The following is a 121,373-nucleotide window of genomic DNA, read 5'->3' as shown; positions in this document are numbered from 1 at the left end:
AAAAGCGCCTCATCACATGATCATCTTTATCCCTGAGCATTGTTGGATTCTCAGTGTAGAGACAAAAGCAAAGAATGAAAGTGCAAGCTGATGAGAGAATGAAGCAGTAAGTCTTTGTTTGGTTGCTCCAGATGAGCTCAGACTCTTAAGGTCTCTGCCTGCGAGCCATCAAGCTTACCGCTTTAATCTGAGCAGTTACAGCTCCAGTCTGCAGCCTGGCCAGTGAGCAGAGCTGTGCAGATTGCATCAAGTGAAAAATTAACTAACTTTCTGTCTGATCACAGCGGTGGAGAAGCAGTGTGGTTAAAAAAGACTTTGATAGAGAGTAGACCATAGAGTTAGAGAAAACTTTTACAGTTGTTGTAGAGCTTGAAACACTTGAAATCTTGTGCTAAGATATCATGGCCACATATAAGAAATATGTTTTTGTCTAATTTATGTGTTCTATGATATTCTGTTATCACCTTCTGGTTTAATTTACTCTTTTCTGTTGGGTTTATTGTAACGGTGGGTGTTTGGTGCAATCAAGATACCCCTGAAAATAGCCCTACCTGGGTGGTAGTACTTCCCAGAAGTCCTGGATCTTTATAGAGCAGGGTCTGGAATAGAATAGAATAGAATAGAATAGAATAGAATAGAATAGAATAGAATAGACTCAATTCATCCTTGAGGGAAAATTAAGAAATCACAGCAGCAATCAAGAAAACAAAAAGTGAGAAAGTGTCCATCATTCTCCAGTTCAGCCAGCCTCCACCTCCACAGGGTCCAGGACTGAGCTTCTTCAGCAGTCTGTTCAGTCTCTGTCTCCTGGATCCTGTCTGCTCACAGCAGGTGAAGCTCTTCCAATGTGGTGTTGGTGTCTGGTGTTAGCTCCATTAGTCATGTCTGTGAATAGCATGATGCTACTCTGTCTTCTGTTATTACCTCTGCTGCTGGGCCAGCACAGCTAGCTCATCCATCTTATTAGAGATAGATCTTACGTTCCCAATAACTATGGATGGACGGACAGGTCGATGTTGTCACTTCTTAGCTCACACCTGAGAACCAGCACATCGTCCTCACCTTGTGGGGAAACATCTGGCCTTGCACCAGTTGACATTGACATGCTACAGGCTGCTAACAGCTGACCTGATATGTAAACAATGCAGCCATGGTTACATGTAGGATCTCCAGACAAACACAGGAGAAAAGTAGTAAAAATATCACTGAAGCCACAAAAAGTTTGGTGTCCATGACCAACAAACAAACCATACAAAGTAATGACCCACTCCAAATACAAAGATTATGAAAAAGGGACAAAAAACTACAAGAAACGGACAAAGAAGAAGGAGCTGTTACAAAAGGCAGCCGTTGCCAACAAGGCGGCACCCTGATAATGAACAAAAATATCATGCAGTTTGTCCAAACCCTTGCTGTTCTTGCCCAGTCATGGACATTTCTAGCCCACAAAGAGCTTCGAATTGGTCCAAAAACAGAGAGTGCCTTTTGTGTGTTTGTATTTTTGCAGTGTAAGTTTAGCTCTAGTTCAAAATGATGATCCTGCAAACAAGAATACTGCCTTAAATGTGGGATTATTTAATCATGAATCATGTGGAAAAAATACGTCTGTTTGCTTAGATGTGCAAAATGCTGGTGAGTTACTTCAGACAGGAAATTTGAGCCACTCTGATTCAGTCTTGATCATAAATTCAGCAAACACATCTTCTGATTCTGTTCATGTTCCCCCTGACATCAGATTTGATCAGGTAGATGATATGTTTCCTACAGTTTGACTTTTCAGTAATTTGAGCAGGATCAATGTTTTTTTTAAACAGTTTAAAGCCTTAGCTCAAGCTTTCACAGAATCCTTCAAGTGGCTGTGTAATTTTGTTCTACTCTAGCAACATTTACACATCATCCCTGCAGGCTGCTGAATACTTCCATTAACCCTCAGAGCTCTCTGAATGTGTGCAGCATAAGCCGTGGACATCTAAGGAGAAAATCTGGTTACAGGAGCTGTCAGACAGACTTAATGCAGCTCTGGGTCTTAAAGTCATGACGCAGGTGGACGCGCTTCAGAGAACAGAAGTGAACATCAGCTGACTCACATCTGGTCTGGAGAAAGTCCACGCACGTAGCTGTCTGACAGGTGCACTGGTTTAAATCCAGGTGTGTGTCTGAACTGCACACTTTAGGTATGGACTCTTTAAGTTCACTCACAGCAAATCTGACTTCAGTGGGAGTCAAACAGAGAACTGAGGTTTCTAAGAACACTCAGTAATTAGATATTTTAAACTGTGTGATGCTGTTTGAAGGGCTCACACCATGATTAATCTTTTTTCTTTTTCTTTTTTTAAAGAAGTGAATGAAGAGTATGAGGGAGGGATTGGGCTACAGTAAAAAATGTAATGATAATATTGTGATTGTAGTTGTAATGCTTCTAGATTAAAGTTGTAATGTTAGTTATGTAAAGTTGTGATGTTTCACTTCTCAAGTCTTAATGTAACAAGATTCAAGTTGTAATGTAATGACACTTAAGTCTTAATGCAGCATGATTAAAGTAGTATTGTTACAAGATTAAAGCAGAAACATTGTAAGAGGGAAAAATCTGGACGTTACAAAAAATCTGTAATGTTATGAGATTAGAAACACAGTGTAAAAAAAAGTTGTAATATGAAATTAAAAATGCCCCATGTTCCCTCATTTGTAAGACTTTCTTTGTTTTTCCAAAACCTGCTTTTCTTTTTCTGACTACAGGAAATGAAATCACAGTTTCGGCATATATGAGCTCTGCTTCAGACAAAGACACTTTTTGATCAGCCTATTTCATTTTTTCTTGTAATAACTGTGAATGTGACGATTTCTGTTGCTAATGGACAAAATACACTTACTTTCATTCATTGTTTTACTATAAAGTGTTTCCACAGTATCTTGTGGGAGGATAGAGCTTGAATTTCAGTGAAAAAAAAAAGTTATTAGAAATGTGGGAACATAGGGCTGACCCTGTTATTAATGTCGCAATAGTAGGAGATAAAATTTATGATGTAACAACATAGAAGTTGTGACGTTAGACAAAAAAAAAGTTATGTTACCCCCCAAAAAGTTGAAATTTTACAATTAGAGTAGCTCTATGTTTTGAGGATGTTATTTTATTAGATTAACATAGCACCTTTATGAGAATAAAATCATAACTTTAGAGTTGTGAGATGTGTCCAGATTGCAGGACGGCTTGTTCTGATCAGAATCAGGTTTATTCTCACATTTTGAGCTGACTGTGGTTGGAAAGAGGAGTCAGCTTTCTCAAATCTCTGTTTCTCTGAGCAGTTACTGACCTGAAGGACCAACCTGAGAAAGGATTTGTTGTGATTTCAGCCTGAGCAGCGTGTTCTTCTCCTCCACTACGTTAGTTCACCTGATCACTGGACCAGAGACGTCGGCCAATCGGCTGCAGGAACACTGATGATGGACAACTAGGATCCTTTCTGATTGTTCTGTTACTCAGTAACTGATGCAATATGAAACCATATGAAATAAAAACATATTTCAGTAAAAATAAAACCATTGGTTTTAAAAACTACAGAAATTAATCTCTTCAAAATACAGAAACGTAAATATTTGCTGACCAGTTGCTGCTTCTACCCCTGGATATCATCATGTTATGGGAAGAGACTAAATTAAAAACCCTCCTTTTGTGGTGTTCACAACATCCTCACCAGATTTTTTTTCTAAAAGCTTTAAAGTTGATTTATCTTCTCTTCTGGAGTTGGCAGGATTCAACTGCTCCATCTCATACTTACCCTGTAAAAAAAAAAAAAAAAAAAAAAAAAAAAACTTACCATTTTTTTCACCATCTTCACTCTCCTGAATCCTTTTCCGCTGTCCACCAAAACATGTTTGCTCTGCAGACACATGATGGCTAAACAACTTACAAAATCCACTCTCAACGAACCATGCTGATTTTTTTCATCCATTAAATTTAATCAAAGATCTCATTTGTGTTGCTGTTCTGTTAGTTCTTGGTTGCATGAGAAAGTTTTTCTCTAGCCGGAGCCTTTCTCATGCATGAATGAAAAGTGTGTTTTTGTTTGTTTCATGGTCATAAACCTGTAAGACAGTTACAGGCATTGATGCTGAACAGAACCCCGAGTGTTGTAGTCTTCTCTCGGGAAAAGAGGGCGGAGGCGGGGAGCCCTTTGCCAAACTTGTGGGGAAATACATGGCAAGACTTTGAGGAGGGCTGCAGTCATGATGTGTAATCATGGATGATGCAATGCCTTAAAATGCGGGCAGAGAGTTCACTGAGTAAGTCAGCCTGGGTCTGGGTCATCGCTGAGGCTGACACACTTACAGAGTAGATGGTGAGCACATTGGATCACCTGGAAGGTGAGGAGACAGATGATTTTCAGGAGACTGTGGAGACCATTCACTGTGCTCAAACAGAATGAACAGCCATGCTACTTTTTACTCAGATTGTTCTTCAAACTGTTTTACACAAAGGCTGAACAGAAAGCTTGAGACCAACAAACACTGTAAGGAAGAAGAGAGTGAACAGTGACAGGACCAGGAGCTGAACCTGTGACCAGCGTGATGTTCATAAACTCTCTGTACAGGATTCCTGCTCCACAAACCGAGCTAAAACAGCCCCAGAAAGCTGTTTATAAAAAATTAACATGTTTTCTCCATCAGAAACAGCTTTCACATCACTCTCTCAGAATCCACCAGTTCTTTAAAAAAAGTAACTTTACTAACCAGAGCATTGGAGTTCCTGATACACTTCCACAACAACTTATCTATTCTACATAAATGACATAATCTACTCTAAATAAGACCATATACTGACAAATAAATTTAGAAATGAAGCAAACCATTCTGTATCCATGAAGACCTATTTTTTTCATGTTTTCACTCCAGTGTGTAGCTATTAAAACCACAGACTGTATTAATTATGGACATCAACGATCTGTTCCTGAAGTGACAGTTTTAAAGCCTTTCTTTGACGGTCATACTGGAAATGCTAAGTTTCTGTTGATGTAATCACAGATGGAGAGCAGGGGTGGGAGAAAAAATTGAAAATCAATAAGTCAGGATTTTTGGTTTGACAATATCAAAATTGGGATTATTTGTCAAAAAAAATTTTTTTTTCTAAATTTAAATTCTTCATTCATTCATTTCAGTCTTTGTTTCTAAACTGGATTGGAAAAAAGTTATCACATTCTCCAGCAGAGGGTGAAATGTTTCTCTCTGACTCATGTGATGTGCATTTTATGGGAAAATATTGATACTGATATAGTCTGTAGACATTATCATCATCATTTAACTTTTTCACATGGTCTGGTGTTAAGGAAGCATTGAAAAATTGCAGTTTTAATCAAATCAGCACCCCAAAATAGTAAATAACGGAGGATCACACTTTAAATGGAATTGGTACCCTAAAAGTCATCATAGCTAGGGATGGGTTAACCTTACAAAGCAGTCAGACCTGCCTGATTCAGTTTCTGAACTCCTGCAGCTCCATCTTGCCAGGCTCCAATGACCAACGATTTCACTCGGCTAAATTCTAACCGGCCCAATCAGGGAAGAGAGGCGGGAGCTGTGGGAGCAGACGTGATGTCAGCAGACTTTCGTACTTGTCAGCATTCCTTTGATTCTTGAGTTAAATTTATAAAAACGGAAGCTGTCGTCTAACACCTTTTTCACAGCTGTTTCTCGTGATTCAGTAGTTGTTCATCTATTGTTTCTTTTTTCTTTTCTTTTTTTCATCTATTGTTTCTAAGAAGCATCGGCTCACATAGGCTACATCATACCGTGGCTTGATGTGAATTGGTCCGTGGTGAGTGTGTTAATCAGAACGGTCGTCCAATCACCAGCTATTTTAGAGTCCCGCCTCTGAAAACAAATCGGAAAAGCTGCTACCCGGATGGACTTGTGAAATAATTCCATGGCGGATATATGAAACTGTTCGTCTGGCGTGTCAGGTTTGGGATGGGTACTGAATGAAGAACTTTTATAGGTACCGACCAAGTTCTGTCAAAAGTACTGAGTACCAATTCACATAAAACCAAAAGGTACCATGTTTAGGTACCTAAAAGCATCCTTTGTGACTGTGAGGGAGTGGAAGATGCTGGAAATGAACACAGCATTGCAAGGTTATATATTGAAGAGTAAATATGTTCAATTTAAAACTTTTATACTTAATTATATTTTTTACCACATAAGTACCAAAAGTTGGTACCGTTGAGTCCTGGTACCGATTACCAAGTACCGGGTATAGGTACCGTATCGTCTCAAATGTGAAAGGTACCCATCCCTAGTCATAGCATCGAATCTCGAGAATAGCATATTATCCCAGCCTTAGTAAAGAGGTGGATGTTAAAAGGCAACAGTCGGGGAGGCTCCCATCTCATCCATCCATCCATCCATCCATCCATCCATCCATCCATCCATCCATCCATCCATCCATCCATCCATCCTTACTACTGGTTCCTATCCTTGCTGTCATTTGACACAAGGTGGGGTATACCATGGACAGTCTCCATGAAACCCTGAGCATGCCTTTGTACTTAGGGAGGAAGCCAGAGTACCCAAAGAGAACCAGGCATAAATAAGAGACAAGTAAAGTTTTTCAACCTCATGATAAGGTATGTCACTAAATGTTTGACTCCAGGTAACACTTTAAACTAATCTGTCTGTGCTTGTGGTCACTTGGTAGCAATTGTGGGTCTATGGTTTAGCTAACTTTATCATTAAAGTGACTTTGGAGCTGCAAAACTGGAAATCTGTAGTATGTAAAAAATGTAAACAATATCCAAAAGAGAAAAAAGTCACACGTACATAGCAGAATGTATGTGCATGTATTCTTGACAGCACTCAGAGTGTTTAAGATTGGACTTCAGAAAGCATCATTTGACTAGAGGGATTTAAACTTCCTGGAACCAGAAGTTCCAGGAACCTGTAGTCCTAGTAGTTTCTCAAAATTTGGTTCCTGAGAAAGTTCCTGCAGTTGAAAAGCACATAAAGTCCACCACAGATAGGTAAAAAAAAAAGAACCATCAGAAGAACAATCTATAGCTTGAGACCTTTTCCTTCTGTACATATTTTTATCCACAGTGGGTAAAAACTGTACCAAAACCAAAACAATCCACGCCTAAGTGCTTGAGTAACTATCTGCTGTTCTCTTAAAAACCTGGTGTGAAATGTCTCAGTTGTTAAACGGTACGGTCCAGATTTTTTCCCTGTGGAAACTTGTTCTCACCCAGCTTCACTGAAGCAAACAAACAAATACACAGAGCTCTGGGCCAGGAAGCCTTACATGGGAATCTGTCCTCTCTAAAATAGCCTCCCTGCTCAGTTCGCTGACTGTTGCGTGAGGGGAGTTCATGTGAGAGATGACATCAGCCCACTGAGAAATACCAGGAATTCTGGGAGAGTGAGTCTTGTGTTAAAGCTGTCCTCTGAGTGATGACGGAGCAGCAGGAAGCCTCTCTAATACGGTTTATCTGGAAATGTGGGAAGTCTACAGTCCCCTGTTATTCAAAGATTAGTCTGCCCGGCTGACTGATCCAGTGTCTGTGTGACTCTAACGTAACGTAGTGATGGATGAATGACAGAGGCGGGAATGCAACATTAATTCTTCCCAGTTTTGTGTCATGACTGAAGTGTGTGAGGCTGGAAACGTGGAGTGAAAGCCCTCTAGCTGACACTTGTGTGTTAGCTCACATAGTTTGCTACTGTAATGTCTGCAGCAGTGAGAGGAGGGAGGAGATAACATTCATCACCTGCTACCTGTTTGTTTCATGTTGTTGTTGCATTCCAGTCCCTCCCATGATAACGGTCATATCATCCACGAGCAGCAGCTTTCATAAATAACATTCATGCAGCCCTATCTTTAACACGTCCTTATCGGCCTGCTACAATAGGCTTCCCTTTAAAGCAGAGGTGGAGGCTCTGTGTGCTCTGATAAAATGGTCCTGCAAAATAAATCTGCCGCTCCATTATGGGTAGAAAAAAAAACAAGAGATAAAACCCTGAGCAGTGTCTCCATCATTTTCCTGCTGGGTGAGGAAACAAATTGGAGAGAAGATTGTGGGATCTCCCTGCAGGGCAGCAGGATGAGCTGGTCCCTGACTATTAGTGAGTGTGTTTGTGTGTGTGTGTGTGTGTGTAATCACTATTTCTGGATGAGTTGGGAAATGAACTTGGAGCATCAGAGCGTGATTTAGTTTTAATAGCCATTTTACCACTCTGAGTACACAAGAAGAGGACTGTGTTGAAAACTTAAGAAGAATACTAAACACCAAGAAAAGCGTGTTCATAAACCTGACAGGAGGACTTGGAAAATTGTGGCCACTGCTGCTTCTTATTTGATGAGGTGCAACCAAGTGGGATAAATCTTTGCCATTGGCCTTCCTGGTGGAAAAACATTTCGGGGTTTGGAGGAAAAATAAAGAAAAATCAAGTAAAGGCGAAGAGCCTTGATAAGACACTATGTAGTCAGCTAGTTGTTGTCTTTACTCTTGGATACCATATATTTTGGGGTAGTTTATGTCTCTCCAGCACAAATCTGAACACTCCTCATACAAGTGGGGAAAATAAGTATTAAACACGGCAACTTTTTCTCATCACATTTTTTCCAAAGCTGCAATTCAAACAAAATTTCTACCAGACATTGGTATAAACTCAAATAATCCACATAAAAAGAAATCACAACGTCCAGGTCCATAAATAATGATTATGTGGAATTAAGTACGATAACACAGGAAAAAAGTACACACCAACTGAGACTCATATTGTACTTAGTGGAGAAGCCTTTGTTTGCAATGACAGCTTCCAGACGCTTCTTGTATGTTTGAACTAATTGCCCACACTGCTCAGGTGTGATTTTGGTCCATTCTTCTGCACAGATCGTCTCTAAATCTTGAATATTCTTTGGTGCCCTCTGGTGAACCCTTTTCTTTAGTTCTTTCCACAAGTGTTCAATTGGATTGAAGTCAGGTGATTGACGAGGCCATTCTAACAGATTGATTTTCTTTTTTTTTCAAACCATTTGAGAGTCAACTTTGCCGTGTGCTTTGGATTGTTGTCCTGCTGGAAGGTCCAGCCACGTCTCATCTTCATCATCCTGGTGGATGGCAGCAGATCCATATCAAGAATTTCCCCATACATGGCTCCATTCATTGCTCCGTCAATTATGTGAAGTTTGCCAATACTATGAGATGAGAAACAACCCCATGCCATGATGCTTCCACCTCCAAACTTCACTGTTGGTGTAGTGTTTTTTGGCTGATGTGCAGTGACATTTCTCCTCCAAACATGGTATGTAGTATGACAGCCGAAAAGTTCCATTTTGGTCTCATCTGACCAGACAACATTCTCCCAGTATTCGACAGGCTTGTCAAGATGCTGTTTAGCAAACTTTAAACCAGCTTCAACATGCCTTTTCTTGAGGAATCTGAGTCTTGCGGGCTGAGCGTCCATAGAGGCCATGGCGGTGGAGTGCATTGCCTATTGGTTTCTCTGTAACAATTGTACCTGCTGCCTCCAAGTCTTTCTGGAGCACTTTCAGGGTGGTCCTTGGCTCGTTGAGTACTCTTCTGACTAACTTTCTGACTCCCTGGTCACAAATCTTGCAGGGAGCTCCTGTGCGTGGCCTGTTGATGGTAAGGTGGTGCTTCTTCCACTTGTGAATAACGGCCCCAACGGTGCTGACTGGAATATTCAGGTGCTTTGATATAAGTCTGTAACCAGTTCCATTCTGATGCTGAGCAACAATCAGGTTGTGAATGTCTTCAGAGAGCTCTTTGCCTTTACCCATTATGAGGTGTGTGGTATTTAACTGCTTGGTGAATAAAACAACCTTTTTAATAGGACCATCAATTAGCCCTAGTCCAGCTGATGTTGGTTTACACTCATTGGAAGTTCAAGTAATAATTACTGACAGATTTCAGGTGGTATGGTGCATTTCCTTGTCAAAGTATACAGCCTTTCCATGTTGTGTTCAATACTTTTTCCTGTGTTATCGTACTTAATTCCACATAACCATTATTTATGGGCCTGAACGTTGTGATTTCTTTTCAATATTTGAGTTAATGCCAATGTCTGGTAGAAATTTTGTTTGAATTGCAGCTTTGGAACTAAATGTAATGGGAAAGAAGTTAATGCGTTCAATACATATTTTATCTGGTCCTTGTCTTGCTATACATACACACCTGATCAAAATCTTACCAGATTTTATATGACCAGTTGAAAAATTGCAAGAAATTAAAAAACAAGTAAGCAATTTATTGAAAACAACAATTAAACTGAAATGGAAGACCACAGCTCAAAAAACCCCCACAAAACTGAACCCTCCCTGGAATATAAATTAAAGTTTCATCAAAGGACTCACCTTTTGATCACTTTAAATATTTGTTTCCCTGCTGCAAGTGTTTCCAGGAAGCTTAGTGTGAATGCTGCTCCAAGTGGTGAAGATGTCTTCATTGAGGATCATCCACTGTCTGAACCTGATGTCCATTTCTGTAAACGTCCCTCTCCATCCATCCTCAAATGTTCTCAGAGTGATTTAGATCAGGGGGAAAACCCAGTCATTCCCACACAGACCAGGGCCCTCAGTCATGAAGGAGGCCCCCTGCAACATCTCCACAGAGCCAGCCGCCGTTTGACGCCCCTGACCAACCTGAAGCTCTATTGGTCCATTGAAGGAAAAAGCCCCAGATCATGATGGCGCCCCCTCCACTGTGCTGCTGTGAAAACATCTCCAGTGGGATCTCCTGGTCATGTCAGTAACGTTGAAGCCATCTGGACGTCAAGGTTTAGTCTTTTCTCCTCAGAGAATCAAACTTTCTTCACCTTTCAGTGTCCCATGTTTGCTGCTCTCTGAAAAAGTCCAAACGGTGAATTTGTGGCATTGAAGGAGACGAGGTCTTTGAAGACATGTTTCGTTTTTAAAGCTCTTCTCTCTCAGATGGCGTCTGATGGTTGTTGGGCTGCAGTCAGCTCCAGTAACGGCCTTCATTTGGGCAAGGATCTTCCTCTGTCTTCACAGACAGCCAATCAGATCCTCTGACTCAATGCTGGTGAATTTTTTGGGGTCTACCATTTGACTTTTTTGATCCATAACCCTCAGGGTCTTTGAAGAAATTCAAAATGGTGGTCTTACTGCATCCAACCTCAGCAGAGATGGCGTGTTGTGAGAGGCCTTGCTTATACAGCTCAACAATCCGACCACGTTCAAAGAGAGAAAGATTTTTAGCCTTTACAGGAAGTCATGACAGAGAGAATACCTGACAGGAAATATCTTTGAATCCACACTTTATGCAGATTTTGTCTTTTAAAGGCTGTGGACTCAAACTTTTGTTCTGCTGATGAACAAAATATTTCAGTTGTGTTGTTACACTCCCATTTCTTTATTCTGCATTTTGAAACTCTATTTAAAACCTTAAGATCCAACAGTGCAAAAAGTCAATTTGTGCAATTTTTAACTGGTTAAAAACAAGATTTTGATCAGTAGTGTTTGTCCTACAAGGGGAAATGACTGTTTTCTTTTCAAAGAAAAAGAAAGATACACTTTCACCTGAGGAGCTTGTTAAAACTGTGTCTTGTCTTGTGTCTTTCTTTACCCTCATCAATAAAGAAGGAGATGTCTCCAGGTGGAGTGTTTCTGGCTGTGAGGAGGTGAGAGTCAGATTTAGGAGAGAACATTGTGACAGATCTGTTACTTTACAGACTTCTTCAAATTTTGTTGGCCACAACAAATCAGTCACTTCTTCAGGTTTTTATCCAGGATGCAGCGATTTGATCCAAAGACTCTCTCTGGCTTAGTGCTAAAATATATGTCTGACATATAAACTCTCTCTAACCCTGAAAACATCTGGGACCAGCCTACTGACTGTCCCAAGAGTCACAACAAAGCATGGATAAGCAGTACTTTGCTTTTTTACTGCAAAACTGAAATAACTTGTTTAATTTTAGTTTTAAAAAAGTTGTTAGACTTAACGTGAGCCACATTCAACCTGACATACAGAATAAGACAAAATGATGCCTGAATTTCTTCTAACAAGTAAAAAATAAAGAAAAATAATCTGTCAGCGGGGTAAGAAAAATGCTCCTCTTTGGTTTCTTGAAATAATAAAAATAATGTCTTAATACAAGAGACAAAATAAAACTTTCCTCTCACCTTTCACACCACATCCTAGTCCATTCAGGCAAGACTTCTGAAGACGATTTTTGTTCATTGTGACCTCCTCTTGCTGACGTCATCTTATGGTTATTGTGCTGCAGTCAGCAGCTGTAAGAACCTTGGTTTAAGACGAGGATCAGCCTGTGACTTCACAGACAGCCTGACTGTGGGAGTCCTCGCATGTGCAGCTCAACAATCCTGCAACATTCAAAGAGATTAAACCTTTTTCCCTTTTTTTCCTTCAAAAGTAGGAGGTAGTGACAACGTGTATACCTGAGTTAAAACATCAGGAAAGACAGATTTCTTCACAGATTTTGACATTCTGAGTGTGGTCTTAAACTTCTAAACAGCCGATAAACAGCCTGTTTGAGTTGGGATGCAGTTTTCAATAAATTACCTACTCTTTCTTTATCTCTTGCTCCTTTTTCTTCTCTCCGCATTTCGAGCGTTCCTTACAACCTGCTTCAGTCTTAAGATTTTGTTCAGGTGTTGCTCATGATGATGCCAGTCTATCTTCACCTCCAATAGTGCCATCTTTGTTGTATTGTCTTTGCCTTATTGCCCTCTACTGGTCTTGAAGTGTAGTGCAATAACTTTTATTTCTCTATACCTCACTTGGCCTGAGTTACACAATCAAACTCCAGTAGCACCTTAATCCAGGTTGCTGCTTCAGGACTACGACCTCTGAACAAAGAGACAAAAAGGTTCAAAGAGTTCAGTTGTTTTTGTAGATACACCACAAAGAAAAAAGGCAAAGGTTAAAAATGTAAATGATTTTTATATCAGAAGCCGTACAGTCACTGTTTACATTCCAATGTGGACATACATGTATGAAAATAACAAAGTGAGTCCTTTGGCTTAGCTTCTAATCCAGGCTTTCATGATTCCTCGTCATCATGTGTGAGACGTGATTCTTTACTTTGAGTTTTCTCTTTGTGAGGCACAGCTGCTGCTCTCCCTCAGGAGGCCGGTCACTGTGATTGGTCACGCAGCTTTCCGCTCAGATCCTGCAGCTCTGTGATGAGCTGCTCCAGTGCAGCAACGCCGTCCTGCAGCGCAGCGTGAACCTGACCCGTGGCCACATCAGTGTGCAGTTGCTGAAGCAGAGAAACAGAGAAACTTTAAAAAGCCCAGGATTTGACGCAGTGAAGGGACATTTTTATCTAAATACATTTTATAAACGTTTCTTGATGACAATTTCAGAGCTCATCTTTGATGGGGGGTGCATTTATCTCAATTTAGACCATTATTTAATTGGTAAAGGGTATAAAAGTTTATTCTATGATATCAAATCAGTGACGCACTCATGCCATCTGCTAACATCAGCAATGGGTCATGGAAAGAGTTGATGTCATGGAAGGGAGCATGGACTTTAAGCGCAGCAGGGCAACTGTCAATAGTGGACTGTACCTTAGCTTTGGTGGCCAGACTCCTGAGGCTGAGGCGGGTTGAGGAGAGCATCTGAAGAGCTTCTTTTGGGTTACTCTTCTTCTTACTGCAACTGATGGTCACTGAGCACAGAGGGAGAGAAATGGAAAGTTTTAGAAAACAGGGTGAAGATAAGCTTTCTTTGTGCCTCTGCTGCATTCTTCTTGGATTGATCTGCCCCCTGAAGCAGCCCTGCCTGGGAGGAAAGTACTTTCCCAAGGTCCAGGAACTGTGCAAGCTGAGAGTTTCTGATTGGTGTAGCATGCATTGTGCTTTTACTTTCCCCTCTGATCACAATAAGATGACCTGCAGCTGTGATTGGCTTGGTTTAATAGCTCCTAAACAATGGTCTTCTTTAAGCCTGATAGTGTGAATGGTGTCAGTCTAAAGAGTCACCCTGTAAACTGGAGACCTTCAGCTGAACATGTCAGTGGATAAAGCTGTTCAAACACAGAAAAAGTCCTTGGAAATGTATTCTGTTTAGTTTTTATACACAAGTCTAAATGTTCTAATCAATTTTTTGATGATAGTCCACAGACATTTGAGAAGGATGCATCTCACTAAAATTCATCAATTATCTGGGTCGCTTTTTAATCCATAACACCAGTCAATCTCTAATGTCTACATGCTTTAGACAGCAAAGATCAATCTACATTTCACGGGTGAAAGCAGCTTCTAAAAGCCCAAATTAGGTTTTTAGAAACTGTCGATTCATCAAATCCATCTGCTGTGTAACAAATCATGATCAAAAACCAGCACATGCTCTTTATCAGGGCTGTCCAATTTGGGGCCCGAGTGCCAAAGTTTGCTCGCCAGTAACTTTTTTCGGCCCGCTGCCCATGTTTGAATTTTATATATATATATATAAATAAAATGGATCACATCAGTCTAGTTCTGAAGTCTTTACACCGGCTTCCTGTTTGTAAGAGAATAGATTTTAAAACACTCCTGTTGGTTTACAAAGCTCTAAATGGACTAAGGCCAAAATACATCGATGATCTTTTGATCCCGTATGAACCATCAAGACCACTTAGGTCATCTGGATCAGGTCTGCTTTCAGTCCCCAGAGTCAGAACTAAACATGGAGAGGCAGCATTCAGCTTCTATGCTCCAAATATCTGGAACAAGCCGCCAGAAAATATCAGGTCTGCTGAAACTCTTAGCTCATTTAAATCCAGGTTAAACATTCACCTTTTTACAGCCACCTTTTGTTAGAGCATTTTAACAATCCATTTTAATATCTTGTCTTTAATTCTGCACTGCAAATTTTATCTTAAAATCTGTTTTAAAAATCTGTTTTGAAATCTATTTTAATTTTTGTTGTTGTTGTTGTTTTGTTTTAATGTATCTTTTTAATTGATCTCCTTTTTAATTGAATTTTAATTGTTTTCTTTAATTTCTTCTGCCTATAAAGCACTTTGAATTGCCATGCTGAAATGTGCTATATAACTAAACTTGCCTTGCCTTACTGGTGTAGTGGTGTAGTGCAATTACTTTATTTCTTTTCCTTTCGTCACTGAACTGATTTTCACAATCTTGACAGGACTGGCAACATAGACAACAATAAGACATTTATTTCCTTGAAAATGTATTCTGGTCAGAAGCACCTTTTGCTGAGCTTGTTCTGTAAATGTGTGAGGGCTGGTTTCTGTTGAAGAAAGTCTCCACTTGTTGTGTATCAACAGTGAAACGTGTCAGTTCCTGTCAGTCTGTGCTGTAGGAAAAGTTACAGAGGAGTTGATCTGTAGGATGCTGTCAATCATCTGACCAGTGGTGACTGAAGCCTGAAGTCCTGGATGAATGATTAAACCACTGATCATTGCACCTCCTGCTTTTCTAACCCTGGACATCAACTGAACAGTGAATGCTTTAAAAAGCAGGCTCACCTAGAAATAAGAAACCAGTGCCATGGCTTTTACTACAAATGATCAAGATCGTTTTTTGATGACTTGTGGTCTTTATCCCTCTTTTGTTTTGTCTGTCAACCCCTGTTTGACATATCATTGATTTAACTCTGTGTAGTGTGTCTTAAAGAAGTGTCTTTAAAAGCAGAACTTGTGATGTCCTCTCAGAAAGCAGCTGGCCAGATGTTTATTATTCGTAAAAGTTCATTATGTTTTTTTTCTGTTGGCAATTACAAAAAATAAGATGTTATTGTCACGTCTCTGTGTATCAAGGGGAGTGAAATCACTTATGTGCGGTGAAGTCTGCATTGGAAGTGGGCTCTGTGCGCCTGAGGTCCCTGGTGGACTGGGTCTGAATTGAATAAATTGTGGGTTTGGACAGCCGTCAGCGCTGGCACACTTCCATGGAACGCACCAGCAGAGTCCCCAAGTCTGCAATACCAGAGGAGTCGGGACATTTCAACACAGCCCTCCTCTCCCACATGGAAGGAAAACTGTCTGCTTCCTGTCTCCTGCTTCCCGCTCTGCCTCCTTGGCCGTGCCGCGGCTCTGCCTCAGCTGTGACTGTAAAGGTCGAACTGATTTATGAAGACACTTCCTTTCTGCTCTGCTTTATCTGTCCTCTGCTTTCTTTTCTTTGGGGTCTTGTGACAGACTCTGGGTGTGTTTCAGTAATGTGAAGTCCAGGATGAGATACTGGGGCACTTATCTGTGTCCTTTTGAAGGGAATTCATTCTCTGTTTTTTAAACTCGGCCCTTTTCGAACATACGACAGGTTTGATGTCTAAAGAACAAAAAGATTTAGAGCTGCTTCAAAAGACGAAAAAAACTCGAGTGTCAACTGTAAAGTTTTTCTTAGGGGGAATATGTAGCTCGTCGATAGTCAAAGTTTTAAGATCAGTCCAAGTACAACTGAAATAATAAAATCATTTTTCAAAAACATTTTGACTTTAACTTTTTGAGAATTCAATCAAAATTTCAGGAAAATGTTGAAATCAACAGTTGCTACACTGGAAATGGCTTCAAACACCAAGGTCTGCCCATAGCCCCCAACAAGCCTCGAGATGGCTGGCCAATCAGAGGGAAGGGGGTTTGGGGAGCAGGGACCCTTTAAGAGACAGCAGCTACAAGGAAATGTTTCAGAGGCTGAAACAAGAGTTTACTAAAACACCAGTGAGAGACAAATAAGGGGGAAAAATAGGAAATTAGAGGGAAATTATGATGCTTTAAAAAAGTAAAAATACCCCTCTTTAAGTAAAACATAAAATAAAAACTGAACAGTTGCCTGAGTCATAACATCCCCTCCTCTGTTTGCTTGTGGTAACTGCAATGAATCCCTTTAATAGAGGGAGAAGAATGAGTAACAGCTTGTTTACACGACAGCAGTGTATCTCATGTGGCTTTTTTAATGTTATGTTTAATGTCTTGGGTCTTGTTATTGTTTATAACCTCAAACGTTACTCATGGTCGTGTGTGACACATCAGTAACTCTAGCTCCATACGTCCTGGAGTTTTCTTTTAGTTATTGGAGAATGTGAGTGGAAATATAAACCTCAGCCTTCTCATTTCTTCTCTTCACAATAGCGTACAGTAGATGTTGGTCAAAATATAAATTAAGGTCTTCAAGCCACTTAAGTAGTTCAGAGCCCAACATATGGAATAATGATGATGGGAACCAACCTGAGAAGAGAAGATTTATTTTCATTCTAAGAAGTCAAAGACTTTGTTTTTCCAAATAGTGGGCAACTGTGACCGGATCAGGGTAAGCCTTCTGCAGATTTTGGTCTTATTAATTAAACACATGGACCCACTCAAGACCTTATGTGACGTGTCCTTGTCCTGCTCGCTGTGGAGCTCCATTATGGTCACACATTAGAAAACACACCTGTGAATCACAGTTTGACGAGCACACACTGAAATGCCTTCTACCTTAGGTCCAGAACATTTGTTTTCACATCTCATTCAAACTTAACTCATACTTTTATTTACATGTTGTTACAGCCCTGGCTGTACTGTGTTTGGCATTGTGTCTTTATTCCTATTTTGTCCTTCTTTGTTTGGTGTGCATGGTGTGAGAGTGGGTAGAGTGAGACCTCTTTAGGGCGCTGCCCTGTTGGTTGTGGCTGCCTGTTGCAGCAGCTCTCTCTTCTTTATCTGTTTCTTGTAATTTTTTAATCTCTTTTTCATCATTTTTGCATTTGAAGTTTACTTTGTATTACTTTGTATGGCTCATTTGTTGGTCATGGAAACCAAACTGTTTTTTTGTCTTCAGCGATATTTTTACGACTTTTTCTCCTGTGTTTGTCTGGAGATCCTACATGTAACCATGGCTGCATTGTTTACATGTGAAATCAGCTGTTGGCAGCTTGTAGCATGTCAATGCTAACTGGTGCAAGGCCTGATGTTTTCCCACAAGGTGAGGAGAAGAAGGTGAAGACGATGTGCTGGTTCTCAGATGTGAGCTAAGAAGTGACAACACTGACCTGTCATTCATTCCATGGGATGAAAGGACAGGTCTGACATTTGAATTTAATAGCATTTTATTGAATTTTTGTAATGAATTTCTGCAACAAGTTTTGCGTCAAAGCTCTGTACTCATGGTGGTTAAGGATGAAATCAGATGGCTTAACTTGTCTTGATGTTGGGTTCCTGCTTATAAAATTGTATTAACATTAACGGGTCTAGACCTGTTAATGTTTTTAGAAAGTGTCTTGAGAAAACGTTTGTCATAATTTGGCGCTAAACTAAGAAAGACTGATTCATTGATAGATTAATTGTTTGATAATATGTTAATAGTGCTGTTTTAATTTGCTTTTTTAAATGTATTTTATTATAGTGCCCCAAACTACAGCTGAAACTTAGCCAAATTGGCTGAACCAGCATATTTACAGAAATGTTTATCAATATGCATTGTCTCTGTATATTGAACCAACAAACTAAACTAAACTTAGTAGATCGATATCATTGTCATTTGTGATCACTTTTCTTTTTTGGTCTGTTTTTTTTTTTTTTTGTTTAGTGAGGTTGAGGTTTTGTTTTTCATCTGGTGTTTTTTGAGTTTTGTGTGATGTAACAAATCATCGTTATATGTGTTGCAAACCTGCCCCCCTGGACGGGTGTGTGACACATGTAAACGCAGTCTTCTGTTTGTTTGTGCTACAAATAAACCAGAGAAGCACCGTGGAACAGTGTCCTTTTCACTGCTGTAACTGATTCATTACCAGCGTCTTTGTATTTCATCTGTTCATTACAAGCTGTGGGCTGGAGGTGTGGGCGGGAGACGTTGTGTGTTCACAATAAATGTGTGTTATGCAATGTTTATTTGTAGTTTATTTTGTATTTGTCCCCATTGGACCTCATAAGAAATAAGACGCTGCGTTTCCAGGGTCCATCACTTCAGATTAATTTAATCCAATACTGCAGAATAAAACTATTTATATAAAAATCCAATTTTGATTAGCTTGTTTACAATGCTTTGAAAATTAAATCAAGTTTAAGTGAAAGAATAGAGGCAGCTGGAACGTATTGATATTGAATTATGTAAACACAGCCTGATGGATGAGAGGGATGGACCATGGAGTAAGTTTAACATGCACAGGCTTTCTTTGGGTGTGCTGGATCCACCGAGCCTGAAACTCCATTTAAAGATGAGGTGTGTGTGAGCTCAGGCTCTCTGTAGAGAAATCACACGAAGCTTCAGCTTCTGCAGAGCAGTACAGGATGTTTAATGTTGTTCTCTGTATGCTGACCATGTACACAGCTCACATGAAACCTTGATGACTGAGTCAGATAGATGCAGCAAAACAAGAGTCCTGAGGATATGTGTGTGTGTGTGTATGTGTGTGTGTATGTGTATGTGTGTGTGTGTGTGTGTGTGGTGTGTGTGTGTGTGTGTGTGTGTGTGTGTGTGTGTGTGTGTGTGTGTGTGTGTGTGTGCGTGAATATATGTCCCAGGCATGTGAACATGTCACATGCCTGAACATGTTTAAAACAGCATGAGAGGAAGAGGATGGAGGTGAAGGAGCAGCAGACACCAGCCGCCTGCACTGCCTCTCACTTTCTCCCGTGATGTTTAATTCAGCACCACGTTTCTCCCTGAAATGAAAAAAACATCTGGGGACTGTGAAGATTAACAACTAAACTGGAATCAGAAACACATCTCTCCCATTTACCAGCCACTCCTCCCTCCATCCTTTCATTGCCTCGCCCCCTCAGGGAAACTGGCTGATTGGTTTGGTTAGTGGAAGGTCACACAGCCAAGGGCAGAGAAGAAAGTGGTCTTATTGCTGAAATTTCACAGGAAGGGTTGGTCTCTTATCTATCAGTGGGGCTGGAGACGCAGTTGGAGGGAAACCACGAGGTGACGCCAATAAAAATACAATGGAGAGCTTGAGTCTGTCAAAGTGTGATTCTTCATCTTTATACTGACAGATATCCTGCACTACATTCAGTCTGATCTTGTAGAGGCGCTGTCACACTCTCCAGCAGCTGTGGCCTGTAAATGCTGCAGGTAGCTACAGGACTGTCAACCCTCAATTGCCTCAGTTGGAAGCACATTGTCACTCACTTCCATGTACAAATCAAGGATTTAAAGAGGGGGTATTCTGCTCTCCCATATTCTAAACATGGGTATAAAGTAACAATGCTGGATGTTCGGACTAAAGGTGTGCAAATTTTCACACCTTTGCTTATTCATATATTGCAGAAATCCCTGAATCTGTCTGTAAACTGGTCAAAATGCTTCATAAGGACTGCATAACTGCTTCATGACACATTGAAGGGGCAGGCCTCTAACACCAAGGTCGGTGTAACCCCGGTTATTATATGAGCTGTTTTGTGAAGGGCAAATCTGGCCTGCAAGTTGTACTTCCGGTGCTGACGTTATAACAGTCGCTTGAGAGCAGAGCAAACTTCCTTCTAATGAATCACTGCACCTACAAGTTAGTCACAAAGAAAGTTGGAAAAAAGTCGAAAGCATATAAAACCGGCTGCAAGACATCCAGGAGCACAACAAGTTTTCGTAGGAAGGGGGAGAGAGGACCGGGGAGATCAGTGTGGATGAGGATTTGCATGGTGAGCCCCTCTGTACATCATGCCAAACTTTTACAGAGAAAAAAGCGAATAGCTGGGCTAGTGCTAACTGTTTGTGACCATGTGTGATGCTGATGTTAGCTTTGCTAGCTGTGTATGCTAACATATAAAGCCTAAATTCCCATTCATTCAGCTGCACTTATTAACAGAGTTGCTAGGGTGAATGCTTTTGATTTGTTTTGCCTACGCACCAAGTGATCAGCTCTTTGGTTAAGGTGCCTCGACAGTATCTTAGTACTTTAAAGAGGTTTTTGTTTAATGTTTCAGGCACTTTGAGCAGCACTACTTAAAGCTGATGATAGCTAAGTATGTGAAACCTTTGATTTGAAGACCTTTGCATGGCATATAGTTTCTCTCTCCTCTATTTGTCTTCCTAACCCCAACACAGTCGAGACAGATGTCTGTCTAACATGTGTCTGGTTCTGTCCAAGGTTTCTGCCTGTTAAAGGGAAGTTCTTCCTTGCCATTGTAACTTGCTAAATGCTGCAAAGTCCTGTACTCATGGTGGATTAAGATAAGATAAGACTCCTTATCTTGTCTTGATGTTGGGTTTCTGCTAATAAAATTAATTAAAATTATATAAATTTTACGGGTCTAGACCTGTAAATGTTTTTGTAAAGTGTCTTGAGATAACGTTTGTTATGATTTGGCGCTATACAAATAAAGACTGATTGATTGATTGATGGGCATATGCACATAACTCTACCCCCAGCAGACCCCCAAAGGGCTGGCCAAAAAGAGAGAGAGGGCTTTGTGGAGCTGGGAGCCTTAAAAGAGACAGCACCTTAAAGGGCCAGCTTCCGACAGAGGCTGAAATACGTTACACCAGTGAGAGAAAAATAAGGATTTTTAATTTGTTAACCATGCATAGCTACTTAAGAAAGTCAATACACCATCTTTAAGGAAGCCTAAATCAGAGTCTGGTGACTGCTCGGTTTGTTGCTGTCTTTTTAATCTGATCAAACTGAACCCTGGCTGTCCTCATGAAATTGGTAAGCAAAGCTTTTGGCTTTGAAAGGGCAACTGAACATCTTATTCAAGCATGAGCACACTGCCTTTAGAAATTCAGACAGGTACAACAGCAACCACCTTTTTCCCAGGTCTGAAAAAGAGAAAAGGTCATGGAGTTGTTTTGTTTGTTATTGATTCACAACTTTGGAAAGAAACTAAATTTAATTCTTGGTTTCACAAAACACACAAGACAGCTTCTGAAGTCTTTGAAAGTTTCCTGAATAAGTTGCAGAATAAGTTCCTGTTCTGAAGACTTGGTTTTGAGTTGATGCATGGAGAGAATGAACAATGCGCTGTGACTTAACAATGACTGACTTAAAGAGGGGTTATTGTGCTTTTTTCAGACCTTTTTTTTCCCTCTGGTACCCCTGTAAAAGCTTGTTTTTTAGCACACTGGTGTTTTAGAAAACCTTTATTTCAGCCTCTTGGTGACCTTGGTGTTTGTGGTCCATCCATCCAACATGTCATGAAGCAGTTAGGAGATCCTTATGTGATCACCTCCGACAGATTCAGGGATTTCTCCAAAATATGAGTACGTAGAGGTTTAAAAATCTGCACACATTAAGCCTGAACATCCAGCATTGTAACTTTATATCCATGTTTGAGATATGGGAGAGCCAAATACGTAATAATGTTCCAGGAGGGGAACATCACCACAGGGTATCTTTGTAGTCTGACGTCTCTCACCTTCACCCAGCGTGACGGCTCTTTGGATCACATCCTTGAAGAGACTGGGATCCTTCTCCCAGCCGCCTTTCTGAACCTCACAGCGGTGCGCCTTGGACAAGAACTGTTGTGCCTGAAAAACACGCACACAAGAATGCCAACAATGTCTGAGGTTTTAAAGACAGAGACTGAATGGATTTACACATTTTACTTTTTTAATTCTCTTGTTTTGAATCAGAGGCAAAGTTCACGCAGCATGGTCAAACAACATTACAGCTTATCTCATCAACTTTACCAGATTTTGAAGCTTTAACATCTTAACTATATATATTCAAAATATTTAAGAGTATGCTACATGCTGGAGTGAAAGATAAGAGCTTTGTTTCTTTCTCCCTTTCCAAACCACAGATCGCACGAGGAGAGGAGCTGCTCTATTTTTTATCTGTTTGTGCAAAAACCTTTGACAACAATTGATGCTTGAAGAAATATTCAGATTTTCATGTTGGCAGTCTGCTGTTTCCATCACCAACCTTTTCGTTGTCCTCTGGGTCGGCGCTGTGGCCTTCACCGTAGACCAACGCGTACTGCCGCCACACCTCAGAGTCACTGCTGTGGCGGGAAGTGACGCGCCCCAGGAGCTCCTTCAGTTTGGGCCGCAGAGTTTCCGCCTGCACGCCGTGATTGTCCGTCATGTTTTCAACAACGGCTCGGACCAGGATCTGTAGAATCTGAAAACAAGGGGAACAAGTCAGTGTGTTAACGTGGTGGTGTCAGTAACCCTTCCATGAAACAACTGCACGGCTTCTGCTGACAAAGAAACCAAAAATAGAAGAAACAAAATGGAAAGTGAAACGTGTGATGATGATGATGCTACTCTGACACAGTTTCTACAAATAAAACCTTAAAAGGAAACAAAAAAAAGCTTCAAAAAGCAAAAACAAGCGTATAAATTAGCACAGTTACGTCCACTTGATCATCCACCATGACTGAGCACAGTACTGTAGTTCCTGAAACAGTGACAACCTTCCCCTGCCACAGTCATTAATCATTTATTGTAAAACAAATCCAAAGATGAGAACAAATACAACACCATGTGAGCCGATCTGACTCCAATTAATAACTTCTGTACACCATCTGTGCGTCAGCCCCGAGACTTTTCACCAACTTTAAACAGACGTACATTTAAAAGCAGCTCACAAATGCATGGCCTTATCCTGAAGAGTTTATATACCAATGGAAGAAATCCTTGTTGTGAGAAAACCTCAGTAAGGTAAGAGTTAATCTCTTGAGATGAGTCTAAGAACCTCATCTACAGAAACACAAGTTGAATTTAAGTTATGACCAAACTTTGACTCACCTTTTAGTTTAAAAACTTTTAAAGACAGATCTTTAAAGGCAGCTACACACTACAGGATAATCAGCCTGATTTTTGTCCTGATCTCCCCCCTTACGATCAAAGCCAGCTAAGGTCTGATTGTCTGATGACATCATGTGTGATTTTCCTGTGGTGTGGGGTGTGTTAAGAGAGATTTCTTCTGGTCAGAGCCTCGGATTCAGTGAAAGTAGATAATGAACATGTTTAATATTTAGGACTAAAACTCCTGTAGTGTGTGGGGGGCTCAGAGAGAAGCTGAGCAGGTACAGCGTGTAATGTCACGTGTACCAAAGCAAAGCCAATAAAGACACGAGCTGACTCAGCTGACTGACAGAAGAGGAAGTAAGAAATCTATCTGTAATACTTAAAACAACTTTACTCACCTCCAACTCGCATTTTTATTCATACAGCCCATATCCCTGCTGTCTCCACAACCTTTTCCATAATCCTTTTACTTTTGTGTGTGTTTTTCAAAATTCATGAGCCCCAAAACAAACATCTTTGCTTTTACCCGTTATGCTTGTTTACACCAAAGTCACGTTTTACTATGCGAGATTTGGAATATTGAGCGTGAAGAAGCTGAAGCTCTGCCAAAGAATCTGTTAGTGTGTGGTGTCCTCAGAGTGCAGACCACACACTGAAAGATCAGGAGAGAGAAATCTTGTGTGATCTGTCTTTTGTTATCATCAAGTGTGTGGTCTCTAAATGTGTGAAGTTTTGGAGAATCCTGTAATCTGTATCAGCCTTAAGCTGGAAGAACCTTTTACTCAAGAGTGTGTGAGTGTGGCTGATTGGGCTCTAATTTCGTGGACCAGGCGCAGGCACAGGCATTCGCCGTGTGCACAGGGCATGACCGGCGCACTTTGCAAGTTTCCTGCAGTGCCAAGAGAGGCGCAGTCAAGGCGCAGAGGAGCGCAGAGGAGCGCAGAGCTGCGCGTCCACGACTCCCTCCGCGCAAATGGCAGAGAGGGAGGAGAAAAGCCGTGAGTGGGTTTAACACAGCCGAGCGCCGTTTTCACCAATCAAATGGGCGCCTCTCCTCGCCTTTAAATGCCCTGCGGCTGAGGCGCAGCGTCTGATTGGTCTGACTGATCCCCAGCATCGCGGAAACAGTGCTGGTAGCGGTCTGAGCCGCTGTCCCTGCAGCAGGAGAATAGACAGCGGGGCACATCGGAGGACACGAAGCGCGTCACCGTGTGGGCCAGCTCCTGGGACAGATGTAATCTGTTCCTTTGTCATTAATAGGAGTACAAAATGAAGAGACAGTTACACAGCTGGCTTATCCATTCAGAATACTTTTGATCCACCTGCACTCCTGGTTTGTCATCGCCAAATAGCAGAACCTTTGGTGATACACTGTATACTCTCCCGGTGTCTCCGCCTCATCCTCCTGAGAATAATGTACTCCATCTTTTTAGATCAGGTTAAAAATAAAGACTAAAACAGAGAAATATTGGAAATCACGGGTAAATCCTGAGTGACATACATTTATTTTGTTTCTTTTTCTTCGTCTTTTCTCTCCCTCTTTTCTTTGAATTAAATGAAATGAGAGAACCAGATATATACTCAGTGTCAGATGTTAAGGCTGTTTATTGTTTAATTGTAAGATGTGCATCAAACTTCCAGCTGCCATCAGGTTAACTTTCCATTATGACAAACGGCTTTAATCTGACATCAGATGTGACGGGACAGTTAATATAGATATAAATGTATATGCTGGTTCAGACGGTTACATTAAATAGCGATTGCTGTGATTGTTTATTGCATTAAAATGTGCCTGACACTCTGGAAACCTGCCTCTGAGGCTTTGATGACATGTGCGCACATGTGCGCCTGTCACCAAATTACAGCTGTGGATCGTGCGCTCCGCTTTGCGCCGAGGATAGACCAGGTTGGAGCTGGCGAGCTTTCAGCGCACTTTTTTGGCACGAAATTGTCACTGCGCCAACATGAATCTGCTGACACCTCCCCCTGGTGCGCCGTCAACTCCCCCTGGCGCGCAGTCACACCCATCTCTGTGCAGACGGTCTACCAAATTGTCAAATTGGCAGCGCACGGTGGTGCGCCGCACGAAATTAGCACTGCGCAGGCTGCGCCAGGCTTGCGCCCCCTGCGCTGCGCCACGAAATTAGAGCCCACTGTGTTTCGTATTTTCTGTGAGACTAACTTCCCCTAGGAACTAGGGACTTTTTGAAGAACTGTGAGCTTTCGACTGGAGGAACCAAGATATAAACTTGGTTCTAGGGTAATTGATCTCTTTTGTAACTGACTTAGTTTAGTACCTCCTAACCAATGGAGGTATAAAGGTAGCCAAATATCAACCCTCCTCCTTCCCTGGTCTTCTTTGAGCCTGATAGTGTGAATGTGTCTCTGTCAGCTCCAAGTGTTACAGTTTAAAGAGTGACCCTTTAAACTGGAGACCTTCAGCTGAACGTGTCAGAAGTGAAGTCCTCATGAACACATCCTAATCGGGTTTTTGTTTAGATTATGAAATCTTCTCTCAAGATAAGTATTTCATGATCATCTAAAAGCGTTTGAGAAGGAAGCGTCCTGCTAAAAGTCGTCAATGAACAGGGTTGCTCTTTAAGCCAAAACACCGGACAATCTCTGACGTCTTCATGTTAAGACAGCAGAGGCTCACAGATGTTTTGCCAGTAGAGGCTGTTTCAAAAGGCACAGAACAGGCTTTTAAGGCAGCTGTCACCTTTCAAGTGTTGATTCCACAAATCCACTGAGGAAAAAGAAGAAATGAAATGAAATGACTTGAACAAAGAGGTTCACCAAAATCAAACAATGGAAGCAGTTCCAACACTAATGTGAAATATTCTCATTTTGACAGATTTCAAAGGCCCCACACAGTCAGTCCAGGCTCAGACAGTCAGTAACTTGGAGTAAAACAGCCGTTCTGCTTGTGATTAATAATATTAACGATGACGACTCGACTCAGTTTCTTCCCTGGTGACTCAGCGTGTTCATGACCTGAGTAATCCTGGGTAATGACACTTTCTCTGAGCATGAAGCATCTGAAACTCAGCTTTTCTTGTGGTTGGTCTGAGAATTTCTGAAGATTTTTTTTTCATTAGACATGCAAAACTAGACAAGAGTGGTGAGGAAATCATCAGTAAGTTACTGATTCTGCTTTGGATTTTGAAGATCAAACTCAACAGGATCCATTTTCTGAGGCAAAATCAACTAGGGCAGACCTGATAAGAACAAAAAAAAAGAAGAAAGCAGTGGATAAATAGCGACTCTGTGCTCAGTGATGTATTCATGACTGACAGTCAGTGCACAGGAGAATGTTTGAGACTATCAATCAACCCTCATCACCCCCAAATCCAGCGTCTCTCCCTCACAGCCCCTCTTTCATCTTTTAAGATCGGGACTGGCTTCCTGAGCTGAGCTGAGCTGAAATCTGCTTTCTATAAGTTCCCCACCTCCCAGCAGAAACTGATGAACCATCTGTCGGGTTCTCTGGTGTGAGGCTGGGCGGCTGACTGTAACGTCATGTCATCTGTTCACACTTCAACACAGGCTACTGGAATTTGGCTCCTGACCTATTGAGCCGTATTTTGTCTTTATTTTCAGGGAAGAAGAGGCCCGAGGTGCAAGAGGGTGAAATCCGCCTCCAAGTGTCTCTTGTGACAGTCCGTTTTATGTGACATTTCCTGAGATTAGACTGAGATTAAATCCATAAAAAGGACATTTTTTTTAAATGTGTCCCTCCGTGCTGCCAATCACTGTGGGGAAACGTGACATTGAAGTGAAAACTGGACGGATGACTTTTTCAGATCTTTCTGAATGTGAAATTTAGTTAAAAAGTAACATCTTCTGTTTTGAGTATGGAGAACAACATAAATTGCAAACTGAAATATTCTATAAAGTTCATCTCAAAGTTTACTTTTCTACCACAACAATGCAGAACAGAGACTATTTTCTCAGGAGAAAAAGCCTCTGAACAGATCTGTGTGTGTGTGTGTGTGTGACTGTAATGTTCCAAAGCTGAGCCATGTGACCCTCAGCTCCTTTGAAATCTATCAGCCAGTCAAAGCACGTCTGTCACCGGCCCTCTATACATTCCATACCAGAGGAATTCATGGTGGTCTCTGCCACCATCTCTCCTCCTCCTCCTCCTCCCACACTCTGCACCGGGGCTAAAAACAACCTCAGGAGGAAAAATATGAAAGGGAAACAGTGGAGATATGATGTTTCTAAAAATGGGCCTGTGATCTGATTATGCAGTCAAATTAAGCTGAGTGTCAGCGCTGGTTCTGCAAAGCAGCGTTTAAAGGTGTGAAATGGATGTGGGTATAAATAGAGAGGTAAAATGGAGCAGTTATTTGAAGTAATGTGACTTTTATGTGAAGGTTTGACAGGTTTGTTTGCTGAGCGGGCATGAAGAGAGGGGACGGAGATAAAAACAGATTTTTATTGGTGTAAAAATAGTTTCGCTTTCTTTCATCTGTCCTTCGTCACAGAGCCTCAGACACTTTAAGTGTTGCTAAAGTTGGGCTGAGGTATTTTTGGACACATGCAGATGTTCACATCAGTTACCTGTGTTCAGGTGAGTGTGGTGAAGTGACCTGGATGCTGTGAAATTTCTGACAGAGAGTCAGTGACTGCTGCAGATTCAGCCTGTGGATATCTTGATAAGCTGTTCATAAGTTTTGGTCAAGTGCTGTTTTGAATGGACCACCACTTTGAGTTATCAGCTGGCTGTTCAGCTCCTTTCAGTTAACAACCAGAAAGCCACAGTCAGACCAAAATCTGCTATCTTCTTGCTGCGTTTTTTTTTTTTTGCTGTTGTCAGTTGTTTTTATTCTTTTACATTATCTGATTCTTTTCTTTAATTTTTGTAAATTTAATCTTGTCCTTTGTGGCTCTCTTGTATTTATAAAAATATTTAGTAAGACTTTGTAACCCCATTTGGAAAAGCCCCGCGTGGACACAGTTCATTTTTACCATTATAACATTATAACTGCTTGATAGGGATGGGCGAGTATTGGTACCCAGTATCAAGCTGATACAGGCCTTATCTCAAGGTATTGGCACTTGAAAAGGCTGCAAATACCAGCAGCTGATACTAAAGGCCAAAAATTCTTATGTCGTATAAGTCTTTCTTGCCAGTAGTTGACGCTACATTGCTGCAGTTTGACACCACGGCAAATGACCGTCAGGTCCTTTTCAGACAACATGAATGAACCAGGAAAAGTTAACATTTAAACTGTTTTATCTCGCGCTTAAATTTTCTTTTTTAACAATTACTAAAACTCTGGGAGTTATTAGTTTTATTTTGCACTTTTGTTAGTTTGTTGAAAACAAATCGTGAACCGGGAGAGTTGTTTGTGTTTTATTTTGGACTCAATGGCAGAGTGACTGTGCTGTCTTTGTTGATCTGTCACTGCTAGTTAAAATTAGAGATAGACAGATATGGATTTTTCGGGGCCAATACAGATTATTTGTAGTAAAGGAGGCCGATAACTGATATTTGAAGCTGATATTAATTTGCAGTCAAAGTGAAAATATTGGTGTCAAAATTTTGAACAATACAAACTCCAGCTCTTAACTTCATTCAAATACCTATAAGCATGAGTTTATTAAACAGCTCCCAGGCTTAGAAGCATGTTTCATTAAGTTAAACAAAAACATTAAAAAAAAAAAAAATAGCTAAAGTTTTCTACAGTAAATAAAGTTTTCAAAAATGTCAATGTAACTGCAATAACTGTAATAACCTGATTGGCTGTTTCCCGAGCCATGGCTCTGCTTGTAGCCAATCAGATAGTACTGTGGGTGGGACAGTGCTGGGGACTGAGTAGTGACTGCTGACAGCGGAGCGGCTGCATCAGAACCACAACAACACAACTTTAAAATGTGTTTCTTCTCGGCCATTGGATTAAAAAAAAGGCAGATGCAGATATGCCTCAAAATGCCAAATATTGACCCCGATAATCGGTTCGACCTATAATTGGTCTATCCCTAGTTAAAATGTTATGTATCACTATACTAGTGGTATTGGTGTTCGGTACTGGTGAGTACTCAAGAGGGAGTACTCATACTGGTAAAGGTCTAAAATAAGTGGTATCCCACAGCTTGATATTACTGCATACAAACATTATCTTCCAAAAACTGCCAAAAAGTAAAAGTTAACTCCTCCTGCCTCTTTGGTTTTGGACTGATGGCTCAATTTCTGATCTCAAACCCACTGAAACAACTGATTGTACCTAAAAAAAAAATCTTGACGGGTGACCTGATGAGCTGGCTGTAGCATAGCCTGAAGTCTCCTCAAAAAAAGAGTCAAATCTTTCAACGATCCAAAAAGCTAAAGAGGAAAAAAAGAAGTTTATTCAGAGTTCTATTTGAATCATTGAGACTGGTGCTGTTGGCTGAGAATGAAAAAAAAATTATGACATTTTTGTCCAAGCTGAGTTCAGATCTGGGTACAAACAGAGCCTCTCATTGGTTGGTAACACGCTTATAACTTTGAACACTTTGGCATCACTAGAAGTGATGTGCACATGTGAAACAGAACCTCAAAGGTTGGGTCAAACACTGACTGCATTCCCTTACCTCGATGTCCTTGTAGTTCTCCCTCAGCTCCATCAGATGGTGGTAGGCCCTGATGGTTTCAGAAAAGTCCCCAATGTCAATGCACACAGTGATGAAGTTCTCCCAGATCTGCCAGTGCTCGTAGTTACACTTCAGGGCTTCCTGCAGGGTGCGAAAGGCTTTCTCTCTGACAGGGACAGTGACGTGGAGGGGAAGAGCAAACAAAAAGAAGGATTACAACAGTTAAATAGAAAAATTTGTTCTGGTAAAACAAGCTTCAACCTGAATAAAGCCTGAGTTCATCATTTCCAATATGGCATCTGCCTACAATAGGCTTAAAAACTCTGTAGCAGAAACAAACAGGTGATGTCACAGAGACTACACCCATGTATCATACAGTCTACAGCTGCACCTCAACACTTCCGATCCAATAACTTCAACTTAACATAAATTTCAGTCTTGAAGCTGTTTGTTTTCCTAACTTTTATCCTGCATCAAAAAAGTCCACAGAGTCAAATTCAACCTGTTTCATTAAAACTCCTCACAGAGAGGTTAGAGATAAAAAGAGCTTCTGCTGAATGGAGGTTGTGTTAATCAGGTAATGAGAGAAGCTTTCAGCTTCAGGCCTGAGAGCACAGAGCCTGATGTGAACAAAGAGGAGGGATTCACTGCACAACAAACCCCGTCTGTGTGAAGGTGACTCTACAGCCTGAAGAAAATGACCCAAAAATACCCGTCACTCTCAACTTTCACTGAGTTTATCTCCTCTAATGTCAGGCATTGTTCAAAAACTTCACTAAGGTACAGTTTTCATATTTGCATTTCATTCAAAAGTTATGCATTGTGAGCTTTCAGATAAACAGTAAAGAGCACCACAGTTAAGATAGAAAACTCTTTATTTTGCAGACTCCTGTCAGAGTACCGCTCATCTATATAATCTTGGTCTCTGTGCAGTCTGGTCATGGTTAACTTGGTCTTGACACATTGAAGCACCGGGGTTTTCAAGAACCTCACACATGCACCTCACAGCAGGAGACGTCTGTGTTGGACACACTTTGACAACTTGATATACACCTTTAGACGTACACTATGGGGGTCAGATGGAAAGTTTGTCCAGGAGGAGAACTTTTCCATGATGGATACTGTTTGTGTGTTAACGCCACTTTATGTAAAAGGATGTTTCCACGATTAACTCATAAACCTGAGATGAGTCGCTAAAGCTCCTGTGAGGATTTCTGACTGGTTATGAAACAATTTGAAGGGCTGAGTAGGTCACACAGTGAGATGTCTGTGAAACTTTCAAAGGAAACAACATCATCTTTCAGAAGATGGACATTTCTAGCCACGTTTCCATCAAGCGGTTCAGTTCAGTTTGTCTCTGTACAGCGCGCGTTTTGTGGTGTTTGGTTGACTAAAACCAGGACAGGTCTCCAAATTACCAACCTGTTCCGTCGTACTTTTTGGTACCCTTCTGATGGGTTGCCAGACAAACCGAACCGTCCCCAGGAGGTGGAGCTAGAAACACTGCAGTCCATTGATTGGTCAAAAGAACGTCACTTCCTGTGTGACGGTGGTAATAGAGTACAACACATAACCCTGCCATATTTAAATCATGTCGCGCTGCGGTGCTGTCATGATATTACGTAACTGATGCTGCTATCAGAATCTGACTTACACGCCACCTACTGAGAAGGACACAGTTGGCTGTGGAAACGCAATCAGAATCAGGCTCTGTGGATCCCACGGGTACCAAACTGTGCTGATCCATACCGGACCACTTATTGGAAACAAGGCTTTTGATTCCTGTGATTGCAACATCACTGTCAAAGACAGCAAGAGTCAATGTGTGGTCAAAAAACACTACAGACACATGTGCAAGGCAAAATGTGCATAAATATGAGACAATTTTGCCCACAGGGGGCGCCAAAACCAACACAAACAAAATTTTCTACAAGGGCTGTAAGGTCGTACTCACACCAAGCACAAACAATCACAGAATGTAATATTTCCAGTGCTTAAAGATGTGAATCTAGTAAGAGGGGAGGAGTTTCCTTCACACCCCTGTCCAGTCTGTTGTCATCTGTCAAAACCAAGCTTAACAAGACTGCAAGGTGAAGCTAGTCCTGCTCACAGGTGAACGGCTAACTTGCCAGTACAACCAGAATCAAGTGACAAGCCCCTCATTTTCTTCAGAGAAAGCTCCTTTTTAATCCTGTTCCCATAAAAAAAACAGGTAGAGTCATAGTTCAGGGGAGCTGCTCACAGATACAATCTGTCTGATACCGCATGGATAACAAACTGAACTGGAGCATCTCAGTGCTGATTGGCTATCCTGGTGTGAGTAATTTGCTTGAGTTTAGAAGAAGAAGTGAACTGAACATTAAGAATGTTGGGTAATTGCTGTGTTAGCATTAAATACACCACCCAATTTATGTGATTCCCACCACCTGATTTTCTTGCATCTTTAACTCTGAATTAACATGTAATTCATCAACAAGAATAATTCATTGCTGTTCGCTTTGAACACATTGTGTTTAGTAGCTTTATATGGATATCATGTGTCCTTCACTTGTTCACAGTGAATTTTCGTGATTTTCCTGAAATTTGGGCAAAAAAATATGTTGGTGTTAACGAATGGAAATCAGCCTGATGGTGTTGGGAGATTTTAGAAGTGTTGTTCATGTGTGAATGGAGCCTCAGTTGGAAACAGAGACCAGAGCAGCTCACAGTTCATGACACCAATCAGACTGTTAAGGCCTTTGCACACCAAGTCTGTTATTTCCAGATAAGTATTTTGGATCTGCAATCCCAAAAAAAACCTAAAAATGTCACACAAAGACACCTTGCACACTGATTCTGATGTATTTATTTTTCTATGAATTGTGAAAAAAATGGAATTATAAACAGTCATCAAACAACTGTCCTGAGAAGCGGCTGTTGGTATGTTTGCTGAATGGACGTACACACACAGGTACACACACAGGTACGCACACAGGTACACACACACACATGCACAAATACACACACACACAATAGTCTTCATTTATCGTTAAACATTGCTAAGATGATAGAAAATGTGTCAGAAAATGTGAAAATGTGGCATTGCTAGTAGCCTACGGTGTCTCTGAATAGTCAGACTACCCTGGAAACGAGATGGGTGGATGCAAAAAACGTGAAAAAACGAACCTGCTCCACAAAAAATAATGAGGGACAAAAGATTTGGCATGAGTGTGCAATCATTATTGACATAACATGGGATCAAATTTCTGTTTTTAACATGTGTCAATTGTGGACAGAAAAAAAGACTCAGTGAGCAAAGACCTTAACAATCTGAATTGACAGCTATCAATAAGATACTAACATTTTATATCCCTTCTTAAATCTGTCAGGTGTTCAAATCCATGCAGTCTCTGTTTGGACCATCAGACCTGATGGTGAGATCCACCTGTTTGTGTGACTTTCTGAGAAAATCACAGGTTACCTTTGATTTTCTATTGAAAACAAAAACCCCGTCAGACTGAACTCAATCCACTGTTTACCTGAAACTTTCACTGCAAACAGGTTCACACACGTTGTTCAATAATGTTTCCAAAACAGACTCACTTCTTTCTGAGGCGAATGTAGGCCGTGGAGAGATTGTTCCAGGCTTCTGCATTCTGAAAGGGAAGAAAAAGAAAAAGAGATGAAAAAAAGACGGAGAGATGGAGGAAGAGGAAGAGGAGGGTGAGGAAGGCTTATAGAGACTGACGATGGAGGATCACACAGGAGAATGATGGCCAATCTTCAAGAATACACACCATTATGCAAAGAAGCTGTCAGAGGTTCAGAGGTGATGTGAAGGGAGGCCATTAAAGTCTGCTCTGTGTGTGTGTGTGTGTGTGTGTGTGTGTGTGTGTGTGTGTGTGTGTGTGTGTGTGTAAGGTGACACTGAATGAAAGGATAAAGATAAAGATGTGTTATTTCCTGACTGTCCTCTATGCACCAGTGATGTAGCTGGTGAAATACTGCTCAACTTGTGTGTGTGTGTGTGTGTGTGTTTGTGTATACTATGTGCAGTAACACTTTACTTTAGAGATCCGCAAATTTCATCCCGCTTAGGCAATAATTGGACAAGGTTTTTTCTTATTTCTTTGAAATTATCCCGGAAATTTCATTCTGGCCAGATCCTGTTTTGCAGTGTGCCTGTACTCTCAGTGTCTATCACAATCAGGTAAGGCTAATTTACAACCCCATTCTTGGTGAACATCACATCTGAAGCCTTCATTTGTATCATGTAAAACAGGGGTGGCCAACCTGTGGCTCGCAAGCCGCATGTAGCTCTTTGCCTCTTTGGTGTGTGGCTCCTTGATCCATTCATAAAAAAATATGTAAACATTGTTATGAGTAGCAGTGTGCCAATCAATCTAAAATATTGATGCCAACGTTGGGATCAGTACTTGGGTGATGAGATTGATACTTAAGTTTCAGTTTCTCTTCTCTACATGTGCCCCTCGCAATTGCTCATGTGCTCGATAGATAGATAGATAGATAGATAGATAGATAGATAGATAGATAGATAGATAGATAGATAGATAGATAGATAGATAGATAGATAGATAGAACTTTGTCTCTTCTGCAGTAAAAACAGAAGTTTTTATTTGACACGGCTCCAAGTAAGAATTTAAACACACAAATACTAAAATCTCGCTTTGAAAATTGGAAAGGTATTGATTTTAGTTTCATGTCATTTTGTTTATGTGGGAGAGGAAGTGCGTTTGTGAGACCACATGTGTGATGCGGCTCTTTGTAGTACCATGGTCATTTTTGTGGCTCTTGGTCTCTGACTGGTTGGCCATCCCCAATGTAAAACATTATAGGCCTAATCATAAAGGTGCATCATTTAGCATGTGATGCCAATTTTGCATATCAACAAACTGGGTACTAAAGAACTTGGTGAAATTACATTATAAATACCTAACTATCAACTGCTTATTGGGAAATTTAATTATTCACTTAACATTTCAAAGGTATTTATCCGAGGAAATAATAAACCTAACCTCTGTTTTCAAAAACTAAGCAGCTATTTATCACCTGCTCACTGGATACTCCCAAAAACATTTTGTGGTGGATTGTGATTTAATTTCAGATAAATTATTTGCTAATTGTCACCTTCTCACCTTGCAATTTGGAGCAAATTTCAAAGAAATTGGAAAAAAAGGTAACCTATTAACTGTGACTTGGAACAATAAATTTGGATTTTATTCTAAAGAAGTTAATTGCTAATTTCAAAGAAATAAGAAAAACTTTGTCTATTTATTACACAAGTGTGATGAAATCTGCGGATCTCTAAATTGTTACCCTATGTGTATGTAATGTCTGCGTGAAAGGGGGGCGCTTACGTCTGGCTCCAGTCCCACACATCTCTGGAAAGCCCTGGCAGCTCCCTCGTAGCCCTCGATAGCAAAGTATGCACACCCGAGAGAAAACCAGACTCCGAGCTGTGAGGAGACACGTGAGCAGGAATAAATCAATAAAGGGATGAAATAACTTCACCATGGAGTGTATTTGTAAACAGTCCGAATATCTGCATTATTTATGATGCCTGATACTTCTACTCCACTGATGCAGGAGTTTGGATCAACCTTTTCTGGTGCAATATGAAAACATCTTACAGGAGTAATCTTTGGGGCTTTGCACAAGCCTGAACGTAAATATAAACACCTTTAATGAGTTTACAAGTCTAGGATGGGCTTTTGATGCTCCTGCAAAATTAGCTGCGACCACGCTGATCATTAAAGCCAGGAAACATCTCACCCTTAAATCAACTCTGAAACATTTTGTAACAGATTTGATAAAGTGAGCGTGGACTCAATGAACCTGAGAGTGTAAACACTCTCCTATCAGTTTGTTTTCCTCCGAACAGGTGAAACCAAAGCACGAGGATTCCAGTGCTGGCTTGTACCTGCATGGCATTGATTTTGAGTGACTCCTCGAAGCAGTCGACACACTGCTTGAACTCCTTGTTGTGAAGGTGCAGCAGAGCTTTGGAGCGCATGGATCTGGCGCTGCGTCTGCCCGACAGCTCCCACGCTCGGTCGTAGTACTGATGATCCCTCAGTATGTCTCCCAGCAGGCAGTACAGACTGGGTGTCTCCTTCTTCTCCAGCTCCCTGCGAACAATCTCCTCAGCCTGAAGCACAAGAACAGGAGAGGAGAGATGAGTCAGAGAACAAAGTAATCAGAGAGAAATGATGGTTTTAAATACAACACAAGGCAACAGATAAACACGGAGAGCTTATATTACAGGTAAACTGAGAGGCAGATCACCTGTTGACATTTGTACTCGTTGCACTTCTTCGTGCCTCTACATGCTTTGGATCGCTCAGGATGAGCTGTGGCTCACACAGATTTGATGTCAGAATAATGAGCAGATTGTTTACTCTTTTTTACTTTGTTACAGTTGTGAAATGCACCACTCTCACCCCTGAAAGTGTGAGTGCCTCAGGGACTGACAGAGTCTGAGTTTCACTGATGTCCTGTCAGAGGAGAAACCCTACAGTTGTTATCCTAAATACACTTGAAATGACCTAACCCGTCACAAAAAAAACTTCAAATCAACACAGCACGATATGAAGATAACTGAACGTTCACTCATGTTTATGTTTATGCTCTTGAATCTTCAAGTCTGGGACCATGATGAAAAAGCCAGACATACTTTAAGTTCAAAATAATCTGAGGATTCAGAAACCAGAAAAGCACTCAGAGAGTGCAGACCTCTAGCAAGCATATTGTGATTGTCACCAACACTTCAGTCCTACTTTAATGTTATACTCCCTTTCAGCAGACTGTCTGCTACAATTTGGTGTTAGTTGCAGATTTTGTTACCTGACAGTGTTAAAATTATGATGACCCAGTACATATTTCATATTCCAGATCTTAGTATCCAGAATATTGCCAGGATCTGGATCGTACTTTATGTTGACCTTGTCATCTATTGTTTTGCAAAGCAATCTGACCATTTATGGTGGAGTTATATACACAAATGGTGAAAACAGCCCTATCTCACAATGATAAAGAAATCCTTAAAAAAAATCCTGGATCCAGACGGTGATCCAGATCACCTCCAAAATTTAATCACTTCTTCTTTATCCCATTTTGAATATTTCCTGAAAATTTCATCAAGATCTGTTTGTTACTTTTTGAGTTATGTTGTTCACAGACAAACAAAAAAACTCTCCCAAAACATAACCTCCTTGGTGGAGGTAGTCAGGAAATCAGTGAGTCATCTACAACTTGTTTAAAGAGGAGGTATTGTGAAATTTTTTTGTCTTCTTTCTGTCCCTCTAGTGCTCCCTTAGTAGCTTTACATGACTCACATCTAAAAAAAAAAATACATATTTTTAACAATGGTGTTTTAGAAAACCTTTATTTCAGCCTCTGAAACACTTACTTTAGCTGCTGTCTTTTTAAGGCCCCCTGCTCCACAAACCCCCTTCCCTTTGATTGGCTAACCCTCTGAAGGGCTGACAAGGGGCGGGGCTATGGGTAACCTCAGTGTTAGGACCCGCTCCCAAAATGTTATGAAATAGTTGAGAGATCCTTCTACAGTAATCTCAACATTTCATCAGAGTACAGCCAGATCCAGCATTTTTACTTTATATCCATATAGTAAATATGGGAAAGCAGAATACCCCCTCTTTAAGTAACTCAGCCTGGTCAAGGTTGGCCTGGTAATGCTGTCTGAGCAGTCTTCTTATACTGTGAAATATAGCAAGATAAGTTAAGTTTTAACATACTCCCTAAAAAAAAAGAAAACAAGGACGGCGTTTTTTGTCTGATTAATTTCAGACAAAAAGTTTTTTCTGAAGCAGTCCAGGGAGCTGTTTTACAGAAACTGGATCATTATATGAAAAACACGATCAGGCAGAACACGATTAATCAGACTGTCAAAAGATCAAGAGACTCTTATGAGGCCCCTGAGGGACAGACAATCAAAGTCTTACCATCATTTTCTAAATAAAGAATGAAAGACTGGTCAGCAAATGTGCTTCAAAAGAAATCTTTCTTCTTGAGTCTCTGAGGCCAAACACCGGGAGTGAGCCACGACAAATGAACGTCTCCTTCAAAGACAAATTCAGGTCAAAGATTACATTTTATTTGTACTTCATTGTGTCGCAGAGTGTCTGTGTGTTCCAGCTAATGTGTGACACATCATGATTTTTGACACTGTTTCAGGTCACTGGGGGGGTTGAACATTTTTGCGTATGGTCTGTGCAGCAGATGAAGGACTGCTTCATTGTTCTTTCTCAAAGAGTCTTTAATGGAAACAAAGACTGAAAAAATGCAACATGCTACAGATTAACTGAAGCCTAAAGCCACCTTACATCTGCATGTTTTCAGTGTGCACAAAAAAACACGATAAATAACTCACTGAAAAGTTGTCACAGCTTCAGAAACAGATACAGATACAGTGTGGTCAGAGTAACATCTGAAGACCTTCAGAGGTCAGCTCAGAGAGCAACACTCTGTGCTCCAGCTGGGTTTCCTCCTCTCACCTGCTGACTCAATGCAAACAAATGAGACTAACGTATAAAAAGCTATTCGAGTGCTTAGAAAGAGGATACTGTGCTGTACAAAAAGCAACGTGAAGAGGTATCTGGCACCATGGCTGGAAAAGAACAGGATTAACTGGTGGAGTTTGGGCTGTGGTTGTGCATATTGACATATCGGATTACAATGAAACGGCTGCTTGGAGGAAAGTACTTCCCATGGTGATAATCTGTGAAAGGACTCTTCCATGAAATCTTTGCAGTGTCAATCAATGCTGTGTTACACTCCCTGGACCCTGAGGCTGTGCAGGATTATTTTTAACATGTTTTACTGATACGTCTTATTTCACACGTCTTCGGTCTTTGTGTAAATTTGCAATGGTTGAGATTCATCTGTCACATAGCCCAATGTGGTCCTCTTCCTGAATGTAACTACATTTCTTAGGGATGTGGATTACGAGCCCTGTGATGGATCCTTCCTTACTGTATGACAAATGTGATAAAAGTAAAACATAATATGCTCAAAATCTCTGAAAAATCAGAAAACGGCAGGAAAATCAGACAGACCACACCGCCCTCTAGAGTTTTGGAGGAGTACTGCAGAGCACTACAGGCAGAAGTATGTAGTGCTCACAACTGTGTTGGCTACTACAGCGTAAGGTAAACAGAAAAGTATAACCCAGCATTTCCCCTACCATTATGTAGGGAGGGCTGCCCAGCACCCCCTGTAAATCAAGTTAATTTTATTTTCCATATAGCGCAAGATCAGAGCAGAAGTGATTAAAAGTTACCCCTCTCATAAATCAGGTCCATACCTTGATTTTTTTAATTTAACAGACTAAAAAGTCTTATGTTATTCATCAAACGTAAATGGCGTGATGTCATTTGTACATTGTTGCGCTCACATTTCTCCTGTGCTGTTTCACGCTCAGCGAAGTTCCACCACAATGTGTTCACGGATACACAAGCACGTGCAGGCATTTGCACACACAGAAAAGCACACTCAGTATAGTGGACAGAGGGCCGGAAACCTCAACAAGAAACATCTCCCAACACCTTCTGTGAAGATGCAACACTAGCTGTCCTGTACTCACAGTTTCAGCAAAGACATCAAGCAAGGCAAAGAAGTTTAAAAATATATATATAGGGCTGTCAAAATTAACGCCTCAATGGGGATTAAATCATCATTGAAATTAATCTGATTAAAAATCTTAACACAATCAACCCATCTGCAGCACAGAATGACTCAAAATCCCTGAAACGTCTCTGGCAAAGCATTTTAGACAGTTTATCAAAGTAGAATTACTGTCACACATGTGGAAATGGGCAGTTCATCTGGTTGTGACAGGCAGCAAAATGAAGCAACTTAATATGGAAGACGCAAAACAGCACATTGGCCCTCTCGATGGGAAATTTGAGTACTGAAAAGATAAAGATATAGATACAAGAAAATGATATAAAGAATTATGCACACTCTGCAGGAAGGAGTCTTCTTTTCACCAAAGCACTTCCAGTTTAAAATTAAAACATCATAGCACAGAAAGAAAGCAAGAAAGCACAGGTTAGCCGGGGATCCTGCTAGCCTTTTTGCTAACGAGTCACCCAGTTCGCGACAAACCACCCTCTCGAAATGTCGGGGCCTGAGTAAGTTAAACTGACTGCCACAAAGTGGATTGCAGCAAACTGCAGACCAATTATGATGTCGAGGAAATGAACTTTGCAGAGGTTTTGCAAGTTGCCTTTCAAGATGGAGCATACAAAGCTCCACCAAGAGGCTCAAAGTTTTTTTGTTAATATGAACTTTTAAAGATGTTTATTCAAATGTTAAATTTTATATATTCTCTTTTTTAAAACTAATCTTTATTTATCTATCCTTGAGTCTGTTAGCTCATGCAAAATTAGGTATGATAAATACAGTATATATAAGAAATAAAATACATTTAATCGTGATTAACTGAAATTAATCCACAGCAACTCTGTGATTAATCTGATTAATCTTAACTGTTTAAAAGCATTTTTTTTAAGATATGAAAACAAAAACTAACAGGCGTTTTTAAAGCATGATCAGAAATGCAAGTATTTTTTACCATTCACTAAAGGTCTATTAAGTATCTTGTTACCTAGAAACAATGGTCTGAAACAAGCAACAGTTATAATCTCTGGCTATAATGAGGCATCATTTACAAAGCTGTTTGGATCAGGCAAAATTTGTAATTTTCACCGTTCCTCCACATCATCTTGATTTTTTGACTTTATTTCTCTGTGATGTGAATGTAAGACTTGAAATGAGCCACACATTAATCAGATATATTACACAGACTATACATAATTTATGGCAGCAGCACACATGACCTTTGCAGCACTGAGTAGAAAGCAGACCACTCCAAACAAATGGATTGCCCTGTTATTCAGCATCTCAGTGTCTCCGTAACACGGACCATTGGCTGGGACTACAACAGCACATGATTCAAGACAGGAGGGGAGCAGGAGACCGTTATTATGAGCCAAAAGCACCTGGGTAATCAAATTGGAAAGACAGAGTAGGCTGTAATTGAATAACGGAGCTTTGGCGGTCTGCAGGAGCCCCGCTGAGGGTTCTGGAGAGACAGAGTTAGACGTTCAGGTCGGTGACCAGTCTCCATGCTCACGTGAGTGTCTGCACGTCTGCATTTGATGAGTGTATTTGTATGCAAACATGTTTACTGCCCTATAGAGTACGAGTGCTTATGCATATTATGTCCCTGAGCTTGTCTGTGTGCATTCTGATGACCGTTTAATGCATGTAGTTCCTTGCTAATGTATTCATACTGTGCATGTGAATGTTAATAGAAAATACCACAGACAGAGCATTGTGTAATCCCTGCTCATACAGTGCAGATTAACGTGGTGAAACATGAGACATATTCAACAGCATCTGGCCTGATGGTGATGGTTATTTAGTCAGTGATAAAGACAAATGACAGTTAATCATTTCCTGTTTTTGGGAACGTCTCTCTATACTTTTAAAACTAGCTCCCAAGGCTAACCACTACAGCTTTTTCAAAATAGACAGTCTCCTATTCCACCCTAAGGTCTTAAAAGTGTCCCCAAAGTGCTCCAAAAGCAGCCTTTTTCCTGTGATAGAATACAATCCTCAAACCTAGCTCATCACAGTAAGATGATATGTGAGAGATAATGTACGGTGTGCACACTGTAAACCCCAAAATTCAAATTACTCAGTTGGATTAAGCTATGAAAACTTAAAATTTGTTAGCAAGTTCAATTTACTCAAATGTCTGAGTTTTCAGTGTTTAAACTGATGATTTCAGAGTAGATTTAACTTTTGTTACTGTGAGTGTGTTTGTAACCGTGAGCGAGGAGGGGACGCAGTCCATAAGAGACCCTGCTGAACTTCTAGACATGCAGCAGTGGCACAGGTTGTCTGTGCTCCACATGACACGGACTGTTTGTCTATGCGTCACAGCATGGACCAGCTGTCTTTGCTCTACGTGGTGTAAACTGGTTGTCTGCGTCAAAAATAAATAAATTTGTCTTTTTATATATATTTTTTATATAAATTGGCCTAAATTGCATGATGGTCCAGTCAAGCATTTCATTTATTAATATATTAACCATTAGGCACACACTGCAAAATCAATGGGTACAAGACCCCGTGCCATGGAGCACAGACCACCAGTCAGTGCTGTGGGTCTCAGACAACCTGTGCCCCCTGAAGAACAATAATTCAATGTACAGCAGGGTCTCATATCTACTGCCTTCCCTCCTCACTCACAGTTACTAAAGTTGTGAAATTAGAGCTGATTTTAGTTGTGATGGCGTTTGTAACCATGAGTGAGGAGGGAACGCTGTGGATTTGAGACCCAGCTATACTTTAAAATGTTATTTAATTTAGTTGTTCAGATCTGCTTCAAGTTTTTATTATTCCATTTCCTAATTTATAAGGCAAATTTATTGATATCACATCTTTCAGTTTTGCTAAGATCAACTTATTATGTTTTACAGTGATATGCAACATTTTTTTGACATGAATTAATGTTTTCGTTTGTAACAAAAAAGCATCAGGTTTATTTGAATAAAGACATTCAGTAGAATGATTTTCCATAATAATAGTAACTACTTAACATGTTGAGTTAAATTAACTTATTTAATCACTTAGTTTTTTAATGAAACTGGTTTACAAGCATTTTCAAGTAAACCCGACTTATCCAGGTTTACAGTGTAGTTTCTTTACTGTTATTTTTATTCTTGTCCTGTTTTCTGTGCTAACTTTCAGTTAAATCTGTGAGATACTTTGTTGTTTTTGTTTCTGAATCTGATCCCTTCTCTGTCAGACTAATTTATGCGAGCACAGAAAGTATCACCTGCAGCAGCCACCGAGGCCAGCCAACTTTTTAAGGAGAGTCGCTGCGTCCTTATCAAGAGCAATCATACCCTGCAGAAACCGTGAGCTGAGTCAAAGAGACCAAGAACTGCTTCATAAAATCAAAAGGGCAAATTCCAGACAACCCATTGTTCCTGATGCAGTCCTACCAGTGCTTAATCTGAGCCATATGTGAATTGGCTGTGTTATTGCTCGGTCTCGTGTGTCTTATTTGATCTCTTCGTATTAGGTTTCTGGTTTTGTACTTGTGCTGTTTGTTTTTGTGTGTGGCTGCATGTGAGCAGAGGCTGTTACCCTCACACGCTTTTATTTTGTCCTCCTGTTTCGGAACATTGGGGTGAGGAGGGGAAATGTTGTTGGAGCAGAAAATTACTGATGACTTCAGAGACTGAGGTCATTTTAAAACTGTTTCTGTTGTGTTACTGTTTTTTTTTCTGTAAATACTTTGTGGCCTCTGACCAAATGAATTTTCTTCATGAATAAAGTTAAACTTGAGGCTTTTATTTTCAATTCCACCTTCATACCTCACAGCTCTCAAACAGGACCCAAAGCCAATGAGTTCAGTCACCATCAACAGTCCTTCACATCAATCTGTGAAGAACTTCATCCTGACACTTACACAGAGCAGATTGAGCCACAAAGTAAAAGCAAAACATAATTTAAATAAATTCTTTATGTATTATGTAAAAGTGTCATGTATTTTTATGGCCTGTAAATTTATGAATTTACTAAACCGTCTTACGAACAGCTCACTGTGACTTCACAGTCACAGGAGTCACCATGTAGCAGTCAGCTTAAATAGAGGCAGAGGACTCTTTGCTCTGCTGCAGAAACCAGCTTGTCCCATTCTGGGCTTATTGACACGGCTTCAACAGGCAAAACACTGGTCAATATCTGCTGTCTAAAGTGTGTAGAGAGTGAGTCTGTCAGCTGAAGGTCTCCAGTTTACAGGGTCACTCTTTAAACTATAACACCGGAGCTGACAGAGACACTTTCACACTATCAGGCTCAAAGAAGACCATTTTTCAGGAGTTATTAAACCAAGTCAATCACAAAAGAGATCAATTACCCTAGAACCATATTCATATCTTGGTTCCTCCAGTCGAAAGCACACAGTGGCTCTATGATACAAAGTGCAATCAAGCTTTGTTTCAGAGAAGACTGTGTGCCACCAGGAGAAATACACCCGCCACTGTCGCATGGTAAGTGATGATTCCTTTGACCAATCAATGGTCTGCAGTGTTGTAGATCCACCTTCCGAGAGCGGATCGGTTCAGTCTGGCACCTGTAAGAAAGAGTCCCAAAAAGTGGGACAGCTCGTCTCGTTTATTTGGGGATCTGTAGGTGAAAACGCCACAAAATGCGCGCCGAACCGAGACGAACCACACTTGTCTGCTTGGTGGAAACGCAGCTATTGTTTCAAATGTGATGGGTACCCAGCCCTAATCACAGCTGGGGGTCATCTTATTGTAGACGGAGGGGGAAATAGAAAAAAAATCTGGGTGCTCCACCATCCAGAAACGTTGCTTATCTCAGAATTTAATGTAGACCCTTGTTCCAGTGGTCAAAAGCACCTCCAGTGATAATCATCCCTTTCATTGGAATCACATGAAAGGTTAAACTTCATTAAACAAGACTCTCATCCGCACCTCAAGGACTGCCAGTGGCTCTCCAACTGGCTCCCTTAAACTGCAATTGCAGTACACTCTTTCTCTGTTTCTCTAAACCGTAATGACATAACCCTACATCCTTTAAATTATTAATACTTTTTTATTTTTGGTATTTTTGGTTTTATCTTATTTGAAGACTGTGTTGCGGGACATTGAATATCTTATGTAAATGAAATATTTTGGAGTATGACCTTTCTCTAGGATCGTAGTTAGGAAAGGTGGTAGATGAATTAACTTTTTAAAATGTCCTTTTGAAGCAGGGTTTTATTTGAACTTTTGCTCTACTGATTCTGCCCTGAGGTTTCAAACAGGCTTGATAGTCTACCTGGTGCCCATTTTAAGTTAACAGACTTTTAGAAAATGACTTTTTACCTCCAGGACTTGAGCTACAACTGCTCTGAATCACATCCTGGACTTTATGTTTTGGATCTGAGTTCACCGGCCGGGTCAGACCGAGGAATATTAAGTCTGTTTGGGACATTCATGGAGGATGGACCATGCAGTCAAACCAAAGCTGGTGGAGAGAGTTCAGCTTCTGGATGCTTCCTGGGCAACTTCTAATGACTAGTTTACTGGCAAGTCAAAGTAAGAGGCCACCCAATGGCTTATCACTGTTCACAGACCTCTACATAAACAAGCTGAGTCTGGATATAAAGAATGGGAAGAGATTTTGTTTCAATTTGTTGTAAGTTTATCCAAATAGTCTTGATAAATCACACAGGCTGTGGTGTGTGCATTACAATCAGTCAGTAAGGAGAGCAAAAGCAGGCTTAAAAGACATTTTGAAGCAGGGTTCCCATCAGTGGTTATGTGTTTTATGTACTTACATTAACAGGCATCTACATTAAAAGGCAGATAATCAGTTTAGTATCCAAAGTTTCAACTGTGTGGATACATCAGGATGCTGTGTTTGGATCCCTCAACTTTCTGGCTGATGACTGATCCAACTCCATTAAAAAGAAAGAAAAGAAGAAAACTACAACACTTCAAAGGTTGTTTTCTTCCCTCATTGAGGACAGACCTGACAAAGTTTGCGTTTAGCTCCTTAATAAAACGCATCATGTAGTTTTGGTAAATTACATGAAAACATGAAGAAATGTTTGGTTTCAGTACTGTAATGCTGAAATAAGCCAGAGTGAATCCTCTTGGGAACTATTTTGAGTTTTTATTGGTGAGCATTTGGCTTTGCATGAAAGTTGCCTCCTCTCTAATCCTTTTCCTCTTCCTGATGCAAAACAGAACAACTATTTAAAGACATCAGAAGAGGTTTATTTCCTTGATCTCAGTGTTTTATTTGTTGTTTTATGGTTTTTATGTTTGATTATTCAGCGCTTTGGTCAGATTTCGTTGTTTAATGTGCTTCCTAAATAAAGTTTGCTCAGATTGGATCAGAAACTGTGAGCTGCAAGAGACGGATGATGAGGCACTTATTCAGGAGGTGTGATAGTCTGGAGATTATATCAACACACAGTGGCCTGTAAAAAGCAAAGCAAAAGTAGTCTTATCAGGAAATCATGTCAAGAAAATGGCCCTCATTCCCAGGACGATGGCTAAAGGGTCACAAGATCTCCTCTACACACCAAGAAAAAACCAGAGTGATGCAGCCTACGCTGCCGCCAAGAAGGACATCTGGACTAACTGTCTTTGTCTCTGCTGCCAACAGGACCGAGCCCCAATGAATGAGAGAAAATAGATCAATAATCAAAAATAAATGACAGGACATTAGATAATAATAACGTCCTATTTGAGAGGTCAAGTGCATCACAGCGTTGAAGATAATGTGATTCTGTTTACCCGGCTGCTGTGCTTCACTTGACCGGAAAGGTTAATCACACTTACGGACTAAATTGTGTGAGTAATGGCTTCACCCTAACACCGGGAAAGTGCACCTGTAGCAGTAAACAGCAGATAGACGGAGGCACAGGTGATAACGGAAAGGTGTGTACGAACAAACTGGAGCTGGTTCAGCTGCATGAAGCATCAGATTAACTCCTGTGGGAGTGTTTCGCTGTGTGTGTCTGTGTCTGTGTGTGTGGGGAGAACAGCATATCCGCTGTGAAAAATGGCTTGTCTAAACTCAGAATGCTGGGTATTAAATGGTCCCTGAGCTCCAGCACTGAGAATCCAGAAACCTAACTGTGTGAGGGTTTTTGTTTGTGTGTTTGTGTGTGTGTGTGTGTGTGTGTGTGGGAATGAGTCCAAGGTGAAGGTGAGTCGTTGTGTGCATGAAAACATCCTGAATGTCAACAAATATGTTTTAGTTCCTTTGATGACATCAATCTGACTGAACCAGGTCTAAATAGATTTGTGTGTTTCATGATGGTTTAACAAGTTGCTCACAGAGCTGCGTGTGTGTGTGTGTGTGTGTGTGTGTGTGTGTGTGTGTGTGTGTGTGTGTGTGTGTGTGTGTGTGTGTGTGTGTGTGTGTGTGTGTGTGTGTGTGTGTGTGTGTGTGGGTAAATACCTTTCCATGTTGGCCCAGCCTCTCGTAGCAGATAACTACATCCTCCCAGAGCTGCAGCTTTTCATACATGAGCAGAGCTGAGCTGATGCAGCCCAGGTCTGTTAACAGGGAGGCCAGCTGTTTCTGTGGAGGAGACAAGAACAAGTCAGTATGCTAATGTTTCACCATGAAAATGACACCTCAGTGGGTGTACTATCTTTTTTCTGTGGGTAAGACCAGCTAAATTTACACACCCGGAGTAAACAGGAATCAACACAGAAACGTCAAGATATGGTGACGGATGTTGATGAACTAATTAAGTGTCTCAATCTTGGGTCTCTTTTTGATGGTCTCTCTGATGAGCTGACCATCTGTTCCTTAAGCCAACACCTGCCCAGAATGCATTTCCTCTAATCCAGTGCATACTACATCAGGGGGTCCCCCAAAGGTTTGCATTTAGGGGTAAATCAATCCAACTTTTTAAGTTTCACCATCAGGGCTGATGCCTGGGCTTTGGTATCGGCCAAAACTGGCGCACATGGTTGTCGTAAACACAGAAGATTACTGAACCAAATTGTTGGCTCTTCATCACTGATATCCCATCTCTAACTTTTTGAGTGATAACTCAGTTTTCTTGATCTGCACTCCAAAAAGTTGCTCAGTTGGGTCTCATATCCACAGCGTTCCCTCCTCACTCATGGTTATTAATGCCGTCTCAACAAAAATCAGCTCTGATCTCATAACTTTAGTAACTATGAGTGAGGAGGGAAGGCAGTAGATATGAGAGACTCTGCTGTACATTGAAATATTGTTCCTCAGGGGGCACAGGTTGTCTGAGCCCCATGGCACTGACTGGTGGTCTGTGCTCCATGGCACTGGGTCTTGTACTCATTGACTTTTACAGTGTGTGCCTAATGGTTAATATATCAATAAATGACATTTTTTACTTCACTATCATGCTATTTAGGCCAATTCTGAACTTCAGTGTGAAATTATATACATTTTTTATTTTTTTGCAGAGAGTCAGTCCACACCATGTAGAGCATAGACAGCTGATCAAAGCCACAGAGCACAGCCAGCTGGTCCATGCTGTAACGCACAGACAAACGGTCTGTGTCATGTGGAGCACAGACAACCTGTGCCACTGCTACATGGTTAGAAGTACAGCAGGGTCTCATACTGCCTGTGTCCCCTCCTCACTCACGGTTACAAAACACACTCACAGAAACTAATGATTTAAAGTTGTTCTTACTTAAACAGTAACAAAAGTGAAATCTACTCAGAAATCATCAGTTTCAACTCTTCAAAACTCAGACATTTGAGTAAATTGAACTCACTAACAAATTTCAAGTTTTCATTGCTTAATCCAGCTGAGTCATTTGAACTTTGGGGGCTCTGGACCCATCTGCTAAACAATTAGGTTTACAGAACAAGCAACATTAGCACCTCCAAAGCAAACACATCATAGCACTTTGGAAAAAAAACACAAAGACTTTTATTTGGCTGATGATTGGTGGTGTTATTTGTTCAGTCCTTTATACTAATATGACTCAGATTAAAAATATCAGCTGCCTAAAGGGAGGAACATCAGTTATAAACTTTACAGCATGCTCCAGAAAAACAGATTATTTTATTGTGAAATGTAATTTATGTGCTGTGTATTTACAGGCCACAGCAGATGGAGTTCAGCACACACACTTATACATAAACCCACCCTCTGCCATAAACAGGCCGTCAGTGCTTGGCTACATGCACACCGACGTTCTCTGGTGTGGAGAAAATGTATCACAGCGCCTGCTGCAATCCTCCGCCTCAACCCACTTTCAAGTCCTCAGGCGGCAATAGGGACTCTTCAATTCCAGCTTTATTGCTGTTATCAGTTATTACACGCCGCCTGGGCGATGTCTCCTCCCCAACATCTCTCTCCCTCTGCCTTCAACACTCCCCCTCCTTCACTCCCTGAGACAGGGCTAAATCTTTTTACGACTGCTTATTCTCCTCACAGCTCTCCGTTTGTTATTCTGCTTGCTCTCCTGCTGTCTAATGTTTGTCATCATACATCCTATGATGGTTTGTGGTTCAGCAAGTGTGTCACGAAAGCTCATTAATGCATTTCTTTACAATCCACCAGAGACTCTGGGATGTTATATTTTCCTCCTGTTCCTTCATAGCTGTCACCTTCAGTGGAGACAGCGTTTTTAAAGATTACAATAAAACAGAGAGGGAGTGATTTCTAATTTTAAAGCCGGTCAGGCTGAGAATGTAACTGATTGTCCAACCAAGTCTTAAAAAACGAACTACTCACAGCCAGTCTGTCGAGCTGCAGTAACAGTTTATTTGAGCCAATATAAGCCAGTTACACTGCAAAAACTGAAACGTAAGCAAGTGTTTATGGAACATTTTAATAAAAATGCTCTTACTAGACTTGACATAAGCCATATAAAAATGTATGTCAAGTTTCTCAAATAAGGAATTATATCTGAGTACGAGAAACATCCAAAGTTTTCTTACCCCACTAGATGGTTTTCTCTATATCTTAAAGACTTTTTTGGACTTGTTGGTGAATTTATCTCATATAAAGTATTTTTTTCAATGAAGACTTGCAGCATACATCGGAAAACTTGCTCACTTACCCAGCAAAGTTGCTGCTACAGTCAAATTTTTGTGTAAAGTAACATTGGCAACACCACAGGCAGTGACAGTACTGCTGACTGATACAACACTGACTGATACGACTGATTCAGGTAGAAAAAAAAAAATCACAGTGTAACAGTAAACACAGTGAAGGATGAGAGGAATGCTTTTGTGGAAAATGTTTGAGAGTGAAGTGTTTACTACCTGAACGGCCCATCTGGGTGGAGCTTGGCAGCAGTAGAAGAGTTTGAGTCGCTCTGAGACGGGGCAGCTCTTGTCTTCAAAGTGGTCGACAATCGCCTGGAAAAAGAGGGACATGTTGCTGCTGCTGGCAATTTTCATTTTTCTTGCGTTTTGAAATAAACAGTCAGTCTTTATGATGTCATTTATATCACAAACATCCTCTTTCTCAAACTAAACAGTGAAAAAACTGAGGTTCTTCTTATTGACACCAGTTCCACCGTTTCAAAGCTCAACAGTTTTTCACTCACCTTTGATAACTTCTTAGTTTCTCTTTCCCCAGTTTAAAGTCTGGGTGTCATGCTTAACTATTATTCAAAACTCACATCAGTAATGTCACTCTGTCTGCACATTTTAATCTATGTTTCATAAATTCCTTCTACCTGTCCCTCACATCCAACTCCACTCTTGTTAACACTGGTTCTTCTATTGTTTTCCCTTCTAATGCATCTGTAAACCTCCACTAGTTCAGAGCTCCGCTGTTCAGATCCTCACTGAAAACCCCTCAAATGTCCCTCTGCAGCTTCACAGGCCCCGGTCAATACTGCAGTAAATCTAAAGGTAGGGTCTGCTGGATTTTCCTCAAAAATAGACTGTCAACTTTTACAGGAGAAACCCTGCTCAATCGTCTCCCGTGGGCCTCTATAGGACATGTGTCAGTATCAGCCTGCAAGTCGATGTTTTGGTTGTATCAGGATGTTTCTGGGTGAGTAAAGGCTGTATTATGCTTTCTGCACAAACATGACTCGCAGAAATCAGGCACACGAGATCCGCGCGAGAGAACTGTGAGGCTTTTCTGCTTTTGAACACCCTGCGCAGCATCTGTTGGTGTCCATTCCCAAACTGCAGGGGGGGTGGTGTATCACAAACGTGACTTATTTACCACTCGATTATCACAGTGATCTCTGTGTGAAGAGTCATTCAAGATGCCTGTATTTCTGCACTTCAACCGATATATGAAATCCTGTTCTTCTACCATCTTGTCCGTGCATCTCCATCCGTCAGGTTAGAAATTTTCAAGTATGTGTGGCGCAGAAATTTTCTGCGTGAAAGGGACCGCCCGAGGGTGTGTAGCACGAAACCACACAGACCCCGATGAGGCATCAAGGCATCCTTTTTACTGCACTCAATCACATCTAATTGACTTAGGGATGCACTGATATAAAAATTTTGGCCGATACTGATATCCAATATTGATACTGCTGTTATGGCCAAAAACCGATATTGACAGATATCAATATTGTTAAAAAAACAAAAAAAAACTCTGGGATGATGTGTTGCGGTAGTTCAGAGAGAAAGAGCAGCGTGATCATGAGAAAAGACCACCATGGAGAGGATCAAAGGATGGAGTGCCTGATATGCACCTGATCAAAAAAGTTCATTTTGTCTGTTTTTTGGATCAAAAACAGGATGAGAGACACAAAAGACTCCTCTTTAGGTAGTTTTGGTGTTTACATTGTCATAGAAAAAAATGTCATTTGGGTCTTGAAAGATCGTTTAAGAGGCGCTGAAACTGGCCATCAGCCCACTTTTACATATCGGCCTATACCGATATTGATACCGATATATTGTATCGAACTAATTTTCATACTTTTGTTCTTTTTTTAAACTCTGCCTTGTTAAGGTAACCCTGAGTACTTTGAAAAGTGCCCTTAAATAAAATGTATTGTTATCAAAAGAACTGAACACAACTGAGGTGTAAGGCTGACTTGTCAAACCCCCAACAGGGACTCAGCTTTTCCAATTCTTGGTTAATAATTCTCACAAAAACTGACAGGAGCAAGAAAAAGACAATCAACTGAAAACAAAAATGTAATCATTTCAAAGCCGTTAATAACAGACTCATTGGTTAACATGTCAAAGTAGGGATGGGTACCTTTCATATTGGAAATGATAAGATACCAATTCCTGTTACCTGGCAATCGGTATTGGTACTCATCGATACCAATTTTCAGTACTTTTGTGCTTTTATGTGGTAAAAAATGTCAACTTGTTTAACAATTAAATGTAAATTCTTCTTAATTGAACATATTTATTCTTCAATATATAATCTTGTAATGCTGTGTTCATGTCCAGCATGGAAACCACCTACTCTTCTTCTCCCTCACAGTCACAAGGATGCATTTAAGTACCTAAACATGGTATCTTTTGATTTTACTTGAATTGATACCCAGTACTTTGACAGAATTCAGTTGTATTCCAGTGTTTCCCATTAATTAATTAGACTGTGGCGGCCCGCCACAGTCTCATTTGGCCCCGCCACAGTCTCATATGGAGAAAAAAATACGATCCGTCACTCGGTCAGATCATTGCACAGCTGTAATTTCCTACCGCACGTAAACAAGCAAGAACAAGAGTGCGCGCGCACTGGTCACGCTCATACACGTCGCTCTTTACTTGACGTTTGACGCAAACCAGATTCCAGAGACACTGGAGCGGGGCGTCTGACTCTGAGGTACGTGCATTTTTGGGCATTAGCGCTCATGCTAACTGCAGCCGTGGCCACAGTAGCTCACTGCGCTGTCTGCCTCCCTTCACTGGAAGAGGACCGGCTGCACCGCGCACGTCTCGGTTCCAGAGTTTCAGTAACGAGAGCGACCACACTGTTTTAATATCATAGCGCATTCAGAGTCAGTGCAGGCACACAGTACAATCACCTGTTACCATCCCAACGAGCTGACGCGGCTTATTATTTCATGGTCTCCTCTCCTGGGGCCTCATTTTTTACAGCGTGTACAAGTCCTCTTAAGTTTCACTTACGACGAAAAGGCAAAACGTGCATACGACCAAAATATATACACTCTTTTCAGATCTATCAAACTCTGTGTACACACGGCTGCACGCTATTCCCTGTGATAAACCACACCGCGCCGAGAACAGCGTAAATGCGGTGACGTGAACACACCTCGTTTCCCGCCTTCAGCACGCCCGAACGTAACCATATATGGTCAATGCAAATCAGTACGTGCATATTAAGTAGCCATGTGCGCTGTGGGATTTTATAGCGACATCAGCGTAAGATGGTGAACACAACATACGGAGAGAGCATGGAAGAAGCTGAATTTCTCTCAAAGCCAGATACACAGCAATATCAGGAAATATCAGTCAGAAAATGATCTTGCATTGATTTAGGCTACATTTTGTGATGAAGTGGGCCTTAGCAAATTTAGGCATCTTTATTTATTTAAACTATTTTCTGCAGTCACTGTAGAAAAAAAATAATGAAAACACAACAGTCCTAAATCCAGATAAGGGAGCAGAGAGAAGAAGAATAACGGTAGGCTACAGTCTCAGTAGCCTGATAATGGATCACAGATCATGGAAATAGTGTAAATAACCTGTTGTTGAAATGCTGTTCAGTAAATTTTTCAAAATATTGTGAGTAAGTGAGTTTTTGGTTTTGTTTCTGAATCAAATTTAAAATATTTCTGATATGCCTTTGTAAGTTCTTATTTATCAGCGTACGTTCATGTCCATGGTCCCAAACTGCACTTACTGTAAGGGCGATACATCGTGCTTAAAATCGTACACACACATTAAAACCGCCGAGGGTCAGCGACCCTGCCACCACAGTCTCTTAAAATCCTGTGGGAAACACTGTATTCCTATGTCAAAGCTGTTAAAACCTGCATGAAACGGGACCTTTCTGTTGGACCTTAGATGACGCTTTTACCCTGAAAGTTTGGTGCGTTTTCTTCAATCAATGAGTCTTAACTTTAAGAAAGAACTCCAGCCACAATAAACACAGCCAAGAAAATTGTGTTTGGTGCTTACAATTCTCCTCTGCAGTCCTCAGCCTCAAGCATGAAATGTTCTGAGTAAAAAAGACAAACAATTCATATTTCATGTTTTTCTTTCAGCCTGAGCACTCACTGTTGTCTCCCAGCAGGTGTCTGAGTCTTATGACTCACTCCTCAGCTTTTTTCATAACCCATAAAGACGACTGCATTCACTCTATTAAGGCTGTTATTGATAAACATCCAGAGCTACATTTGGAGCTGCGCTGGATTAATGCTTTTGTTTGTGCTCAGGGTTGTTTGGAAAGAGAGAACAAGGTTACTCAATAACTCTGGCACTGCGAGCAGAGACCAGCAGCTCTCTTAACTCAGATTTAATGTTGTGTGGTTTTTTAAAGTGAAAGCTCAAACATCGACTCAAATTACTCATGAAATAATTTACATTTAGTAACACATGCATCATCAATAACGCTTGAGCTTGCAGGGACCAACAGTGCTCTGGGACTGATTAACCATAAAGCCTGATGTGTTTATTTATTCAGTGTAATTAATGAACATGGCATTGGAGATGATAGATGGATATTTAATGTGGTATAAAAATACGTATATGTTAATAACAGAGGCTGTACTCCCATCTTTACTGCTGCTTTGACTCTGGCTGGATTTTAAACACTAACATCTACATGTCTTCTTACCTGGGTTTGCATCATGGCCCTCTCAACACATCGGGTCTTTCCTTTTTCCAGTTTGGTTCTGAGGCAGAGAGCTGCGACCTCTACGGCCCAGAACTTCGGCTGAGACAGAATGCCCTGCAGGAAAACCCGGGAAGATCAAGCTGTTAGATCATCTGAAAGTTTATATTAGATCATCAGAAGCACAACAGACATTTGGTTTGGGTTATTATCCTTTCAGCAATATGCAGTGCGCACAAAACTCTGAGGAGTTTTGCTGACAGCACCATAAATTGGGCTTTATTTGCACCATCTTCCCCATTACAAGGTCTGATTCACAAAGCTAACAGTCCTGATGTGATTCAATTTTAAACAGTCTACTTTACTACAGTAAAGTAGTGCAGCTCTGCGCAGTTTGTTCTTGTTTTGTGTCCAACTAGAGAGATGAGCTGTCAGCATCTCCATACTCTGCTCATCCATGTTGAGCTCAAATATGTCCACACACACAAGACACAGGAACGATACAAATGTAGAGTTTATAAGAATCCTTCCTCCCTGCAGGAAGTAAACGAGAGAAGTATGTCTCAAAGTATGCCTTGTCTCTCAGTGCAAAGTTTTGTTACCCAAAATGTTAATCACATGATCTGATAATGCCGCCTGTGACTGGCTGTGAAAGTATGTATTGACCTCCAGCACCCCCTGCTTCTCAACAAGCAGCAGGTGCTGAGCCCCTCCCCTTTCCAAAACACACGCGGGCAGACAAGTCCTCTTCGCTCGCTGTGGTCTCTCCCTGCTGCAGCCAGAGCAGGAGACAGTTGCATGCAAATGGATCCCACTAATGACTGGCAAAGTGATCTTTTGGATCACTTTTGTCAATCCCAAGCCCGAATAAATCATTCACGGTGTAATCAGTATAAAGCCACCTGCCACTTGCTAGCAACTGTTATTTGCACTGGCAACTATTTGATGTTTATTTTCTTATGTAAGAAAACTGCTCGGGATGGAAAAACACTGAAGCTGAAAAATAAAACTTGAGATTTGTATCTTGATGTGTAATCTAATCTTCTTTTAGTTAAAAGTTATATAAAATTGGTAAGGAAAAAAGTGTCATTCAGTAACAGGTATCAATATTTTTTTAATTAATACCCAGCCCTAGTATGGACTTACAGAGATGCGGCTGCATCAGGATATTCCTGACCACACTGTTACCATCAGCGGTTTCCAGACTGTCTGGACTGACCGTGATTAAATCCAGACCAACTGACATCAGAGCTTCTGTACGAAGATTACTCTACTTATTCTGCACGTAGTACTCTTTTTTTGGGTTGTGTAGTATTTCTTACTTACTTATTTGTACTTTCTATTAATACTCTGATTGTGCATACACTCAAAAAAAAATTTAGTGGATGAACATCCTGCTACCAATATCGGCTCAAAAGAAAACAAGTAAAGTCAATAAATCTTGACTATGTTCTTCCATTTAGCAAGACCCAAATTTGTTAAACCAACTAATTGTAAATATGTTGTGTGAACATAAAGTTTTGGCGTTACTATTACTTATTTGCAATGTATGGGTCCAACTTAATTTGTAAAGGTTGTTTCAAAATGTTGATTAAGGTAAGACATTTGAACCATGAGTGAGGAGGGTACACACTGGATATAAGACCTTGCTGTACGTTGATCTGTGTTGTACGTTGCTTTGGAACAAAAGCAACGTAGGCTTTTTGAGCACCACTGCATGGACCGGCTGGATAATCTTAAAACACTTCAGTTTAAAATTGGCCAACAAAGCAAAGCCTGTCAAAAAGCCTACAAACCGCCGGTCTGTGCCAGTCATGCATACAGCAGGTCTGCGCCCAATGACCATAGACAGCTGGTCCATGCCCATCTAGTACCATCTCAATGCACAGTAGTGTCTCATATGCACTGGCCTACCTCCTCACTCATGGTTTCAATGAGCTGTCACAACAAAAATCACTCAATCAGTTTGTACCAATTATACAAACAAAATTTTACAAAGCTATGTCCAGATTCACCCCAGTTCGCAAGCTCTTCGGGAACTTCAAAATGCTGCCCAAATTATCCTCTGATGAATAGGGCCTTTTGCTCATTACTGCCATTTCCTGCTCTGGAGAGGTGTTGCAGATGGGATTCCCACCTAAACTAATTAGGTTGAGTTAACAAAAAGCAATCTTGTAGGTTTAAGGATTTTGCACATCATGCTAAAACAACATGATTTAATCATGTTTAACCACTAAAAATGAAATAATATAGTAGAAGCTGCATGGTTTACTTATGCTGATTGAACAAACACCCATGTTGATTTTTCTGAGTGTAGGGGGAATTGTAAAGACAATTTTCCCCGGGGATAAATAATGTACCTCTGTTTGTGATCATTCTAACAGTCTTTCTGGGAGAGGCATCATGTTAAAGTCTTCCAGAGGTGGACCTGTCTTGAAAACAAAGTTTGAGCCTGTTATCTCTTCTGAGGAATGCTGCACTGTAACCATCAACTCTCTGCAGACAGTACAGAATCCACTCTGCGTGAGGGTGTGAGCACTGGCGTTTGTGATAAAATGTTGTAATTTTACTGCAATGAGCGAGTTTTGCCCCAAATGGATGTGTAACGGCTGAAACACAAGCAGTCCTGGCACACAGAGTGGGGGTGGGCTCATTGAATTAAATCAGGAAAAAATCATTGGGCGAATCAGGAATTCAATATTTTTTCTCATCAGTATCTTTGGGATTCATTTTACGCCAAGTGAAAAGCAGCTTTCAACCATATCAGCCTGAACATCAGCTGAGACTGATAGTGTGACCTATGACTCCTACTCTTTAGATTGAAAATAAAACTGTCAAAGCACAGAAAATAGATTTAAAGAAGGATAATCTGGCAAAACTAACATCTGTAATAGTTTTTTATCTGATTTACAGACAGAAGAGACCCTAGCTGTCAATTGAAGCTCCTGTTTCTGCTCATCTTTAATCACAGCAGTGATTTTCTACCTTCAGTTTATTAATGGCGGCGAAAAGACGCCGTGAAAGTGATGCATGGTTTTAGGTGAGCTGAACAAACTCTAATGATGTTTGTGGCTGCTCAGTGAGTCTTTAGTGCAACAGTGAATTATCATAATCACTGGGCTGTGTCTGCAGTCACATCAATCACTGAGCAGTTTAACCCAAACGATAAGGCACGCTCGCCACTTTTCATCAGACTGAGCAACACAAATGAGCGTTAAGCGTTGATCGAATGCAATGAGAGATGAAGAGGAAGTTTTCCTCCACTGATGTGTGAAAACAAACTGCAGCACACAGCTGTTAAAACTGTTTATACCTGATTTCATTAAGAATCACCCAGCAAAACACTGTGACAGGCTGAAATCAAATATGAATAAAATCATTTATTGACCATTTGCAGTCACACATCTTCTGTAACGTCACTACAGTGGATGGCTGTAGTCGTGATGGCGGGAAGCTATAGTGCATTTTGGTTGATAATCATCTTTAAGGTGTATTTGAGGATCATAAACAGAAACAGAAAGTAACAGTAAAATTCACTGGACAAAGTCGTTAGTGAGCACTCACTGAACATATGTAGAAACACTTTTAAAAAGACGGCTCTAATAGTTTCTGTATGTTTTGTTTGTGTGGGCTTTGGCGCCCCCTGTGGACAAAGTACATCGAGTGAAACTTCAAACCTGTAGACTCCTGGCCTGGCTCTACTCATTACGTACATTTCTTGTTGTTGTCGTTGTAGAGTAAAATACAATATGGTATTGACATGGGGTATCTTAATAGAGGGTCAAAAGGTTTCAGTGCCCAACTCCCTGTTGACTTCCAGTCCTGCTCGATCTGCTCTGATCGGCAGTTTGATCCCCTGTTGCTCGGGCATCTGGCAAAATTTGCGGGTTATCTGCTCCAAGGTGGCAAAAGCTACGTCTATGGGGACTTGGCTTAAGATGGGAAACTGGGCTGATAGCTGGTGGGATGTTAGCAAAATTTCCCAGGCACTGTTGAGGTTCCCTTGAGCAAAGCACAGAACTCTCAAATGCTTTGTGTTGTATGTTGCTTTGGACAAAAGTATCTGCTAAGTTAAACTGTGAACTGTAAATTGTAAAACAGAAGCCTTGCGGTTGTGTATCTGATCTGGAGGGCACCTAGAACTGCAGCCCGCCAGAACTGGAGCAGACATCGATCTGGGGTGATTTGGCCACAAGGTCTCTTTAAGAGCATTGTTCATCCAAGGTAATCCAGATTTGGGGTCCAAATTACCAGACTACCTGATCCTGGTTCGCAAAAGAACCTTTTGAACACCTGGACCCTGTATATACCCCATGTCTATACAAAAAGAAAAAAACAGCCATGCTGTCAAACACCACAATCACCACAGAAGGACTGACCGTGGATTTGTGAAAGAGAAGAAACATTAAGTCTTTGGTGGTTGACAGACCCTAAGCGCTTTTTGTACTTTCTCTCAGAGTAAGGATTTCTTAAATCAATATGTTCCTTTCAAAACAGTCATGTCCCTTTAGCTCCATCCTGATTTATGAAGCATCCATGCTGTAGAGACATCAGACATCAATCAATCAGATAAGCCCTGCAGGGTTCAGCCTGTGCCTAACAGAGTGAAGGTGGGACGTGGACAAAGGTGTGATGCTTAAATCTCCTCTTTTTGATTTCCTGCTGAATGCAGCGCGAGGATCAGTTATTTTTTTTTTATCAGACTTCTCTCTTTTCTGACTGAACCCTCTGAAATCTGCCAAGATCTGCTAATTTCAACTCTGGGAGAAGATTTGTCGAGAGCCCATGGCAGTTTAGAAATCAGGAGACAACGATGCTATCTGTTTAATTTATATGTATAAACCGGGAAAAGTTGAGTTTACTTGAAAAATGCTTGTAAACTGGTTACCTTGAAAAAAAGGTAATAAAATAAGTCAATTTAACTCAACATCTTAAGTAGTTACAATTATTATTATTACATTATGGAAAATCATTCTGCTGAATGTCTTTAATCAAATAAACCTGATGATTATTTGTTTCAGATTAAAATATGAAGTAATATTTGAAACTGTTGCCTATCACTGTAAAACATAATATGTTGACATTACTCAAAACTAAAAGATGTGATATCAATAAATTTGCCTTATGAATTGAATAAATGTAATAATAAGAAATTGAAGCAGATCTGAACAACTAAATCAAATAATAACATTTTAAAGTACAGCTGGGTCTCATATTCACAGCGTTCCCTCCTCACTCATGGCTACAAACGCTGTCACAACAAAAATCATCTCTAATTTCATAACTTTAGTAACCCTGAGTGAAGAGGGACGGCAGTAGATATGAGACCCTGCTGTACACTGAAATATTGTTCTTCAGGGGGCACAGGTTGTCTGAGCCCCACGGCACTGACTGGTGGTCTGTGCTCCATGGCACGGGGTCTGAGAATGAAACGTTTGACAGGACTATCTTGCTGTTTAGGCCAATTCTAAAAATATAAAAAGATATATTTATCTATTTTTGACGCAGACAGTCAGTCCACACCACGTAGAGCACAGACAGCTGATCAATGCCACAAGGAGCACAGACAAACAGTCAGTGACATGTGGAGCACAGACAACCTGTGCCAAGTACAGCAGGGTCTCATATGGACTGCGTCCCCTCCTCACTCATGGTTACAAAACACAGTCTCAGAAACTAATTATTTTTAGTTGTGCTTACTTAAACAGTAACAAAAGTTAGTGTATACGCTGCATATAAGTGAGTGCTCTGTCTGTCTGTGGATCTACATCCGTGTGTTGTTGTCGGTGCTGTGAGGGGCTGACTCCAGGCTTTAAACTGATTCCACTCAATTCAAACAACAGAAAACCCAACCTGACCTGAAACCACTAAAGTGTGACCTGATGTTGGGTGGTAGTATTCAGTAACACCAGCAGGAGACATCAGAGGATGCAGACGGATTGTCTGGAGGGGGGACTGTCACAGGCCATCGATGAAGACAGCCAGACATGTGACAACCATCTAACCAGCCTGCAGATTCCTGGATCTACATGTAGGCTGGGAAGATGCCTGCTCACAGAGCCGGCAGCTGCCTGCAGCTTTCCTTCCCACACAGCGACAACATATGCTGCCAGCTCATTGTTCAAACTGAGCTCACAGCTGGGCGGGTGAATGGATGGATAACCACAGTCTAACTTCTGAGAAAGTGATGAGTGTCAGAGCAGCTGAATTTCTGCACACAAACATGTCGTTTTCATCAGGGTCGCACCATCAGAGGAAATATGCTGCATGATTGGACAAGTATGTTGGATGAGCTGACCAGAGTCCAGGACATAGAAACTGAGCTTTGGAAAAGCTTCAGGACAAAGTGACTTTCACTTGAATTCAGAGCAACATGTAGACTCATCATACTAGTCATAATACTGTTCATTTAACACAGCTTTACCAAAACTGCAGCTCTGAAGGTTGATTTAAGAGGGTTAAGATTAATAATCCAGGCTATGTCATCGGATATTTATCTCTAAGCCTCTTCTTTGTTCAAATGTTAGAGGCTTTGTTGTTTTTTAAAAAAAATATTAACCTGGTCTGAGAAATATCAATTCTTTTTGTTAATTAATCCTTTTCTGTTAAAACAAAACATTAGTGAGAATTTTTCATTTTGAGATAAGAGGAAATATGTAAACTAAAGTAAAAGTGACCACAAAACTTTGGACTGTAAAACCATTTAGTTAAGTTGTTATTAAGGACTTTTGTCGCACTTCTCTTAGATCAAAGATGTTTGACATAAGGTGGAGGACAGGTAAAGGAGGGGGTGGAGATCATATGTTACAAGCTTTCTTAGAAAAATATATTTTCAGTTGATTTTTGATTAAGTGATGAGAGTAAGAGCTCTAGAGCTGAAGCTGCAGTGGCAAGAGATCTGTCACCCATCTTGGTCTTGGTGTTGGGAATGAGGAGGTTTGCATCTGATTAGGGATGGGTACTGAATTAGGTACTTTTATGGATACCAAAAGTACCATGTTTCAGTACCTGAGCGCATCCCTAAGACTATTAGGGAGTAGAAGGGTAGGCAGTTTTCCATGCTGGACATGAACACAGCATTGCAAGGTTATATATTGAGAAATAAATATGTTAAATTGAAAAACTTTGAGATTTCTTTATCAAACAGATTAATATTTGTAACCACATTAACCCCTTACTGCCTGAATTAATTTACAATCATATTAAAAAAAAATGTTTTGTGTGTTTTTTCATTCTCACTGATGCTAAATTGAGTGGGGACTGTTAATATAAGAATACAGCACAAACCAGGGGTGGGAGAAAAAAAAATAAAAAATCGATACATCGGGATTTTTTGTTTGACAATATCAACATCGGGCTTCTTCGTAAAAAAAAAAAAAAAAAAGAATTTTTCTTTTTTCAAATTCTTCATTTCAGTCTTTGTTTATGAACTGGATTAGAAAATGGTTACCAGATTTCTCTCTGACTCATGTGATGTGTATTTTATAAGAAAACATGGCCCCTGATATACTCTGTAGACATTATCATCATCATATAACTTTTTCACATGCTCTAGTGTTAAAAAAGCAAGCTAAAAATTGCAAAAGTCGTAATAACCTAAGAATTGCGGTTGAAATCAAACCGGCACCCTAAGAATAGTAACAGAATCAAATCCCAATAACAGCATATTGTCCCAGCTCTAGCACACATAATAGTTATAAGTAAGTTATATTACATGTATAGAAAAATAAGTTCACCATCTAACATATTTATTGGGACAAGGTGCATTCGATACAATCCTTGGTATATGTAGAATATGAATCAATGGGCATTAGTGGGATACAAAGGTTATCTCAGCTGCATCAAGACCTGACAGGGTATGTTGCAAATTTGCAACAACAGACATCAAGGTGTTAATCACTGAGTACTGATACCGATTCCCAGGTACAGGGGCATCGGTACATAGTGTGTCAAATGTGAAAGGTACCCATCCCTACATCTGATGATCGCAGGCGACAAGATTGGGAGTGGCATTCGAGAATGACCAGTCAGATATGATGGAGAATCTTCAAGTGAATTCAGAGCCTGTGGTGCTGGAGGTTGTGTGTGTGATTTGAGCTCTGAACATATCAAAGTTTTTGGAGGTCAGTAGAGAGGAGGCTGTAGAGGATGCTGTTGCAATAATCCAGTCTGGAGGTCATGAAAGAGTGGATGAGCGTTCGAGCAGCAGAGGAGGAGTGGATGGGTCTGAGCTCTGCGATGGTGCGGAGGTGAAAGACGGATGTTTTGGTCACATTTCTGATGTGTGGTTTGAAGGAGAGTGGGGTAAAGGATGATGATAAGGTTTTGGACAACTGGGGACTGTGTTTACAGCAGGTGAGTTTGAGGAGGTTGTCCATCCAATGTTTGGTGTCAGTGAGGGTGGAAAGAAAGGCAGGAGTGATGTTTTTTGTGGAGATGTAGAGCTGGGTAAATAAACAAGAGGGGACCTAGCATTGACCCTTGGGGGACACCATGTCTAACAGAATCTGTGTGAGACTTGCGATTGTTGATGGAGACGTACTGCAATCTGTCTGAGGGATAGGATTTGAAGCAGGAGAGTGCTGAACCAGTTATGCCAATGCAGGATTACAGGCTACTGAGGAGGATGGAGTGATATCTCTTAGATGTTATTTTTGTCTAATTTATCCTGTTTGTTGAGACTTCTTTGATCTAATTCTGAACCACACAGCTCAAAGGAATTCTTCACTGCTTCAGAGTTTTTCACAGTGACTATAAAGACTTGAATCTTGACTGTAACCCTTATTGTATAATGTTTTATAAAACACACCACCCAGGCACCATCATGACAGCCTGTCATGTAATCCATAGACAATTCTGTTTATGGAAATATCAGAGTGTTTAGCTCTGTCTCTGCATCCCGACGTGTTGTGTCTTGTCTAATGTATGCACTGCCTACATTATCAAATCTCAAGGAGCCAACGGCGTCGTGTTATTGCCATCAAGCTTTTGTATCGAATCCAGGGACATGACGAGCAGAATTTCACTGCGAGGTAAACAGAAAAGTTAGAAGAAAAAAATGTTTTCTTTACAGCAGAGAGATGTAAATACATTTTTACGTTATGAAAGCAAATAAAAAAACCTGCCTGCTTTGCAATCACTGAGGTTGGAATTTGTTTACATTCTTTAGAAAGGGACATTTCTCCAGCAGGCAGCAGAAAGTTAAAGCACAAGACAATATCAGCCCCTCGGTAAGCCTCAGGAGGATCTTTTTTTTTTCTTTTAATTTCCTGTCCTGTTAAATTCCTGCTTGCAGAGCACTTTCATTAGCATGGACCGTCACAGCTCTTTCAGAGGAGTGTCACTGAATCGGCCAAGTGAGCTATCCCATTACTGCTCTATTACGTCTCTGGAGCAGGGGAGCGTCTCCAAACAAGCTGAAAGCTGCTGAGAAAAGCGAGCCTGGCTTGTCTTACAATGTTTAGCAATTTAAGCTCAGGTTTCCAAGTCGGAGAGACGGGAGAGAGCAGCTGTGACAGAACACGCCCCGCCCTGCTCTCTCATGTGGTACATTCGTGTGATAATAACTGCTGATCAGGACAGTAATGAGGTACCCTCGCTCTCACCTTAGCCTGAGGGTAACAGGTTCACCCAATAGATGCGGTAACAACTCTGCGCTATCGTTTGTTAAATCTGGTTGGGAGGTTCGTGCAGATGTACCAGACTTTTTTAAGGTTTGTAGGGCCTCAAATCATTATTGTGATTGATCAAATATGTGCCTTAATCAAAACAAATAAAAGTGCTTTTTGATTTTTTTGTCCCAATAATGAATTAAAAGGGTTTGTACTGTTAAACTACCCCAAAACACTTAACATTTGTGTACCTTTATCTGTTTGCACATACATGTTTATGTCTTGACTGTCTGACAAGTCAAAAAAAAGACTTATTTCAAGACATGAAAAGACAGAAATGGCGCTTGTAAAGAGTAAAAATAATCAGACAAATGTGCTTGTTTAGTTTCTTGAAAAAATAAAATGTCTTTATACAGGAAAATAAAAAAGTTCTGGAAATCTCTGGCCTGACTGCCAAGCGTCACATCTGATGGAAGCTCTACACCTGACCAACCATCTTCACAGTGAAGCATGGTGGTGGCAGCTTCACGCTGTGGGGATGTTTTTCAGCAGCAGGAACTGGGAGACTAGTCAGGACTGAAGGAAAGATGAATGCAGTAATGTACAGAGACATCCTTTATGAAAAACCTGCACCAGAGTCCACACCTGGGATGCTGTTCTACGGCTGTTAGACACTAGTGTGCGTGGTTGTTACATTGGATGACCAAACCTCTATAAATCAGCTGACAGACAAGTCACAACAACTCTACCTAACTCTTCTGAGGAAGACTGCAGAAATTTTGCAGTAGTAGCTTGTAAAGGTGACAAAACAATCTCACTAGTCTAGAAACAAGAATTAGTCTCGCTGCTCCTGGACTTCAGACTGGAGAGAAAGTCTACCTCCAACAGGACAATGACCCTAAGCACATGAATAAGATGGAAAAGGAGTGGCTTCTGGACATGTCTGTGAATACCGTGAGTGGTCCATTGAGAGCCAGAACTTGAACCTGTTTGAACATCTCTGGAAAAACCTCAAAATAGCTCACATAGTTCACCAATACTCCCCATCCAACCTCATGGAGCTTGTGAAGTGCTGCAAAGAAGAAGGGGTGAAACTCCCCAAATCCAGGTGTGCTAAGCTCCTAGCAACATACATAAGAAAAGTGGAGGTCGTAAGCACTGCCAAAGGTGCTACAACAAAGTGTCAAATGAAGGGTGTGAATACTTATGTACAAGTGGTATTTGAGTGTTTGATTTGTTTTTGTAAATTTGCAAAACTCTCCTCTTTTATTTCATCTTTAGAATAGGCTACCATATTTTGTCCAAAAAAAAAAATCTGGGAATGAGGCTGTAGCATAAATATGAATATGAATCCATCCATATGAATACAGTGTAGTTGCACCCTAGGCTCCTTATGGGAAATGCCATGTCCTAACAACAGTAAGCTCCAGTGCTCATGGGGAATGGAGTCTTTATCCTGGAAAAACAGTAACATTTTCAGAGAGTCCTCACAGCCCCTTTTGCTGCGTTTCCACCAAGCAGTACGGGTCGGTTCAGTACGGTTCAGTACGGTTTGGGACAGTTAAGTCTCATCCCGTTTGCGTTTCCACAGCAAACTGTGCCCTCTCGTGGTGGGCGGCGTGTAAGCCAGATGCCGGAAGCCGCAGCTGGTAAACAATAGCGCGACCCCGTAGCAGCTTACCCCGCGATTAAATCCAACAAAGAAGAAAACGCGACACAGTAAACAAAGTGCACGGATGGAGGACTTGCAGCATTTCGTCCTCTCTGTGATTTTCATGTAACTCTCTGTTACAAAGTGCAACCAAGCTTCGTTTCAGAGAAGTCTGTGAGCCGCCAGGAGAAATGCAGCCGCTGTTGGGGTAAGTGACGATTCTTTTGACCAATCAACCGTCTGCAGTGTGTTGCTCCACCTCCCGAGAGCGGATCGGTTCAGTCTGGCACCCATACGAAAGGGTCCCAAAAAAGTGGGACGGCTCGTCTCGGTTTTTAGGGATCCGTCCCGGGATGAGTCTGTGGAAACGCCGCTAAAAGCGCACCGTACCGAGACGAACCGACCCGGACTGCTTGGTGGAAACGCGGCTTTTGAGAGCAAAACCTTACCATAAAGTGTTACTGAATGATTGTTTCCATAAGAACAAGATTTGGTCTTCAATAAGTCTGTTTCTTGAAGGACTTTCTCGAAAGGGTTGGGGTCCCCTAACAGTCAGGGTCGTCTTATATTTGAGTAAATAATAACTGTTTTGACAGACTTTAGAATATTTGAATCATTCAGACAACCTCTTATATTCTTATTGTTCATCATCCATCAGGTAAAAATAATAAGAAATTCAATTTAACTTAATCTGATGTTATTAACATGCTTTACACCAATAAGCTAGACTTGCCAATGTTATTAAAAAGATATGAAACAGATCTCTGCCTCTTGGAGGAAATTTAATCTGAATTTGTAGCTCAAAGAAAAGTAACCCAAAAAGAAGAGCGTGAGAAAAGCAATGAAAAGAAAGTGACTGTGTGTTTGTGATAACTCATGTTTCAGTGCCTGAAGAAAACCTGACGAGCAGTTTTTAACTTGTCAGGAGGCTTCTCCTGTTTTTATAAAAACGGAGGTGTAGTATGTGGAGTTGTCACCAGGATTTATGGTCCTGTTTTCTTCCACTCAGCTTTCTTACACTTCTCCCTTTAAAGTGAGTCATTTTATCATTTCTGCACGGCATTGGGGTTTAGATGTAGTTTCTTCACTGTGCTGCAGAAATACTCTTAAAGGAGCTTTGAGCGTGGTGCTGCTGTTCAATACTGGAGGCGGTAAAAGGAAAGTGTTGATGACAGATAAATACAGTCAGTGGGAGAAGATAGTTTTAACACATCTTTGAAAACAGGACTTACAGAAGTGAAGGCCAGGAGCTCCTCAGCCGTCAGTTTATGGACGGGGTTATTCTTCTGGAAGTCAGTGCTGCAAGAAAAGACTTGTGATGAAACATATACAAAACATAAGAAGAGGAAGGCCATAGCATGATAACAGCTAAACTTTAAAGCTTATCTTAATGGAGCACTACACGCAGTTTTACTGTTGCAGGTAGAGGACAGCAGCATAAAACAACAAAAGAGCTCAGCCCTGATTGCCTCTGTGCTGTTATCTGCCCATTCCTAAATAAAAAAGTGCCTCGAGATGAAATACTAAAAGCTTTGGTGGGATCACTGCTGGAGAAAATCCTGTTAAGTTTAAGTGCAGCTGCTGTCGTAGAGTCAGGCTTTGGCTCGAGGTGGTTGACTCCTCTCCAGACTAAAGGATTAGAATTTCAGGGAGATTTTCATTTCTTGGAAAAGTGGACTGTGTTCAAATACAGCCAGGTTGATAGAATACATCACTTAACTAAGTCCCTTTATACCAATCAGCCCATAACACTCAGTCCTCCTGGTAGCTTTCAATGGCAGATACATAAGCATGAGAGGAGGCCTGACAGTGGAGAGAAGGCCACAGGGGGCGTAGATGGGTTCACTCTTTAAGAGTCCAGTATGGAGATAAGAAATAAATGAGGGATCTATAAAACACTGTGACAGCTTGAGAAAAGACGCTCTCTGAAAGCCTTTCCGTCTGAAGAGGGTGTAAATCTTTGGGTGTTAGTGAGTGCGGTAGAGCCACTAATGTTTGTAGGTTTGCTGAGTATCTCTTGGCACGTCACATGACCCTTGGTCCACTCAGCTTTTGATCGATGGTCAGCCTTTGATGAACTGTAAATCCTGACAAAACCAACCCATCAAATAAAACTTTAAAGACTTAAAGCTGGGGCACTGGTTTGGTTTAGTGGTTGAAGAGCACGCTACTTCACAGAGGCTATTCTCCTCGTTGCAGAGGTCAATGGTTTGACTCCCAGCCATAAACCTTGGCTGCTTGTTATCCCAGAATCTCTGCTTTTCTATCCTTTTTCAGCTGAGCCATCTAATAATGGCAAAGATATCACAAAAAACTATATGCACTTAAAGTTATGATAGAACATACTATGAAACAACAGCACAGCACTACAATATGACACAACAATACCAAACTAAGATAAGATATACTGCAATGCAGTGAGATTGAATGTAATGCAGTATGTAATACAATGGGCTACAATGATCAACACATTGTGCTTCTATGTGCTACCATGAAATACAATACACTATAATGTGATACAATGTAATACAATGTGAAGCGATACAGCACGATACGATACAAGAGAATGTGATGAGATACAATGTGCTACGATACAGTGTAATGCCATACAATGCCATACAGTGTAATGTGGTGCAATGGAATATGACATGGCAGTATAAGAGGTGATTCAATACGATACAATAGTATGTGGTTATGGTGTGGATAAGATATGATACAATGGGGGATGATACAGTCTACAGTGTTTGGTATGGGCATTTCAAGCAAAAGAGCTATGCAACATTTGCTAATAGCGATTCAAAAATTACTATTAGATTGTCTCCCGCCCACATATACATATCTTCCAACTTTACACTTTAACGAAAGGGAGAAGGCTGTTGTGCTCTGCACATCAATCCTCAAACTTACTTCTTTGGGTGATGAAGCCGACTGACTGTTGATCTACAGACAGATCCTCACATGGCTGTGCATAGCTGTTGACGAGTTGTGTTATGCTAGACTAACCTTGCAGAGTTTGCACTGCACCTCATTTTCGTTTATCTTTTAAAGGAGTTCCCGGGACTTCCTAACCCATTTTTAAGTGTCTCCTTGTTCTTGTTTTGGCTGTAAGTCCTCGAGCCTGTTGACTCATGGTCTGGCTCCTTTTATTATGTAAATTTGTTGCCATAGTCAGGTTAAACACAATCTGGTTGGACACATTTTTGTTTTATTTTGAAAGTCACTGGGCATTTTAGATGGTCTTTGTGCACAACTTCCTGTCCCACTTGACCTTCTGTGAAGTTGACCCATAACAGCTCTGGCATCCTGCATAAAACCTGCTGCAGATAGAACAAGGCCATTGTCACATAAACTATTCATTTTTTATGTGAATGACTATTTGAATATTCAAAAATTATTGCCCATCCCTACAGGGTATAATGTATTTGACATGATACCATACAATGTGATAAGGACAGGATACAACTTGATTTGATTTTATTTTAAAACAAGAACAAGAAGACACTCAAAAATGGGTTATTATATATATATATATATATATATATATATATATATATATATATATATATATATGACATGACATTACAAAACATTACATGACATGACACCATACAATACTTTACGATACCATATGATGCCATACGAAACAATATTACGCTAGTTCTGATACCCTGCAGGACAATCTGATAAGATGCATATGAACTGATACGGTACTGTATGGTAGTGTATAATTGGATAAAAATTGATGTACTTTATTGTCATTGTAGCTCAATCTGTCTCAGGGGTTCAATGCTGCTCACACTCGGCTCCCTCCACAGTGCAGCACAGTAGAGTTGATTCTTCCTTATCATCACAAGCAGATGACACTAATAAAGGAGGTTTTGGTCATCTTCAGCCAAGTAATGAGCTTTGGGCTCAGCTGGAAGAATTAAGTTATCACATCATTTGTAGAAAAAGACTGAGTCCATTAATCTGTTTCGAGTTTACTCAGCTCATTCACATTAAAAGGCCCTCTGTGTTTATCATGAATCTTCAGCTTCATCTGTTTCAGTTTCACAGAATTTGTTGATTATGAGCTGGAGGGCTGACAGGAAAGTCCGAGTGGAGTAAACACATGAATGGATTACTGGGTGAGGACCTCTGTTTAAACATCTTGTTTAAAATACTTATTGGTCGGCGTGATAGTTTATTCAAAGTGATCCAAAATCACAACAAAGACAAGAAAGAGGACTGCCGAGAGAAAACACTAATAAAGCTGTTTAGACCAAACAGACAAACCCAGCGTGGAGCTGGAGCCCAGTCTGACCATGGCTCTGTCTTCTCAGTCCTCTTTTTACATTACCTGACAGACACTTTAAGAGCTTTGCAAACATTTGTTTCAGGGATCAGAGATTAACTGTCACATCTAAACTGTTCCTGTTCAGGTGGATCAGGTCATTTATGAGATTTGGAGTCGTGCTGACTGATAAAGCTGTCGGTTTAAATCTTTTAAAAAACTTACCAATGTGCCAAGGTCACATTTTTAGAGTTAAAAAGACCATGAAAAACTTGATTCCCTGATCCTCCAGACCACGGACTCTTCAACTTTTTAAGCCCTTGGCTAAAAATTTAATAAAAGGTAATCACATCCTGGATGTTCTCTTGTTAATACAAAGAGCACTGACAATGAAGAGCCAATTATAATTCTTGAAGGCGCTGTGTGTCTGCTAAATTGCCCTCTTACTTCAAACACTGAAACTGTTCCCGACCCTGAAAGTCACCTAATTACACGAAACCCATCTACACCTGCATTAGCATTCCCGTCACATTTTTCAATCAACCGTCTGAGGGTTGGAGTTCCTGTTTGAGTCGATGTTTGCACAGCCTGGGTACTGACTGCAGATTCATCTGTGCTTCAAGCTCATACCTACACCGTGTTTTATGCCCTTTTCTTTTCATTTACTGTAGAATCTGACTGTGTGTGTGATGTTGTACCAAATATCACAGGTCCTGACTGGAAGAAACATTTCTTTTTATAGTTTTTATGTACGAAAAAAGCTTCAGGTCTGTACTGTTATTACAGATTATTAGAGAGAGATGCACAACATTTTGAAGATATTATACCTCTGGATTTAAAGGTGTTGTATTTTGTGATTGCACATCAGAATTGGTCATAAAAGAGACACATATTTAATTAACATTTTGCTGACTGCAACTAAAACAGCATTGAGCAGAAAATGGCTGTAACAGGAGAGCCAATCTCCAAGCGAAGTTGTGACTAAGGATGGCCATTGAAAAGATTGTTTAGCCTTGTTACTCTCCATAAGTCGGACTGTATTTTCTAACGTTTATCAGTTTTATTGTAAAGAAAAAGCTACTCACCTCCTGTACATAGTTCATCTTTGATTTTTGTCATTTCTTTAGTATGTGTGCCTTTGTAAGAATGGTTTTGTAACTCACAATGAGCACACTCAATGGCAAATGTTTACAGTGGAAGTTTTTTATACAAAAGGTCAAAAAGTGATGAATTATATGAAGAAAAGCAGCTTCAACAGATGAAAAGGAAACATTTCTTTACAACAAACCCAAATGAAAGGGTAAGGACAGGTTACTTTGTCATAGACATGGTTGGCTGCTGTGATTGGCTCCTTTTAGCCATGACTGTGAGTGTTCAAGAGCAACCAGAAATATGAGTTCTAACTACTGCAAAAACTGAGATCCAGACATGTACTTCTTTCGTTCCTTGCAATAAGGTATATTGTTTTTATTTTTATTTTTTTAGTTATTTGAGGGGCTTTTATGCCTTTAATTGTATAGTAGAGAGGACAGAAGATAGAGCAGGAAACAAGGCAAGAGTTGGGGGATGAGATGCAGGAAAAAGGCCAAAGGCCGGATTCAAACCCGGGCCACCCGTGTGAGGGGAACCTTGTGGAGCACGACCTAAACCACTAATCCATCTGCGCTCCATTCTGTTTTTATTTTAAGATTTTTTTTTTCCTTGCCCAATTAGCAGACTTTCTTTACTCTTGGTAAACTATTCTGGCATCATTTTCTTGTTTTTCTATCTTGGAATAAGACATTTTTCTGAAATTGTCAGGTGAACGTGGCTCAAATTAAGTCAAGTAAGAAGTTTTACTCAAAAAAGACAAACACTTGCTATGATTTTAGTATTGGCAGTGAATAGTTTCTTTCATTTCTTGAGAACTTGAGTCAGAGTTGACCTGGACTTGGCACTTCCCCTTAGAGACTTGATACCTGATTAAAAAGAAAGTGATTGCCTATCTTTACCATTAGTAACACCAAGAGAACAATCAAAATTGAACAAAATGTATATTCAACTTGCCTCAACACATCAGTCTGCAGGTAAACACTATCAGCTCAGCTTTCTGACTGTGACTAAGTTAGCAGAGCTAGCACCACCAGCATTCAACCCTCCTTTGAAAGCTGCACGATTTTATACATTTTTATTTCAAAAATACTGCTAAAAAAGCTTTTACAGTACTGTTTTCAGTGCACTACAGCGCTGTATAGTTATATTCTACTTTTAATGATTAAAAAAAAACTTTATTTCAGTCTAGTTTTATTTCTTTGTTAAAGCTGTAGCCTGTTAATATGTAATTTTAATACAGACAAATAAGCAAAATAATAAATATGATTTATTCTAGTGTGGGCTCACAAAATTCATGCCTCTCAGTCAGTGCCCTGGTCGGGGCACTCCAGTCTAAAAAGTCTGGACTCGCCCCTGCTTGTCAGAGCGTACCTCATAGCGGAGTCAGCTGCGGTATGAAAGGTGTGCAATCGCGGGGTAGAAAAAATAAAATTTATCCTTTATTAAATCGTCCACGAAGCAAAACTCAATTTATCGCCCAGGCCTACATTTAGCTGTAGCCTTGCTGCATGCCCCCTGCAATACCTCCTCGTCCCCTCTAAGGGGCAGGCCCCTCAGTTTTGGAACCACTGCTTTAAGGCAACATCCACATGTCTGAGCTTCAACACTTCATGAAGAAGCTTTATGCTGTTATTAGTTCTGCTAATCACCTGTTAGGATTGCTCCAAAGCTTTATAAAAGCATGTATCAGGCTTTTTGAATATGCTCATGATGATTATAAGGTGGATTTGTCTGAGGTTTTTCTAAAATGCTCAGTTTTTGTTTGTAACTGATACGCAGTATGTATATTGTACAGCTGCAAAGAAAGCAGAGCTGGCTCAACACAAACTTTCCTTGCTCCTTATCTCAATGAGGAAATGAGTCGTATTTAATTCCCTACTATCCACACTGTGCAGCTACAGTGTTTGCTCTGCAGATAGAAATGCAGTTATCAGTGTATGAGCAAATGTTCTACCTCCAGCTTTCTTTCTGTACATATGAAGATAAGTACCAGGGTCAGATTATTTTAACAAGAGAATACACTTCCACAGATTAACTAATGACCTTCAGCTTCTTTTGAATAAATCTGGTTTCTTATTCCCTGTAAGACGCTAGGATCTGAGATTATAACCCTGTATTAGAGCAGCATGCAGGTGTGCAGATCTAAAGTTAACGAAGACAGACGTGCTGCTCATCAATCATCTCCAAGCAATCTCACTAACTGCTCCATTGACCCTCACCTGACCCTTCCCCTCCCAGCAGCAGCATGGGAATTAATCGCCAACCAGCCAGGAAGCTAAATGGGTTTTATATTGTGTTGAATGTCTTCCATTCACCCTTTTTCAGGAGAAAAACCTCCGCTACAAACACGTTCACAATTTACCAGAGGTGAACCGTGAATCCAGAGGGAAACCAAAGGTTACAAAGTGAGAAATGAGGTCTGCAGAAACACTGTGTGAGGAGTGCTGACACCTCCTCCAGACCCCACTTACAGAGAGACTTTTAAAAGCTTGAAGTTGTGACTAAAACATAACTTTGGTGAATATCATTTCTGGGTATGAATATTTCATGAACTGAGTAAAATGTTAAACTGCTTGATCCTGCCTTTTCTTCCAGCTTCCCCTCTTTACAACCCAACCCCAACTCCTCCTTTATGCTGCGCCTTGTTTTATCAGTGTCATATGTATTGTTGTGTGTATTAATGGAGTATTTGCTGCTGCTCTTCCTGCCTTGGCTTTTTTAGGAGAGGTGTTCTGACAAAAAGCCTGCTCATGCCCCCTCCTTTTACTTGTAACAACCTGTCAGCTGTGATCAACATGTCACTGTAAACTCTGAGGTAGAGGACTCACCAGAGGCCGAGGATGACAGTCTGCTCCTCCCCGCTCAGGTCAGGCAGCTCATACTGATCTGGCTCTGCTAAGTTGATCTTATCCAGTACAGTGTCATCACCCAGGCTGCAGTCCTGGAAACAAGGAGACACACACACACACAGAGTCAGTATTCTGCAGTTCAAACACACAACACATGAACACAACTAAGATCTGGAGCCGGAGCATCCTCTGATGACATTTAGTTTTGATATGTGGAAGCGCTAAGGTTTCCAAGAAATCTGCAGAAAAACTGGCTCAACAATGTGAGCAGACACTGTTGGAGCACTGCTTGTGTTTCTGAGAAAAGAAAAATTATACCAACATATCTATCAAAAAACAAAATACCCTGTAACAGTGGAATCACTGAGCAGTGTTCATGAAATAAAACACCGCTAGTTCTTTACAGAGTATTTAGTTATATGAAGGTAATAAACAAACTCAATGAGAACATCTTTTTCTTTGCAGTGTTTATATAGCAGGAGTCACCAACTGGTTGACCAAGACTCCATTCTATACTGACTTAGACCCATCATCCATTACTATGAGAGGGTTTTAAAGTTTGACAAGATGTTTCTATTTTCACTGATGCAGTTTTTCAAGTGTTCACAATACTGGTTGAGCAAAGCTGGAAACACGTTCGAGTTAACCAAGCAGCAACCTCTGGTCTAGGAATATGAGACAATGCTGAAGTGCTAAAATCTGCTGTTTCTAGAGTGTCCGCTTAAGGCTGGCTCTGAAAGTACAAGAAGTCACAAACACACCAAGCCCAAAAAAGCTGTTTTCAAAGCAGAAATTATCTTATTTACAGCCTAGTTTAAAAAACGTCTGCTGACTGAGTCGCTAATTTCACCACTGGCACAAACTGTATGAGGGGTGAATATTTTTCTAACTCAGCCATTCAGAGGATATTAATGCCCTGTTTACACGACAACGTTTCATCTGAAAACGCTAAAATCCAGCAAAAAAGCAGTGAAAAAAATCAGCTTTTACACTTGAACACTGAAGGACTGAAAACGCTGTAGTAATCATGCCAGGCCTGTAGGTGGTGCTATAACTGTCTTGTCCAGAAGCAGCTTTTGGTGGATCTCCACTGAAGTAGAGTAGAGCCGATCATCTGGTGCACTGGTGAATGCTAAGAGCAGAAATGAAGCAACAGATGCTCATTTTGTATAAAGACAGTCAGCAGATTCAGCAGATTGAGCAACACAAGCACAACATGGTAGTCCCCAACGATTGTAACAACGGTACTGTTGTCCTGTTGTATGCGCTCGTGCAAAGTGGAGTGTGACATCATCGTTTCCACTGAAAACGCTGGGTTACTGTTGACCAGGCAACGGTGTCAGCAGCGTTTCAGAAAAATTCACTCTGGAGGCTGTTTTCAAAAGTTCACGTTTGGGGTCGGCTGAAACGCTGTTTCTGTGTAAACACAAGGCTGAAACGCAACAAAACTTTTGTGTTTTACTCTAAAACCGTTGCAGTGTAAACGGCCCCTAAGATTGCGAGCTCGCCCAATCAGAGGCACAGCTCAGGGTCACGTGACCAACAGGCGCCCTATAGCTGTACGCGGAGCCCTCGCCACTTCCAATATGACTGTGATAGCCAATTCACTTCATTTTCTGTTTCAGAAACAGACGGGCGATGTCAGGGAGACTACGTCCATGTTTTTTACAGTCTACGGAGTTAACCCATGCCATGTGACACTTCTCAGCTAATACATTTTCTCTGACTGGACCTTTTTGAATTTTAGTTGAATAAACCTGATGTACTTAAACATTAGCTGGAGTAAATATTATGGAAGGATTCATCTTTTAATAGATGTTTTTCTACCAAAGCTCTACAATTTCAGGTTTTTTTCTAATAAAGTCCTCAAAATTATTCTTCAAGTTAGATTGGTGTCATTATCACTTGAATCTGATTGGTTGACAAAACAGGGGTAATTAATCTCAACAGTAGAATAGATGACAGGGACAACATGATCACGCATCAAGTCATAACAGAAATAAGTCTGCCTGTTGACTCTGTGGTAAAATGGTTGGTCTCAGAGACAGACCAAGATGATAGTTAGCGATTAGCACAGATGTGAGAGCCACCTGAGGAGCTTCTGGACAACAGAGCCGGTAAGAGCAAATAATAAGTTGTTTTTGGTATTTTTGGCCTTGTAGGCAGGAGCCAAGTTCTGCTGGAAAGGGAAATCCACATTTCTGTAAAGCAGAAAGAAGTGCTCCAAAATTTCCTGGTAAACAGTAATATTTGAGATTCACTTGTCTGGAAAAATACTGAAATAAATGAACTTTTGTAGTTCTTATTTTAATTCATTGAAACACCCTTGGAAGTGAAACTGAAAATCCCCAAGATGTTCAAATTTGTGGTTTTGATTTATGTTTATAGGTGTGTCAAATGCAATGACTAAATAGCAGGGGAGTTAAATGAGGACAGAAATGTCAAAATTAATACTCCAAGTCCCGTCACCCCTTCTAACATTACCTTCAGTGAAAATATTAAATTTCAACAGTAATTATGAAAAACAACGAGGTTAACATCTTAAATTCATTGCCCTTGCACACCACATCATATTTAACAGTCGTACCTCGCCGGCAGAAGACTCCACATTGAGTATTTTTCACTGAACGCCTGCAGCAGGTGGGATCTAACCGCTAACCTACGTTTAAGTGAGCCACAGGTACCATTCAGGACGAGCCCAGTACACAAACCTCCTTCTTTGTGCCCAGAGACACATTCAGCCACACAGCACACCGTTTGGTGATTGCAGCTCAAGTTGACTGATTAAAAGAGATTTCTCTGTCCAAAAGAAAATATTGAGACATTTTCTACAAGGAAACAGTTGAACTGTTAACTTGTTTAAAGAGACATTTCACCTTAGAGTGTTACTTTTTGCAAACAGTTACTGTGAAAAGCCCTCAGGGTCCGGGGTCATTTGGAAAAGAGGATGAAAGGATCAGATGCTGCACTCAAACTGTGCACTTAAAGATGGTCAGAAACAGTCAAGTGCATTCCTCTGGTTGACTTCTGGCATAAAATACTGTGTACTGATGCAAAAAGAGAAAACCCATTCCAAACCCTGCTCTCTGACAATGTGGTTTGGCACCAGCAACAAGAACTCGGGATCAGACTTGCTTTCATTAGAAAAACAGCTGAATGCCAAATCCAGTCAGACGCACAGCGACAGAGAGGGCCCAATTTCCCTGCTGGCAGCGGTTCTGATTGTCCAGTGATGAAGAGTTTCTCCTGCGTCCCTCTCTGCTGTCTATTCGTTGGAGAGAGGATGCACTGAGCCCTGCTTAATGACAGCCTTGATTGAGCTCATTTACTCCCTGCTCTCCAGTAATGAGGGTATTAGTGGTCTGAACACAGCACAAAGAACTGGAGCCCAGCCAGGGCCACAAGACCCAGAGTACCACGGACACTCTTCAGTGAAGGTCTGGGAATACACAGAGGGAGGGAACAAATATCTCACTCCTGACTCCTTCAGCACAGCACATCATTCAAACCAAAGCCTGATTTATGTGTCTGCATAGCATCCATGCTCCAGCCTGAGGTGATTTTCCAAATATTTAACAACACGCTGAGGCAACATGGGCCAGAACAACTGTGATTGGTCTGCTCGGTAACACTGCACCAGAACAACAAAGGGCACTGCTTGATGCAAACTCTGGTTCACAGGCAGGGGCTGAAATACAAGAAACTATTTAACACTTGCAAGTCTTGTTACCTAATTTTATTTTGTGCATACACATTTCCTTTGCAAAAGAAATCCAAATTAAAAAACTATTTCTCGCATTCGCACATTCGTATGCTGACTGGACATTACACTTCTTTTATTTTTAATTGGCAGTTAGTACAGCATTAAAGCCAGGCCTCAGTAGAATAAGAAATGATGGAAAAAAACATATTTCAAGGTAGAAAACTACGCTCTTTACATGAATGATAAAATTTTTAAGGTTAGAAAATATTGACTTATCCATAACTTACATCTGAAGATCATCAGCAATAAGGGGGGGTACCTTTCACATTTGAAAGGATATGGTACCAGCACTCAACGGTACCAGTTTTCTGTACTTTTTTGTGTTGATGTGGTAAAAATATCAATTTGTTTAATAATACATATATTTTTAAACTTAACATATTTATTCTTAAGTTCATAACCTTGCAATGGTGTGTTTATGTCCAGCATGGAAAATCACCTACTCGTATACTCCCTCACAGTAACAAGGATGCATTTAGGTATCTAAATATGGTACCCTCTGATTTTACGTGAATTGGTACCAGGTATTTTAGACAGAATTTGGTCGGTACCTATAAAAGTACCTAATTCGGTACCCATCCCTAATTTGCAAAGGATTGAAATGAGAGATGGATTTCTTAAAAATGACCCCCATGGGCCAAAGACAGACCCCTGAGGAACACCACAAGGAAGAAGGGCTATGTCAGAGATATAACCACTCAGTCTACCAGTCAGTCGAGTTTACGACAGTATCAAAAGCTGCTGGTTGGTCAAAAGTACTAAAGCAGCAGAGTCTTGAGAATCAACAATACCAGTAGGGCCTGTATGCACATCCAGTCATTATACAGACGGGACCATTATGGCCCAGTTGGTTCTAGTGTTAGCCACATTCACGACTTCCAAAAATTGGCTGATCAACTAACAGCCCCATGGAAGCAGGGTAGGTGCAGAGCGTCATATGTTGGGGGAACTTTCCGGAAAACCCCTATTCAACCCCCTAACAAAACTCCTAACAAATTGAACTTGCAAGTGTAAGCCACAATTAAAAATGCAAAATGTTGACTCTCCTACTCCTCTAAATTTGCTGTATAACTCAACATCATCATACTTTTCCTAAAGATTCATTCAATCTCTAAATATCCATTCACTTTGCATGTTTTGTCTTTAACAGTAAGCGCGTCTTTGTCTTTAACATGAGCGCGGCATCCGCCATCTTTAAAACAATCTAAGAGGTGCTGTTGTCTTGGTGCTAGTATCTGTAACATGGGGTCTCCCATCAATAAACCTCCTGCTCTGTTGGAAACGTAAACAGCTCATGCATCCCGCTTTTTTTTTTTTTTTTTTCATCACTTGTAAAAATGGTCTATTTTCATCTCTAACCCTTATACAGTCTGAAAAAGAGCAGTCGCTGGCATGTTTCATGACTTAATAAAAATGTCTGAGTTTGAGTAAAAAACACTTTCTCAAACAGAATTTTTTGGAACAGGAGGATCAAGATTGTACTTTCCCATTTTTCCTGCTTCAACACATAAGCGTCATGAAGTAGATGTTGACCCACCCAGTGACAGGTACATCCTGAAGGGATAACCAGTGTTCTTCCCTTCATCCGTTAGTGCTCATGTTAAGGCTGATGAGTGTATCAGGCTTTAGCTTCTACTGTGAGGTCATTAAAAAGTACAGCTCCTCTGACATGTGTCTTAATGCCACGCTGTAAGGAAGCGTCCTGCTCTGAAGGTAAATGAACCTGCTGGATAATAGCGGTGCTGTAAGCAAGCAGGACTAAAGGAGTCAGCAGGAGAGCGATTGACCGTGCAGACCTCAGAGCAGAACCTGTGTAAAGTAAGAAAACGCACAGAGGGGATGAATGAGAGGCTTATGAGGCATGACGGGAGGAAAATTAGACTATCACAGTGCTGTGTGCGTGTGTGTGTGGGTTTGTTTGAAGGTGTGTGTGTCTTAAAGATGCCTCAAAAGCACATCTCCTCCTCTGAGAGTTCTGTTAACATTCAGACAGAGACCATCCTTCTCTTTCTGCTGCTCAGTGCTCTGCTGGGAGAGTGTGTGTGTCAGCAGGCGATGGTGGGCGTAGGAGCAGCACTTCATCACACAGTCGTTAAAACAGTCCGTGTACTGGAGCTCTAACCAAGCAGCCGGGTGGAGCACCAACCGACCGTAACACAGGCAGCACAACAAGAGAGCAGCTGTAGGATGATGTTCACTGGTACTGGAGCTTGTGTAAAGAGGGGGTATTCTGCTTTCCCATATTTAAACATGGATATAAAGTAACAGTGCTGGATGTTCAGACAGAACGTACAGATTTTCAAACCTCTATTTGTTGTAGAAATCCCTGAATTTGTAAACTGATCAAATCTTCACAAGACTTGGTGACATGTTGAAGTCATCTCATGAGGATCTCCTAACCACACTGGAGGGATGGGACTCAAAAACTAATATCTATCCAATCAGAGCGAAGGGGGTTTGTAGGATGGGGAGCCTTAAAGAGACAGCAACCAAAACCAGGGGTTTCAGACAGAGATTGAAATAAGAGTTTCCTTAAACACCAAAGAGAGGAAAAAAGGGATTTGTTTAGAGCTATGATTGATGTACAAGAGGGAGAGTATTAAGACTTAAAAAACACAACACCCCCTCTTTAATGAAGTATGGAGGGGATTGATTAACATCCATATTCATGGTTGACATGTTGCCCCATGATGCACACTGGAACCAGGGGTCATCCTGATTTTTAGATCATGAAGTACAAATTATAGAAGTCAGGACACACCCCTTTATCACGTCCATCTTTAGGCTGGTCTGTCCAGATCAGCTGAGCACAAATTAAAGCAGCATGATTTGGACAGCGATGCAGAACGATATCAGACCTGAAGTTCCCATTTTGCATCTCGCTTGTCCAACATTTCATTCTGAGTGATTCTTTCTTTCGGGCACTTTCCTTTTAACTTAACAGTCAGCTGTGGATGCCTGTTTTGGAATTATTGAGACCAAGCTGCTCTTCACTCTCCTGAATCAACAGAAAGACTTCTCGAACCTGAAGTACACCAGACAACACCTGACCAACAAACCCAGGGTGTTAATCCACCATATCGTCCTGTCTCTGGTTTGAGAGGAGCAGAGCAGTGAGGCACATGATGCTTCAACTGGCTCGACAGAAGCAACAGGCTCCAGATGGCATTAAGGGTTCAGAGGTGAACACCTCCCTCTACTGATGATGCTGGGTACTACAAACTATTTGCCCCTGTTGTAGATTCAGGGCTGGAGAAAAGGTCATGATGCAGTTTACATCCATCTATGACTACTTTAAAATGACACTGTAACCACTTCAGGGAATGAGGGTTTACTGATATTTTACCAATATCTGAAAGCAAATACTACCTTAATGAACAGACAGTTGGATGTTAAACTTCTCCATGTAACACTTTGAACAGTCCTTTGATATGTCCATTCACAAGTCTACGTGGACGTTTAAGCAAAATTTGACATTTGCCAAGGAGGTTTGGGAGAGTTTGTTTGTCTGTGAACAACATTACTCGAAAAGTAACCAACAGATCTGGATGAAGTTCTCAGGAGATGTTCAAAATGGGATAAGGAAGAAGTGATTAAATTTTGGAGGTGATCTGGATCACCGTCTGGATCCAGGATTCTTTTTAAAGGATTCTTTATCATTGTTAGATAGGGCCGTTTTCACCATTTGTGTATATAACTCCATGATAAATGGTCGGATTGCTTTGCAAAACAACACAAGACAAGGTCACCATAATTTCTGACAGATGTAAAAGTATGATCCAGATCCTGGCAATATTCTAGATACTAAGATCTGGAATATGAAATATGTACTGGGTCATCATCATTTTCAACACTGTCAGGAAACAAATTATCGTACAAACCTGCAACTAACACCAAATTGTAGCAGACAGTCTGCTGAAAGGGAGTATAACATTAAAGTAGGACTAAAGTGTTGGTGACAATCACAATATGCTTGGTGGAGGTCTGTGCTCTCTCAGTGCTTTTCTAGTTCAATAATTTTGCAGTAACTGGATGTGTCTGTCAGACAGACAGGATTTTTCACAGAGCATCATACAATGAGAGTAAATTTGTGGTATTTTTCATCTCAACACTTCATCATCTCTTCCCTTTTTTAGACTTTATCCTATCCTCTGGACTTTCATCTTATCCTGGACCTCAGCTTTAAATTAAAGTATGGTTCCCTCCTTTCCTGGTTCTCTGAGGCAGAGCTCTGCTGTCGTCTAACAGAACAATCAAAGGTGATAAAAGAGGCTTCAGAAACACCAAAGAAGGAGAGGAGGAGGCAGCAGAGTCTCATACCTTTGGGAGCCAGGACGGGGGTGTGGGGGCGGGACTGGATTCATCATCCGTCTGGCCGGGCTGGTCCTCCTTCCTCTTGACCTCGAGGATGAGCTGAGCCAAGTACTTCTGCTGGAAATGAGTCCGTTTGCCGAGAGCACCTAGAGTGACCCAAAACGACCAATTTTAGCATTTACAGCATCACTGATGCTTTTCTGTCAGAGGCAGAGATTCTTCAGAGTTTTAGCTGCAAACAAATAGCTGCAGAAAAACAAATTAAAAGACGAAAACACCAAAGATAACAAAAGGATAATAACGTTAATTATTTTAAGGCAAGCCGCTCTGACAAAAATATGTTTGGTTAAAAGAACTAATGAGGTACTGGTTGCCTCCTGAAACTCACAAATTACCAGTGATAGGTCTGATGGTGGTATAAAAATGATATGCATGTTTAAATAGGGCTGTATAGAGGTGCAGTGGTTAGAGATGTTGCCTCACAGCAAGAAGGACACTGGTTTGATTCCTTGCTCTAAGTAGTTTAGCTCGAAACAACATATGACAGCATAGAAAAAGACTTAGCTGAACACAACAGAAACCATTGTGCAGGAGGAGAGTTTAAACCATTCCCAAAACCAGACTGTGTCTCACCAGAGTGACCTATATTCTGAGTTTTACGGTAACTGAGCACACTGCACATTGGGTCAGCTGTTGATGATCTTTACGACTCAAATGTGTCACGTCATGTTTCACAGAGGATTTTGGCAGCACATACACAAAGAACATACCGGTCATGTTGACCTCCAGTCCTGACAGCTCCTGGGCCTTCCTGATGTGCTCTTTGGCCAGCTTGTACTCGTAGTAGGTCAGACAGGTGTACACACACTCCAGGTGGAACTGGATGGCCAGGTTTCTGTGCTCTGTGAGCAGGGACTGGTGCTGGAGCACTGTGGAGAGGACAGAGAAATGTTCAATTACTTTCAACATTACGCTCTTTATAGCAGCGCAACATATATACATTTTCTGTTTGATTCTATGGAAAGAACAGGTTTTCATTCATGCAACAAAACATTACTTTTATGGACAGCATGTGTGGAGGAATGTTCAGGGGTCTTAGGATCCTGTCTCTGCTTTTTGCAGACGATGTGGTCCTACTGGTCTCATCACACACTGACCTCCAGCTGATGGAACAAGAAACTGACAGACGGATCGGAGCAGCGGTAGCAGTGGTATGGACACTATACTGGTCCATTGTGGTGAAGAGGGAGTTGAGAAGGAAGGCAAGATTCTCAATTTACCAGTTAATCTACGCTCCAGCCCTCACATATGGTCATGATCTGCGGGTAGTATCCAAAAGGACAAGCTCCTGGATACAAGCGGCTGAATTTGGGTGTCTGGGCTCAGCCTTAGAGACATGTGCTCCTCCACATCCAGAGGAGCAAGATGAGGTGGTTCAGTCATCTAGTGAAGATTGCCTACTGGACGCCTCCCTGAGGAGGTGTTTCAGGCATGTCAATCTGAGAGAAGACCCTGGGGTAGACCCAGGACATGATTAAGGACACTGTCACACTGACAAACTGTATCCTGCTTAAGCACGCTTCAACCCTCAAGCTGAGATCATTTGGCCAGTGTCACCGTAACCGTGCTGTGCTTGGGCATGATTCACTTCTCTGCTTTGGCACGCTTCAGAGAGGTGGGCTTCGGAACAGTTCACTTCAAGCACAAGCACAAGCACATGGACAGCGCGCATGATCCACATGACGTATGATCACAGCGACTGCTCGACAATCATTTCACACAACAGCAGGTGTTAGAGGGCTGTGTCGGACCAAAACGATGTAACATCAGCCAAAAAGTCTCTAAGTTGTAGCAGTGCTCCCTGTGTCTCATTGTGCTGACTGTGACAAGATCATGCTTCACGATGACCTAGGCGGGCCATGCATGTGTGTTTAATACCCACTAAAGTCTGGTTTATATTGGAGTAGTGTGACTGCTAGCTGTACTCTCCAGGGAAGAACAGCACTGTGGGGGGTAATCATGTTTGAGTACCACACATTTGGATGGCCAGTGTGACCGCGCCCTAAGAGATTAAATCTCTCAGCTGGTCTGGGAACGCCTCAGTACCTCCCCTCGGAGGAACTGGGATGGCAGGGGACAGGGGCTGCTGGTTTTCAGTAGCGATGGGTACCTTTCACATTTGAAACAATATGGTACCTGGCAATCAGTACCTGCACTCAACGGTACCAATTTTTGGTACTTTTTTGTGTTAATGTGGTAAAAAATATCAAATTGTTTAATAATAATTTCTTTTTTCAATTTAACTTTTTTTTTTTTAACATATAACCTTGCAACGCTGTGCTTATGTCCATCATGGAAAATCACCTACTCTTCCACTCCCTTACAGCCACAAGGATGCATTTAGGTACCTAAACATGGTAGATTTTGATTTTACGTGAATCGATACCCGGTACTTTTGACAGAATTCGGTCGCCACTTTATTTGGTACCCATCCCTTGTCTTCACTGATGATATTGCTGCCCCTGCGACCTGGACCCAGATGAGTGGTGTAAGATGGATGGATGTATCAAAAAGTAATGCAGATTGTAATAAATCTACAATCAATCATCTTATTAATCAGCCACAAAAAGTCACAAAAGAGTGACTGAACTTGTGACGATACTTTCTGATTGTTTTAATTGTTTCAAGCATTTTGTCCCTTCTGAAGAACTTCTAGTAGGATGTAGCCATCAGTTGCCAGATGCAGAGGTAACGATGAAATCTGTTACAGTTTTTGTTTTTAGAATAAAAATTTATTGTTTGAAAAGAACAAGGACAAAGTTGTGAACACTTCATCTCCAGTTTTTATCCATGATTTGTAAAAAAGAGCGATATTAAATGATGCAAAGTTATTTAAAAAAAACAGGACACTGTTTGTTTAACAGACGCGTCCACTGCTCCAGTCAGAGGTTTTATTCCCGTCCAGTCACAGCTTCATCCTGCCTGTGATGTTTGTCCTGTGCTCTCACCTCCATCACAGCAGCTCTTTACAGTCACCACGCCGCTAACTGTCGCCTTTCACAGGTCAGAAAGTGCTGTCGAGTTATTTTCAAGCACAAGTCACATTTATGTCTGAGTAGAGAAGAGACACACTGCTGCCACCTGGTCCTTGTTTTCTATTAACCCAGCCTGCAGACTGTTGACAGGGCACTCCGCTGCACACTGACTGATCCCAACAAAACTGACTGACTGTAAAAAAATGAAAACACACACTCTTTGCATCCAGAGACACTCCACACACACTTCTTCTGGGTGATAAATCACAGTTTGGAGATTTCTACAAACCCTAACATCCCCGTCCATCCACCCACAGCACCATCCAATCCACACACCGAGCACAGCTGCTGTCTGCACAGACCCGGCCCACAGAGCGCAGGCCTTGAAGTGACACATTAAAAAGACAAACAGAACCTGGAGGTGGAGGTGGAGGTGAGGGAGGCGCTCTGAGCTGCACGTCTACTCCTTCCTTTCTTTCCATCTGATCTGATTGTTAATTCGGCCTCGACAAAGGCTGCATCACGCAGGCACTGAGATCATCCAGCAGGAGAAAGCAGAAGGAGGTGGTGTATAATACATGATGAGGAACACACCCTCTCACTCCTATTCAACATTCATGGGGAGACGTTAAGTATGAGCAGAGCGCGAGAGAGATTTACATGCAACACAACAAGTTTGACTTTGGATTTATGGCAATATTTCAGCCTCTTAAATTTGTCGAGGATCAGGATGCACCAATCCTCATTTAGTGTATTGATCTGATACAGATTAAAAGTGGGGGAGGCCTGGGACAATAGGATCAATTAATTATTCAATAAATGAAATTAACTCAATAATTTTGCTGGTCTCAATATATCGCCATGTGCATGCCTGTTTGTACTTGTAGTTTGGGATAAAGCTGATGAAGACTCATCCATTAGGGGAGAAACAAACTGAACAGTCCAGTTGCCTCAGTTTGGTGCGATCAGAATAACACTGAGCTGGATGAGTGAGAATTTACATGGACACAGAGAGTGTAGTTCGCTACATCACAAAAGAAATTCTGCTTTTTTACTCAGTTTTTTACTCAAGTACAATTTTTGACTGAGAGACCATTTTTATTTTTATTGTTTGTTTTTTTGGATATCTAAAAGTAATATTTGAAAGTATTCCAATTAAATTAGTAAAAATACTCATGAGAAATAAAAGTTTATTGCATTTGAAAGGGTGTATTGCATTATTGTGATATGTTATTTTGATGACTTTAACAATAATAATTTGGTCTCAAAATAATACTGTCAATAATATCATTTATTGTCTTTATTTGTGGGACAATCTATCGTCCAGCAAAACTTGTTACTGACCCAGGCCTAAATGAGAGATTGGTTATTAGTGGCAAAGGGCTGATCCATAAGACAGATCTATTCAACTCAGCTCTATGCTTTCCTGTGTTTGTAACACCACTATGTCACTAGCACGTAATGCTTCTGTCCCGGGCCTCAAAACGTCTCTTCAAAAGGCGGTGTAATGTTGATGTTACAGAGACAAAGTTGACGTTTTTACAGCCTATGGCCCGTTCACAGCTTTTTTAAGGAACAAAATGTTTAACCTCGGCCTCATGGACTCGATCTCTGGCTATATGGACTTCTTTTGGACTCTTGTTTTAATGTGTGGACTGACATGCTTATTTATGTTTCTGTGTACATTCTGTCATTTGCTGGTGTTCGCAGCTTCTTTTGTTTTCTTGTTTGTCTATTTTATGCCATTATATCTGCGAAGCCATAAATGAAGTATTTACAAAATGGAAAAAAAGGGGGGCAAAAATGATACAAATGTAGCAGTTGTCACTTGGTTTGTTTGTGTTCACGAGGAAAAGTTTGTTGCGGTCCAAAGTTGTAAACAAATGCCACTGTAGCATTTATCTGGCTTATGTACCAGTGCTAGTTTTTAAGAGTCCCGACTGCATTAAAGTGATACTCCGTGATGGAACAAGTTGGGTCCTATCACAAGGTTTAGGGCAGAAATTACCCCTACAGCAGTGTTTTTGTGCAGCAGAAGCCCAGAGCACTTGCACCAAACACCCCCTCCCTGCTCCTCTGCCGGTTTCCTCTGCACTCAGACGGAGCCATATTTTACTTGACCAAAAACACAAATAAACGGACTCCCACCAAAAAAATCTGATACAGGTCTGCATTCACACTTTATTTAGAGAATTTTCAGCGCATTACTTTCACACAAAAACACCGCTAAATAAGGCTCTAGTTCTCATCGTGTCTCTTCGTCCTGGCAGACTACCTGCATTTGTTTTTATCTGGCACACCGCGCGTGCGGACTGATACACTAAGCGGCAAGCGCCTCGTAGCCAGCTGTGGCTCTGCAGTGGAGGTAGCGCCGTTTTATGACACGATGAGAACTAGAGCCTTATTTAGCGGTGTTTTTGTGTGAAAGTAACACGCTGAAAACTCTCTAAATAAAGCGTGAATGCAGACCCATATCAGATTATTTTGTTTGGTGTGAGCGCTCTGGGCTGCTGCTGCACAAAAACACTGCTGTAGGGGTAATTTCTGCCCTAAACCTTGTGATAGGACCCAACTTGTTCCATCCCGGAGTATCACTTTAAGGCACTTAATTTCTTTACTGCTCCACATGAGCCCACAAGTCATTTTCTTCAGTTCTTCAGTTTTTCAGTCTTCTCTTCTTCTGCTGCTGTGGTTGATTCTTCTACTCCTTCTTCTTCTTCTACGGTTTTGACTGTACAGTTGTCAACCTGGCTCATTACTGCCCCCATCCCTGCAGTGTGAGCCACAGTTATGAGTCAGTTGTGCCGGTTGCTGGGGCGTTTGTGTTCTCAATGCACAAGAACCACTACAGGGCTCAAATGGAAGTGAGCCGAGACCACCTATCTTTGGTGATCTCGACCCGCTTGTTTTGTCTTGCATCAGAGTGCAATTGCTGTGTTCACACATGCCCAAACAAACCGGGGTTTCAGGGTGGCTGCCCACTGTTTCAGAAAAACTGCCCCAAACGATCCAGGTGTGAATACACCCTCAGACAGCTGGCTACAGGGCCACGCTTGGACTACACTGTTTGTGAACATTTACAATGGATGAAATCTTGACATCCAACTGTTTTATAACAAAAAAAGTCCAACTCTCTGAGACACCAAAGATTTTATCAATCAAGATTTTTATACCTGACTGAAAATTTGTGTCTCTGTGTTAAAGGTTGGAATGACAAACTAACAATTCGTTATGAAAAAGTACCAGTGAATCTCAGTCAATATTGTTTTAACAGATGTGCGTTGAAATAGAAAACATTAAAGATGTGATTTTTTTAAACCTGTGAACATCTCATTTTAAGATGAGCCTGTGCAGTCCCACTAAACAAACAGTTTCTTTTAAAGCCCTTTAACAAAACACAGACTCATACAAAAGGCATTCAGTCAAGGAGTTTGTCTCAGTGTGGGTATTAAAGTATGCAGCCGAGGATAAGATGTGAAACACAGAAACATTCAGTCAGTGAGTCTGTTCTGACTGCACGCACTTAATAAAAGCTGCCACGCTGGTAACGAGCAGCACCACTGAAAAGAAAGATCAGGAAATTAAGTCAGCAGCACTTTCCCCACCGAGCACAATCTCACATCCAGAGCTAACATGATGGAGCAGCCACCCAGAGCCGCTGAGCGTGGGGATAAACAGATCTGCATGCTCTTCACAGCAGACCCCCCCTCACTTCCCTCCTCACGTCACTCGTAACAGGATTGTGAGGCCGACCGCTCCTCCAGAATATGGATCTGGCTGTTCTGTAGCCTGCACGTAGCGCTCACCCTTCACACTCTGTTAACCATCACACAACACACTGCTCTCCAACAAACACACCCACTCCCTCCAAACAATAAACTCCAGCCAGCAGCAGCAGCCGAGAGATGAGAGAGAAGAAGCTCTAATGAAACAAACATTTTATAAAGCCTGGAATAAAAACCCTGCTGCTGGGTTCGAACTGGAAAAGAGGAACCAAGCTTTTCTTTGTGAAGTCACTTTGTGAATTCACTTCACACACTGAGGTATCAAATCTCTAAACCACACAGGAATACTCTCATAAAACAGACCAGACTTTGAGTTTTGTTTGTGAAGTGAGGTAAAGCTTGGAGTTAAAATCAAATTAATAAAGAAATTTGTTTTTCGTTTGATCAAATTCAACAAAATATACAACCTAAAGTTTGATCCTGGCTTCAGACAGTCTACAGACTCTTTGCCCTTTTTGTACAATGTTAAGAAAAGAAACTCCAGACTGGGTTTGGGAGATAAGTATTCCACAAAGTCCCACAGGTCATCCTGGGCTTTCATCTTCTCGTTAAAAGCTCCAATCATGTCGTGCAGCACAGAAGCCTGTGGGTTTCTGTCAACAACTACGTCTGCCAAGTGAATGTTTCCATTAGCTTATCACACACCAATATAAACATGTCAAACGTCCAGATGTGCTCACAAACCTTTGTCCATGCAGCTTTTCGCCAACTCCAGGAGCTGAGGAGAGCAGGCCTCCAGGATCTGCTGGTGCAGGTTGATGTAACGTAGAGTCCACCAGGGCAGCAGCTGCAAAAACACGAAGGCAGACGGATGAGAATGTGAGGCTGCACTGTGGGGCGGTGGTTAGTGGTGTTAAGTCACAGACCGAGGTGTGGAGGTGTGTTCATGGTGTGGAGTTTGCATGATTTACCAAAATGATGAGGTCATCACATTAGGATCTCCTCAGGAGACATTGGAAGGACGGACCTCAAACACCAAGGTTTGCCAAAGGTCAGCCCCATAAACTGTATAAATATGGACGTAGTCTCTGCTACATCACCTGTCTGTTCTTGATGCAGAGTAATGAAGCTGATCGTTAGTGGGGGTCACATTGGATATGTTGCAGGCTTTGAGCTTCCTTTCTAAAGCTTGGTTTATGCTTGACGTGTCTGCAAGGTCTGCAGCTTCGTGTGGACGAATGTTGTCCTTTTAGCAGCCTCAGCCCATGGCAAGGTCCTTTTCACACGGAAAACTTCCACATTGTGCACCTCTGAAAATTTTTCAACTTCTGAGCGAAGAGACATGCACAAACCAGAGCTTCTGGTGTCTGAAGTACAAAAAACACAGGCAATTGTACACTTTAATACCCAGAGATCACCATGGTAACTTTGTGATGAATAATTCCTGATTGTGAAACTGTGGTCAAACTTAGCATCCCAAAGGTGCTCTGTTGGATTGAGATCTGGGGACTGTGGAGGACATTTGAGTACAGTGAACTCATTGTCATGTTGAAGAAACCAGTCTGAGATGATTCCAGCTTTATGACATGGAGCGTTATCCTGCTGGAAGTAGCCACCAGAAGATGGGTACACTGTGGTAATAAAGGGATGGACATGGTCAGCAACAATACTCAGGTAGGCTGTGGACTTTAAACCATGCTCAGTTGGTACTAAGGGGCCCAAAGTGAGCCAAGAAAATATCCCCCACACCATTACACCAGCAGCAGCAGCCTGAACCGTTGATACAAGGCAGGATGGATCCATGCTTTCATGTTGGTGATGCCAAATTCTGACCCTACCATCTGAATGTGGAGCAGAAATCCAGACTCATCAGACCAGGCAACGTTTTTCCAATCTTCTATTGTCCAGTTTTGGTGTTGCTGTGTGAATTGTAGCCTCAGTTTCCTGTTCTTAGCTGACAGGAGGGTCACCCGGTGTGGTCTTCTGCTGCTGTAGCCCATCTGCCTCAAGGTTGGACGTGTTGTGTGTTCAGAGATGCTCTTCTGCAGACCTCGGTTGTAACCAGTGGTTATTTGAGTCACTGTTGCCTTTCTATCAGCTCCAACCAGTCTGTCCATTCTCCTCTGACCTCTGGCATCAACAAGGCATTTTGGCCCACAGAACTGCTGCTCACTGGATATTTTCTCTTTTTGGGACCATTCTCTGTAAAACCTAGAGATGGTTGTGGGTTAAAATCCCAGTAGATCAGCAGTTTCTGAAATACTCAGACCAGCCCGTCTGGCACCAACAACCATGCCACGTTCAAAGTCTCTTTAATCACCTTTCTTCCCCATTCTGATGCTCAGTTTAAACTGCAGCAGATTGTCTTGACCATGTCTACATGCCTAAATGCATTGAGTTGCTGCCATGTGATTGGCTGATTAGAAATTTGCATTAACGAGCAGTTTGACAGGTGTGCCTAATACAGTGGCCGGTGAGTGTATATCATTTTAAACCATAAAAATCTGTTTGTTTGGGTTTTTTTGGTGGTGAATATATGGTTTCTGGTCTTTCTGCAGCTAGCCTTGAGGATTCTCAGTGAACAGCAACTTTTAGCACTTTCACATAGGCTTCTTTTTCTAAACTGGATGTTGCCCCTTCATCCGCCCCCATCAGGCCTCCAGAGGACTGACCAATCAAAGGGAGGGGGGTTTGTTGCAGGGAGTCTTGAAGAGACAGCAGGTAGAACAAAGTGTTCGGACAGAGGCTGAAATAAGGGTTTTATAAAGCACCATTGTGAGAAAAATAAGGATTGTTCTGAATCATTTTAAGCTACAATGAGGGCACCAGAGGACTCAAAAAAGCACAATTTCCCCTCTTTGAAAAAAATAAATGAGCTTCAGTGTCTTTTTCAAAGAGTTAGACTTAAAAAGAGGTCGTTCTATTCAGACCAAAATGGTATTTGATTGTTTTTCATGCATTCTTGTTTTGATTTTTTTACTTGAGTTGTGACATTTCGTGGGCAGAATTGTAAATCAGCCTCTCAATAAGTTGGAATAAAGTGAGTCTGTGGCTTAGATTCTTTTGCTGTTTGAAGAAAATGTGCACATCTGTTGGTTTTCCCTCATTTGGCTGAGATTTCAGTCACATACCATGAGGTCTGAGAGAACATGCTTAGATTAATAAATAAACACGAAACGCTGCTCTCGGCCCCTTGGGCACAAACAGAACACAAACAGTCAGAGTGGTGCTGCGGGAGCAAAGTGCTGACCGCGCTCTAAAAACAGCTAACTCCTTCGTTTTTAGCGTCTGACCACAACACAAAGCGGCAGCGAGGAAAAAGAAATGTCTCGCAGCGATGTAAGCGCTATACTTCTTTTTTACCCCCAAACAGGCTCAGCCCTGGCAGCCTCCTGCTCCCGCCGCGCGCTGAGAGGGTGGAAGTGAACCATGTAAAAGAGCTTATTTGTGTGTCAGGCAGGATATCTCCTGCCTCATTTTCTATGGAGGATGACCCCGGCCTCTGCTGCGTGGTTACATGGAGGTTTAATTGTCTGTCTCACTGAATCCTTATCCTCCAGCACACACACACACACACACAAACTAAGCATGTTCACGCGTATATTCATCACGTCCGTGCACATGTGCACACCTGTCTCCTAACCAGCAGAGCTTCTCCTTCTGCTTCCATATTTACTGTTGTGCAATGGGCTGTGAGCGGCTGCCAGAGGGAGTGAAATGGATGTTTGATACGCTGGAGAGGCTGAAAAACATCATCCAAGAGGAGCTGTGGCTCAGTCATGCTCTTAACTCCAACGCTTAAAGCCGGACCATTCCACCTCCCCGCTGCTTGCTGTGGACTGGTGATGGTAATTAATTCCCCTGTGTCTCATTAGCATTTAAAGAGCAAATTAACCCTAAATCACCTTTAGATGAGCAGCATTGTTCCACTGGTGTCTGCACGCCAACTGCTGCTGTGTGATGCGCAGCACGTTCTCTAACATCAGCATCACCGTGATTTCCTGCCCTGTGTGACTTTACATTAAACTGCTCTTCAGGAGGCTGTGACTTACAGAGAGCTGAGGCCAGAGGATACAGCTACTGGTCACAATTTACAACAATTACTCTGCATTTGGTTTCCAACAAACGGTACAGGTTAAAAGCAGAGAAAACATGTAGAAAATGAGCTCCGGTACAGATCCTTTAGGAGCTTAACGCTGCTTCTGTTGCCAAAATGGGAGCGCATCTTTATGGTGATGGAGGTTGTAAAGGAGTCGATCAGAAGTGAACTACAAACACCCTAATAAGACATTTTTCTAAGATCCCAAAGTGCTGCTGCATCTTGTGCATTTTCTATACAAAACACAATGTGCGCAGTCTTTGCCATTAAGCTCCAAACTGAGATCAGGTGCGTCCTCTTTCCACTGATCATCTATGGGATGTTCCTACAGCTTAACCCGAGTCCACCTGCAGTAAGCTCGGTGGATTGGACATGTTTTGGAAAGACACACACCTGTGTCTATATAAGGTCCCACAGGTGACAGTGAGTGTCAAAGCACAAACCAAGCAGGAAGTCAAAGGAACTGTTTCAGACAGGATTGTCTTGAAGCACAAATCTGGGGAAGAGTCCAGAAAAATTTCTGCTGTTTTGAAGGTCCCAATGAGACCAGTGGCCTCCATCATCATCAGAAGCTCAGAACCACCAAGACATTTCTAGAGCTGGTCGTCCATCTAAACTTAGCAATCGGGGAAGAAGGGCCTTAGGGTGCATTCACACCTGTGGCTTGTTTCCTTTGTTCCGATTCAGGGGCAAAAATAAAACAGTTATGACGGTTGTCACTTTGTTTGTTTGGGTTCACACAGCAAAAGTTTGTTGTGGTCCAAAGTTGCAAACAAATGCTACATGTGATCGATTTTTTTTCTCTTATTGGTCAGAAATCAAACCCGTAAGGTGGGGAGTTTCCTTATCTTCATGGAGCATCAACAACGTGCGTGGCTAATTAGCGTTATAGCGTTTATGGCTCATGTAACAGCGTGTGCTATATGATCAACAAATGTAGTTTTTAAGAGTCCTGACTGCATGAAGGCACTTCGATAAGGCACTTAATTTCTTTACCCCCCCATATGAACCCACAACTCATTTTCCTCAGTTCTTCAGTCTTCTCTTCTTCTGCTGCTGTTGTTGATTCTTCCACTCCTTCTTCTTCTACTGTTTTGACAATTACTGCTCGCATCACTACAGTGTGAGCCACAATTACAAGTCAGTTGTGCCAGTTGCTGGGGCGCTTGTGTTTTCACTGTAAAGGAACCGCTACAGGGCTCGAAATGGAAGCAAGCCGAGACCACCTATCACCTACCTCGACCCGCTTGTTTTGTCCTGCATCTTACTGTGTTCACATTTGCCCAAATTAACCGGGTTTCCGGGGGGGGGGGCTGCTCACTGTTTCGGTACAACCGCCCCAAACAAGCAGGTGTGAATCCACCCTTAGCCAGGGAGGGCACCAAGAACTTGATGGTCACTCTGTCAGAGCTCCATGGTCCTCTGTGGAGCAAAGAGAACCCTTTAGAAGGACAACCATCTCTGCAGCAATCCACCAATCAGGCCTGTATGGTAGACTGTCCAGACTGAAGCAACTCCTTAGTAAAAGGCTCATGTCAGCCCACCTGGAGTTCTCCAAAAGGCCTCTGAAGGACTCTCAGACCATGATATAGAAACTCCTCTTCTATGAAGAGACAAAGATTGAACTCTTTGGTGTGAACACCAGGCGCCATGTTTGGAGGAAACCAGGCACCACTCAACACCTGGACCATACCATCCCTACAGTGAAGCATGGTGGTGTCAGCATCTTGCTGTGGGGATGTTTTTCAGCAGCAAGAACTGGGAGACCAGTCAGGATGGAGGGAAAGATGAATGCAGACATGTACAGAGACATTCTAGATTGATCTCAGACTAGGGCGACAGTTCATCTTTCAGCAGGACAACAACTCTAAGACCACAGCCAAGATACCAAAGAAGTGGCTTCAGGAAGACTCTGTGAAGGTCCTTGAGTGGTCCAGCCAGAGCCCAGACATAAATCTGATCAAACATCTCTGAATAGATCTGACATGTCTCTGCACCTACACTCCCCTTCCAACCTGATGGAGCTTGAGAAGTGCTGCACAGAGGAATGGAACAAACTGCCCCAAGAGGTGAGCCAAGCCTGTGGCATCATATTCAAACAGACTTGTGACGATAAGATTTTTTGTCTTAAGTAGTTTTGTTTTTAAACAAAATTGAAACAAAAATTTTCACAGTCATCATGAATTAATGTGTAGTATTTTGAGATTATTTTTTTTTAATACATTTTGGAATGAGGCTGTACTTTCCAGATGCACTGTTTGTGAGAATGGTCTCTTTAAGGAGCTACATCTCCATGAAACAAACCTCACTGACAAGATATTTCAAAAAGAGCTGGTGACAGGACAGAAGACACTCTCACCTGTAAGCGGTCCATCTTGGAGGAGCACTTGGTGAGGATAACCCGGGCCAGCAGGAGGAGGAACGGGTTTTGCACCAGGCTGTAAACAGACTCTCCATCCAGGAGAAGGCTGGAGTGGGTGGCCTCCACCACGGTCTGCGTCTGTCGGGCAAAGACAAACTCTGGTTTAGACATCTCTGCTGAAAAATGAGAACTACTGAGGGCTTTAGGGACGAGCTCATGGTCTAAGAATAAAAAATAAAGACGTAAAGTGTTGAGAGGAGACATTTTTTCCTGGTAAATTTATCTTTTCAGCTGAAGTTTTTGAGTTCATATTAAAACAACTCTCCCTGTGATTTTTATATTCCACCACAGTTTGCATAGTTTCATCAAACCAGGTATATCTGTCCCCCATTCAGTCCCCAGTGTACCTGCATCCCAGCGCTCTGAGGCAAAGAAAAATACTGGTGGTCCTGTCAGCTGTAATGAATATCAGAAAAAAGACTTGAATCTGTTTTCCTTTTTTCTCTTCTTTTCTTATAAATCAGATCCACTTGACTAAAGCTGTACCATGTTTGTCCTCTCTTACCGGCGCTGTCATGCATATACAGACTACCTGCTTTACAGCCCGAGCTCCTTGATGTGACAGAGCTGGTGAATTATTGATGCCAAAGGGATTACTTTGATAAAAGAAAGAGCCTCTCTCCTGGTGTAATGGCAGTGTGAAAGCAATAATCTGCTTCCAGCACGACACGGCGTCCTCCTGCAGGAGTAATTAGGACCCCAGAGATGCCTCATAACTGACACTACTCCTGTTCGGTGTCCATCTACGACTCTCTGTGGTTCTGCTCACTTTACACACAGACATAAATTTATTTTACTGAGCTCAGCAAAGAATCAGAGTCCTGATCTCAAACTCTCCAGAAGGATAAACTGATTCTTTCCTTGATCCCTTTTTCGAAAACGGTACCAAGTTCCCATCTTCTGTAAATACATGAAATATAACGAGGAATAAAAAATGAGGTTTTAAATTTTTTAATGATTCTGAGATAAAGCTATTACATGAGACAGAGTCACTGAAAATAAACAGTAACAATTCAGAGTCACTCTGTTAGCTGGTAACAGAGTGACTCTGAAGCTGTCACTGTTGACTGATGGGGGACTGAAGTCACACAAAGGACCAAAACAACACAGTGAACAGAGCAACACTTCTTCAGCTGGTATTATCAAAGTGTCATAGACTCAGACACATTCATCCAGCAGGAGTTCATCTGCATGGATGAGTCGTTGCCTCTCAGACTGAATTAGATTTACCTGAGGAGCTGCAGTTGAGGGAGTCTGGTAAAAAAAAAAATATGTGTGTTGGTTTGATACACTCTCCATATGTGCTTTTCAACCACAGGAACTTTCCCCAGGAACTATGGGACTCTTTGAGGATCTCTGTGCTTTTTAGTCCTGGACTTATTAATCTACTGTAAGGGCTTATTTGTGGAGCACCCACGGTGTTTTCATTTCCCTCTAACTTCAACAAGATGACCCCCAGCTGTGGTGGACTTGGTTTAATACCTCCTGAACAATGGTTCTTCTCTGAGCCTGATAGTGTGAATGTGTCTCTGTCAGCTTCCAGTGTTCCAGTTTAAAGAGTGACCCTGTAAACTGGAGACCTTCAGCTGAACGTGTCAGTAGGATCCAATTTACAACGGCTGTTCAAACACAGAAGAAGATCATGGGAATGTATCCTAGTTTAGTTTTTTATATTTACATGCCAAAATATTCTCACCAGATAACTAATTAGTGATAATCTAAAACTATTTAAGAAGAATAAACATCCTGCTAAAACTCCTCTATGAACAGGGTCCCTCTTCAAGCTGAAACCATAGGCTGTATAAAACATGGAAGTAGCATCCATGACATCATCCGCCTGTTCCTGAAACGGTGAAATGAAGCCAATCCGCGGTTGCAACCACATTCGCTATGACGCCGGCTGTGAGATTCTCTTCAAGCAGGGCGCACAGCGGTCACGTGGCCTGACCTGTGTCTCTGATTGGATAATCAATTTGTTTTTTGAACCAGGCTGTAAATATGTTTTTTAATGCTGTAAAAGTCTGTTTTTATGGCTGGGTGTGTACATGACTTCTGGTCTTTCTGCAGCCAGCCTCAAGCAGATTCTCGATGAGCAGCAACTTTTAGCACTTCAGTGTTCACTTAATTTTTATTAACCGCACGTTGAACTTTGGCTGAAACATGGGCTAATCTCTACCGTCTTCATACTGTAAGTCTCAGTTTTGGGCTTTTTGAGACACCTTTGCTATCTGAGCTTGTCTCATTTCAAGTGGAGAACAATCAAAAACAGCCTCCTCTATGTTAACAGGGGCTGTTTTCCAAACCACCTACTAAATACTACATGTGAATTTCGTATGTAGTAGGCACTGCATACTGCCTACTGCTTTTTCTTGTAGTATGACTAATCTGTTGGGTCTGTTATGTAGTATACTACTCTGGTTTCTGGTTTCAGAAGCGGAGCTACAGATGAAGTTTTTTTTGCCTTTATTATAAATGTACATAAAAATCTATGGACAGATCTCAGCAATTTTATTAATCATATCACACAGAATCATTGTTCTTGATTTCTAATCTTACACCAAAAGTTAAATTGTTCACTGAAAATAAATCTGAAAGGGATATTTTTTTTGCAGCTGATGGAAAACCACTTCTATATAATCCCCTTATGGTTTAAAAAGTGAACAATTGGTTTATACGGGCTAATGAATTTGTAGAAGTAAACACCTCTTTAACGACTGGAAGTGACAAGATTTACTTGTGTTTCTTTGCGTTATTTCCCTTCTATCTCTCAGACCGTCTAACGTTAGTGTTGTCGTATTGTAGTTAAAATGCTGACTTATTCCAGTAGATGGTGGTAATTCACCAAAACCTGCCACCCACATGGACAAACAGCGTTAGTGCCGTGCATTGTGGGAAGCAGTATGCCAGGTAGACTGGTCAATTGCATACTGAGAAATTTTCCTGGATCAGTAGGACATCTGGGGATTTTTAGTGTACTGCAGATTTAGCAAGTTTTCACAAACTGACTACAACAGACTGAATTTCAGTCAAGATAGTTGGCACTGCTAGTGTAGTAGGGGGTTTGGAAAACGGCCATGCTAACTGTGGCAGAGGGTTTGTTGCTTCTATTGTGTCACCTTTGCTGAATGGCCTTCATAACCATGTTACTGCCCTCCAGTGGTCTGGTGGTGTAGTGCAACTAATTTATTTTTCCTCCAAACATTACTGGCCTGATTTGCATCATCTTCACAAGACTAGCCACAAAAACTAGACGTCCACAGGAACAATATAGTTCTTGGAATACCAGTGCCGGTTGCAGAAAGTTCCTTACTGTAGGAACCGTGGTAGAGTTAATTTTTTACCGTTTTTAGGTAAATAATCACAGAATGATGCAGGTGTGTGCATTATTCGACTAACTAATGACTAAACGATCAAACATCAACTCCCTCTGAATGTTGAATGTACCTTGTTTTAATAAATGTGTCATTTTTTACACAAGCAGAGCCTTGAGAGCACAACCACCAGGCTCAAGCTTCTTCTGGGATGATGTTAAAGAGCTGAACTCGAATAGCTTCTTGAATAAAGCTTCTAGGATCTTGAATCTAAAATCTAAATTGAGGGTCTTTTTCTTTGAAATTTAATTAATGGACTAAAAACATCTATAATTATTCATCGCAGTGTAATCAAACCTTCGCTCAGAGCGCTAATACACCAGGCCTGTACTCTGACCTCAAAGGATCACTTTATATTCTTTGTTAATCAGACATCTACTTGTGTTATCCTGTCATTTTGTAACTCTAAACCTCTAAATAAAGACTGATTGAGGATTAAGATTAAAAACATACCTGAGGGGAGAGCATGGCCGGGGGCAGCAAGTCTGGGATGGAGACCGGAGGACCAGTCCAGTTACTCTGTGCAAACATGTGGAGGCAAGCAACAGCCACAACCATCACCACCAGCTCCCTGCAGCAGAAGAGACAACACACAGAGCTTAGTGGACTGATAGATGGATCAGAACAGATGAGTAGAAAAACCTCTTCATGCTCTCAGGGTTTGTTAGAAAAACACTGACAAGTCATTTCCTCTGGCCTTCCTCAGCTCATAATTAGAGTCAAAAACAGACAACCAGCAGACATGCTTTGCTGCGTTTCTATTAGTCTGAGAGAGTGATGGAAGGTGATCCAATCATGATGAAAGAAGAGAAAGAGGAGGAGGAGTAATACGTGCAGCATCCAGCGTTTAGACGTGGACAGCTCCCCCCAGAGAGGGACAACGTTAAGCTGCCCTTATTAAAAATTAATAATTCATGTCAGACAGAATGAAGAAGGTGAAATCAGGATAAACAACACCCCTGGGAGAGGGATAAAGTGCTCCCACCAACAAAACCCTGAGCACCAGGCGAGTGTGAGGATGTTAATGAGCGTGCTGACATCAGCAGCTCACACCAAGGATTCTCCTCCACATGATGTCTTTGTTAATAACTGGATGCTGCTGGATGAGGATGTGGGGCCGATATTCAGACATACTGTCCAAACACTACAGAGCTGCTGTGTGGCGTGACAAATGCTGATGCTGTCATGTCTTGAGTTAAAGCCAAAACATCAGTAATCTCATATGGAGCCATAACAACTAGAGCTCCCCCTGGTGGCTGGATTCAGTACAGGTCCAAAAGCCTACCTCTCCCTTTATAATGACACATGGCTTTCTGGAACAAACTTTCTGTTTGAAAATGTATCTGCACACAAATTTAACTTTCTGATAAACCTGCGACCTGTAGGGTCAGACTTCATGTGTAGGAACCAGATCTTGGAGACGTGATGATGCTTCTAAGAAATTGTTTAGTTATTTGTGTACAATGGTAAATCAACACTTTTTGGTATCAGGAAACAAAGTCATAAAAAGTTTGTTAAAAAGTTTCTTCCCTTGTTTGAGTCTTAGTTAAATGTGTGAATCTTTGTTTTCTTCTCTGAGTCACAATAGCAGATCCATTAAAAAAGAGCACTTTTTTTAAATTGAATGGACTCATTTGATTTGAGAAGCCCTGTTCAATTTATCTATTCATTTCATTTTTCTATTTAGTTGTTTCATTGTTTATCCATTTGTTAAACCCTGATATTACAGCCGTGCAGCCATGACAGTGAAATGTGATTTATGATAAAGCTCTATTTTGGGGATAAAAATTTTCAATAAGAATATTATGGAAAAAAATAAATTAGACATCGGTGCATAGCTTTCACACAGATTTACACAGACACATACACAAGCACCCATCATTCAGCCTGTACAGCATCAGGAGGACACCCTGCGGTGAGTAACCTGCTGAATGAGTAGAAAGAATGAAACCTTGTTGTGCACAAGTGGTGAACGATAAGGGTGAACGATTATGGAAAATAATCTAATTGCGATTTTTTTGGACCAATATTGCGATTTAGCTTGCAATTTTTGGGGTGATGTTTATCCTCTACATTATTCACTAAACACAAGCAATAAACCATTCTACAGTATGATCAACACAACTTAGGATACTGTCAAAACAAGTTTTTCCTGTATGCCAGGCCTACATGTTATGATAAAATGAGATGAATTAAAGCATGAATTGATACAAATAACATATCTTGATTTAAATATTATAATCACAGTAGAATACTGACTGATTAATTTAACTTCAAGCCTTGTAGACGTGTAATAAAATGATCATAAATTCCCTTAAATACAACCAGTGAAAGAAACAAAGCACTGCAGAACAACAAGCCTGCTATGAACAATAAAATAAAAATAGATGTGAATCCTCTTGTCTATGGATCTCACACTAAATAAAGTGCAGAAATGTATATAAGACCAAATCTCTGGCTGAAATATGAAATATGTCAACATGTAGAATGCACTTTTTTTTATATAATAATAAAGAAATACTGTGTGAACATAAATTAAAATATTAAGTGTATAAAAATCTTACTGATCCCTCGTCAGCAAAAAACACAAACTAAAGTAAACACACTTTGATTTTTATTAATTTATTTATTTTTAATTGCAGCCTTTGCAATTTAAAAATTGCATTCTTTTACATTGGGATGTTGATTTCAATTTGATTAATTGTTCAGCCCTACTGCAAGATTTGGCAAAATTGTGTGATTCTGATTATTTCGGACAATACTGTGATTTAAAAAGTCTGGACACCCCTCTGCTTGTCCAGAAAGAAAACAGAGAATTGCAAGAAAGGGATTTGAAGTTGTACTAATAAAAGGTCTAGTTTAGAAGAATTTCTGTGTTGACAATTTTATGGCGTTCTAGTTTTTGTTTTTTATTAGTTCGTGCCTCATTATCATAAGAAGCTGCACGCGTACAGGGTTAGGGGGGTGGAGGAAATAAAAAAAGTTATATGACATAACAGGATTTTTTTGTTTGACAATATCAAAATTGGGATTCTTTTTCAAAAAAATATTTTCTTTTTTTCCTTTTTTTCAAATTCTTCATTTCAGTCTTTGTTTATGAACTGGATTGAAAAAAAAATTCCCACTTTTCTCCAGCAGAGGGTGAAATGTTTGTCTCTGACTCACATGATGTGCATTTTATGGGAAAATATGGCTCCTGATTATCATCATCATTTAACCTTTCATATGGGCTTGTGTTAGAAAATCCACCTAAAAATTGAAAAAATCTTAAATAGAAGAATCGCAATTTAAATTGAATCGGCACCCCAAAAATCATAATAGAGGCAAATCACAAGAATAGCATACCGTCCCAGCCTTACAGGCTGATGGGTGTCAAAGAGATTAAGTTTGTTAACACATGGATGCATGTTAAGTCATTTAAACTGCAAATCACAGCCTTTTGTAGGAACATAATTGCACATTCTTAAATTGCAATTGTAACTCAGTTAATCACGCAGCACAATTGTACACAATACTTGTTGGTAGAATTACATGGCTTAGAGGAACTTTGGAAAGAAACCAGTACTCTAGTTTGGGGTCCTGATGCACTTCCAGGGGAAACTGGTCCATATGAAGCCATCAAACATTGTCTATGTACCATCATATTTCTTTTACATCTGTCAAACAGGGCACAGAAGCATTAAACTATATTTTTCTTTGACTAGGGCGCCTCACATCCTCCCTACAGGAAGTCAGGCATATTTGACTTTTCTTCCTGAAGAGAATGATGACATTTGTGCTGTGTGGTGTTAGTACAAGTTTTAGACTTAAGATGAAAATATCTGTTAGAGTCACATTTTAGTTTTTTATGACTAATGTAGTTTTAGTCTTATTTCAGGAAACTCACTTTAGTGCAGACACAATGTAAAGCTGCTGTGCTGTTTCCACTGATCTACCAGAGTAAGGAAAGGTGATAGTACAATAAACTAAACGTGTCCAACAGATTGCCTTGCTTTATTTGTATTTTAAACACACAGTGGGGGAAATGTCATGGATTTTAAACTGACGTTGACACTTAACCGTTGACATTTATCTTTCAGCATCATCTCCTTAACAATAAAAAAACGCACGTTGATTTGAGTTTTCATCATCTGTTAATTATTTCAGCTCCTTATTGTTGAGGATGGTTGGTTGGGGTAAAAAAAACACTGGTGCTTCCAGATGAAATTGTGTAACAGAGGAAAGTTTGCAGAGTTCTGGCATCAACATTTTCTGTCTTTGTGATCCTCTTAAGTCTGAATCTGGATTATTTCTCTCTGATCAAGTTTCTTTTTGCAAATCAAACAGAAAGGCCAGTTTGATTTCCTAATCCTGCATAGCAATAAAACAATCTGGATGGAATCTCTGACGATCCATTTAGCTCCACGTAATAGAAATATTAGTGGCCAAACTTTACCAAATGTGTGATTCCTCTCACAGTGGACAGAAGCAGAAGCTGAGTCCCAGTGTGAGGACGTTAAAGAGCTCTGAAGGTCACAGCAATAACATTTATTAAAAGTTTAATCAGACCTCTCTGACCCTTACAGCTGTTACAGATAGTTTCAACACGTTTAGGGACTCGTGGATTGTTTCTGACAGCTGCTGCTCCTCCCTGCTGCCTCACCTGCTGGTCTGGTCGTTGTCAGCTCCAGAGGTCAGGTACAACAGGACCCGTCTCTCCAGGTAAGCCTCCATGTCCTCACCCTTGCTGCAGCTGCCGTCTCCTGCGAGCAGATCTGAAACCAGGGGGCTCAGCAGAACCGCCTCGAAGTCCCCCTCCATCAGGGACTCCAGCAGAGAGCCCACCTCTGGAAGAGCACAGATCACAGAGGTGAACTTTGAGCTGGACTGGGAGTTTAATGCAGGTGGTCACATTAAAAAGGTCACTCAGTGGAAACAATGTCACACAGAGAGGCTCAGAGACACACAAGCTTTGAAAGATTCTGCAAAAGACTCAGATTAAACAGTTTCAATCAGATCAAAGTGACACAATCTCAGTGTCAGGGCTGGATGATTTATTACATTTTCAACAGTATTACAGCATGATATGATTTTTATAACACTAAAAGCCTCAGAGATAAAGGATAACAATTTCACCTTTAAGCTCAAATACACTGCCTGGCCCCAAAAAATGTGACATCAAAAAAGATCACACACTCAAATATTTTGTTGGACCACCTTTAACTTTGATTACAGCACACATTCACTGTGGAATTGTTGCTTCTGCAATGTCACAAGATTTTCTAGGGTGTATAAAGATTGGACTCTGGAGCAATGGAAGAAGGTCATGTGGTCTAATGAGTCCAGATTGACCCTGTTCGAGAGCGATGGGCCATCAGGGTAAGAAGAGAGGTAGATGAAGTGATCACCCATCATACCTAGTGCCTACCGTCCAAGCCTGTGGGGGCAGTGCTCTGATCTGGGGTTGCTGCAGTTGGTCAGGTCTAGGTTCAGCAACAGTGTGTGCTCAAAGAATGAGGTCAGCTGACTACCTGAACATACTGAATGACCAGGTTATTCCATCAATGGGGTTTTTCTTCCCTGACGGCACGGCAATATTCCAAGATGGATTCATCGGGCTCAGATTATGAAAGAGCAGTTCAGGGAGTATGCGGTATCATTTCCACACATGGATTGGCCCCCACAGAGTCCAAACCTGAACCCCATTGAGAATCTTTGGGGTGTGCTGGAGAAAGCTCTGCGTAGCGGTCAGGCTCTACCATCATCAATGAAGATCTTTGTGAAAAGTTAATGCAACACTGGATGGAAATAAATCTTAAGACGTTGCAGAAGCTTATCAAAACAATGCCACATCCAAACCCATGCAAAGTCAGGTCAGCATTATGGCCTCTGCTGATGATACACTTTAAAAAGCCCCATCAGAAACAAATGGGTGATATCATGGACAATACATCTGTGTGTTATACAATTAGGGGTGCAACGGTTTCAGATTTTGGTATACGGTTATGGTATGAGAAAAAACCACGGTTTTACGGTTATTATTATAGACATAAAAAATCCCATTGGCATTCTTTGAAAATATGTTTGTTTTTTCCCACATTGTTTAACAGTTGCTTTCTTTGAAACAAACACAGGACACAGATAAGTGAAAAAAAGTTTATATCTCTGAAATGAAATATAAGCTACCTTGTTGATTTAAACATTCATGGCAGCAGTCACTGTATTTATTTTGAACAGAACAGACTCAAAGGCTGCTAGACAAACTATAATATAGTAGGCCCACTAGGTTGTGGTCTTTTTTCTACATTTCTTAATTGCACCACTGGGCATCCTTCTTGTAGCCAAAATGCTTCCACACTGCCGACCTCAAGCGTTTTTTTGGTGGACAGAGGTCGTTTTTGTTGGGTTGAGTTTCAGGTGTATCTGCCTGCTCAGCGATGTCTGCCATTAGCTCTTTGCTAACGTAGCCACCATGGTTAGCTGAGCTTGTTTCTCCTGGGGTTCGTGGGCTGCAGCTCCTATGTCTGTGCCACGAACAATGGTCCCTGCCTATCTTGATTTGTTTTGCAACCACTGTTTCACTTTTTCTCTCTGTATCTCCTAGGCTGTGTCCGAAATGGCATACTAACGTAGTACTCATACTAAGTGTGACGTCAAAAATAGTATGTAGTGCGTTCACATTGAATAGTATGAAAAGATTGTGTTCGCGAGAAATACCCGGATGTATACTATATCGGTAAAAATTGTAAGTATGGGAGGTGGGCATACTAGTCGCACTGACACGCCCCATAATGCATTGCGAGCCCCGTATTTATAAACGTAAAAAGAGAATGAGATGACAAGATGAGAAGCAACTAAAATGGACTTTGCTCTACAGGGAAACCTAAACGTAAGTACAAAGAAATAAAGTGCCTGAGGTGACGGACGGATTGTCTTCGTGTCTGCGAGCAGTAAACATTTTTTAATTTTTTGAAGAGTGATGAATTCGTCTTGAGACCGGTGTTAGCTAAAAATCATCCACTAGCGTTTTCAAAATAAAAGCACCTTTTATTATCTCCTTTAAGTTCTTTAACGCGTTTGTAAATTGGCCTCTTGTTTTGGAGAGGACCGGAAGTTTCTTCGATAGCATATTGGCGCTCTTAAAAGAATGTCCGAAATGTCGAAATTAAATTTGTATTCATGCGTTTTATGGCCCAAATGACCACATTTTGGTTTTCTACGTGATGACTTTCTCGCTTAAAATGTTCTTAAAACTTTCAAATGTGGCAAATCAACAGAGATATTTGATAGCCTGGTGTGCTTCCATAGACTTATGTGTGCTTCCAATTTTTGTCGTCGGAGGTTTTGAAATGCATCATGGGAAACTGAGTAGTATACTACAGTGTAAACGGTTGGCACTCTAATTATACTTATAGTATGTAGTATACAGTATATACACAACGACCATGTAGTATGTAGTATGTTAGTATGCCATTTCGGACACAGCCCTAGTATTCTTGTCTTTCATCTGTGTGCTGCTGTGGTACGCCCTCTAAATAGGCCGTGTGGAAACAAAGTGCGAGAGAGAGAGACAAAGGAACTGTTTTGGCTGCATTTTGCGGTGCACGGGAGTTTAAACTGACGGGCTGTTGTGAGCGGAAATAACCGTTGTTGCCGAACGTCTGCGGTTATATAACCGTGACGTTTAAAACCGCGGTTAATAGAATAACCGGTTAACCGCTGCACCCCTATATACAGTATATGGTAACAACACAGTATCAACAAATGCAGCAAAGAGGTTTAAATTTGGATCAAGAACACAATTCAAGCAATTAAAAGTCAATTCAAAGTGCAAAGTAAACCATCCAACATGCGTTATAACTGGGCTCATGAATGTATTCATCTCCTCAGGCTGCATATGAAACTACATATCCTAAAATAAAACTCTGAATTAATCAGACCGAGGTGAAGGAAGGCTGTGTGTTGAAGCAATGTTTGAATGAACTCCAGCCGTGTTTGTTTTTAATCAAGAGTATTAAGAAAACTGCTGTGTTAATGGATTTGGTGTAATTTCCCCTCGCAGCCTACCCGTAGAAACCGGCTGATGAGGTCGAGGAAAATGAAGCGCCACGCTCCACCTAAAGCTCAGGCCTTGACAATCCATCTCCCCTCATTTGTCTGAAATTGTTTTGCCGTGGTTTTTAATCTGAGGCCATATTCTCATTAAGTCAATGAGCATATTGAAACCATTCCCCATAGATGAGGCGTAGAGCGCGCAAGCTAACACTCCCACAGCATCGCACGCTCTGCCGCTGCCGAGGACGACCAGCTGAAGAGGCCGATGGTGTGATGGTGGAAAACGTTGATTTATGGAAGGACAGAGGAAAGCTGCTTCCCGAACAGGAGTAATTGTGTTGCTGGTGTGCTGGGTTCAACATCTCCTCTCCTTTCATTAGCTTTTATTTGAGGAGGGAGACTGGCTTGGCTCATTAGCATTGATTGCTTTCTGTTCCCTCGGTGGAGAGAGCACAGAGAGTGAGGAGGTTACTGGTGTTCTCTGAGCTGCATAACAAAGCCCAAGACACGGTCCAAAGAGTGTCCATGACGGTCTGTAGCGAGACTGACACACAACACCTCATAACTAGAGAGGAAGGTCTGCTTTCAGTTATCTTTCCTTCCCAAAAACATCTTTTAATGTGAGAACAAAGTTCACACAACCCGCACAACTCAGCGAGCCTCACACGCTGTAAAATAATAAGCAATCCCTTCACTGCTCAGGGAGTTTAAACAGTTTCCAGCTGACTGGCTCAGCTTCATAAACAACATTAGCACTTATTACAAACACCAAAAATCTGCACGGCTTTGTTTGCTGTGATGAGGACTACAGGTTTGTAATCAAAGAAGGAGTAAAGACAGCCTCCCCTCCTGTTTCCTACATAATGCATCAAAATATTTGTGAGACGGTTGAGAGGCTGCAGATTGTGAGAATCCTGAGCCGTGAAAAAGAGGGCTGGTGGTGGACTTCAGGTGGCTAACTGCATCAGCTGGTGTTTTTTTAATGAGCAGACGAAACCAAACCCTCTTTGTCCTCAGTTTACAGAAAGAAAGAACGGTTTGCTGATGTTAAATCTGTGACGTTTTGAATTGAGATAGACTGGTTTGTTGTTGTTTTTTTTTTTCAGGGCCAATACCTATACCGATTATTAATACTCAAGGAGGCCGGTATTCATTTGCAGTAAAATTAACAGTGGCACCAAAATTTCCAATTACTCAAACTCCAACCCTTAACTTTGTTTAAATGTCTTTTGTTTATTAAACAGCTCCCAGGCTCAGCAGCATGACTTCAAGTTTAATGAAAATTTTTAAAAATGGGACTGGGATGTTTGTTACATTTTCGGGAGCGTCTGCTGCCTAAACTTGCCTTCAAAACATATATCTGCTCCCCGGAGCTTCTCCACCAAGGGGCAACATCCAGTTTAGAAAAAATGAAGCCTATGCAGAAGTGCTAAAAGTTGCAGTTCATCAAGAATCTGCTTTAGGCTGGCTGCAGAAAGACCAGAAGTCACGTACACTCCCAGCCAAATATAATAATTTTTCATCGTCCAATCAGAGACACAGCTCAGCTCATGTGATTGGTGGGTTTCCTATAGCTGTTGAAAAGGAAGCTCAAAGCTGGGGTCATATCCAAAGTAGCTGCGTTCGCAGATTGGCTTCATTTCACGGTATCAGGAACAGAGGGATGATGTTTCGGAGCCAAAATAATAGTTTTAAATAGATTTTTCTATCAGCTATTAGATTAAAAAAAGGCAGATGGTGGTATGCCTAAAAATGCTGATAACCGTTCTGCCTGACAATTTGCCTGGCCACTAATCAGTCCATCACTAGTTTTGAACAACTTGTTTCCAGTGTATTAATATTGAAACAGCTGGAAGCGGAGGCCTTCAGCAGATCAATAGATTATCTACTCTAATATTTATCTGCATCTGCCTTTTATTTTAGAGATCATCGATGAGATGACTTCATTAAAAAGTCAAAAACTAAATAAACTAAACGTCACATTCAAGCCACTAATCAGAGATCTCTCTGGGAGTCCCCGACCTGTCTTGTCTTGTAGGTTTCCCTACCGTACACCACCAGTCCTGTAGAGGGCAGTACGACAACGATGAAGGCCATTCGGCAAAAATGCTGCCATTAAGGAGGACAATGGGCCACTATTGCTCTGTGCAACAACAAAGTTAGCCTGTTTGCATTAGGGATGGGTACCAAATTGGGTACTTTTATAGGTACTGACTGAATTCTGTCAAAAGTACGAGTACCAATTCACAAAAAAATCAAAAGTTACCTTGTTAAGGTACCTAAACGCATCCTTGTGACCGTGGGGGAGTGGAAGAGTGGACAATTTTCCATGCTGGACATAAACACAGCATTTTGAGGTTATATATTGAAGAACAAATTTGTTTAACTGAAAAAAAAAAATGTTTTTTTTATTTAAAGAATTGATATTTTTACCACATAAACACAAAAAAGTCCAAAAAAATTGGTACCATTGGAACTGGTACAGATTGTCAGGTACTTGGCATTAGTTAGTTAGCATGTAGGATATTTAGCCTGAGCTGGTTTTTGTTATGTTTTATTGCATTATAGATGGATTTGCTGGAAGGAGCAAAGCACTGTCCACAAAGCTGTTAGAAAAAGGCCAAAAAGCATGAAGCCTACAGAGATCACTGTTGTTTAGGCTTAAAGGTCTCTCCCCACTCCTGTGACTGACTACTTTCAGAGGGATACATCCTTCTCAAACACTTAGATCACATTAAAAACTTATCTGATGAGGACATTTGGACAAACATGTTTTTAAAAACGTAAACTAGGATAGATTCCCCATGACTTCTTCTGTGTTTGAACAGGTGTTGTGAACTGGATATCTTCCGACACGTTCATGTGAAGGTCTCCATTTTACAGGGTCACTGTTTAAACTGGACTAGGAGCTGACATAGACACAAGCTCAAAGAAGACCATTTCGAGATTAATACAGTATCTATCTATCTATCTATCTATCTATCTATCTATCTATCTATCTATCTATCTATCAATCTATCTATCAATCTATCTATCTATCTATCGATCTATCCATCTATCCATCTATCCATCTATCCATCTATCCATCTATCTATCTATCTATCTATCTATCTATCTATCTATCTATCTATCTATCTATCTATTCAGGTCCAGAGATATCCAGATCCAGGGATCAATTTCATATTTATTTAGTTACAAACTCAATAAATTGTTGTTGACACAGAAAACCTGCAAAGCCTACTTACTGAACACAGAAAATCCACAAGAGGAACTCTGAATCAATCAGGAATTGGATCAATGAGGGAAATCAAAAAGGGCACTAGTATCAATAAAATCCTATCAATACCCCTCCCTACCCCAGAACTAAATTTAGACCCTGGTTCCTGGGGTCGAAAAACACTAATGGAAAATGTCCATTTGGTTGTAGATAGCCATGTTTTTTATTTATTTATTTATTTATTTTGGGGGGGGGGGGGGGTATCAATCACACTCTGTTCCAGTGAAAAATTCTCACATGATCTGATTGATTTCATGAAAAAAAGATAACCTGTAAAGATGCTAAAAGGTGCAGGGACTGGCCCACGTTATGCCGTTTTTCTGAAGGCCTGGATCAGATTTCTTTTTCCAAAGATGACAAAAGTGCTGCCTGATCATTAACCATCAAACCAGATAACTTCTGCAGGAGTCGATCTTACTTTATAATCACGGTGCACCCACAACTCCTGCTTCCAGTGGGTGTCAGAGACGGGGTCACAGCCTCACATCTCTGGCCCACTTAAGCACACCTTCCCAGTCAGTCACATGATCCTTTAACGGCACCCTTGGCTTTAATAAGCAATTGTGGGGTGAGCGACTGGTGTTGTAAAGAAGATGTGGAGATTTTCATCTCACTGCTGCTCTAATGAAACCCAGGGGCTGCCATAATAGCAGAGTGAGAGGGAGGGAGAGGATGAGGAGCAGGAAGGGCTCTGGCTTTATGAGGGAGAAAATGAAAGCCTGAGGCATGGCCACATGTTTAATGACATTTCAGCCACTCTTCAGGTCTACCCATGAAATGGCAGCAATTATTGAAAACAAGGGAGAGGCCCTCAAATTAGTCCATAATTCATAAAGGTTCAGTCAATGAGGTGCAGTTAATAAGGCAATGAAAATAGATTTAGTAAAAGGGTACAGCTCCAACCGATACAGGATCAGAAATACCTCAAACACACATGGCCGTCTGCGTGCTGTGTGTAGCAGCTAGTTTTCATCTCGTAGTCACAGTCGGATGGTTTTTCCTTCCCTGTGAAGCTGGTTAGGTTCACTGAGCCTTGATGAGATTCATTACACTTCAATCAGTTTCATTAGTCTGAGTTTAATCAGGACCTTTATTGTCCTTCATCAGCTGCACGCAGCTTAAGAAACTCCTCCCCTCTGACCACAAACACAACTCTGGAGAGACATGCAAACCAAACAACAACTCAAGATTAAAGCAGCCACGTGTTTGACAAGGCAGGTGTAGCTTTTTGTTAACATGATAACATCATAACCAAGCTGTTGTTGACTGAATCAAATCAACACCAGAAACAGCCTGATCACAAAGCATTTAAATCAATCCACAGAAACTAGTCCGTCTCATCCCCCTCTGCCTGTTGACTCTGTGGCGGAAACGATGTTCCTGTTGGTCTCAGGTTGGTCTCAGAGGGAGGAAATAATGATGAGGGACTAGACCACAACCATCCCTGTTTTCTTGCAGAGTTCCAGGCTTTGATTTTGGATATCGACTTAGTTTCAACCTTAGACATTGATGGATGTAGTCTTGGGTTTTTGAAGCAAATTGGCCGGAGCAGCCATATTGGAAATGGGGCGGGCTTTGAGTCTCCACACAAAAGCCCTGTTTCCACCAAGCAGTCCTGTTTGGATCAGTACAATTTGGATCGGTTAAGCTTGGTCCTGTTTGCGTTTTCCATAGCCAACCGTGCCCCCTAGTGGTAGGCGATGTGTAAGTCGGGTGCCGATAGCCGCATCAGCTGAATAATAGTGCAACGCCATAGCAGCCCGACACAGTGTATGTTGCTAATAAATCCAACAAAGAAGAAAAACATGCCACAGTAAACAAAGAGCAACTACGGGAGACATCCAGCATTTCGTTTTTCTCTGTGATTGGTTTGTAGCTCTTTGTAACAAAGAACAATCAAGCTTTGTTTTAGAGAAGTCTGTGTGCCTCCAGGAGAAATATAGCCGCTGTTGCACAGTAAGTGACGATTCTACCAACCAATCAACAGTCTGCAGTGCTGTAGCTCCACCTTCTGGGATCCAATCGGTTTAGTCTGTCACCCCTATGGAAGGGTCCCAAAAAGAGGGACAGCTTTTTGTGGTTATCTGGGGATCTGTCCTGGGATTAGTCAGTGGAAACGCCGCAAAATGTGTGTGGTGTCGAGAAATGTGGAACATGTGGAAACATTCTTGCCAACCTTGAGACCTCAGAATTCGGGAGATTTTCAAAGGGGAGGGGTCATATTGATGTGTTGTGATATCTGTTCGGTCACCGTGTTTAATAGAAAAGTCAGATCTACAAAATGTGCACGTAGCATATCCCGTCCCGGATAAATGGGAATTCTCTTTTCCACTCATTCTGGAATTTACAAGAGTACTTTCTCTTCTTACTCATTTCTTCTTCTGCTTCTTCTTCTTCTTCTTCTGTTCTGTTTGCCACGCTTGACTTCGAGCTGAGGTGTAACCATTATTAATGTCCGACCGGAAACGGCGCCCAGTCAGAGGAGAAGGATGATGTAGCAATATTGTTGTCCAAGTGGAAACCGGGAGAAATTCATGGGAATTATGGGCCCGGGAGATTGTCAGGAGGGGCACTGAAATTTGGGAGTCTCCCAGGAAAATCGTGAGGGTTGGCATGTATGTGTGGAAATGAGGCTTAACAGCAATGGGGCACCTGTCAGTGAGCTGAGCTGTGCCTCTGATTGGGCGAACTCGCGTTCTTAATATTTTCTGATAGTTCAGACAACCCGCTGATAGTGAAATTAGTGATTCAGACAGGAGACGTTTTTTAAACCAGACTCTAAATAGGTTAATCTCTACAGTGAAAACAGCTTTTTTTCTGGCTTGGTGTGTATGTGACTCCCTGTACTTCCAGAGCCAGCCTCAAGCGGACGCTCGAGAAACAGCAGATTTCATTACTTCCACATCGTCTCATATTTTTAGACCTAATGTTGCTGCTTGATTTCTACTTGCTTTGTTGTACCTCTTAGCCCGCAGCCATTAGAAGTGTACGGCGACAACATTTCTCTTAAAAAAAAAAAACAACCTCACACCATGGAAAGAACGACTTTTGCTCAGAGACTTAGAGAAGCTGAATCAAAAGAAAAACGGACCAAATGGATTGCCTACAATATCACAAAGAACATATTTTGACTCAATCTGCCTCCTTTTTATATCAGAGTGTTGGTAGCTGTCTTCAATGTTGAAAAATGTTTTCAGTTTTGTTTAATTTTATTTTTTACAAGTTGTAAATTTATACACTTAATCAGCACTAATCTGCCTTCTGTGTGTGTTAACATTTTGTAAATGTAAATGTAAAACTTACATTTTTAAATCTTTTATGTTAAAAAGTGCATAAAGAAGTGGGATAACAACAACTTGACAGCCAGACATACATGGCGGTTTCTCCTTACAAGTGTGCAAATCAGTTGAAGATCATGCAAAAATACAGCTCATTCCAAAGGGTTAAGGGTCAGATCTAAAACAGGTATATGAAGGGTCTGAGAGCATTAGTCGGCTTGTGTACAGCAGGATGGATGCAGGGAGGACTTAGGAGTTCAAAGGCCTTCCACCCCCGACTCGTGTACTCATGTGGTGAGTTCATTCACACACATTTACACACCTCACAGAATCATATCTGTTCAGCTTTTTAATAAACTGTGGAGTCAAACTAAAGCACTAAATCAAACAGCAGTGTTTAGTCAAACTACAGCACAGCCACAGCTTCATGGTTTCCATTAATATTTTTTTTAAATAATGAGTGGAATATTTTTCAAACAAGCCCTGCAGCACATCCAGAGACAAAGCGCTCATATTAAACTTGTTATAGTTTCAGATAGATGAACTGTGGCTGAACAGATCTGCAGAGCAGCACGCTATTTCCTGCTTAAGAATAGAGACACTACTCACTGAGCTGTGCACTGTCTCTGTTCAATCAAAACAACATTTTCATTAAAAAAAAACAAAAAAAAAACATGAAACGTGTCCAATGCATGAGATTTTTACCCATCTCAAGTCGTAACATGTACATCACGCATCATGTAATATTGTGTGCAAATATTAGTCTTGTGTTTACAGTTGTCCAGCGACATGTTGCCCCACTCAATCTATATTTCATCATAGAAAGTAAATCAGTTAAAATCAAGATTATTCAGATTGAAAACATGGTAAAACTATTTAAACTGGTTTATTTTTTAAAAGCTTACTCCTGACAAAGTGACCATGTATTCCTCTTTTCATTATTCACAACTGACGTGCAACATTGAATGAGGGGCTGTTGACAAATGTCTCTGCCGTCAAACTGGACGCTCTGTTAGCACCAACGTTTCTCACATTGTGCTCTGATTAACCGGAGTGTGTTCACACTGTTTGGGATGGACAGCAGGGATGGAATGAAGTATGTGCACACACTAAGAGGCAGCCTCAGGCCTTAAATATGAAACTCATGCAGAAGTGTTAAAAAGTGTAGTTCTTCAAGTGTCCACTTGCTCCAAAAGCCCATGCAGAATACATACAACCAATCATAACAATCCCATGTTTACAGTAGAAAGAAACACATTTACAGCTTGGATTTTAAAAATATCAGTCTAAATATTTAATTTCTGTTTCTGCACACATCAAGAAGTTTTTTAGATATTAAGGTTACGTGGGGCATGGCTAACCTCACTGACAGGCGGGCACCCTGCAGTTGTCAGCAAGGAGGCTAAAGACCCACCTCAATGCTGTCTACTTGCTACGTGCTTGGTCAGCCTTCACTCTTACCCCCTTTCTTACAAGGGATAGACCGATTATTGGGCCGATATTTGGCATTTTGAGGCATACTGGCACCAGTTTTTTTTAATCCGACGGCCAATAAGAAACAAATTTAAAACTGCATTGTTGCATCTCTGATGCAGCCGCTCCGCTGTCTGCAGTCACTACTCAGGCCCCAGCACTGTCCCACCCACAGTACCATCTGATTGGTTACAAGCAGAGCCATGGCTTAGGTAACAGCCAATCAGCAGTGCAGCTATTACAGTTATTGCAGTTACATGGGGATTTTGGAAAACTTTATTTGCTGTAGAAAACTTTAGCTATTTTTTTTTTTTAGATTTCATTTAACTTTGTAAAACATGCTTCTGAGCCTGAGGGCTGTTTAATAAACTCACGCTTAAAGAATTAAGTTAAGTGTTGGAGTTTGTATTATTCAAAATTTTGACACCAATATTTGCATTTTGACTGCAAATTGATATCAGCTTCAAATATTGGTTATCAGCCTCCTTTACTACAAATAATCGGTATCGGCCCAGAAAAATCCATATCGGTCATTCTCTATTTCCTTCTCTATCCACTGTCCTCTCCTCTTTCATTAAAGGTATTATAGATCCAAAAATAACTTATTAAAGAAAGAAAGAAAAAGAAAAGCTTCAAAACTTCACAAACCAGGGACCACATCCACGCTTCATAAAAGTGTGAATTCATTAAGGTGTGCATGTACCGACCATGTACGCAGCCTGTTCTTTCTATCTCTTCCTGATTTTCTCTGGTGGTGTCTTCGAGCTGTGCTCTCTCTAAAGTTGAAGTTTTAAAGAGTAGTGCATTTTTTTCGTAATGAAATTCAAACCTTGGGATGACACTAAGATCAACTGTCATAGAGCAAACTACAACTTCCTCATTAACTTGTATTTTCTATAAGTACTCCACCCAGGTCTAACAAGGCAGTTCACAGATCATAATCTAGTGTTTTGTGATGGCACTCAGGCTGTCCAGATTTCCAGGGGGCTGTGCCACCCCTCACCACCTCCATGGTTGTGCCCCTACCAAACACAAAGGTGATTAATGTTTTCTCACTGCATATTAGCTCTGAAGCAAACTGTGCTTCAACAAGTTGATATTCTTCAGAGAAAAAGCACAGTCTGGCTAATAAAACTCAGTATCACCGGAGACAGAGAGTGCGAGTGGGCACTGTGGAATAGGAAGAGTCGGGTCGAAGGAAGAAATGTCCTGACAGACTTACAAGGAAATCTCAGTTTTCCTCTGACAGATGGGTGAGACACTGGTTTTCAGTCCAGAGAGGAGACGTCATGCAAAACTCTGAATATAAGGTCTGTGAGAGAAACACACCGCTCAGTAACACACTGCTGTGCTAAACAACACATCACCTAATCAAGACTGTTCAGCAGGTCAGTGCTGTCTGTAACAAAGCTTCAAGAAAAAAAGATTACTGATTATAACTCAGACTGATGTGAGGTGTGAATTTTGAGTGCAACACACCATTTCCCACGCACACACACATGCATGCACGGATAAAGCCCTCAGACATGCACTGATGACAGGGCTGAACATCCCGAGCAGTTGTAGCTTTGGTGTATTACTCAAGGGCACCCAGCGGGGTCTTGGAAATGAAAAAAAAAAGCATGTCTCCAGCTACCAGCCGGATTCCCAGATGTGTTCCGTAACGGGACTTGAACCCTCAGGCTTCCCTCCAAGTCCCTACAAACCGAGCTACTGACGTTTACATAACATTTAAACTAAACATAAACCAGGGGTGCTGTGTGTGCCGAACAGGTGCTGCTCACATCACTTACACTGTCTATCAAGAAATACACCATGCGAGTTGTACAGCGCTCAATACGGGAAGTTCCTGATAATTAGACAAAATTTGCACGGGGTCCGGTGCGCCGGGACACACCGGTGTTACGGTTTAACGAGTGACCCTGTTAACTGGCGACTTTTAGCCGAATGCGTCAGTAGTTGTCGTAGTTACAACAGATGTTGAAACACGGGAAGTCTCCGTGAATACTCATTTTGTAGTTTTCACTACAACGATAAAATATACTCACCGTACATGTCTTCAATAGGAGAATACACAAGGAGGGATTTTCAAACGGCTTGTAGAATTACGATAACAATTTGGCTAAAGGTCTACAGATAACATGGTCACATTTAGGACCGGAGCATCGGCTCGTCTCGTTACTACTGGTAAAGCAGATGTTAGCAAACAATAACATATTATTTAGTAGTATCTACACCTGAGGTACAGGTAAAGCTTTCATCGCCCCGACATTACAGCGCTGTCATTACCGGGAAAGGCTGCTCGGATCCCGTTACCGCGAGTTTCATCAGCGGGGAGAAGCCTCGGCTCCGTTTAAATGGCAGTAAGCATCAGTGACTACAAACCGAAAGAGCTGGATAACCTACAGCAGTCACAGGTAACACGGCCTGTCCACGATAGCTCTGGTAGTTCCGTGATGAAATGACAGATAAATTAAAGCCGCTGGAGTCTCACCTGGTGTACCGGAGATGTTCTGCTTCCATTCCGCCGCCTCGCTGGGTGTTAAAAAGCCTCTGAGGACGGGGATCTGTGCGTCCAGCGGCATCTCTCAGCGCCTCAGTCTGAATTTAAAGTGAAGAAAGAGTCGCTGTCTGCAGTCAGGACGGTCCCGGATCAAAGCCGCAGAGTTTCCGTGTTATTAATGAGCTGACTCGTTTGGTCTCGATCACACATTAAACGTTTATTTTCACCATGTGGTACAAGAGGTATCAGTGAGCAGCCATGACAGATGCGCGCTGCATTCTGGGAAATATAATCGAAAACCGCACAGGGATGAGAAGTGAAGTCATGTCAGGGTTTGTTTATCGTTCTGTTCACTTAGACATACAAAGTAAAATTGTTTTTCCCAGGAGCATGATGCTACATAAAGGATAAAGACTCAGAGGGTCACATTTAGAGAAGTTTACCACTGTTAGAGGCAGAGGCGGTTTCTAAACAGACCTGCAGCTGGATCTACACTGTAAAAAAGTACCCCACATCGAGACACATAAAGACAACAGAATAATAATTTAAAAAATATATATATATTTTAACAATGCTTGATTTTGAGTGAATATAAATTACTAGAGAGTTTTCAATAATTGCTGTTGCTCATTTAATTTGAGCAAATTCCAAAAGAGAACTTTAATGACTTAATTAGAAATATGACTAAAATATTGGGTTGATTTGAAAAGTATGCACTAAGGATTAGTTGTTACTACTGATGATAAAGGGTTAAATTAAACACATCAAAAATATTAATGAGAAATAATTAGTGCTGGATGGTAAAAGTATCTTTCAATATTGTGCTTTCTTTTATGTTATACTGAGCATAGTGGTGTGTGTTAGTCTAGTGTGTGCTGTGAACCATTCTACATGTGCTGCACAGTTCTAATGTGTCATCACAGTATATTATTAACTTTTTCACATGGGTGTTATTAGCAGCCTGGTTACAATAATTGTTAGTGTTATACCCCTATATTTGAGGGGATATATGATCACTAGAGTAATTTGTATTGTTTTTCTTCAGGGTAAACTTTTGCTTGATTGAGGTAGAAGCGCAAATTCCCCCTAAGTACAAACCATAGACTGTATGAAACATGGATGTAGTCTCGCCGACGTCACCTGCCTGTTTCTGAAATGGAAAATGAAGCACATCGGCTATAGCGGTCATAGTGGTAGTGGCAAGGGCTTCGCCTACAGCCATAGGGCGCCGGTCGTCACGTGACCCTCAGCTACGCCTCTTATTGGGGGAGCTTGCGATCTTAATATCCTCTGAACGGCCACGTTAGAAAAAATTCACACCCCGTACAGTGTGTGCTGATAGTAAAATTAGCGACTCAGACAAGAGACGTTTTTTGAACCAGGCTGTAAATAGGTTAAGTTATCCTTATAAAATAGCTTTTTTGGCTTGGTGTGTTTGTGACTTCCGGTACTTCCGGAGCCAGCCTCAAGCAAACACTCCAGAAACAGCAGATTTTAGCACTTCCGCATTGTCTCATATTCTCAGACCAGAGGTTGCCGCTTGGTACAAACAGAGCTGAAAGCAATAGATCCCAGATCAAAACACTAAAGCCAACTGAATCACTGATTGCTGTAACTATCAAACAAGGTAATATACATTTAAACATGTTACGAGCAAGTTTCAACCTTTCCATCACCTGTTTTAAGAAACATTTTAATGATAAAATGTATTTATGAAACTATCACATCCTAAAGATTGTTTAAAAACCATGAATCACATGTTTTCCTTGTTACTTTAAGGGCAAATCTTTAGCATTCACATTAGGTTATGCTGAGTGTTTGGCATCACAGTTGTTGGATTTGGGCCTGTCTGCTCAATCATTTTCTGACCCTTCTGCTTCACTGCTTCATTTGCTTCATGGAGGATGACGACAAGAGTAAACTAGCAACCCACCAAATGGTAAAGAAAATAAACTAAGGTCTACTCACTCCTGATTAGCTCCTGAAATTAGAATCAAGTGCACCTGGGAAGGGACCGTTTGTTAAATGAAATGTACCTGATCACGCCACATTGGTTTCCTTAAATATTATTTGATTTATAATTTAACAGAGTTCTTTTCTGAAATAGAATGAGTAGAATGAGCTGTTTTTGTTTAGACAATTTTAATTGATATTTACAATAATAATAACCGCAAAATCAAGAAGATATATATACTGAATATATTTCAACCATGATATTGATTACTTCCAATTCACACCAATTTTTTTTACAGTGTATTTAACGCCTGAAGAACAGCTCAATAGTAAACACATTTAAGACATTTTTTTTCAATGAATAAGATAGTCTATTAATTCTTGATGGAAGATTTCAGATGTAGAAAATGTATAAAGACTTTTTAAATGTAAGGTAATATGAGTAAACAGTTTTTATATTTCAAACATTTCTGTCCTTATGAGAAAGAGATCCTAATTTAGTAAGATTTTCATACCTTGTCAGTATTTTTTTCAGCTCATTGTGATGCACATTTTTTAACTTTGTTGATCCAGCGAACTTATTTCTGTTCAGACTGTTGATGTTTGTGATGAGATTCTGACCGTAGCTAACTTCAGGGACTGAACGTTATATCATTATTCTGTGGAAACATGAGGTGATGGAGAGGGTGTGGAAATAAGTGGGACACAGGGATAAAAATAAATTCTGTTGTGATATTTGTGTCAGAACAATGAAAGGAAATAAATTCTGTCTGATGTTCCTTTGTTATGGAAATCACTCTTCTTCTTTGTGCTTACCGTCTCTATAAAAGTCTGTCTCATGGGACACAAAGTGATCCAATAATATCCTCCTGACATCCGAAGATGATCATAGGTAACCATTCGAGGGCTTATGATTTTACGAAATGTGTGACATTTAAAGAAATGAATAAGGTATATATTTATTTCCCTGCTTTGTTGAATACTTGATTTTAATTAAAACCTCTTAAATCAATTATAGTTATCAATTCAACAGGTGATTAGGGTCCAACAGCCTCAAGAGCTTCTAGACCCCAAAAATCTCTGATAACGAAAGTGGATAAAAATCCTGTCCTGCAATCCAGACACCAACAGCAGAGCTGGTGAGAGCATCTCTGAGCTGCTGATCTCTACAAAGTCACTTCAACCAGAAGAGGAAGTGATAACAGCAACAAGGTTCAAAGCCTTGATGTTGACTCATCTCTGTTGGACAGTGAGTCAGCATCGAGGCTTCTTCAGCAACTTCTGTCATCAGTTTATGAATGATGTGTTAATGGTTGATGAGTAATGTAAAAAGGAGGCCGACGCCCTGACCAACCTGAAGCTCCATTGGTCCATTGAAGGAAAAAGCCCCAGATCATGATGGCGCCCCCTCCACTGTGCCGCCATGAAAACATCTCCAGTGGGATCTCCTGGTCATGTCAGTAACGTTGAAGCCATCAGGACGTCAAGGTTCAGGTTTTTCTCCTCAGAGAATCAAACTTTCTTCACCTTTCAGTGTCCCATGTTTGCTGCTCTCTGAAAAAGTCCAAACGGCGAGTTTGTGGCGTTGAAGGAGATGAGACCTTTGAAGAGGTGTTTTGTTCTTAAAGGGCAACTCTTTTGACACCTGGACCTTATTTATAGGTGTGTGCATGCTCATATACTCACTCAGACAAACATTGTGCAGCTCGGAGTCCTTCAGAAGTTATTTAGATGCAACCGATTTTAGCCGCACTTAGCGGGGGCCACAGCAAGGGAGCTTCAGCGCGGGACACAATCTCTGCAAAATCGCTCATTTCGGCTATATTTTTTCATCCATCGCCAGTATTATCATAAAGTCAAAAAACAGAGTTGCCCTTTAAAGCTCTTCTCTCTCAGATGGTGTATGATGGTTATTGGGCTGCAGTTGCCAGGAGCCACAGCTATAATTTGGGTCGAGGATCATCCCGTGTCTTTACAGACAGCTGATTGGATCATACAGCTCAGCGTTAGTGAAATTATTTTTGGGTAAACCACTTTCATAACGCTTTAAATACACCAGATACGTCTGCAGTACGTTTCTGCTCTGTTGTGTGTTGGCTGTGTTTGTCAACTCATACTGGTTGTGTGTTCAGTCCAACAAGCTGCATGACTGA

The 121,373-nt window shown here is 41.1% G+C and overlaps 1 protein-coding gene across 1 annotated transcript; it reads right to left on the bottom strand.

Moving 5' to 3' along the window:
- Positions 1–12,948: 12,948 nt before the first annotated feature.
- On the bottom strand, positions 12,949–117,565 carry ttc27 (tetratricopeptide repeat domain 27). Its single transcript, XM_074675070.1, has 20 exons — positions 117,259–117,565; positions 103,345–103,528; positions 99,156–99,273; positions 95,269–95,409; positions 89,555–89,657; positions 82,821–82,979; positions 82,057–82,196; positions 73,953–74,065; positions 66,992–67,058; positions 54,501–54,614; positions 50,033–50,128; positions 47,216–47,338; positions 36,114–36,341; positions 35,551–35,649; positions 33,776–33,828; positions 30,194–30,359; positions 22,785–22,982; positions 22,276–22,387; positions 13,565–13,665; positions 12,949–13,251 (listed from the first exon to the last, which is right to left on the bottom strand). Exons 1-20 carry the CDS (start codon positions 117,347–117,349, stop codon positions 13,126–13,128), a joined length of 2,532 nt encoding a protein of 843 aa, XP_074531171.1. The 5' UTR covers positions 117,350–117,565; the 3' UTR covers positions 12,949–13,125.
- Positions 117,566–121,373: the final 3,808 nt, after the last annotated feature.

Source organism: Halichoeres trimaculatus, unplaced genomic scaffold (assembly GCF_033239565.1).
Source record: "Halichoeres trimaculatus isolate MK-OKI-2021-1 unplaced genomic scaffold, fHalTri1.1 fHalTri1_scaffold_8, whole genome shotgun sequence".
Taxonomy (NCBI): Eukaryota; Metazoa; Chordata; class Actinopteri; order Labriformes; family Labridae; genus Halichoeres; species Halichoeres trimaculatus.
The sequence above is the reverse complement of the archived record's forward strand: the minus strand, read 5'-3'. Positions and strand labels throughout refer to the sequence as shown.

Excerpts from the sequence above, each read along its gene's own strand:
- ttc27 (XM_074675070.1), bottom strand. The coding sequence starts at position 117,349 with ATGCCGCTGGACGCACAGATCCCCGTCCTCAGAGGCTTTTTAACACCC. Across the intron at positions 50,129-54,500 it reads GGGCCATGATGCAAACCCAG|GCGATTGTCGACCACTTTGA; the intron begins GTAAGAAGACAT and ends CTCTTTTTCCAG. Across the intron at positions 22,983-30,193 it reads AGAACTACAAGGACATCGAG|ATTCTACAGATCCTGGTCCG; the intron begins GTAAGGGAATGC and ends CCTTGTTTTCAG.